General features: G+C 40.6%; 7 protein-coding genes across 17 annotated transcripts; 1 reads left to right on the top strand and 6 right to left on the bottom strand.

Annotated features, from left to right (window-relative positions):
* Window positions 1-22,060: 22,060 nt before the first annotated feature.
* Window positions 22,061-26,392, bottom strand: crybb1l2 (crystallin, beta B1, like 2). Its single transcript, XM_080881086.1, has 6 exons — window positions 26,212-26,392; window positions 25,336-25,436; window positions 24,789-24,907; window positions 24,178-24,310; window positions 23,925-24,067; window positions 22,061-22,723 (listed from the first exon to the last, which is right to left on the bottom strand). The coding sequence occupies exons 1-6, from the start codon at window positions 26,384-26,386 to the stop codon at window positions 22,552-22,554; spliced, it is 843 nt and encodes a 280-aa protein (XP_080737212.1). The 5' UTR covers window positions 26,387-26,392; the 3' UTR covers window positions 22,061-22,551.
* A 4,901-nt stretch (window positions 26,393-31,293) lies between these two features.
* Window positions 31,294-39,925, top strand: cryba1l2 (crystallin, beta A1, like 2). Of its 2 annotated transcripts, XR_013971544.1 has the most exons (7): window positions 31,294-31,414; window positions 31,645-31,721; window positions 31,813-31,931; window positions 36,542-36,683; window positions 36,905-37,047; window positions 39,290-39,492; window positions 39,647-39,925. XR_013971544.1 is itself a non-coding variant. In XM_080881510.1 (6 exons), exons 2-6 carry the CDS (start codon window positions 31,647-31,649, stop codon window positions 39,435-39,437), a joined length of 627 nt encoding a protein of 208 aa, XP_080737636.1. In that variant the 5' UTR covers window positions 31,294-31,414; window positions 31,645-31,646; the 3' UTR covers window positions 39,438-39,925. The 2 variants fall into 2 exon arrangements, 1 of the variants encoding a protein (XP_080737636.1); XM_080881510.1 differs by having other exon boundaries at window positions 39,290-39,925.
* A 1,546-nt stretch (window positions 39,926-41,471) lies between these two features.
* Window positions 41,472-55,714, bottom strand: unc93b1 (unc-93 homolog B1, TLR signaling regulator). The gene is made up of 13 exons (XM_080880548.1): window positions 55,519-55,714; window positions 53,034-53,150; window positions 52,737-52,878; window positions 52,476-52,629; window positions 52,231-52,392; window positions 50,644-50,773; window positions 50,453-50,549; window positions 48,737-48,861; window positions 47,299-47,481; window positions 46,856-47,129; window positions 46,651-46,772; window positions 46,440-46,562; window positions 41,472-43,755 (listed from the first exon to the last, which is right to left on the bottom strand). Exons 2-13 carry the CDS (start codon window positions 53,148-53,150, stop codon window positions 43,510-43,512), a joined length of 1,875 nt encoding a protein of 624 aa, XP_080736674.1. The 5' UTR covers window positions 55,519-55,714; the 3' UTR covers window positions 41,472-43,509.
* Window positions 55,715-57,222: 1,508 nt separating this feature from the next.
* Window positions 57,223-60,928, bottom strand: timm10 (translocase of inner mitochondrial membrane 10 homolog (yeast)). Its single transcript, XM_080879517.1, has 2 exons — window positions 60,703-60,928; window positions 57,223-58,332 (listed from the first exon to the last, which is right to left on the bottom strand). The coding sequence occupies exons 1-2, from the start codon at window positions 60,771-60,773 to the stop codon at window positions 58,137-58,139; spliced, it is 267 nt and encodes an 88-aa protein (XP_080735643.1). The 5' UTR covers window positions 60,774-60,928; the 3' UTR covers window positions 57,223-58,136.
* Window positions 60,929-61,921: 993 nt separating this feature from the next.
* On the bottom strand, window positions 61,922-77,898 carry LOC308396247 (uncharacterized protein). The gene is made up of 7 exons (XM_080881410.1): window positions 77,696-77,898; window positions 74,221-74,339; window positions 73,191-74,122; window positions 72,916-73,008; window positions 67,085-67,550; window positions 64,126-65,904; window positions 61,922-62,628 (listed from the first exon to the last, which is right to left on the bottom strand). Exons 1-7 carry the CDS (start codon window positions 77,737-77,739, stop codon window positions 62,318-62,320), a joined length of 3,744 nt encoding a protein of 1,247 aa, XP_080737536.1. The 5' UTR covers window positions 77,740-77,898; the 3' UTR covers window positions 61,922-62,317.
* A 676-nt stretch (window positions 77,899-78,574) lies between these two features.
* Window positions 78,575-110,550, bottom strand: ctnnd1 (catenin (cadherin-associated protein), delta 1). 9 transcript variants are annotated; one of them, XM_080879405.1, is made up of 23 exons: window positions 110,465-110,550; window positions 101,471-101,618; window positions 98,186-98,260; window positions 97,969-98,094; window positions 97,456-97,745; window positions 97,253-97,343; window positions 96,781-96,971; window positions 96,451-96,703; window positions 95,631-95,702; window positions 93,484-93,634; window positions 91,661-91,862; window positions 88,461-88,578; window positions 88,163-88,319; window positions 87,375-87,392; window positions 86,990-87,055; window positions 85,442-85,569; window positions 83,763-83,913; window positions 83,426-83,621; window positions 83,107-83,291; window positions 82,300-82,347; window positions 81,909-81,991; window positions 81,050-81,146; window positions 78,575-80,636 (listed from the first exon to the last, which is right to left on the bottom strand). In XM_080879405.1, exons 2-22 carry the CDS (start codon window positions 101,609-101,611, stop codon window positions 81,087-81,089), a joined length of 2,802 nt encoding a protein of 933 aa, XP_080735531.1. In that variant the 5' UTR covers window positions 101,612-101,618; window positions 110,465-110,550; the 3' UTR covers window positions 78,575-80,636; window positions 81,050-81,086. The 9 variants fall into 9 exon arrangements, with proteins under 9 accessions (XP_080735531.1, XP_080735528.1, XP_080735529.1 ...); XM_080879402.1 differs by having other exon boundaries at window positions 81,092-81,146; XM_080879403.1 differs by lacking the exon at window positions 110,465-110,550 and adding an exon at window positions 110,215-110,425 and having other exon boundaries at window positions 81,092-81,146.
* A 3,642-nt stretch (window positions 110,551-114,192) lies between these two features.
* card14 (caspase recruitment domain family, member 14) lies at window positions 114,193-129,641 on the bottom strand. 2 transcript variants are annotated; one of them, XM_080880942.1, is made up of 20 exons: window positions 128,717-129,634; window positions 128,316-128,453; window positions 127,905-128,230; window positions 125,183-125,338; window positions 124,964-125,083; window positions 124,545-124,670; window positions 122,233-122,382; window positions 122,026-122,145; window positions 120,964-121,064; window positions 120,451-120,506; window positions 119,972-120,032; window positions 118,980-119,196; window positions 118,781-118,907; window positions 117,098-117,338; window positions 116,923-116,986; window positions 116,696-116,816; window positions 116,373-116,537; window positions 115,819-115,937; window positions 115,430-115,545; window positions 114,193-114,799 (listed from the first exon to the last, which is right to left on the bottom strand). In XM_080880942.1, the coding sequence occupies exons 1-20, from the start codon at window positions 128,928-128,930 to the stop codon at window positions 114,592-114,594; spliced, it is 2,946 nt and encodes a 981-aa protein (XP_080737068.1). In that variant the 5' UTR covers window positions 128,931-129,634; the 3' UTR covers window positions 114,193-114,591. The 2 variants fall into 2 exon arrangements, 1 of the variants encoding a protein (XP_080737068.1); XR_013971486.1 differs by lacking the exon at window positions 114,193-114,799 and having other exon boundaries at window positions 115,518-115,545; window positions 116,373-116,458; window positions 128,717-129,641.
* Between the last annotated feature and the right edge of the window lie 3,725 nt (window positions 129,642-133,366).

The following is a 133,366-nucleotide window of genomic DNA, read 5'->3' as shown; positions in this document are numbered from 1 at the left end:
AGTAACAGTAATCTAATTACCGCTTTTGCAATAGTAATCCCTTACTTTACTCATTACTCGAAAAAAGTAATCTGATTACAGTAACGCGTTGCTGCCCATCTCTTCCTGAGACAACAATATGATGATAGCAACACTTCATGGAAAAGTTGGGCTGCGGCCATAGAGAGGAGTATCAGCCATCACACTCTTCCACTACAAAGCCACACTGTTTTAATTGATGCATTGTGCACTTTAGTAATGTGTTGCTGAAATCTGCAAGGCCTTTTCCGAGAAAAATGTAATCTAGATGGGATCATATTTTCCTGAAACCTGTAACATTGATGGCGCATTTCCAGATATGCAAGCTGCCAGTTTATTAGGCACTAATGAGGCACCCTCATCCCATCAGACATGCAGCCTTTTGAACTGAGTATTAATAACAAGTCCCCCTCCTCTTCAGTCTAGAGCAGGGGTGGGCAACTCCAGGCCTCGAGGGCCGGTGTCCTGCAGGTTTTAGATCTGTCCTTGATCCAACACAGCTGATTCAAATGTCTAAATGACCTCCTCAACATGTCTTGCAGTTCTCCAGAGGCCTGGTAATGAATTAATTATTGGATTCAGGTGTGCTGACCCAGAGTGATATCTAAAACCTGCAAGGCCTGGAATTGCCCACCCCTGGTCTAGAGGATGTAGTATAGGAATTTCAGAATTTCTAATTCATTGGTATTTCTGGATCATGTTTATATGTCTTATTTACATACAGCTTATTCTTTGCATGAGAGATTTTAAACTTTGTGTATGGCATGGTGAACTGCGTTCAGAGACAGTGATTTCTGGGAGTGTTCCTGAGCCCATGCAATGATTTCCATTACAGATTCCATTACAGTGCCCTTCTAAAAATCACAAGCTGATTTTTGTGCTGATTTTTGGCCTTGTCCCTTGTGCACAGAGATTTCTTCAGATTTTCTGAATCTTTTGGTGATATTATGTACTGTAAATGAGGATGTATAATTCTTTACTATTTTACATTCATTATTACATACCTTATTCTGAAATAGTTCCACAATTAGTGGAAATATTTTCTTGCAGATTGGTGAACCTTGGCATATCTTTCCTTCGGATAAACTGCATCTCTAATCTTTTTATACTCAGTCATTTTACTAACCTGTTGCCAGTAAAGTTGTGAATAAAATATGGCTTTGTGAGATTTATATATATATATGTCAGATGTCTATTCATATTAATGTACAGAATTCACCTGCTTGCTGCTACTACTGCATATTCACCCATTGTATATACTCTATATATATATATATATATATATATATATATATATATATAAAGTTCTTCCTCTACCCCCCCCCCCCCCCATTTTTGCACATGTCGAGGAGCGTGTAAGGCTACATTTCACTGTGTGTTATACTTGTATAACTATGCATGTGACAAATAAAGAACCTTGAACCTTATATATTATTATGCTTATTATACTCATGAAACTGGCCACTTTCATGAGTAATCACATATAAGTTTTTACTATTTCTTTTCCGTATGGGATTGTTCGAGTGCAGTGGAGCCTCCAAACACTAACTGGCACTGCAACTGTTGAACAACTTTAACTATCCAATAGCCCAGCTTCTGTCTCTTACAGCACTGTCATCTGAACTTGTTCATTACTTAGACTGATCGTAGTTTAGTTTGCCCTTGTGTTTAGAAGTGCTTGTGGGTGTGAATGAGTGAATGAGGCATGTTGTATACAGCGCTTTGAGTACTCCGGGAGAGTAGAAAAGCGCTATCAATCAGAATCAGTCCATTTATCATTTTACCACCAACATAAACATTGATATTCATCTGGCAGCATAATGTAAAGGCTGGATAAAATGACAGTCTCCACATCACCTGTTGGTTCAAACCAACATGTCAGTATTCTTATGAAGTACAATCCAGAAGTTCTACAGTTCTCCCTAATAAAAATCCAATATCATACCCAAACAGAATTTGCCTTCAACATTGCCACGTTGTGTACCGATGTAATACATCTGTCTTTTTGCTCACTACTTACACGTGTGTCAACATGGGCTTGAAACTTGACAGATCAAACTGGTGCAATATAACCCAAAACAACTTTTAAAGTGTTAGAGTGTAAAGTTTTCAGGCCTGAAGGCAGTGCATCAGGTCAGAACTGCAAACAGAAAGTTGTCCCTAATGATCAGACTGAGTTTCACTGTAACATCCTGGGGCATCTGATGAAGAACATTCAGAACAAACAGTCTGAACTCTGGTGCATGCCATTATGCCACTGTAGATCAGAGAAGCCAAATGCAAATTGGTCCAGACGGGACTTTGAGGGAGCGATGTAAAACAAGCAGCAGTTGGAAGCAGTTCTGCACTGTACGAGGTAAGAACCTTAAAGGGGATTTCAGATAAATTTAATTACGTTTTTTTTTTTTTTTTATCCAGAACTTTGACTGTACCTCTTAGATAAGGCAAAGAGGGAGCTGTCAGATTGTGTCAAATGGTTTGCATTAACTGCAGATTTCTTTGGTAATATCCACCACTAATGCACAAAACGGGAAAGTAATTTGCATTAACAACATGTATAGATCCAAAGGTTCTATGCATTTTTCCAGCATTGCACACTAGTAAAGGAAGTCGGGGGATGGGAGGGATGTTTTTATTGGGGTTTGTCATGGTTGGCTGTGTGGCAGGCGGGCAAGCTTTAATGCTGGTAAACCTCTTACTACTAAACTCACCAAAAGACAAACAAAACGGCTGGAAACAAAACGGCTGGAAACAAAACGGCTGGAAACAAAACGGCTGGAAACAAAACGGCTGGAAACAAAACGGCTGGAAACAAAACGGCTGGAAACAAAACGGCTGGAAACACAGAGGCAAAACACACACAGCTTGTTGAGGGTACGACGCAACACTGACTCAGAGAAACACAGGGACTAAATACACTGGGAAGTAATGAGGAGAATGAGACACAGAAGGAGAGCACAGCTGGGGGAAATTAGAACTGACGAGACAAGCAAAGCAGGACACATTCACATAAGACACGGACCTTCAAAGTAAAACAGGAAGGATCACACAGAGACGCGAACTTGACACAGTGGAGACAGCAACTAAGAAACACAGAGACATAAACCATAAGGCAGAGGACTCTAAGAACCGAGAGACACAGAGGGGAAATCAAACATGCAGACACACTTACACAGAACAGAGGGGACATAGAGAAACATGAAGGGCAAGGGATCGAAACTAGAAACTCACACCAAGTACAATAATACAAAAATCACAAAGAACTAAAACGCTGGGTCAGGAGACCCAGGACCCTGACAGTACCCTCCCCCCAAGGGCTGGCTCCCGACAGCCCAACACAAGAAAACGAAAAAAAAAAACCCAAAAACCGCCCAAAACAGAAAACAACCCGACCAGGGCGGGCGGCGGGGGCCCAGGAAGGAGGGCACGAAACAAAAACACCAAGGCACAAGAAAGCCCCAAAACAAAACACGAGCCCAGAAAAAAGAACAATGCAGGGGGCTGGCCAGGGGGGCCGACAGCACAGGAGTCCAAACAGGTCAGGGGGCCAGCCGTGCGGAAGCCAACGGCGGCGACGAAGGAGACGGAGCAGTGCAGGGGGCCGACCGCGCGGAAGGCAGCGGCGGCGACGAAGGAGACGACGGAGCAGTTCAGGGGGCCAGCCGCGCGGAAGGCAGCGGCGGCGCCCCAGTGTCAAGCGTACTGGCTGAGGCCCGGTGGGCACAGGACCAGGCGGGGCAGGACCAGACGACGGCGGGGCCGGACCAGGCGAAGCACAGGCAGAAGCTGGACCAGGCGTGGATGAAGACACGGAGGCTGGGCCTGGCGAGGCTGAAGGCTCTGATGAGGCTGGGCCTGGCGAGGCTGAAGACACGGAGGCTGGACCAGACGAGGCCGAAGGCTCTGATGGAGCCGGACCAGACGAGGCCGAAGGCTCTGATGGAGCCGGACCAGGCGACGACGAGGCGGCCGCAGGTGGCGGCTGGACAGGCTCCTCGGGCCCTCCAGCTGACGCGGCGTGAGGCTGAACGGGCCCCTCGGACCCTCCAGCGGAGACAGGAGGCTGAACGGGCCCCTCGGACCCTCCAGCCGACGAGGCATGAGGCTGGTGTGGTTCTCCGGAACCACCAGCTGACGAGGAGGGCTGCTGGACGGGCTCCTCGGGCCCCCCAGCTGAAACAGGAGACAAAGGCCGGAGCGGTCCGTCGGACCCTCCAGCGGAGACACGAGACGAAGGCTGGACGGGCCCCTTGGACCCTCCAGCAGAAGCCATCACAAAGCCAGCAGGCATGGAGTCCACTGGCAGACATGAAGGAAATGGGTGCTGTGCTGAGCACTGGCCCTGCTCAGACAGCACTGACACGGGGCACTTCCCAGGTGGCTGCTTAAACTCCAGGGGTCCAGCATCAGCTGAGGACTGGGACCTAGCCTCTGGGGAAGCCCTGGAGCGGCAAACAGTGCCAATGGCGGCTGAACCATGAAAAGCACCTTGAGTAGGACTTAGGCTTTCTCCCTGCATGGAGTGAACGAGTGGAACCGGTAATGCTGGAGCCAGAGCTACTGGGGCCTGCGCTACGGGCGGCTGCGGGGGAGCTAACTGGGGCCTGCGCTACGGGCGGCTGCGGGGGAGCTAACTGGGCTGAGAGTGGCTGCGGGGGAGCTAACTGGGCTGAGAGTGGCTGCTGAGCAGGCGACACTGGGAGCTGAGCTGCTGGAGACACAGGTGACACTGGTGTACTGGGGTGAAGGCAACGAGGATGCAGTCCCTCTCTTAAGGGAGGATGGAATGATTTAGTGATAAAGCTTGATGGGAACAGATGCTGATGCTGAGAATACCAGGCAGCGAGGGCTTCCAGGAGGGTAGCTGACTCTACCTTGCCTGGACCGCCCATGCCAAACAGTTCGAAGCAAATCCTGGCTCTCAGAGCTGTTATTAATTGTTTTAATCCGTTAATGTCCAAAAAACCAGCTGTGCAGAGGGTGGAAGACAAAAAGTTGTCGAAAAAGACCACCTGAAGGAGTCTCTTGGGGGTGTCCTCAGCGTGGATTACCTCCTGGCAGTAATTCCACAACTGCGCGAGATACTGAGACCGTGAGTCCGCAGGATCCATTTGATGGTTGCGTCGTTCTGTCATGGTTGGCTGTGTGGCAGGCGGGCAAGCAGGAGTGGTGGATCCAAAATGCAGGACTCAGACACAGAAGTTCAACTTAAAGCGCAGCTTTAATGCTGGAAAACCTCTTACTACTAAACTCACCAAAAGACAAACAAAAACGCTGGTGGACTAAAACACTGAAGCACAAAACACTGAACTGGAAACAAAACACTGGAACTGGAAACAAAACACTGTCAACACAGAGGCAAAACACACACAGCTTGTTGAGGGTACGACGCAACACTGACTCAGAGAAACACAGGGACTAAATACACTGGGAAGTAACGAGGAGAATGAGACACAGAAGGAGAGCACAGCTGGGGGAAATTAGAACTGACGAGACAAGCAAAGCAGGACACATTCACATAAGACACGGACCTTCAAAGTAAAACAGGAAGGATCACACAGAGACGCGAACTTGACACAGTGGAGACAGCAACTAAGAAACACAGAGACATAAACCATAAGGCAGAGGACTCTAAGAACCGAGAGACACAGAGGGGAAATCAAACATGCAGACACAGACTTACACAGAACAGAGGGGACATAGAGAAACATGAAGGGCAAGGGATCGAAACTAGAAACTCACACCAAGTACAATAATACAAAAATCACAAAGAACTAAAACGCTGGGTCAGGAGACCCAGGACCCTGACAGGGTTGATTTAAAAACCTGCAACCATGACAAAAAAATCCTGATTCATTACGTGAACAAAGCTAAGAACCAAACAATGAAAAAAAGAAGTCTAGAGAGACTAAACCTCTGCCTGTGTTTATCAATTACAGCATCAAGTTGATAATTTATTAATCACTGTTTTTTAAGTTAGTAGTTCTAAATATTTCTGGATAGAGCCACACAAAGCCAGTTTTGTAAAAATATGGCACGTTATGCATGTTTGAAATATAAAATATTGTAACCATAACTGTTCAGCTTAATCTAGAAGATCATAAAATAACTTCGATTTAAATCTTATTTAATCATTAACCTTTAACCCTAAACCCAAGTGACTAGCAACTTTACTTTGAGTGTGACTCAAACTAAACAAAAACTATACAAGTTTCTTCTTTTATATTTAGAGAGCAGACACCACACACGACGTAAGTCCTCCCATCACTCGGGACCCACATGCTTTCATTCAGATCTTTAATAACCTCAAGCAGACAGGATTCAAGCCCTGTTTAAGCCTGTTTCTGTGCCACCACAGTTGCAGATAATGGCCTTCAGAACAAATATATGAACAATTGATGGATGGGGTGGGTTTTTTTAGTTCTATCCTGCAGGCTGGTGCTTCTAAGGCCAGTCCTCCCTCTCTTCCTTCTCTCGCCTCCTCTCCCCTCCATATCCCTAACCCTAGTCATCAGCCCCCTCACCTCTCTTTTTGCATCCGTCTGTTCCCCTTTCATCTGTTATTTTTAACACTCAGCCATGCCTCATGCGTGACGCAGATGGGCGCGTAATGCGGACACAGTAAACTGAAGAAGGAAAAGGCCTTCGCTGGAGGCATAGAGACTGAGAGAGAGAGACAGAGAGAGTGAGGGAGAGAGAGAGAGAGAGACAAGGGAGGGAGAAAGGTGGGAGAAAGACTGAGCTAAAGACCACTGGAGGCAGATAGGTGGTGAGATATATTAGAGAGAGAGGCAGAAACGCTGTCAAGAATCATTTTACGCATATCGCACAGCTAAACAGGTAGATTTCCCAGAACATGTCAGACATGAGTGAAATACCGCGTCAACAAACTAGAAAACATAATCAACGCTGCATTATTCCCACTTCTTCCCTCTCCTTCACTACCAGATCTTCCTGAAAGCTTAACACACCCACTTGTTTGTCTGAGCAAAAAGAAGAGGAGTTACATATCAATCTTGCATCACTCAACAGTCAGCCTGAGACTTTTCATAGAGGCACTGAATGAGCATCAGCACCACATGACGCACACCAACTCTCAGGCTTGAGTATCTATGCGCTTGCACGTGTCCGCATATGCGTGTGAGAAGTAGTGCAAATATGTGAATGGTTCATTTGAGTGGCTGCATACAGATCTAGACATCTAGAAAGTAGCTCCACAGAATCATACAGCAGACCAAAGAAAGTTTTACTTCTCCATATGCTCTGCCACCTCACCTCTCCACCCTCCAGTTTATAATAATGAGGTAACATTACTCATAATTGGACAATGAGGCTAAAATCATCAGTAGACTCCTACTCGACATACGTGTTCAAGCTGTTTCCACACTTATACATCACAACTTCTGCACGTAACAATGGCTGCATCCAGACTGTGATTACTAAGGCTGTATGTAGGACTTAATTATTAAAATAGTAAAATTAGTACAGATGACGCATTCTGTTGCAAACAAAATTTTGTATTATAGCAGCTAACAATGCAAAGAATCCTCCAAATGATTATTTTATTTTATCTGCCTGCAAATCTGAAGGGAAAAGCAGTAAACAGTTACTGTGCAGTGAGTGGGAAGCAAAGGTAATTATTTCATACTTAAGTACAGAGGATCAAATGAGACAGAAATTTGCTTGAAAAAGTTGGAGAATACATAACTCCATCCACTTTTTTCTCCTTATTTAGTTTAGGGTCACAAAGGACCAGCGGCCAATCCATGCCATCACAGGGCCAGTGGCGGGGTACGCTCTGGACAGGCTGCCAGTCAAATGCAAGGCTAACACAGAGAGGCAGGCAACATTCAACATTCACAGTCATGTTCAAGCACAAGCCAGGGGAGAACATGCAAACTCCACACAAAATCGCCCCAGCAGGCCACTATTTCTGAAGCCACAATCTTCCTGCTTTGAGCCAACAGTGCTAATCACTGCCCTGTGTTCAGAATATACAAATATAAAATAAACAAATGCATAAAATTATAAATACAAAATACAAAAGATAAATATATATTATGTGGATATAAAACACACAGGATGCTGAAAATACAGAGAAAGCTGATGATCAGACATGTGTCGGTTCAGGTGGGGGTGCCAGTGGGGGGTTGTCAGTCAGACTTCACTTATCTAATTTCAGGTATTCCTCTCAGGATTCTTCACACATTGGAGGGTCAGGGCAGCCTGAGAGGTGGAATCTGGGACCAAATCCAAAAGCACTCGCTGCTGCTCCTGTAACTTATTACTGTGTGCAGAGAGCATCCCTAAGAAGCATGCAATCATTTTTATCCAGTTAGAGCTTTGCTCGTGGCTTCATCATAGTTTAGTAAGGAAAATAAGCCCCTGCAGTTGCGTTTGGTTTTGAAATTGTTAATGAACATTGTGTTTGTTTGTTTTTGTTTTTGTTTTATTTTATGTTTTTATTTTTATTTTGCACATTAGAACAAAGTAAATCCCCAAATGTTGATTCTGTTCACCTAGACATAGCATTTTGTCATGACAGTTTATTAATGATCAAGGAACTGACTTCACAGCCCGTTGTTTATTCAGTGTGCTAGTTTCAGTCATTGTGCAAATGTACTGTTTATAAGGTTGGGAAAACCTGCAGTCAGCTGAGACTGAGGAAGTCACTTGGATGAGTGATGAAATGTTTCTCCCACTGAAAACATCACGTCCAGATGAACAGAATCAACTTTTTGGGAGGTTCAGCGTTCTCGGGGAAAGACACGACAAACTGTTGTGGGTTTCTTTCTTCCTCTAATGTGTCTTACTGTTTTTTATTCATTTCTTATTGCATTTATTTATTTATTACCTCAAGTTAATTTAGCATCCTCATAGGCCTCCAAAGTGAAGAAACTACTGTACATTCTCACTTGTGTAAATGAAACTTAATTACTCTTTCAATCTCAGTCTGATCTTGACTACAGTTGAAATCTAATAATAACTATCCTTTCACCAACTCTTGAGACCTTGTGTGAACAAATTCATTCTTTTGACTTCAGCAGGTGCAGTTGTAAATTCCATTGTTTGTCACCTCCAGTTACAGGTACGCTAGAGTCAGAAAATAGATTTAGTCATGTTAATCCACCGCTCAGTTCTTGTGTTCCTGTAAATTGTGACAATTGTCTTGCAGCATGTTTCAGTGGCCTGGATATTAAATTGCCAGCTGTAGAATGTGTCTGAAGTCCTTGAAGAGGAAACTCTCTATGGTTGTTGTTGCTTTGTGAATGTAGCATGTAGCATGACATCACTCACAGCACTGTAGCAAGCCTGGAGAGAAGGTCACTGGAAGAAATGGTATCAGTCATAGATAATCCAGACTACACACTGCACCGTTTACTGAACATGTAGAAGAAAACTTTCACACACTTTCTCAGTTCCACTGGCACAAGGACAATATGGGAAATGTTTATTGTTTAAATTGCCTACTTATTTTTTCTTGTGATGATTTTATTAAATATGTTTCTCTATTTAATTGTGTTCCTATCTTTTGGGTAATTTTTGCCTTATTGAGCCACTTGGTCTTTTCATCCACCCATTTTCTCCAGTGTATCCAAATCAGAATTATAGTGCAAACGTCAGGTACGCTGCAGACAGGTCAACAATCCTTCACAAGACTAAAGATACAGAGATGCAACTTATTGTCATTTTAGAATCACTAGTTAACCTAGACAGGATGCACTATATTTTATTTTAACAAGATATATTCTAATTTATTTAAGTAACTTTGTTCTAGGCTATTGTAGCACTTGATTTCACATCTCATCTTTTCTAATCTTATATAGGTAGCACTTCTGGGTCTGGGCTATTTTTATATTGTTAGAGAAGACTATCAAAGAAAAACTATATTTATCCCTGTAGTGAAGAATATTTTGAACCCTTGGCTTGTGTCTAAGCCCTACCTTGCAGGTCACACCCAAATTAGTTTTTTCCAGGAAATGTCTCATTTGTCAATGAGATTATTGCTGAGCAGCAGTGGAAGCTGTCTTTTAAATAGCTGTTTTTGACACACTGCTCTGCTTTGCTAGCTTTATCAGTTAAATCTGATTTCCACAGGGCATAGAGGGTGTCTCTATGCCCTGTGGGGCATACGGTAATCAGACCCAGTGGGTCAAAGTGTTCGTTTGTGTTAGATGATGTGAGACAAGGTTGCTTGCACTCAGAGGAAGATTTCAATTTTGATATATGTAACATAAAGAACAAACATGAATAATTGGTTCAGCTGTTATTTAGGATGCTTTTGTTGCTCCTAATTTAGGATGGATTTTAATATGCAGGCATCCATTTATGTGGATGCCTTCATGCGGCTCATCTTTTTGAGCCACATGAGACACATGTTGCAGCCCGTGTATCATGACTTCGTAATTTTCCACACTGGAAACAGCTTTGGCAGCAAAACATTAACCTGCACTTATGATAACAGCAAGTCCTTGATTTCTGGATAAAACAAAGGCTTTAGAAACTAATCTATCCTACAGAGCTGATTTTTAAAACTAGAGTCAGTTCAAAGACACAGATAAAGTTGACCTGTTCATGTTTGTGAGGACTGGCCATGCAATGGAGGCTTGAATAAAAGCCCTTAAAGTAGTTCACCAATACAGTCTTTTTTCTGATTTAGATATTACAGAAGTGGATTATCAACCCTACTGTGGCCTAACCCTGCTATAGATGAGGTGCTGAATCACTTTTAACCCCTATCCTGCGCACAGTCAGGGAAAATGAGTTACTAACCTAGTGTCCAGTTGAGGTATTGAATACCTAAACAGCGCTGGTTTGTTTGTGCCATTCCCCATGCTAATGTTGTGGTTCAGTTGCTGCAGGGATACTCAACCAGAAGTCTGATTATGAGCCCATTTCCAGTTCAGAAGCTGTGTAAAATGTAAATTTAAAAGAAAATGCATTGATTTTCAGATCCCATAAACCCATATTTATCCACGGTAAAACACAGAAAACATGTCAAATGTTAAAATGAAGAAAATGGACATTTTTGGGTACATACATCACAAATAATCTGTAAATGTCTTGGAAGACAGGGATGACAGGAAAGTTGTCTCATTCGTGTCTGATATATGATGCTCACCTGTCATATGTTTTGAGTTGATGAAAGTTCCAGTTCATCATGCGACTCTTATAATAATGTAATAGATGCCTTATGCAGTTTAACATATTTGCAGATGCAGTTCATTGCAGATATTTGCTTCTGAGAAAGTCTGCCTCTCTGAGATGCTCATTTTTATACCCAGTCATGTTACTGAACTGTTGCCACCCACTCAAGCGAAATTATTACTACCAATTATTAAAAAATTCCTTTAGCTGTTTACTTTTAGTACCACTTATTTTTCACTTTCCTGATGCCAGTTCCAAACTCAAAGGTCCAGGTGTGCCTTTGACTTTTGTGAGAACCATACATTGTTACTCCAGTTTACAACTACAGAGAAGATTACAAACATTTACTATATCAGGACTTTGCACATTTTATTTATTATGTATTTATTATTTTTATTCATTAACAAAAAATCCTTAAGGAATGTTTCACAAGGCTTCCAGTTTGTTTGCACAGTTACAAGGCTGAGGCAGTAATTAAAGCATAACTCATGAAAACCCCTAACTGATGCTGTGGAGGTTAACAGCTCTCAGCCCGAGTGTTTCCTCTGCTGAGAGACGTTGCTGAATGCTAACCTGGTGCCAAGCAAACTAAAGATGCAATTGGACACCAATCCTCCCTTTGGAGAGAAACTTGGCAAAACACTGATCCAAACCAAAAGCAGCACCAGAGTTTTTTTGGATTGTGTGAAATTGTCTAATAAAGCAAATGAGGAAAGGTTAGCAGAGTGGGAACACATTCAGGTGTAAAGCTAAGTCAAAACACTGCAAATAGGAAAGGTGGCGTGTCAGGTGTCAGGTTTGAAAGTTACTGGCATATTGCATATACATTTGCTAACATTTTATGCAGAAGAAATTACCCAAAGCAACCAGAAAGCTCTGCTATTCTGAGATCTGTTGCCCTATGAGGTTTGAACAATGTAGATTGCTCAGCTCCTTGCATTCCTTTTAGCATGAGTCATCCTATTCACACCACAGTCCCATTCAGGTTTAAGCAGATGAGAAGTTATATATGTAGTTATTCTCCATGAGACCAAAGGAACGACTCTTACAGGGCGAGATGTTCCACCTCCTGAGGTCATGGGCATGAATTTGTTTATATAAGGTCTTGAGAGTAGGTGTATTTATTTATACTTTATACTATCTTTTGGTTGCACAGATTCATTTTGTAGCTTATGTTATTATATGCACTTTAAGGTCGATACCTACGTGACCCTATTCTTATAGAGAAATGTGATGAGGAACATTCTTGGCTATCAAAGTGTGAGCACCAGTGTTGGGACTAATGCGTTATTAAGTAACGCGTTAGTCGCAACACTGGTGAGCACACATCTTATATTCTACATCAGCTTCTAATGATTTATTCCTTCTTCTTAATTCTTTTTCTTCTTCGTGTTTTGGCTGCTCCCCTTTTAGAGGGTTGCAGCAGTGGATCATCAGCCTCCATCTCACCCTATGCCTAGCATCCTCTTCCGTCACACCAAACCTTTTGCGTGTCTTTAGCTCATAATGAATTTGCCAATGCTTACTGATGCGAGTGATAAGATAAGATAAGATAACCTTTATTAGTACCACACGTGGGAAATTTGTGAAGGACTACCTGTGCAAGCAGCCAGCCAGGCAGTCAACATTAAATCCCAATACGGAGTAAAAGTGGAGCTTTACAAACGGATTGTGGGAAAGATTTGCTGAACATGAGTGTATCTGTGTGTGCATGTTAATCCTTTGCTCTCTTTCACTCTTCCCATTATTTAGCAGCATTGTACCTCAAGGAGTCATTAAGCTCTCATAAGCCTTCCCATAATCCGCTGCTGAGACAGTCCCAATTCACAGAGTGACATCAGAAGCAGGGCTAGAAATAAGAGTAGCCTCGTGTGTGTGTGTGTGTGTGTGTGTGTGTGTGTGTGTGTGTGTGTGTGTGTGTGTGTGTGTGTGTGTGTGTGTGTGTGTGTGTGTGTGTGTGTGTGTAAGACAGAGAGAGGAAGCGAAAGTGTGAGAGTGTGTTAGAGTGTGTGCGTGCATGTTTGTGTGTGTGAGGTCCAGCTTGCGCTCTGGTCTACTCACACGTGAAGGCCCATATGTGTGTGTTAACTTGTGTGTCTGTGCATGTGAGTGCGTGCGTGTCAGTCTGACGTCAATACTCCTCCGATCCATATTTAACTGCATAGTGAGGAATGCTCACAGCACCTTGTAGGTGTCTTTTCTCAGTGTATTTATAGAATGAACTAAACTGGGTGCCAGTGTGACAGGTGAAGTGTGCCTTTCCCTCCATTTTGAATGCTTGAGGACGGCTGAGCTAAAACAAGAGTGTTTATTTCTGGAATGGGTCTGCAAGGAAATGTGCTCTGGTAAAAATGGGTATGACTCTTTTTTACATAGAAGTTTGAGTGAATGTTAAAAATATGAGGAAAGTGCATCATCACTTATTAAAATAACTCTATGAAGCCATTTAGCCACTGCAAGAAAAAACTCATCCATCAGATGAGGATTCACACTTGTCTCCAGTCTTTCATGTTCCCAGGAAAAACAATTTTTCTCAACATTAAACCAAAACGACTCAAAGAGAGCTTATTTATTGAGCTCATTGGATGTGTCTTTACGTGGAGATATATTCACTTTCAGTCAGCTGGAAAACTTCTTCCCATTGCTTTTGCTATTTTTGTTGCTTTTTCCACCTACATGTTAGTGTGGTGATGACTTTGTGCTACATTCATTCATTCTGAGAATTCTCCATTGATTGCACAATATGCATTCATATAATAACATATGATATAATAATTCCTGATGGCCGCTTCAGGAGAGAACTTTATAAAAACAAATGTAATAATGGTAAATGTATATTTTAGAATAACTAGTTCCAAAAATGACTATAAACATAAATTTTTCTCAATGTTTCTTTTAACAAGCAAACCTGCATTTGCAGCATTAGTAAATGTCCAACCTAACCTGCTCCACAGAATGTTAGGTTCAAGATGACATGTACAGAATCACTGCTTACTAATGGATTAGTTCTCAGGGGGAAACCATGTTAGAAGATCCCTCAAACCTTAGTGTGTGGTTAGTAATAAGGTCTACAGTTTTGATAGACTAAAGGTTTAGAAGATATAAGTACTTGCAATCAACTGGTAAACGTGAATGTGCTCATAGCCAACACCGTGGATTGACTAATCAAATAGATGACCACTTTCACTTGACAGCTTAATCCATTTGTGGGGCTAAGGGATGAGTGAAGACAGATAAGGAAAAGACATCCTGATGTCTCTTTGTTATTCATGCCCCAGAGGTCCTTATTTGTAATTGCTTTTTAATCTGCATTATATTAAATTCAGGGAAAGTAAAGCAGCTTTAGGTGCTACTAATGGAGTAACAAAGCAATTAGTTTTTTAATCAGGCACTTAAGGCAAAAAGGAAAGCATCAACTACCAGGTGGGCAGGGCTTGGCAGAGTCGACCATGTCAGTGAGTAGTATTTTCACATAAAGGTATCTGTCCCTAACGTAAGGAAAGGTCATTTGGAAGAACTGAACATATTTTATTGTCATACAGAATATGATCAATCATCTATTTGGTGATCAGACTCTAATGAACCAACATAGCAGGAGTCCCAGCAGTTATAGAAATTAGGACAGGACCCTTTGGAGTCTTGCTAATGGTGGTGAAGATGAAAATGGAGGCTTGAATCAGGCTTTGAATGACCAGGGTGAGGCAGAGCTGGGGAGAAGGCAGGTTGCACTAATAAGAGTCTGAAAGGCAGAATGATAGAAGAGCACTATTATTTATTTGGAATCACCCAGTGGTGAGCTAAAATATTTTATAATAGATTAAACTTGTTAAGTCATGTTGTTTCCCAGGGAGTAAAAACTGGGGACTTTACTGGAGCAATTTTCCTTCTCTGTTGCAATGTTTGTCTTTGTATTTTGATTTGTGAGCTTTATTTCTCTAGAGCATGCACATGCTATAGCATTGTTTACAATTAGTATGTTGTCAGGTGGTTGCTAGGCAACACAATGACTTCTTAACATCATGCCTAAAGCAGTTTTGTGTTTGTAAACTAGTTATTAAGTTAGGTTCAAACTGATATGAATCTTTTATAAAGAGTTGACTACACATGGATCAGTTTTGCCCATTGGTAGGTTTTCTTTTAGTTAATATGTTGAAATATCATATCTGATACATATAATAACCTTACACATATCAGATTATGAAAGGAGAATCTTGTGGCTGCCATAAAATCTGGTTTATAAAAGTTAGAAAACTTTTTTTAAAAATGTGTTTGATAATATTGACACATAAAATTCAGTCCATCTTTCTAAAAAGAAAGATTTGGGCTATGAATTTCTTCACCCATAGTTCCTGTACAGTCCAGATTGTCCACTCGTTAAACTTATTCAGCTTTTCAAACTTTTTTTTTAATGCATTGGCTGCATTTTAAAAAATTTTTATACTTTATGCCTTTGTATTAAGGATAAAAAGAGGGTATAAGATAAAAAATTATCTCAAAAGCATTAATTCTGGATAGCAAGGATCAATTTCTTTGAAGCTTTATATGAACTTAGTTATTGTTTTTGTATATTTCATTTCTAAAGTTGGTTTAAAAGTTAGTTGTCCTTGATTAATGTGATTAATGTGTTAAGAATTGCATATTTAAATGTATTTCAAATAAACTGGTACACTGAAGCATGTTGTTGTACAGACTTAACGATTGTGGCTCAAGAGTTTGCAGTTCGTCTTGTAACCGGAAGGTTGCCGGTTCGAGCCCTGGCTCAGACAGTCTCGGTCATTGTGTCCTTGGGCAAGACACTTCACCTACCGCCTACTGGTGATGGCCAGAGGGGCCGATGGCGCGATATGGCAGCCTCGCTTCTGTCAGTCTGCGCTACAACTGTAGCTTGCCATCACCAGTGTGTGAATGTGAGAGTGAATGAATAGTGGAATTGTAAAGCACTTTGGGTGAAAAGCACTATATAAATGCAAACCATTCTTATTTTTAACATTTCCCGTTTCTTAATAATAAAGATTATGTTTTAAGGCAGATGCCAGGAAGCCGAAGTGCTGCAGAGTTATTTTGATCTCTCACAGAAATCTTTGCACATTGAAAATGATGTCAAAATATGTATTTACAGCCACTCTGCAGTTCCGAGAAAAAGAAGTGGAAAAAATGACAACCTTGGTGGGCCTATGTATGAAAAAGGAAAAACTTTGAGTGTTATTTAAAAAAAGAAAACATGATGTTATTGTTAGTGTCTTCGCTAAGATGTGACTTTCAGTATTTTAGAAAACATTTTAATTGAGAACTGATGTGTAGCTGTGAGTCAAATCCCTGAAAAAAAATCCAAAACATTAAAAACTCTGGTTTTACAAATTAATATATTCAATTAAGGCCACTAAGGCCAGGGTATGAGTCTACCCACTAACAGTTGTTTTTTTAGTTAGCAGTTGCAGCCGTTTTACATTTTAATTATTGCAAATATTGCAAATATTCTTCTAGTAAATTCATTAATAATACTGAAAATGTCTGAAATATGGAGAGCATTTAAGGACTCATTCTTTAAAATATAAACAATCTCAGTCATCTTTCAGAAAACGACTTACTGTGTCGTTAGTTTTAGTTTTACTGTCTTTGATATTGTGACCTTGTTTCGTCTCTTTATGTTTTGAATCTAGCAAGAATGAATAACAGCAGCTCCCACTTCAGAAGGCTTTGTTGTTGCAACTAGGATGAAAAACTCAGAAATGAGTAAATTCTTCCAACTCTGACCCAGAATCAGTCAGTGATGACATTTGAAATGCAAAAATGTATGAATTATTAACGAGCGTCTGCAACCCACAACCCTTTAAAATTTAACCTCAGGGATTCTAATTTAAGTTCAGGGACTGAACGTGTCTTAATACTTCATTCAGAGTTACTCTAAATCCCTCTCCAATAAACACACACTGTTTATGTATATGATATTTTAATCAGTGCTCCAGATCATTTCAGCAAAAATTATTACCTAAAGTGATTAGTCAGTAAACAAAAAACATTTCATGGCCAAATAAGTACAAATAAAAATGCAAATATGAAAAAAGGATATAATTATTAAACATACAAGATTAATAAAGCTGAAAGTGTGACGAAATAAGCTAAATGGTTTGTAATGACAAACATAAATTAGGGTGCTTTTAAAAGAGGTTCTAACAGATGAAGCATAAAGAAATGGAAGCAGTTTTTCCAAGCTCAGTCCACACTTGCAGTGATTGCCAGTCAGTACATTGAGTCTGATATGGCCTGGAGCACCAGCCTAGCACAGAGGTGATGTAAAAAGGCATCTTTGCCACGAGACCTTTGAAGATGAACAGAAACATATCCCTCTGACGACTTTCAGGCACATAAACGAGAAAGATCGACTTGCAGAACTGGGGGAACCTATATAGATGACAGCCGGAAGGAGCGTGTTTGGAGGCATAGTCCCGCTCCTGAAATTCCGAAACATAATCTCCACTTGTTAACTGCAGGAATTCAGAGATGCACATAATCAACTTTAAAAACTTTTCAATGATAGAACACGAGACAAGTCTGATGATGATCAAACTTTGATCAAATGATCAAAATTTAAACTACAAATTAGTTAAACTTTGCTCAGATTAGTTTGTACTGTGTGTCTCAAAGATAAACCTACTGAAACTTTCGTCTTGCACATCTGCCTTGTCATCCAGTCTTCATGGCCAGGCTGATATTTGGGAGGCACCAAAAATCAAAGCAGCCCTGGCCCACACTTTAAGCTTTACTGCCATCCACATACATGAGAACAAATGCACTCACCTGCCAGCTGTTACGAGGAAGAAACAACGTGTGTAAACCTGCTTTTAATCCTGTTTAACATAATAATCTATGGGGACTGATTCACTTTTCAAGTGGTCTTTAGAGGAACTCCAGCCTTTGGCACTTCTGCTCTGCCTTTATTTTTGAACCCCGGAGGTTGCCAGTTGGCTTAGCTCAGACATATTTCGACAGTGATTTCGTGGGCCTGCTAAAGAGGGCATTCCTGTCCACTCTTTGACTGCATCCTATCATTGTTGGTTCAGCCCTCACTTTTGAAATGAAAGCCATGTTATGAATGATATGAAACAGCAAACACTGACTCATTGTGCAGCGCTGCAAAGCATATGCAGCCCTGCACAACAACTGATATAGTCACCTGGGAATGAAACACTGAACCTGACTTGGGCGCTTAACCTAAAATTCACATTTGCAGTTTTAAAGAAAGCAGACACATAAGCATTTGCACAACAAAAAATCCTTGTATATGTTTAATAATAGACAAATCAAACATACAAGACACGACGCCCCAGCCAGACGATTGTCTGACACTTAATCAACCATAAGTGAAAACTGAAGGCCTCAAAGAGTAGGATTGCAGGTGCATCACGCTGGATTTCATCAGAATGTGCAGGTGTTTGAACTTTAAGGACTTCTTGCATGTTTTATGATCATACAACTAGACAGCATTATTTTGACTGCAAAGAAAGGTGAATGGAAACTGTCTCTCTTTTCAACAAGGTAGTGCTGAAGGAGAGAAAAAGAACCCCAATACTATAAATAAGCTTCAAATTACTTCAAAATTCCATTGTGCTATATTAGCTATTGTCCTTTTAGATTGTGTCATTAGTGTCAATAATCAAATTTTGGTGTCTAATAGAAAGTAGAACAATGATCAATGGGCTGGATGTGGTGAAAACTAATGGAGGGAGATATTTCTGTACGATATCTATCATTTCTGGGTTAATAGTGATTGAATAATAGCCTAACGCTGTTTACTGAAAGCTGCCTTATTATATTTGCATGATTTCAAACACTCAGCAATACAAAAGCCCTCTTCTATAAAATTGATGTCATTGATGATTCCCTTGATAAACCGCAAAGCATCGATATCGTGTGCAGATTACATCATGAATGATGGAGTTTGGTATCATGAATATTTCATAAGCTTGAGGGGAAGAAGAAAGCATTGCATAATTTATCACATATGGAAAAGGATGTGCTAAAATGCAGTCATATCTGTCTTTGGTGCTGACGTTGGCACAGCTGGCCATTAATGATCTCTTTGGTGAGAAAGACCTAAAGTGCTGCTGTAGACAGAGTGCTGCGGTGGCACAGATTTTGATTTTCTTTTATAGAATAACAAATTGGTCCAAATTGCTTTCCATCAGTACAAATTAAATCTGCATCTTTGGAGCAGGCATTATGCTGGGTGAATACACAGTGGGTGGACTGGGGATAGAAACTGTAAATTGCCTCTAGATGTTCTCTAAAGTAACAGATTTATTGGGATGCTGTATTCTTTGAGTTACTTGGAGTTTATGGAATCAAGAAAAGTTGATTTTCTGAGAAAGGCAGACTCTTTGGTGTGGTGTTTAATAACAGAGCCATCAGCCACAGCATTAAAGTCTCACCCAGTTTTGTGAACGTCTCCCCCGTGATGCCAAAATAGCTCTGATCCATGGGAAGATGGACACAGGGCATTCGTTTGCCTCCTGTGGTTTGCAGTGGTCGGGTGCTGGCAGTGTATCGTTTAAGTCTCATGTGCTGTAATGTCACCTGTTTTTCTAGTTTTCTAGTTCAGGATTTTAAAAAGGTGAGTCTGTGGGGAATTTTAACAAATAGCTTTTAACATTTATTAAGTCCAAGATACTAAATATGTTTAACATTCTAGTTTGCAAGTCACACAAGTGAGCTGTTGAACTTTACAGCGTGCATGAACATTGTTTTAAATAAGTTAGAAGAGGATTTTTTTTAATGTTCGGTCCTCTCTCAATGATGTTATGAATACGCAAATGTATCTGTTTTAAATATATTTGCGAATGTTTCTTACGTCATGGAGAGAGCAGCACAGGTTCAACTATCCACGTTACACTTCAGAAAGTTGGTAACTGGGGCAGGATCGACTTCCAATCCCTTGAATGACTCCTGCTCGCATATACTTGTCTTATTATAGGGGAGCTCCGAAAAACTTTCTACTTCCAGCAAATTAATCTGAAAACAGCTTTCATCTGTCAAACTGTGCAGATGCACCACTCTGCACAGTGAAAGCTAAAAATCAAAAAGAAGCACAGAACCGTGTTTCTGATCCGCAACCAAGTTTTTTAGCTCTTAAAATATGAAGGGATTCTTTAATATTGATACGTTGATAACCCTCTCTTGCCAACTCAGATCTAAAGTTTATTTTCCTGTTTTGTTATTTTCCCTCTCAGCTGCATGATCAAACACTTCTGGAGATCTGAGATCAGGTTGTATGTGATGTACAAATGCAGCAACCACCATTTTTTGAAGTTTGTCTTACAACTAGTTATCTAGTTGTCTTTTATGTGGATTGTGTACACCTGATCTCATTTCCTCCCAGTTGTCTAATCCCCATTAGCCCGCAGTGTGTGAGTATATAAAGCAGTCTAATTAAATAGCTTGATTTTTGTTAAATCCTGCATCCCTCCCGATTCCAAACTTGGCTCTTTTTCCTTTAGCCATGTGACAAAAATATACCTCAGGTTTCAAATGACAACAAATTAAACTCCGTCAATTGCCAACATTTCATACTGGCATCACAAAGGTTTCTGAAACAAAGTGGTAATGAAGCTAAAATCTCTGTACATCTGATTCCAATAACCTCTGTAAAGGTTATTCAAAGATTTAGGTGTGCTGGACCAGCAGTTATGTCAAATATAGATGGAAGAACTGAATCACTCAAGAGTCCATCTGGCCATGCTGGATGATGTGTAGAAAGTGAAGAAAGAGAATGACAATTTATTTAGACTTAGTGTGCTGAAAATCACGGTGGACTGTTTTTCCTCTTCTTTCCTTATACGATGGAGCAGATTTCCTTAAAATGATAATATCCCGGGTTCACATCTCTGACTTTGATCACAGAACTTCCACCAACTTGTTCTTCAAACTTTTTGTTTACAAAGGACAACAAGTCAGAACCAACTTTTCTTAAAGAAATAGATGAGCTGCTTTCAGGCACAGAAGAACCGAGAGGCTGCACCAGTGCACATGTGAACAGAATAGTGATTATTTTGAACTGTGAGTGATACAGAGCTACTCTAGCAGAGTCAAAGAGTAAAAACATGTTGATGGACATGACGGATCCATTTTAAGATGAGTCAGATTGTTCTGAAGAAATCTCAGGCAGTATATTTAAATGTGCAGTCAATTAAATGTGGACGTTTTCATAATAGGCTGTATTATGATATTATTAGGCTCATGGACTAAAATTAGTTAGACTCCCTGGACTAACCAGCTTTAATTGGCATGCGTACATCCCTTGGGCCACTCGAGGCTAAGAGAAACGAGTCACAATAGCAACAGTAAAGCTGTGTTTAAACCAGATAAAATTAACTTGGTGTGCTTATTACACGCTGAGTTCCCTTGTTATACACACGAGTGGCAAATGCAAATGCACAGGACTTATTTTGGAAACACTCTAATGTATTACAAGTTAGCTGATACTTATTGAGTCTCCCTGTTGTTCTTTTGTGGCTCTTTAGCCATTGAATCCAGCACAGTGTTCATCAGCTATGATAAATAGTTCCATGATAGCCATGAGAGTGCTTTAAGGCTCCACAGAGTTGTAGACAATGACTGACTCAGCTGATTCTGCTGTGGGGTGTTGCTCCCTCTGTAGACGGCGAAAAAATATTGATTGTAGCAGCTTTAATTTGAGGATCTGTTTTTACTAAATATAACAGGGTCTCATGCTGGGTTCAGTTTTTTTGTGCATTTGCTAAATATATATAAAAGTCTGTTGAATAAAATGTCATTCCAAGTAAAGCAGGTAGTGAGATGATTTATTGGGGTTTAAGGCTGGTGTGGTAGCAGGATCTGAGCAAAGAGCAGTCACCGCCATTTGTCTCTGTGGTTGTTTCTCAGTGCCCCGTTCACACAAACAAACAGAAATCTACGCTGGTACCCCTTCAGTCAGGCTCTGACAGGTCGAGCGAGCGCTGACGTTGGTGAGATGTGGAATAATATATGTGAGGGGAGAGAGGGAGGGAGGGGAGGAGAGAGAGGAGAGTGGGGAGCCAGAGGCTGACAAATGGAGACAGCGAGAGAGGAAGAACAAAAATGGAGAGAGCATTTATTATGAGAAGCAGTCTCTGTGGTTATCGTAATTATCTCCTCCTAAACTTTGAATAACTTTTCATTGGCCGCTAAATCACAACTATAAATAACAACCTAATGTACTCCCCCCATCCTGCACTCAAACCGTCAAGAGATTTAAGGACAGGGGAAACATTATTACACCCTCTCCCTCCTCCTCTCCTTCTTTGCTCTTCCTCCTCCACCTCCATCTCTGTGCCCGCCTTCGGCCTCCGCCTCTCCTCCAGTCCCTCTCTTCCTCGCCCTCGGTGGGTTTCACTTGGAGGACATGGTGTAGCAGCCGTGTGGGTGCCACTGCATGTCACGAATGCGCCTAATGGACTGCATCTGGGGGCAGCGGGCACCAAACTCATTGAAATGCCTGTAATCACCCTTCTCCAGCAGAAACTGGCTGCCACGGTAGCCGGGGAACTGGTAACCCACCCAACTGAGGAGAGAAAAAGGGAGAAGAGAGGCAAGGATAGGGAATAATAGAGAGGGATTACAAGGTTGGACAGCAACTGTTCAGCAGAGAAAATGTGAGGCAGCAAAAAAGCATGAGGTGAAACAGAAACAGCAGACAAGTGAGAAACATGATGAAAGATGCTAGAAGGACACATGCTAATAATTTAGAGAGAGTAAACATCGAACAAATGATGTCATCGATCTGTTTATCATGCTTCTAGGTGTTAAAGCACAGACTCGTCTGCCTTCCAGCTGCCTGTTTGGAGACTGCGGGTAGCAGTCCAAATAAAGTAATCACAGCAGATAAAACAACAGTGTACGCTGGCTGCCACGCCTCTGGGAGCGCAGACAGAGACATGGAGCTGCTGACGTTCGTGACACCCTCATGTAGCTGCTGATGAAAAAGCCTCTATTCCTGAGCACATTACCAGACAGAGTGCTGTTTCTGTCAGTTTAAGAATGACGCCACCGATGTAGAAATGGTAAAAGGAGCTGGACTTTTTTTGACGCAGCTGTTGCAAAAGCAGAGTGTGGTGTTTGTGGTCAGTGCTGCTGAAAAATGCATGATTTATCAACCAGAAGGCTGGAAAAGGTAGCAGAGTTACAGCTTCACAGTCAGCCTTAAAGAAAAAGCAGGTCTTCTAGATTTCTGTTTGTTCACAAGGCTGATAGCACTCATATTTGGGGCTTGAAACAGTTCAAGTCTTGGTCTTTCACACTTGCAAAAAACACCCCCAGACTGTTAAGGTTCGCCAATTAAGATGTTATACATTGTTTATTGAATTCTAAAAGAATAGGAAGTGTAAAAACTTCATGAAAGCTGAGTTTTATGGGGTGCTTTGCTAGCTTGTTACCTCGTTGACAGCAAGCTTGTTGAAGCTGCTGCACCCAAATCAGGCCCACAACTACAAACTCTTGTTTTATACCAATGTTTCATGGTTTTGTTGGAATCACATAGCATATAGCAAGTTAATTTGTGAGCTTTGCATGTGCTGTTAAGCTGACTATTACTTTCAAAAAAGATCCAGGTTAGCTTAAGCCCTGTTTCCAGTCTTTATGCAAAGTTAAGCTAGCTGGATGTTGGCTTTAGCCTCATATTTAGCACACTACAGAGTGGTATTATTCTACTCATTTAACTCTTTGGAAAAATGCAATAAGATGTTGTAATTTCACAAACTACTCACGTTCCACAGCTGACCATGATGCTGCCCACCCTGTCAGTGAAACCATAGGAAAACAGGCTGGGAACGTCATCATCCATGATTTCCATCTTGCGGCCCTTGAATTCTCCAACCTCATACAGGCATATCTTGTGCTTCTCGGGATCCTGCGAGGTGGCGGGCATGAGGAAGGAGGAAAAGAGAATAAGGATGTAAAGAAGGCAAATAAAAGTAGAGCAAACTTCCACCAGTTGAGTGGCTGGAACATAGGACTCACCATGCGGACAGGCCTGAAGGACAGCAGGTAGTCATTCTTCTGGCAGTTGCTCCAAGAGTCCCAGCGGGGGTACTCGCCCTTCTCCAAGATGAACATTTCTCCACAGAAGTTCATCTGCTCAAAACCCACGAAGCTGAGGACGGGGAAAAGGAGAGGAAGGAGAGTGATCATTGAACGTCCCTCAAGAAGAGTCAGCTCACTGATTACACTCAAATGAATGAGCTGACTCCTCTTGAGGAGTGTGCAGCTTGTAAAAATCTTATAGCATCTTGGCCTCTGCTGCTTTGATTTTTAAATGTGTCCCTTGTTGCACTACTCCTTATCTCCTTGCTTATATTTTCTTTTATTAACTGACATACTTCCATCACTTGTGCTTTGTGTGCTTTATTATGTTAGCAGCCAAAGTTCTCTGCATTGCTGTACTCTCTGCAAAATCACTCGGGATAAAAGCATCAGCATAATGCCAAATGCAAAGTGGGGAAATGTCACATAATGGTGGAGTGTAGCTGTTAAATCACCTGCTCTTCTCTTCGAGGAGTGTGGGTGCTGCTGGGTACCACACTAGTACATGTGGGTGTATACGTCTCACAGCACGCAATCGGAATACTTACGGCCCACAGTCGACACGCAGGGAGCGCACCTTGTCCATGCCCAAGTCACACACGTTCATGCACTCGCCGTTGATCTCAATACAGCGGCCCTGGAAATTCTCCTGGTCGTAAACCCACATCTGAACAATTGCAGTGGGGAGCAAAGAAAATAGGAGTGGAGGTCACTGAGGTAGGTTCAGATTCAAGGGAAGATATATGAAGCAGGAAGTGTGACACGGGGAGATAAAGATGAAGTGCCAATGTTTTTATGACAGCTACCTCCACAGTGATTTAACATACTGGGGGTTTTTTCTGTCAGTTATAGTTGTCAGCCACCCCCTCAAAGAGCTATAAGAACCAGCAGGTCGCGCTAACAGACGTCCGCTCACAAGGTAAACTGTTACAGTGGTGTGAGGCCAGCTGCTTCCCACTGTGTGAAAAATACTGTATGCTGTATTTGTGATGTTTAATCATCTGTTTTACGTGTGTGTGTGTGTGTGTGTGTGTGTGTGTGTGTGTGTGTGTGTGTGTGTGTGTGTGTGTGTGTGTGTGTGTGTGTATACTGTACCTTGTAAGATGTTAAGCCCATCTCAGACGTCTTGGTCTGAGCTGCTTTCCCATCAGTCTGGGAAGCAGACTTGGATTTCTCTCCTCCAGCAGACATGACGACTGGGATAAAAAAAGAAGCTGTTATAGCTCTAGTTTGACTTTTACTGTCACACTAAGAGGTTGTAAAAAAATCTTTACTTAAGAATAGGGTCTAATGATTTGTTATTCAGTAAACAAGACCTTTAGCTTTCACATGTTCATCTGATCCTGATTGAAGTTGAATTAGGAATGACCAAAAATAGCAAAAATGAGGGTCGTTCTTTACAGACTCTTTTCTTTATACATTCGTTATTTTTACCTTCCTGTTAGAAAAAATGAATGCCCTCAGCTCAGAAGGTTCAAAGATTCATACATCCTGAGTCATTTCTGTACAGTTTCTAAGCATGCTGCATTTACAAAGCTGGCACATGTGTGTTAAAGTAATCGGCATTAAAAGAACCAATCAGAAAATGTCCCAAAAACCTTTACACAACTAAGATCTACTTCAGAACAAAAGCTAAAAAAAAACACTCATCAAAAGCAGATTTTAGTAGGTTGAAGCTTTTCTTGGCTCTGAATCTGAAATGTTGCACTTTCAATGCTGCATTTGTGAAACCAGCTTGATTCCCAGATCCCCATTGGAATTTAAAATGTAAACATTAGTTTCTAAACTCCAGTGCTTTTTTCTGAATATGCCCAAGTGCATTTACTGACAGCTGCTGGCTGCGTACAAAAGAAAAATCACATTTTTGCCAACATTTGACTTCAGTTATAATTAGCTTCCTAGCTTGTCCTCTGGGTTAGTGAAAAGTTTCTATCTTTCTGTTCTGTTCTGTATGTTTGTCCACTGTCTTACCTGTGGCTGTGTGTGCGTAAAGGAGTAGACTCAGGCCTGAGACTGGTGGTCTGTGTGAGAGTGCGCGGGGCCCCTCGTCGCTTTTATATGCTGGCGCCCAGAGAGAGGGGATTATAGACACAGAAACAAACTCGCTGAGCTCACAGCCCCCACAGAATAGAAATACCCCCATCATCAAAGAGAGAGAGACGGGCAGAAAGAGAGACAGAGCATATGGTTGAAATAATATGAGGAAGAAAATATGACAAACTCAGATATATCAACATATGGTCGACCTCAGATGACTTAACCGCATCTGGAGTTATAATCAGGATCGACTTTTGTTTTAGCCAAATGCTAAAACAAGCAAATTTTTAGAATTGTGAATTTCAAATGAAATCAAATACATTTTTGTGTAAATTTTTTTTTCTTGTCGTCAGTGATCTGCTACATTTTGATAGGTTAACAAAAGACAAAGTAACCTTATAAAAGCTTGCTCATTGTATGAACTCGTGCACTGAGTGAAAGAAATGACAGTCCAGCTGGAGTAATGTGAGATAATGCACTTTTCTACGCCCTTACAGTTTCAGTGTAATGACAGCCAAGCTGACCAGGTTCACATTAATGAGCCTATTGCAAAATCATTCCCTCCTGTTCCCTTCAGTGCTATAAAAAAAAAAGGCGCTGGGAAAAACAATAACAGGAAAAACAATAAGCTGTGAGAAGCAATAACGGTCCAGTGCCTGCACCTCAGGGTGAGCAAAGAGGTTCAAGGTTTGCATGGACAATAATCTGATTCTGTCTCTGTTCATCTCAGTAGGAGAAGGCTTTTATATCAAAGCTTTGCCTTTTTTCCCTGTATGGGTCAGTAAAATATTACAGTGAGTGTTAGCTGGAAAATGTAAAAAGTGTTTGAGATGTTTATTTCAAAGCACTCACAAGAGAACAAGCAAAACAGTCGTAGTTGTAGCATTCGAGGTCGCGTGTTGTGCTTCATCAAGGCTTCAGATGACGACAGGAGGGAAATATGAGGTGCAGCTGAGTGCTACATGAGATTGTGAGCATTCAGGTAAAACCATTCATGTCTTCAATTCAATGTTCAGACTTATTAATTTTGAAACTTGAATTTGCTCAAATCATTATGCTCAATTAAGCATCATTGAAAGGTCAGTGGAGGAAGTGATGCAGGAGTGAATCAGACCCAGTGAAGTGGCTGAGGACTGCAGAGAGTCTCTTGAAGGAGAAAAACAAGGGAAGCAGGAAACAGCACAATAATACACATGAAAATGGATTTAGCAAAGCCGTGGAGGGTCAGCACTTTTACCTCTTTGCTGTTAGCTGGTTCTGGGTTTAAACTGATTGGGGTATTGCTTGTAGGTGTCTTCCCACACTCCAAAGACATGTCGGAGACAGATGGACAGAAAACAATTTCTATAAGCAAAAGTGAAAATAAATGATAGGTCTGGGTGGCGCAGTGGTTAGCAATGTCACCTGAACCAGCCGGAGTCTTTCTGTGTGACGTTTGCATGTTCTCGCTGCACCTTTATAGGTTCTCTCTGGGTGCTACAGGTTCCTCCTAGAGTCTAAAGACATGCATGTTACATTAACTGGCGATTATATTTCACTATAGGTGTGACTGTGAGTGTTATCTGTGTCTCTGAGTTGCTCCTGTGATGGACTGGTGACCTGTCTTTACCTCGCCTTCCCACAGCTGGGAACACATTTAATCTAACCACCTGTTATGCGTCTGTTCCTTAAGCTAAAGATGCAGATTCATTTGTTTTGTTTCTGTTCTGGTTAGAGAAAGCTTTAATGTTTTCTGAACAAAGTTGTACACTCTGTTGTATGATATTTCCTTTTTTAACTTCCTGCATAAAATACCCTTCATAACCTAGATCAAGATTCTTCAAGAATCTTTATTTTATTATATTTAAACCCATAAGCTGGTTCATGTAATCCAATAGTCCAATGCATTGTTTTTGTAAATAGATAAACTATTTCCAGCTGTTCTGAAATTATTTGAAAATTTTGTTCTGATGACCAGTTTTTCTTTTAGCATAATAAACTTATTTTAGATAACACAGTGTGCTGTTGGAACACAGAAGTGATGGCTGCTGAAAATATACCTGTGTATGTTTCATTAAATTTAAGTTACAAGCTATGATTATTGATTCCATTAATTATTATTTACAAACCTTCTGAATAGTGACATATTATAATAGATGAAAGCAAACTGACTTCTTTCAAAAACAGAGCCATGTCCAACTGGCTGTAAACATGTAAGCAGTTGTGTATATAATAAAATTCCCGTTACATTTTAAAGCAGGAAATTAATTCATTTTTCAGCATAAATCTCTTTGTAACAACCTAACACAACTTCAAATACTATGCAGAATTATGGAAGAGGCAGTCTTTATACAATATAAAGTCAGATCATATATGCAAGGCATGTGTACTAACATGTTTTAGTAGATCTGGCATCGAATAATGAAATAGCCAACAAAACTGTGACATTTTCCATGTGCTTTGATAAAAGATCCTCTTCAAAGAGCCCATTGATTGATATATGGAGCACAGTGGATGCATCTCCACAAATGTGAAATACTCTGAATAATGGCTGAATACTGGTTTGATTGGTTTTTCTTACTTGGGGAAAATTATGCTAGATTAGCTTTGCCTTTAATGACATTGTATGCTTTACTTTTCATACATAGGCTTGTTTTTATATCCCGTGTTTAACAAAGACAGCCCATTTTGCTAAATGACTCAAATCCAGTTTCATCCCGTTCACCGGGAGCTTTTACAACAATTTCTACAATGACTGAAAAACCATCTACTGAACCCTCTATGTGTCTATTTTTCATCATATAATTTGTGAAGCTGACATTTACAGCACAGCACTAAAAAACTTCTCATATGTGTATCAGTGAAATGAAAGTTTAGTTAATTATAGTTGTGAGTCAACTTAGTTTGTATAGTTATTTCTATAATTTCACTATTGCCAAATATACCTCATAGGTCTTTACAGTGTGTACAGCAGACAACACCATCGGTCCTTGTTGCCTAAAACATGAAACCTAAACATATTTGTGTTTCAGATGGGTATATATATATATATATATATATATATATATATATATATATATATATATATATATATATATATATATATATATATTAGAAGAGAAAAGGCGGTGGAGGCAATGCTATGCCGTGGCCACATATGGCTGCTAGTTGAAGTGGGCCGCTGGTGTTTATTGACGTTGACAGAAGTAGTAGGATGAATTCTGAAGTGTACAGGGCTGATCAGACAGTGCAAATTGATATTGAAAAGTGCAAGATTGTCACTTGATCTCAGCCCAATAAAACGTGCTTTTCAGTCACTGAAGACAAAACTGAAGGGCAGAGAAGCCCACAACACAGCAGCAACTGAGGGCAGCTGTGGCCTGGCAGAGCATCTCACTGGAGGACACGCAAAATTTTGTGATCTAGATGGGTTTTAAATGTCAGGTAGTCGCTGACTGCCTGACATTTAATTAAAAAGAATAATTACATTTAAAATATTTTTGTCCAATTAGTTTTGAGCCTCTGAAAATACGACTATTAAATATTTAATGTGATACTTTTGTAAAACCCCTTCTGCTAACAGTAACAACTATCAGATTTCATGGGTTTTTTCCCCCAAAGATCTGCTTAATGCTTTCTCCCTCCGACACCCAAATGAAACCTCTGTCCAGCCTCATTCATGTCTTTCATGTAAAACAGCAGATCGAAGCACTTTGTCCAAGACAAGTTTCTTCTGGACAAATCCACACAGTGTGAGTACATTTTTTTAGAGCACAGCAGGATAAAAGCTGGGAGTCGTGACTTAGCCACTTAGCCACTGCCTTTTCATGTGTGTGTTTTGTGTGTGTTTGCCTGTGTGATGTTAAACATGTTAAGGAGAATTTGAGGCTCTGTTGATGAAATGTCAAGCAGCAAGGGGCTGACCGAAGGAGGTTTAAAACAACTGAAGGGTCAAAATGATCTGTCAAAGGCTCGCAGTGATGTCAAAACCACTTTCCTTGTATTTTTTCACAACTTTTACGCTTTCTTTTATAGAATCTATATAACATGCATTATTAATTAACAGTTATCAATAACGTATTGAATTTAATTATTCGGTCCCAATTTCCTCCACTTTTGGAAGCCACCATTTAAACAGACTCCCCGGATGACTCTCCAAATCCTCCTCATTCTCTGCCTATAGCCCCGGCCATTGTTGCTCTATACGATGGCACTGCTGACCTATACGAATAGACTAAAAACAGCCACGCATTCATCGCCCGCATCTCTGTGACTGCGCTCTATATGATCTGCTGAGTCGACAGGCCCCATAGGGTTACAAAGAGAGAGAGAGAGAAAGAGAGAGGGAGGTAAGGGGGTGGGCGTGTGGGGGACATGGAACGCGAGCAATGAGCCCGTGCGTAAATTCGCAGTTGCGCGTGCACAAACCGTTTTTACGCACGACGCCAGGAGCGATCATTTTCTCACCTGCGGCAATTTTCCCACACTTACCGGATGTTTTCCTCAAGCTACCTTCAAAATAAATGTTGAGGGGGCTCCACATATTAGGCGTCGATATGATTAATATACAAAATACACTCAATATTTGCGAAGTGATTATTTTATTTATCTTCTGTAAGCAAAATTTACTAACCTCAGAACTTAAAGCTTATGACTTCAGAATGCTTGCTGCTGATGCTGTGAAAGTGATTCAGTAAGTTGTAAATTTGTTTGAATCAGAATAAACAAGCAGGAATAAAAACAACACTAACTTGAGGACTTAAAAATGTAATTGAATATGTCGGCAAGTTAGCTTCTCTGTGACAAGCTGATAGAAGATTATATATATATATATATATATATATATATATATATATATATATATATATATATATATATATATATATATATATATATATATATATATATATGTTCTAAGAGTATAAAGAGCTAGTGTTGTACTTTAATTTTGAAGAATTTAGCCGGAAGACATCGGTCATGTTCCTGTCCTACTTCAAACACTCACCGCTTTCACGTCATTGGAAAAGAAGGGCACACGCGCACACTAACGAGCATGAGCATCCCGCGTGAACGCCAGTATAAAAAAGAACCTCCAGGTTCAGACCAAAGTCTATGCAAACGGCATTTAGATTGTGAGGAGTGTCAGCAGCGCATCCAGGTAAGATGACCCGGAAATTTCCTGCTTCAAAACTTTCCCACGGGGTGGTTTAATTGATTAAACGGGCCTGATTGGTCCTATTGCAGATATGAGAAGGTGGAGGTTAAATTTATACAGAAATAAATCTCAAACAGAAACTGTTGCTGTGATTTTAAAAACTACTCCAGACATGCTGCATTTTAATGCCTGTACATATTCTCATTCATGCTCTTTATCTCTCTTTACTCTAGAAATGAATAGAGTCGTTAGAGCCCACATGACCTCACCTATGATGTTCCCTAGAATGGACACTGCTCCTTTCTTTAAGGTGAATTCACACACTTTTTATTTGCACTCATAAATGTAAAGTGTAAACATGCCCAGCTTCACCCATTCTCCGTGTCTCCCCCCGTGCGCAGGTGACTGTTTTTGAGCAGGAGCATTTCCAGGGCAAGTGTCTGGAGTTCACTTCTGAGTGCTGCAACATCCACAACTGTGGTATGGACAACATCCGCTCCATCCGAGTGGAGAGTGGAGCGTGAGTCACACAGCCTGTACGCCTGCAAGTCTCTGTGGACAGCTGACTGTGTGTGTGTGTGTGTGTGTGTGTGTGTGTGTGTGTGTGTGTGTGTGTGTGTGTGTGTGTGTGTTTATGTAATTGTGTCTCTGTGATACAAGGGTAGAGAATGAGGCACCCACTACCAAACATGCCACCACGAAGGCCACTGCATCCTACATGAAGGGTTCACACACCAAGGCAGTAATGGGGGGTGAAAAGGAGTCTTTTATTTTAAAGACATTCAAATTGCTTTCACCATTTCTGGCTTTAAAGGCTGTTATACATTCCTCATCATTTATTCTTTAAGGCCACATGAGTGGTTTTATTTTTATAGCTTGCTGTGCACCTTTTTTTAATTGCTTGTATGTGAAGGTCAGTGTCAGGATCTCTCAGATAAAGATGATGCTTTTAGAAAGAACTATCTGTTTAGAGTAGCTTTAAAAAATGATATCCATTATGTACTACCAGTGCTGTTATAATAACCTTTCGTGAAGCTTTACTGGACTGGAAACACTTTGTGCTACTCAGATATTTCAATTTCTTAATGAGTTTAGATATTTTAGAGCAGGGATGTCAAACATAAGCCCTGGGGGCCCTAATCAACCCAGCAAGGACGAGTCCACTGGACAGCTTTGTGAAGGACTGTGCAGATTTTAAACTTTTTACTGTATTTTCATAGGTTTTACAGCTTCTTCTATTCATAAAGACCTCCTCTGTTGTCCTTCGTACTACAAAGTAGTGAATTAACAGGCAATAAACTATTATCTACTGTAAAACTTCATTAAAAGTGTGAATTAATAAAAACTTTATGTTTTATAAATATGGGGCAGTCTAGTTAATGAGCTACCAGAACTTTTACAGTAATTTTACACATTGATTATGGAAGAACTGAGACGTACTGTTGGAATTGCAATTTTATTTCTTTAATTCTACATTAGTTCATCTCAGGGATTAAATATTTAGTTCAGTGTCCTTCACTAGTCCGGCCCACTTCAGATCAAAGTGTATGTAAAACAAGTTTGACATCCCTGTTGTAGAGTTTGGAGTTATCCGTGGTGAGAAGTAAGTTGAGTACCTGCTTTGAAGTACTTGAGCAGAGTATTTCTATTTATGTGAGTTTATATTTCTACTCCTTTTGGTATCAAAATATCGTGCTAATTTTCAGCAACAAATAGATGAACGTGCTGACTACCCAACCATCATAAACCATTAAATAACCAAGTACAGAAGTTGTAAAGGAATCGTCTATTTAAGAGACAAAAATCTGAATTACATTTTAAAATTATCCTCTTGCCTGTGATGCTCCGTGTGTATGTACATGATTTTTCTTTTAATTATAATGAAATGAGTTGCTTGCTTTGTCCAAAGCTCCAGAAAATGCACTGGACTGTTCTCCGGACAGGAGCAATGGGCCCTTCCAGAAATCATGACCCAAACACAAACAAAACAAAAGCCACAAGCAATTTTGTTCTGAAAGATTTTATGTAGGACATATTTCTTTCATTCACCAGCCAAGAGTGGGTGCAGCTAGCTAACATTAACACAGCTGAAGGGGGACACCCTCCTTTCACACTGTCAGGTTAGAGACTCTTTCTTCTGCGCTGTGAGGTTAGCGGTGGAAGTGGACAGACAAGAAAACTGTTCACAACAAGGTTTGTGGATATTTTGGGCTTTTTTTTAAGACTTCATTTGATTTTTGGGTGAACTGTTCACTTATAATTGTGATTAATAACTTTTTCCCCCTCCATCTGGAGAAAAGAGTGATGTATTTCAAATCTTTCAAATTCCTTGTAGCTGTTTTTCGTCTTACCTAGCTCTCACTTTCTGACTTTTTAGTTCACTAGCTAACTGCTAACAGGTGTTTTTAAAGCCTTTATTGCAAAAGAAAATCTTGATAGTTAAGCACAAATGTACATTTGCAACATGTTGTTGAATACTGGGCTAAACTTTGCTGTAAAGTTCTGAAAAACTGAGCAGAGCCACACATTCAATCAGTAGCTCCTGCTGTTTTATCATTAAAAGGACTGCTCCACTTTTCATTTTCCACTTTAAAGGACACTTTACAGGTTTAAATAGTTTTACACTGTCATGATACATTTATCTTAGGTTTAAACTCAGCCAGCCCAGGAGTAATCAGTAGCCCTCACCATCCTGACTCGTGGATTCAAATATTATGTTCTTGGTTGAGCATGAACGTGTGTGACATTTCCGTCATTTGCAGATTTGTTTGTGTTTATGTAAAACATAACAAGAAGCTCATTTTGATCATATATTCTTAAGGACTTTAATGTGACCCACATATTTGTTCCTAAAATGTATAGAAATGTGTCAGTTTTATCAGTGTCAGAAATGTGTCAGAAAGTTTTATCAGACTCACAACTTGAACTGTGAGGCTCAAGTTGTGATTCCTAAAGGAAAGTGTAGTCCCTTCCTCTGTAAATAATGCAGCTGTCTGCTGGTGATGTCTCACAGGATCAGAAAGTCTTTGGACTTCTCTTAATTTAGGAGCAGAGCACTAGATGTAACGCTCTGGGACATTTATGCATGTATTTATTCTTAACGCTGAGTGTAAGAGCAAACTTGTGTCTGACGCACTTAGGACCAAATCGTTGCTGCTTGTATCTTCATACGTAACCGCCCAGGCCTTAGTCATGGTGTGTAAAGCCTGCCAGAGTAGTGATTCTCCAAACACATGCTGCTTTCGCCAGTTCTATCTTATCAGTGGAAAAACACACTGAAAAGTAAAAGATGGTGAGCTCTGCTTTTCACTAACAGCGCAGTGTCAGCTATTTGTACTCCCTTCCTCTGTGCAAATGTGTTACTATTTTGTGGGAACAAAAGTGGGGACTTAAAACTATATACCAGTTTTTAAATTGCGTTGATAGGCCACGTAAAACCAGAGTCATGATAAAAAAAAATATACGCAATGTTTTTTCCTGAATACTATCACTATGTTTACTGCAGGAAGAAACACTAAAACTGCGTTTTCTAAGGAAAGCACCCAGAAGCACTCTCTGCTTGCGAACAAAAACAAAGAAACCCTTTCCTATTGATGGAAAATTTACCATGTCGACCAATCAGAAAATGATTCTATTAATTCAAGTCACATGCACAATAGTCCCCGTTGGTCACTTTTATCAAAAGGCACAGACTATTGAAAAATGGGCAATGTGACAGCGCCTCAAAAAACTCTCTCGGTTGGCCTGGGGAGGGTCAAGTAAAGTTCACTTAAGTGTTTCTATCAAAAATACTCCTCAGTATTTTGGTTGCAATTTTTATCTAAGACTAATTTAATTACAAATAGATACTTTTTAAAAACATTGTGTTGCAGTGGTGCAGTAAGCACAGAAAAGAACTTTATCTGCCTGAGCTGGAGGCGGCAGAGCTGAAGATGCTTAGATTTTTGTTGGGAGTGACCAGGAGGGACAGGATCTGAAATGAATATAACCGAGGATGTAGAGAGCCAAGGCTGAGGCCATGTTGGCATGTGCAGAGGAGGGCTAGAGGATATACTGGACAAAGGATGTTAAAAATGGAACTGCCAGGCAGGAGAAACGAGGAAGACCACAGAGAAAGTTTGTAGATGTATTGAAGGAGGACATATGGGGTCGGTGTAACAGAAGAGGATGCTAGGTTCAGGGGGAGACGGAGGCAGATGATCCGCTGTCCCTAGCATCCTCTAAAAGGAATAGCTGAAAGAAGAAGATTGTAGAGTAGTGATCCAAATTTTTAGACTATTTAAAATGAACTACAGGAGAGTAAAAATACCATCAAACATTGTAGCTTGATTACTTCCCCTTTTATCTGTGTTGATATACATTCTTTCAGATACATTTACACAACATTATCTGAACACTGGGGGGAAAAGTTGAGCTGAAACTTCTTTTAGTTTGTTGATACATTTTTTATGAAGTATTGATTTGGGTACAAAATCCCATTTCAGAGCAGGTAGGAAAAAACACTGACAGCTGTTTGGTCAATAAAAAAAACAGAAGTTGCAGTGCATTGTGTTACGTTCTCTCCATTGTCTTTAAAAAATGTATGTTAGTCAGACTCAAGACAGGCAGTCTTTTATTCACAACTTTTTCTTTCTCAGACATCATTTGGTGGGGAAAAAACACTTTCAGGATTGTTTTTCACTTTTTGGTCCTTTGTCTTGTAGGAATAGGATGACATGTGGGACTGCACAACAATTTTATCCCTGGTGTTTTTGAAGTTCAAACATATCAAACATTCAGATCTCTCTGAATTAGTACGTATTAACGCATTCTTGCTCCACATTAAGTCTTGTTAATGGCTGATAACTCATTGTGGGAAAGTTACATAAGATGATGGCTGACCTGTTGGTTGTAAATATGAGTTCGAGAATTCTGTTTTTAATTTTGCGTGTGTGCAAAAAAACAGAAAAAAAAATCCAAAATAGGACACTCACAGCTTACGACATGATGCATCAGCACTCATGAGGCTGACGAGCAGGCCCTCTCATCCTGTCTGATGTCACTTGTCTGATTTATGTTCAGACTGATTTCAAACTGTGCTGATTACCATTTTTGCTCTGATATTTTTACCTCTGCCACTCTTTTTTCCAGCTGGGTGGGTTTTGAGCACCATGATTTCCAAGGCCAGCAGTTCATCCTGGAGAGGGGCGAGTACCCCAACTGGGAAGCCTACAGCGGCTCTCTATCCTACCACACTGAACGCTTCATGTCATTCCGCCCCATCTACTGTGCTGTGAGTAGCAGCAGAGGGAGGAAAGGGTTGGGGGATACAAAAATGAAAGGGTACAAAATAAGCGGGAGTGAGAGAGATGATGATAGTGAGTGACAGAAGGTGCAGTGAGCCACACAGCGGGTGACTGAGACAGCTCAAAAATAGAAATCAGACAGCTCACAGCTAAATCTGTGCTCCCTCTGCGCTAACATTAGTCTGTTTCTTTTTCTCTATTTCCAAAGTCTCACCACAGCAGCCGTATGATGATCTTTGAGAGGGAAAACTTCATGGGGCGTTGCACCGAGCTGTGTGACGACTACCCCTCCCTGGAGGCCATGGGCTGGTTCATGCCCGAGGTGGGCTCCATGCATGTGCAGTGTGGCGCGTAAGTTAGACACGTTCCTCCTTAATTCTTCAAGTTTAAGTAAAAGCCAACATGAGTGGCTTCAAAGATGCTTGCTCTCCAAGTGCTTGCACATTGGGGATCATTGGGCATCTCTTCATAATGTTTCCATTACAATATAAAATACTTTGGGGAGTAAATAAAACTGATTTGAAAGCAGCTGCATAGATAGAGGAGAACAAAATCCATTAAGAACTGAGACTAAAGACACACCCTGATTTACATGCTCAAGTCACTTTCACACTCCTGAAACGTCTAGAGTCGTTCTTTCTTACATGACTTTTCTTGTGTGGTATTTTCTCTCAACTCGAAAGGCTCAATTTGTTTTGATGAGGAAGTTTTGAGGTATGCAGGAGGTAGGTCACATGATCCACCATGTCACCAGATTATCTGCTAAACTCTCAAATGGGCCTGACTGTACATTATATCTTTAATTTGTGCCTCCTCGTCTCGTCTCCACCTTCTGACTGTGACCTAGAAATGATCTGAGATGTCAGTACTGAAAATTGTGTCAGTTACTAAAATGCACCGGAGAGGAGAGAGAGGAGGCTGCAGGTCTTACAAAGACCAAGTGTTTTTACCTCGGATTTTTTTTAAAAAGAATATTTTGTTTTAATAGGTTGTTTCAGTGATTTAAGGTGGTCAGCTATGTGACCAAAGCTTCTGTCCTTCAACTTTTCTGTGTAATTTAAAAAACAAAGTTTTCTTTTGATAGAGTAGATCACAGTTACATCTGAGATCATGAACTACAGCACTATTACAATTGTAGCTAATAAATTCATGATCGTGTTGTGTCACATCATGTTGAATTGACATTACTTTAAAATAAGCCCCAATTGCAAATATGTCTTAAATGCATGTGTGAAAAAGGGCTTCACTGTCAACATTCCGAGCAAGACTTTATTCCCTTCCAGGAGACATATTTTTATTTTAAAATACACGCTTAGTGCTCTACATTTCACACATGAGCTTCAACAAAAGGTTGAGAGAATAAAACTGAGGCTCTGTTCCAAGTTATCTTTTTGAAACGTGGATCGCAGAGCAGGAGATGCTTTGCGTCAGCAGTGCTGTCAGTGATGTTTAGGTGAAGATGCTCGCCGATGCACACTCTGTGCAGTGTATTAGGGAGTTAACAGTGCAACAACTCAGAAGAGAGGAGACTGTAGAGTAAATATATAATCCAAGCTTAGATCGTACAGTAGCCGGAAGTCAGTCAACAAAGCAACAAACGGGCAAAAACAAAGAAGAAAAAGTGAGAAATACTAGCTGCAGAACGCTGCAAAGTCTGAGTGCGCAGAAGTAAGTAATTAGCTGATGAGAAGCAGGTTCGACTAGGTAAACACAGATGATGCTAATGTGGGCGGGGCAGATCATTACAAATGTGGAAGAACTAACAAAACGGGGGAAGTAAAACTTTCTGAACACAAAAATATCCCTAACCGCGACGGGCAGGTGATAAACTCTCTAGCATCTGGTCTGATTGTGTCAAACATTTGCGCTGTCACGTGTATGTATGGCATGTGACGTATAGAAAGGTTCAGAGAGCTACTTTCATCTTTATTTTGTGTTTTTTAGCAGCTTTAAAAGGATGACACAGTTATTTTTAACACAGTTAACAGAGACGGTCGTGTGAATCAGGCAACTGCTTTGGCCAACTGGGAAATATCTCAGCCTGTAGCGTGACATTCAGTCTTTTCTAGATGTCCATGTTTCCCCTGGGGTGAAGTGCAATATCTTTTTATTATCCTCTTCAGCCTGGCCTCTGCTCTTTTCTTTATGACTGAATGTCTGCAAAATAAAAAAACATTTTAATGAGCATGCTAAAATATGAAGGGTCTACACGGTCTGCTTATCAGGGTAGCGGCTCGTGTGCCGATGTGACAACCTCTCACATTTCTGGTGTGTCCTGTCATATCAACTGCCGGACTTTGGTGTTATTTATTATGAGTGTCACAGCCTCAAAGAGCAGCTAACATGACATATTTTTGTTTACACATTTCCACTGAATTCGTCATGACACATTTGTTATTTACGACGATTTTTCACCAAAACAAGCCCTCAAATAAAATTGGCATACGGTTATGTGCCTGTCACAGATTTGTTGACTAATCACTAAAATCATATAGTTGTGCAGTAATATCAAAGATATGTTTGCATTCATTTAGTCATCCACATAGTGACTGTTCTTAATGAATCTCCTCCTCCTGCCTCTGCGTTTCCACAGCTTTGTGTGCTATGAGTACCCCGGCTACAGAGGCCAGCAGTACATCATGGAGTGTGAGAGGCACAGCGGAGATTACCAGCACTGGAGGAACTGGGGCTCTCACTGTCAGACTCCAAAGATCCAGTCCATCAGACGCATCAGGCACTGAGAGGCGGCAGATCAGGACAGCAGCAGCAGAACAACCTGGGCTCTGGCTAACACCTGTGTGTTCAAATTTAGGGGCCCAAATCATTAACCTACAGTTCTGTGACACAAACCATTAGTGATGTAGCAGCTACCTCTTTATTCCAGCACGTGTATTTGTTGCTCTCAAAGATGAAGTGTGTTGTTTTCCATCCATCCGTTTACACAATACAGGCTCACGGGACGGTTGGAGCCTATCCCAGCTTACATGCGACAAGAGGCTGGGTACACAGAAAGACAAACATTCAGCTAACTTCACAAATATGTCTTTGGATCACGGTACAAACCAGAGAACCTGAAGAAAACCTCATAGGCACAGGGAAAACATGCACACTCCATGCAGAAGGGACCCAGCCGGGCGGTGGATTCAACCCCTGGACTACCTGCTCCACTGCTACCACTATGCCAGCTACGGTTTTCTTTTGGTACATGTAAAATAAAGATCAGAGTGAGAATGTGTGATGTTATTCCTGTGTTGTGTGTGAATGCAAGACAGTGTTCGGTGTCGAATCAGCTGATCTCCAAAGTGAGCGAGGTGACAGGACAGTAACAAAAGTCAGTGAATAATAATGACTTGATCGCATACTAGACTGTGCAAAACTATTAAGGTGTCAGTCGTACCTGAGCTGAAGAATCAGCTCTACGTGTGTGCACGCCTACAAAGTGTACCAAGTGTACCTCGTGGCGCAGTAGCTCATCCAGATCAAGGGCCACTAAAATTCACAGGTTATTGTAACGTGTGAAGTACAGAAAGAAAGTGGTACGATTTCTTATTTGTTTTCACTCATGCACAAACAAAACAAAAAAATCCAATCCACTGAGAAGTCAAAGAGGTCCACAAACAGCCATATTTGTCATATTACTGTTGTTACAATAGAAGCGCCAGAAAGGCCCCAACCACACCTCCCTCATGTGGGAGTCAGCTAATGGAACCAGTCCCTCCATGATCACAAACACTAAGCTCAATATCATCACAAAATAACAGGATAAAAGTGTTACACGGCATGTGTGGCAGTGAGATTTCAAGCTATTGCATCATTTTGTATTTTTAATATTTTTTATTATTATTTTATATTTGGAGTTCAATATGAAGAATCGTATGTTATGGCCCAGGTTCATGAACACTCCTAACCTAACTCAAGACATAATTTTGCCATAAATAAACCTAATTACAAGATTTGTGTATAGATGGTACAGAGGCACATACAAACACTTATATGAACATTATAATCCAGACAAATACTCTAGGATGAGTAGTGATACTAGTGCCCAGTCAACAAATAAACTTAAGATGACAATTGTGTTTAGGTTTGATTCAATTCTGCCCAATACTGTAGGAGGAGCAGTGATTTTGTGAACTGTGAACAGACTGACAAGTGATAAATACCTCGTGTGGCACTGAAGTAGCCTATTATTTATAAAAAAAAATATGCTGTGTGACAATAATTGCAAGCCAATTTACTTCAGTCTTGCTGTTCCTTGTACTGGTTACACTCTGGTTACATTTTCAGGTTTCCATGGCAATGACTAGCTGTCACCACTACCTTAATATAAAGTCAGTGACTTTGACAACACACCACCCACTTGTCAGACGTAAACATCACAGTCAACAATAGTTTGATTCAGCACATCTTTTTACTTAAAACTGCATGTTTATACTGGAGAAAAGCACAAAATACATTCTCAGGGTCAGAAATTACATAAACTGAACAACATCAGCACGGCGATAATGCAGCTAAGCCCTCTAAAACACTTGCAATACCATATAAAGTTGAATTAAATGTCATACATCCACCGTAGGATGTTGATTACATTCCTTCCTCCTACAGTTGGTTAAAATAGAAATCTGTACCTTGATGAATAGAGCTGCTGTGGTTCAAGTACATCCAACCTTTATATATATATATATATATATATATATATATATATATATATATATATATATATATATATATATATATATATATATATATATATATATATATATATATATATATATATATATATATATATAGAGTAAGGTGCAAGCCTAGGTGTTTCTGCATGAAAACACCTAGGCTTGCAGTTAGGGAATACAGAGTGCTGTCCAGTAAATCTAAAGTTACCTCGGAAAACATAAAAACAGAGTAAAACAAAAGACATTTAAGTAAAAGAGGCACAGTAAGAACAAGTTTTGGTATATATACACAGCAAAGGCTGCACAGTGATGTGCAGAATTCCCTCACGTTTACAAGGCAAATAGCTGACTTGATGCAGGTGAAATTTATGATGGTGAAGTTACAGCAAGTGTTTCTGCATGCCATGACGGCAAACCAGCCATAGATTGAATAACAGTTTAACTTAGACGTAAGTTTCCAGTCCAGAGGAACCGCAGTGCCTTAAACTCGTATTCTTTCTTATGGCCAGCAGAGGGTGACTCCTCTGGCTCCAAAGTATTGTCCAATATATTAACATTTGAAAGAAATTGACTGTAATGCTCACTCCATTTGTGACCACAGCAAACACTTTCAAGCATGATGATCCGTTTTTAAAAATACTTAAACTAAAATAGACTGAGTAAGCTTTAGGGTATGGAGACATTGTGTCAAGTCCCTACTTTACGACCATAGTGTTTCTTTGTCAGATCTACCTCTTGCTTGTTACATCACGATTTCTTTTTTTCTTTTTTTTTCAGAAAACATAAAAACATGATAATGCCTATGATTATAATATTGAGTTCAGGGCTCTAAAGGGGACTCCACTAACAAAGGATGTCTTCAAGGCACTCACATCCATCTTTTAAATAGCCTACACTTTAACATCTTTGGGAGTTTAGCCGTCATTAGAAATAATCATTCAGCACAGAAAAGCAGTTACTGCATGAGCAAAGAGGTTTCTATGTTAGACCCTTTGATACTATATTGAAATGATACTGTATGTATATGCAGGTTCAAAAAGCATATTTGGCCCTTTACTGTTTTGACATGTACAAAACACTAAGTTATGTATGAGTGTTTCTTCATCTAATGTCCCTTTGAGAATGGAATTAGTGGGTTTGCATTTGTAGCACTTTATTTTAGAGTGCATGAACCTCATCTGGACTTAGCATCGTCTTCGGCTAATCAGCAACTTCTAGCAATTATTAGCAGAGCAGAGTTCACAGACACAATGCTAATGTACTCTCAGCTTTAACATGCACTGTGCAACTAGTGTCTGGAATGCCCACCGTATCACCTGCTACAAACCAAGATGGAGCAAGTAATGTTGCAGGGCTACATGCTAATGTTAGCATATAGCTCGTGTGGCTGTAGTCCTTTCAGTTTGTTTGTTTCTGAATATTATTTTAGATTTCTAAAATCTATACCTTACTGGGATTAGTCAGAAAAGACTGAACTACGCACATGCTGAATGCTGCACTTCATCAAACATATATTCAAGCTCATCTTCTGCATCTCACAGCAGACAGCTTCTGACAATGCCTTGTGTGATTCCAGATTCTCTGACTAATGTGCAAACACTATTAAATGAAATACTGAAATTATAAGGAATTAAAACAACAAATATGGGGCTTTTTTATGTTGCTTACAAGAGGCAGGCTTGTTTTTCTATCAAAACACGCTTCACCTTGTGATTAAACTCAGAAAATCAATTCCTTCATTTTGTCGCTTGCTTTCAACTCTTTCTATGCAGATTTTTTTTCAATAATAAACAACAAATTCTCATGAAGAAGAAGCACAAAAGCAAGTGAAATGCTCTCTGCACTTATCATTTGGTTAGCCAGTCTACATAGAAAGAAAAAGGACTCAATTTTTTGGTTTTATCCAGAATATGCTGATGTGTTATAACAATATAGCCGTTAAAGCTGGTGTACTTTTCTTATTGATGATTGTAATTTCACTTAAGCAGTTACCTATAGCTTTCCTTCAAAGTTAGAAAACTATATAAACTATCGGGGCTTTTTCTTAATTTTTATATTTTCCACTGAAAAACAAAAATTTACAGAAATATTAATGAATAAAAGAGCGTCCAGTGCTATTTTAACTCTTCCTCTCCTCTTCTCATATCTCTCCGTCCCTCTCGTTCACACGGGCGTCGTCCTGTCCACGGCCCTCGGCTCCTCTTCTCCTGGCTCTGGGTGAGTTAGCTCCCTGATACCAACCCTCTTGGTCCCTTTCCTCCCCGTCCAAATTTTGCACTACATCACAGTCGTCTTCCTCCCTCTCATCTTCTCTGTCGTCCTCCTCGCTCCTCTCCGAGTCGGACTCATCGGAGTTGTCCTCTTCCAGGTAGCGGTAACCTTTGACCTGAGGACAAAAAGAATTAGTTGAATTAGTTGCTCTGATGTCAAAACCCGTTTCTAGCTTAGTATGCAGTAGCATTTTTCACAATAAAATGCACTGATCCTTGGATTACCTTCTTCCAGAAGAAGGACAAATCAGTTTTTAGCAATTCTAATCTAACCACATAACAAAACGCTATAGTCTACTTATATAAAACGCTTATGTAAGCAGACAATCTCTCAACAGCCTGTTCTATCTACTTCTTTTGGTCTGCCATCACTCAGAAACCTCAAAATAAAACTTCCATTTACTTTAATGTAAAACAAATAAGATCCTTCAAAGCTTGATTGAAGCGCCTTTTTATATTTTTGCGTGAAAGGCTAAAATCTAAAATCAACAGAGAAGGAGTCAGCAAAATAAATCAGACTGAATCCACAAAAATGCCATCTCAAGGATTTTCTGTGTGCAAATACTTGTTTCTGATAGGTCACTGTTATACACAGCAAAATCCATGCATAGAATATAATACAAATATAACAACAACCATGTGTATTCAGTGACTTCACACATGTTTAAATAGTGGCACGGACTTGATAGACATGTAATATTATTTTCAGATATTGTCCTAAAGGACACCTTCATGGGTAATACTGCTCATACATTTGCAGATAACTGTAAACTATGTTTGAAAAACTAATTTGCCTTTGGTGTGAGTTTTTTTTCTACAAAAGATAATGAAGGAAAAAAAGGGAAAAATAATGAGCTTATATCTACTCATTCCTCTTCAAAGAAAAAGTTTTTACAGACTGCATGGGGGAGTTTTTGGCATGCCCCAAAGTAATTTCAGCCAGAGCATAAGAAAAATAATCAGCTGCCTCTTAATTAGGGTTTCATTTTTGTCAGATGATCAGAAATACAGGAATATGCATGGATGTCTGTCAAATACGGTAACATGCACTAATTGCCTGTATTGTCTGCTTACAAACACAGCCACCTCCCAAAGGCCCACAGAGACCTTTATGATATGTTCAGTTCCATATCACAGAAAGACTCTGATTGTTGTTGAAATCTAAAGAAACGATGACAGCTCGTGCAGAAAATGCGTCACTGCTCAGTTTGTGGTGTAGTTGATAAACAACACTGTATTTAATCTTCTTTAAACAGACTATTTTTTGCCTGCTGCCTTATTGCAAAACCAAAAATTCAGATCAATCAGAATATTTTTATTCTGATTTATGTATAATATCTAAGTATATCTTAAATCTAAACTAATATATCTTAAAGCCACTATAATATGTCCACAGAAAAGTCGACATACTCGACTCCACTCATGTTGATGAGATGACGAAGGAACATGAGAAGTTGGAGTCAGGTAGCAAAATGAGATCCTCGCTGCGTAGCTTCAGTTTACAGTCAATTAAATGTGAATTAAACATGAAGTTGGTCACAGCTGCATAATAAATTGCTACAGCTGTATTTTATTACGTGAGGTTTAACAGTGCTCAGAACGTTTCATATTTAGGGACACTTTTAATTAAATTGATAACATGGCACAATGTGACAAGATTTTGAATTATCTTTTAACCACACACACAGAATCTATGACAAGCAGAGAGTCTGGTGAAATTAAATGACTGAAACAACATATGAATACAAGGTTTTAAAGAGTGCCCCTGTGGCCATGGTTTGCATATTCCAGCTGCGTGCCTGTTTTATAAATTGACAGTGAAAACACTTCACGTGTGCATCTTCAATTATAGCCTCTGCCCTTCAGGTGGATTTTAGGAATTGAGGCATCCTCCAGCGTGATGTACTGAGACCGATTTCAAGGGGACAAGGAGGCGGATGGAGGACAGAGGAGATGAAATTAGAGAAATGAGAAAAGCATGCCACACCTGAGTGCAGCAGCTGATCAGCATTCTGCTCATTAATGAAACTGCACTTCAATCCAGCACTACTAAACCACTCCTTACTGGCCACTGTGATCTGTGTTTTCGGGATGAGCTCAGTAAAATTCAAAACGTGACCTAGGGTAACCTAGGGTAACTTCTCTGTCTTGTTATGTTTGAGTAATTTTGCCTGTAAGAATGTGGAAGCTTGGTAGGGGTTCTCTGCCATGTTCTAAACTGTTTTCCTGTGTTTGTGAGTAGCAGCAGAGCCTAATTAGTTTATAGTCTTCAATGTTTTTATGTTTTTAACACAGAGCTCCGATTTCTTTTTTCTTTTTTCATGGTTTTGGTGGCGGTGTTGGAGCAGAGGTCCAGGGGTCAAACCTTGGAGACCCTGAAGTCTAGCTTCCTCCTTATTTTATTCCCCTTTTTCCTTCTTTAATTATATAACTTGTTGACGTATAATGATTTATAGCAGAGGAGAGGCCTGTCCATTAGTTCTGACTTAAAGTTTTCTAGTGCCCACTATTCATGTTACACCTTGTGTCACCTTATACTTCAGGTAAAGACTATAACACACTGTGTGCGCAAAGAAACCTCTCAAGGTTCCCACTGAGTTTATCATGTCCCCAGCGCCCTGCATGCTCTAATCAGGTTTTTTTTTTTTCGGAGAGAAAACATGTCGGACAAACTCTCCTGCTGTGTGGAACGTGACAAAACAACTTTGATTTTCCTGAAAACATGCAGAGATCATGTTTGAAAAGGGCTCATTACAAAGACCAGATTCATGTATTGATCCTCGATGGACTGACTAGTTACCTTGTGTCGTGGCCGAGGGATGCGAGGCAGTCTGAATGGCACTCTCTTGGCCAGGCGACGCTCCATCACCCAATAGCAACAGCAAGCCAGCAACAAAGTGACTAGTAGTATGGAAAGTTTTGCCTTAAAGGAAAGTGAAGAAAAAAATAGGTTAGACTAGGAACAAAAAAATGGAGGGAAAAACTAACGACATAAACACCGAGTCACATACCCTCATAGGAAGACCATACCAAAGGTATACTATAAAGATGGCGATTGCCTGCCACCAGTGATAGATGGTGTAGACAAAGTCCAGGCGTTCCTTTTCTTCAGCGTACAGCATTCCGAGTAGGGCTGGAACACACAGAGGAACTCATGTTGTCACGTGTCATAGCTGTCATAGACATGCAAACATAGAGACCATGGATGATACTCACTGCTGACGCCTGTCTTGTTCAGGGCGGTGCCGAGTCCCCATAGCGCAGAGATCACTAGTAGAGGGCCCTCATACTTGAGGCATTTCGGCTCTGGAGAAAATGCCATGAGAACCACCACAAGCACTCCATGCACAAAAGCACCACTGATGAGACACACCCAGCGTGGAAGCCGTAAGAGGGAAAGGCTAAGGGAGGAAAAGATGGAGGCGGAGAGGCCGTAGACGACGATGAGAAGCCACAGTTTATTTAGACCCAAAGCACATACACCGTAAGACTGTTGAGAAAGAAGGGGGGGGAGACACATTCTTTCAACATTTTATGACCTGATTCACAACTCTGCTTTCTCTCATGACATCCTTAAATCCTACATCTTTACATCTGTATTTCCGTTTCTCTTTAACAAACTTAAACTACTGTACAGACAATCTGCATGAGTTTAGTACCAGGGTGAATCCAGAGATGGCAAACAGTGTCTCGAATCCACTGTAGATGAAGAAGGGGCAGAGCAGCCGCAGGCGGTAGTCCCTCAGGTGTTTGAAAGGCAGCTGAAAGATGTTTCCCCAGCCTATACTGCGAAGGTCGATCTCTTCTGTTGGGCGGTAGGCGGCCCCACACAGCCCGAGGAACTGTGAGTAGCAGCACACAGAGATCACTTTATTCAGAATAATTTTCAATGGAGCTTGTGCTTCAGTTTGTTTTTGTCCCATGGTGAGGTTTTAAAAAATGTCTAAGAATAGAACAAACACAACAGATGCCTGAGAGCAACATTAGCTCTTAAACTAGCAGCTGGTACCCAGTTGGTACAGACTAAAGCCAGTGAAAAAGTGTTTTAGCATCTATTAGCTTGTTTTAGTTTACAGTCTCATCACTTTCATCGTTTCCAGCAATTCCTCGAACAAATTGTAAGCCAAATGGATGCTAGCTTCCCAGCAAGAATCCCAATTCACTGACTTTAAATACCAGAGGTCTGAGGTGTTTTCCAGTGCTTTGTTCATATCTTGCAAGTAGCCACAAGAACGGTTATAAAACGTCTGATTGGATCACCCTACATGGTATAATGTGAGCCTAACAATAATAGAATACTGTAAAACAACTAATATAGAACTTTCAAGCACATAAATTACAGCTAATGAATGTCGTAATCAACTCTGTTACAAGACCACCACAGACCTTATCTTTGGGGATGCCTGGAGTTGCGGCGCTCTGCTGCTTCTCTGTTTACGCTTTATAGTTTGCAGCTTTAGCTTTACAGTAGCTCTCCTGTGATTTCTTTTATAACATCAATCTGAACGTCTTGTTTATTGAATATTTATAGCTTCTTGTGGGTTACACATGCTAACTGTGAGAGAGGTTCTCAGCTGCACACAACATGCCATATTTTAGACATCAATACAGGTTTGAAAAAGGCTTAATTTTTTCCTTTATTTATAAAGATTTGATATTATCTAAGGATTAATTTCTCTTCTCTGTAAATCCAAACATTCTTAAGAAAACTTTGCAAGTCTTTTATCACATGTAATTCCATCTGAAATGGTTTCCTCAGAGCATTTTTACATTTATCTTTTAATGAGAAAGTGATGTACACGGGGATTTATAAGAATAAGATTACCGTTTCAGCTCGGTGTTAATTCCATCAGAGCATTTTTGGGTACCCAATTCAATTTTCTCTCAGTAATTTGCTCTTTGTTTTGGTTTTATATGCTTGTCTAGTGACTACTTATTAATGCTGATGTTTTATTGTTGTTTTGCAAGAACGTCACAACAGGAAACAGCGACACAGATTATACAAAGCCTGTCTAGATAATTAGAAAACAAACACCTAAACAAACTGAATGACCTCGAGTCTACGTGTTTATGTGCCTGTGTAGGAAGAGAACTTACAATGATCATCGAGAGGAAGGCGAAGCCCATGAGCACGCTCTCCACTTGGATGAGCAGCATGGAGCTTGGCAGTTTTTTCAGCACGGTGTTGTTGAAGCCGGGGATCAATCCGGTGACTTTAGCACCTGGTTTAGGGACAGGAAAGAAATTAGAAAATAACTGATGTCAGCCAAACAGCCTGTGTTAATCCTACAGACTGTTAAAGTGTCTGTCTGTACATTTAAGCAACAAACTGTACTTTACAGACTTTTATTGCAGCCGTACTTTATAAAATTACAAAAATGCTTTAAAAGTCTCTGAGTGGATGAAAGGCAGATAGGAATGCTGATTTAATAAAACCTAACAGAGCTGCAGACTGAAGAAAACAAAGTTCTTTATGCAGTTGTGATGTAAATCGAAGAGGTCAGCTACAGTCATGTGATCCTCTACCTCAGGTCTGTTTCCTCCTACTGTTAAAATGTGTGTTTTTTAGCCAGTAAACCTACTTCCACTTAATGAAAACATCTGAATGGGGAAACTGTGACACAGCCTGTCAGTTGGTGATGTTTCTCTTTAAGTTTCATTTTGAATAATACCAATGTTACCAACTATTTTTATTTTTTACCACCTGTTTAGTTTTGCACTGCTGATTTTAAAAAAGCAGCTGTGATCATGGTGCTTAACTAGTACTGAAAGTACTGTGCAAAAATCTTAGAGGCATGCAGCAATTTATTGAACCTGCAAAAACAGCTTGAACAGTTCTAGCCTGTAGGCTTTTTGAAGGACATTCAAAGCTCTACTTTGGCTGTTTCTGCCTTTTGTTCATTTCTCTGTCAACATGATCCCCACTGCTTTAATAATGTTGAGGTTCAGGCTCTGGGGAGACCAACCCATGATGTGTTTTTCTATCCAGTTTTTTTTTCTGCACTGGCAGTGCAGGGATCATTGACATGTGGAATAATTAGGTTGAATCATTACATCACTAGCAGTCTTTGTAGATAAGATTGAGTACTGAACATCAGATTTCAAATTTGCGCTGAAAGTTGAAAATACAAATTGACATTTTATTGCTTTTTGAAATTCACAAATCCAGCAGACACAGAACAATGTGTGGATATTTCAACCTGTTTCCAGCACCTGGTGAGATAACGAGCCTCCAGGTTTGGCTGTGGTTTGGTCTCTGAGAGAAGTGTGTGGCTCTTTTACAAGCCTCTTGCTAATTTTACTTTTAGTACTTGGATTAAACCAGGTAACAAAGTGGCTGTGTCAGCTTTTTCTTTTCTTTTTTTTTTTAATAATTACGTTCTGCCTAGTCAATATCAACACTCGGGCAACAAAGTGTTTGTCTATGATTACTCTGAATCCTCCAAACACTCCATAAGGCACTAGGGGAACTAATAAAGAGTAAGACGGGAAGACTGATGGACTTCCTCGTGTGTTTTTACAAAATAAAAAGCAGGGATGGGAGTTAAAATCTCTAAAATATAATTTGTTATAAATAGAAAAAGTTACATTAATTAACTGGTTTTAAATGACAGCCTCACAATTAACAGGATAGATTGTTTTCTTTTTTTGGAATGATGATGGATTTAGTTGAAAAGTTGATAAACATTCCTATTTCCCATACTCTTCCTCTTAATATTAACATGGAAGTAAATTTAACTTTTATTGTCCCGAGCTTATTATGGTGTATCTGTACTGAGTCGCTACTGGAAGTGAGGAGGCAAGTTTCTTTACCGCAGTGTTTCACTTGGGCGAGGACGTGGGAGTTATCATGGAGGTAAACGCTGTTGAGGACGAAGGCCATGGGGAACTCGGCGAAGACAAAACTCAGCTGACGCAGAAGAAAAGAAAAAGGTTTGCCCATTTGTCCAGCAAACAGTATGATATTAATAACATCATTAATGAGGGAAAGCTGAAAGACTCACATTGAAAATGATGTTAAAGACCGACTGGAAGACGATGATATAGCTGTGGCACGCTCCCTTTGGGAGCTTCTTCTGCTCCTGCACGTGCTCCTCCTTATAGTTGACGCATTCATAGTACTGCTGTGCCATCCTGCGCATATATGAGAGTGTTTATGGTGTTAGAAAACAAATTTAGAGGCATTTATTTTGTACTTATCTTCAATTAATCACACGAGCCCCTTGTCTCTGTGTATGAAGTGTTTAAATTGATCAAAACCACATAGGCTGTCTCTGTTTCACACTAACAACTACGCTTTGCCCTATAAATGCTCTATATTCAGGAGGTGTAAAGAACTCGAGAACAAGCTTTACATTCACATTTCCTCTTTTAGGATTTAGCGACTTCATAAAAGGCAAAAACACATCAGAGCATTAAAAAAAAAAGTATTCTGCCAGCAGCATTTATAATAAAAAGAAAGATCAATACAAACTGAACAGGCGGTGACAGAAAAAAAGATCTCAGCTTGTAGTCAGCGCAGCACGGCTCAAAGGAAATACAACAAAGAGCCTGGTAAATTGTTCTTTCAGTCTGCCGTTGATTAAACTGATACAAGGTTTTGTTACATCTGTTGATGAAAAGACATTTTAAATAATGCTCACTCGATGATGCTTTCTGAGAGCTTTGTTGTGCCGGAGGGACACGTGAAGTAGGGACAGGTATTCAGTGTCTTCATAAAGCAGCAGCTCTTATCATCCACATGAAACATGTAAACATTAGACCTTACATCTAGCAGAAATATGGAGCATTGCTCGATTAGCTACTAGGAAAATTGTGCCAGGCTCTAAAACTCCAGGAGTCCCATTTTTGCTTGAAGAGCTACAATAGCAAAATGTTCTTTACAGAGCTCTACTACTGCCTACACTTGAGATCTTCTTCTGTCGCTCTGTTAAATCCTGTAGCTACTCATGATAAACACGTAGTTTCAAGTAATGATGTCTGCATATAAACAAACAATTCCTGTGAGCCAAAAGTGTTTAGGGCTTCAGACTGCTCTAAACACTTTTACTGTAGTCTTGGCTGTTTGATGTCACTGTGGCACATGGATCTGGCTGTGACCACAGAGGCCTCCATTTGCTGTTCAAACCTTCTGCTCATGAGCAACTCAGACAAAAGCTGGGATAGAGACTAGAGAGAGGAGCTGAAACGGCGTGTTTCTCACAGAGGATGAACTGAAGAGCCGCACTAAAGCCTTTTTATAAGGTATTGTTTGTTTGTTTTTTCAAGATTTCAACCGTCCTCTCTCATCTAAAAGTCTGCTGACAAAGCCCACTACACCACTGTATTGTGCCTCCCATGGAGACTTTCTTGCTCTTTCTGCTAGTTTGTTTTACCTGATCGGCCCGTGATTGGCTCGCTTTTAAAAGAATGAATGAGGCAAGAGGAACAGCCGCTTTCTACTTCCTTCACTGGAATAGAATATTCTGAAAGGTTACTATAGTTTTAGGGGATTTTTTGTTTGTTTGTTTTTTATTTCTATAAATCTTAAGACGCAGCAAGGGTTAAGGAAGCACTTCCACCCACCCAAACTTCTACTTCTTCTTTCTCACCGTGTGATATAATTTCCCAAGGAGGCCCACAGGGGCACAATGGCCACACCGATGGCCACAGCCGATGGAACGAGGGTGTAGTAACGCTCCCAATAATTTGTAGAGACGAAGAGAGCGTAGATCCCCGAAGCCAGGAACATCATCCACTTGGTACCTAGAAACCTGGATGTGAGACAGGGTGTTTAAAGGAAGAGCAGGAACATTTATATAAAGACATGTTTTAAAACTTGGGTTTATGTTGCTACCTGATGAGGAGAGGCGTGTACAGGAGGCCTATGATCGGTGTGACATTAATCCCCATCAGCATCTTCTGGTCGATGTCCTGCAGGCCGAGGTTGCTGTACTTTACCTCACGGTAGGTCGTATCATAGTGGAGGATCAACTGCATCTGCAGGAGGCCTGTTGCACACATGTACAGGTACAGTAAATGTTCACGAGTATTCAAGATACCCTGTCTGTGTGTGCCTGTTTGCCAGTTTCAGCACCCCATCTTCAGGGAAACTCACCCATGTACACACTGTACACAATCATGGCTCCAATACTGGCTGCAACAACATTCTTGATGATTCCCAGCCTCTTCCTTCGATAGTATTTCTTCTCCTCCTCCTCCTCGTTGTAATCTGCCTGTGGGCCCAAAAACTCCTCCATCTAAAGAAAGAAGGACAAAAAGTTATGCAACACTTAAGCAGAGGCAGAGACGTGTTTATCAAATTAAAATCGGATTGTTCTGATCCGTAGTACACCAAAACTGATAACCAGAGAAGCTGGATTTATGAAGGTTCTCTGAAATCAGCTGAGCTCACCTGGCCCTGCACGTTGTCTTCGTGGTCCACATTGAGCATTTCGTTCACGTTGCCATTTGGAGGCACAACAAACTGATCATCATGAGGGATCAAAGCTTCATCGCCAGTTGCCTCCATCTGGTGACCAGAAGAAGCAGCACGCTATATTAATACTTCACTGCACCTTCTGCCATCATCGAAACCAATCGGCCACCTGCAGCCACCGTGGTTTTCAAGCTGCTGCACATGAACGAAACTCTAATTATAGATGCTTAAAGTTTTCAGAATCAAATTAACTGCAGACGTAAATATCATTAGTGTAATTACTATAATGTTGTATCAAACACACCTGACTCCAAATCACTTTAGATGCATTTTCAGATTTATTTTTAAGTATTTTGTTCATGTATTTTTGTTTTGAGTACTCTGAGACAAAACATAACTGGCTAATTTTAGCACATGTATTTATAGCTTTAAAACTGAACACGTTATAAAGTGAGATTGTGTTAAAATTCACAAAAATGCATACAGAAGCAGCATTACAGAAGCCATACTTCCTCTTAATTGTTTCTCAACACAACGTGCCAAAATGTTTTAAAGCTTGAAAAGCTATTTTAATACAAATATTAAGAAATCATAGAATAGGGGGTGGCAGTTATATAGAGGATATGTTCAGATAAGGGACTACTCACATTCACATCAGGATATGATATTTTCATTTATTTTAAAAACTAGCTGAATGAGTACTTTAACACGCGACTGTTTAACTTATTTTATCCAAGTTTTTATTTCAAGTGAAATTATTATACGTAAAAGTCCAACAAAATATTCACATTTAATGAAACATAAAAAAGACGAGCAGTGTGTGATGTTGTTTAAAGAAATTCAGTTTCAGTTGTGTGTCCAGAGCAGTATGGCAGGTTGACCTTCCCGTGCACCGTGAGCTGCACGTTTATTACGCGTGCCGATCACGGTGCAGCTACAAAAGTCCAAAACCTTCACATGTGTTTTTGGAGCTAAACGACTGCAGCGTTTCTAAACAACTAAAACTAACTACAACTTGCAACTCTTCTTACATTTGTATGCCTCTGTAATAATACTGGAATCACCACAAGCTGCAGTGCATTTTATAAAAAGCTGGTGACATTTATGACATCACTGCATTTTTTCCGCTTGTAAAGCCGTCCACTGTTCTATGCTGGACCTTTTGAACCAGTTCTGGTGTTGTGCCAACAACTGATTTCCAATGTTTCCAATGTGTTTTGATGTCTAATGTCTTTACGTATGTTGGCAGACTTTGGTGAACAGGATTCACACAGAGGTTATATATGAAATTAAGTTTTGCAAGTATCTTTATGAATCTGCATTATTGTACCTACATCATAACCAACTCGGTCTTTTTGGCCACTGTGCTTTTTTGTTGTTTTGTATAGATTCCTCTGGACTGTACATCTCTGCTGTTTACTCTTACTATTTATATCCTCCTGCATAGTTCGTGTGGAGTACCCATAATTTAATTGTGCATGTACAGTGAGGATTAAAGTCCTGTTTTATTGAACTCTCTTTATACAACTGTTATGTTAAATTGTTGCAGTTTCTGCTGCCCTCTTGGCCAGATCACTTTTTAAAAGAACATGTTTCCTTTCAGTGAGGCTTTTCAACCGAATAAATAAAGGATATAAAAAAGTCGCTTTGACAGCAGCTTCTACATTGTGACAGGAATGTTGTTTGTAGCTCAAAATAACTTGATGTCATTCATGAGGGATACATTTGACATATGTTTCACATATTAAAGGCCAACAAGTCAGTAACAGAAGTTTAAATACATGCAATCACTTTGTGGCCTCGCTCAGTCCCTGTGTTTAAGTTGTTAAGTGATAAAGTTTTCTGTTTTTGAATTAAAAACCTGCCGAATCAGTGGTGAGTACCATACTTGGTGATTCAAACCCCCAACAAGAGAAAATGAACTTGCATAGGATACAAGAAGTGTTCCTTTGTTTCTTTTAAATTGTATTTACATCACATTCCTTTGCATAATTAATATTATTCTTACTATTATAGGTTACCATTCACAGTTCATGGACTCCCCCTTCTCCTGTAATAATTACTGAAGTGTCTTTTGTTTCTTTTATGACTTTTTATGACCAGATTTATAAACTGCATTTTTATAAAAGCAGATGTGAGCCATCAAAACACCTTTATCGATAGAAAAGCGTGTCTGTCTTAACAAACCAGCCTCATTCACAAGCCTTTTGTTTGCCTGACTTCTCTTTTCCTTCCCAGTATGGAAACTATGAAAGTTAAAGCCGTGCGGGATGGTGTAACTGCGTTTAACCCCTTATTTCAGATTTCTTTGACAGCGTCATATTATGACCCTTGTTATTACTTTCATGACAGTTTGCATCCGGGTCTTGTTGACGTTTCAGCGTTTCAAAGTTATCAGTCAAACCCACGTTCATAAAACAATCACCACCGTGTTTTGCCATCTACCCTGAAATTCACTTACCGTGTCAGTGGAGCGGGGCTGAAGCAGAATGAAGACGGGGACAGAGACACACGGACATCCCCGCCCCTGTGTCCCTTTCAGACCCTGTTGTCGTTACTTCTCCTTTCTTATATTAGGTGCAGTATAAATAAAAAGTTTCGTGGAGGAAACGAAAGTTAGCTATCTTCACTTCCTCACTTGTGCCTGCTTCTCTTAAAGCCACAGACGCGCTTTTAGGAAACACGCCCCCTTCACGCTCTATGTGTATGTATGTGTGTGTGTGTGTGTGTGTGTGTGTGTGTGTGTGTGTGTGTGTGTGTGTGTGTGTGTGTGTGTGTGTGTGTGTGTGTGTATACATGTTTAGACGTCTTTGTGAGGACTTATGAGGGACAAAATGTTCGTCCCCACGAGTTGAAGGCATTTTTGAGGCTCAAAATGTGAGTTTAGGGTTAGAGTTACAATTAGTTTATGGTTAGGTTTAGGCTTATGATTAGGATTAGACATTCATTTTTGATGGTTAGGGTTAGGGTAAGCGGCTTGGGAAAGCATTATGTCAATGGGATGTCCCCACGAGGATAGCAAACCAGACATGTGTGTGTGTGTGTGTGTGTGTGTGTCGGAACTTTTAAAGAATTATTAATAATTATTAAGCGCGGTATCACGGGCTGGGGATGGCGGGGGCATGGGATATATAAAATTAATACTGAAGCAAACCGCTTGAAATCCACCGGTTATTATAATTCCGTCTCAGTTGCGCAGTTTGCAGTTCTGTTATAACATCACACGTGTTGTTCTGTTGAGCGGTGGGAGCAACAATGTCTCACACTTGCTCGGTTTGGTTGATTCAGAGCGACCCACCAGATGGCTTTGCAGAGTGCGAGAGCTGCAGTGAACTCATTAATTATACATTTAATAAAAAATAACACGCATTGCTGTTCCTGCTCTGGTGACGTCATGCTGGTACACAGGAGTAAAAATGCACAAACTTTACTTATTCTAGAGAAAGATCTTTAGATCCAGACACTGCCTGCATTATGGATAGAAAGCTGAAAGCCGGTTTCAGTTGCTGCTTGTTTGTGGCTCTCTCTGCCTTCAGTAACTGAAAAGCATGCTCTATTGGTCACAAATAAACACTAGTGGCACGGTTCCACTGCCAGCCATACATGCTCAAACTATAACACTGTCTCTACCATGTCTGACAGATGGTGCCGTGTTTGAGATCTTAAGGTGTCTCTCCTTCGACGCTCAGGTTTTCACTTGTCCATAATGACTTTTAGTTTTAGCCAAGCAGGATCTTTGACATGCTTTTTTGCAAAGTTTAATCTAGCCTTCTTCTTCTTGTGTAACCAGTGGTTTGCTTCATGTTTTAAACCCTCTATATCTGCATCTCTTGATTGTAGATATGGTTAATCAGCCTCCCTCCTTGAGCGCGGTCGTCCCTGGCCTGAAGTTGTAAAGCAGTTTTTCTTAAACCAGGAAAGAGTTCTGTGATCATGTTTCAGAATTCTTCACAGAAAATTTCATATCAACAAAACTTTTAGAACCTTTTTTTTTCAAAATGTAGAAAAACACTATGTTGTATCTGTAATAATCACTCAAGATTTCATTGTATTTCATCTTATAGTTACTGTATATTCATTCACACACTCTGCACGAGAGTGAAGTCGAACCATACCACAAACCTCGTGTGAGGGCCAGAATAAATACTTCCAACACTCATGAAGCTAGGCTACACGATGACAGCGCTTTATTAGAGTTAACAGCACACTGTGCAGCTTCTCTGCAGTGCAGATGAAAAGCTGTGTCACTGTGGTTTAAACATGAAGAAAAAGAGACACGCACACTAAAACATGGTCCACTGACACACAGCACAACACAGTCTACACAAGCATGACAAAATGAGCAAAGTTCAGGCATTGTTTTTTTTTGTTTTTATCTGAGCTGTTAAAGACAAAGAACCAACCAGGGTCAAAAGAGTAAACTATGAATAGTACAAAAAAGACATTTTGGCTCAGCCCATAATGAATTCTGTGCATGCCCTGACCCATGATTCGCTGTTTCTGAGGTGTTGCACAGGACTGACATGTCTGCATGACAGACAACTGTAAATAAACTAGTTCCACGGGTTGAACTGCAGCTTTGCAAAGAGTCTATATTTACTTTCAGTGCCTTCCAAAACCAAACAAGAAAAATCTGACCCCAGTTCAAAGGGTGAATTGAGATAAAGATTAAAGTTGAATCATTCTTTGCATTTGTCTGGACCTGTCACATGTAACCAGGTTTCTGGTTTCTAGCTTTCTGGTGTTACGCATCAGAGGCCTTTCTCCTTTTCAGTCAGATTTTCAAGTGACTTCGAGAGTCCAGGCTCAACGTACAGAAAGTGGAAAAGATCCAGAGTGTCTGGTCCACTGTGAGTAGTTTCAACATGTCCTTATGCTGCTGATCCACCAAGTTTCTGAGGAAGAGGCAGTTTCTCTCAGCGGGCCCTCGACAGCATTAACTCCACACTTTTTTTTATTTTATTTCCCACCCTTTAATTAAAATACAAGTCTCTCATTGTTTGAAGCCACACATGCTAACCCCATCCCCATGACCTTTTGATCCCACATCATTCTCCATTTTGTTTTCTTCATCCACGTCTATCCGCTCCCCACAGCCGCCTTCCTCATCATTTCCTCGTCCTGGACTGAGAGCTCCGTCAGCTTGCGTCCTAGCCGCTCGTGAAGGTCCAGATATTTGGCCACGCAGCGGTCCAGGCAGACCGACTCACCCTTGGTCAGCTCTGCCTCCTTATAATGTGGCGGTACGCACTTCCTGTGGCAGGCATTAGTCATTCTGAGAGGAAAGGAAGGAAACAGTCAAGATTCTTCAGTATTAAGAGTGATGATAAAAATACATTTTTAAAACATAACAAACGTGTTACTACATGATATATTCACGCATAAGCACCTTATTGTGGGGTCCCCATTATGACTTGCTTACAACAGTCACTTAGTAAAACAGAACAGCGCCATCTGCTGGAGTTATTTTGTGAACCTAAAGTTGGCTCTGAATACTCTCCTTTTAAAATTCATAGTTTCATATGACCTGATATAATAGTTATTTAATTTCATAAAGATGTTAAATTAACCAACTTTTAGGTCAAGAAAAGGTGCATTTAAGAAGAGTATTTAGAATTTCTGCAAATAAAATGTATTCTGGCTCATGTCACAGCAGAAACGTGCTTCCCGGTGTTGACACAGATCCTTCATCAGAGCAGGGAGAGACACAGATTCAGTTTAATTATATACTTCAAAGAAGAACTAGCAAAAAGTTAAATGGCAACTAATTACTTCCTTTGTCCTCAAAGTCTTCACAGGGATAAGCCCCGAGGACAGAATTTCATACATCCTTGCCCAACAAACACCACATGACCACCGACGGACATTAAACCCAGTTCCTCTTCACTGCAGGAGATTCACAAAGAGACCAAACTCAAAACACATGAAAGTCATCAATCTCTCATTTCATGTTGCTGAATGAGTCTATCCAACAGCACTTCATCTAGCCAAATGTCTTTTAATACAACACCATGCTCATCAGAAGAAGCCTTAAGTTCCTTCTGCAGGTCACCATCACCGTTTGCCTTAGGAGACACAGTGATGGTGACCTGATAAATCACATTTCAGTGGATTATTTCTTTAACCCGATTAAAATTATTGGTTAGGTTCTTCACATCCAGCCCCAGGATTAAAAAAACTGCAACAAGGTAGACGATAAGCCACGAACGCCTCTAACTGCCTGAAAGGCCCAGTTACTGTCACTGTTCTGGTGAACTACAAGAAACAGTTAAACTGTTAAAAACAGGCATTTTACACTATGTACTTCTAAAAGTACTGCCAGCATTGGGATACCAATAAAATCCCCTAAATCTGAAACATCAACTTACTGACGTGTCAAAATGTTTCCTGTCAAAAGATACTAAACATAACAAACAAACATGACATGCCTCGCCTACCACCAGACCCAACTAAACAGAATAGCCCATCTGACAACGTCCAACAACTGTGTGACGCCATCACGTCAATACAGACCAAAATCTCTGAGGAATGTTTCCACCATTTTTTTTTTTATATCTATGCTAAAGGCAAAAGGGGAATTATCACGTATGAGCAAGCACTAATCAGGTGGCCAGTAACATATCTTTAATGGCTCTAAGATGTTGCCAGGTATCATATGAATGTAGAGAACTAGTTAACTAGAATTTGATAGAATTATTGCTCACTTCCATCCACAAAATGTAAACAAACATTAGTATTTGGTTTATGGAGTGATGTCAATAACTGGGCGCCATCAAATTACTGCAGAAGAAAATCCCAGTAAGCTGATAGAGAGCCAAGAGCCAATCAAACCTCAGTCAAAAAAGTAAAGCAAGCAAACTGCTTGTTTCTTGATCTGAATGGTTGAACAAACCCATAACTCATTGCTCATGTATATTTATTCGTCTCTTTCAAGCCAAAAACACCTGCATAAAAGTACATAAACTATTTTCTTTGGCAACTGACTGAATCTGACTCAGTGGATTTTAACTGCAAGACTTTATTAAAAGCACATGAATGTATAATTTGTGCAAGGTCATGAAAGGATAAATATTAACCAGGCTCGTCTTTTCTTCATTCAGAGATGCAGGTCTGTGCTGCTTCTTCCAAGTATAAAAATACTTGTGATCAAAACCACTTAACTTAATATGAATGAATGTACTCTTACACAAGTGACGGCATTTAAGTAGATTACTGTGTTATGACACAAGGACACATCTTTATATTATGAGAAAAAGCCGTACTGTGCTTATACTGTAAAATTGTGACATGTGAAGTAAATTCAGTGAGTTAAGCACTAAACTCAGGCCTTTAAATTTTAGTCACTATAGCTCTTTTTAAAATAAATGCTATCCCAGACTGGATTTAACCCTTGCCAGCCTTTAGTAGAAGCCACCCTTTGCCTTAAACATGCCGGCTGGTGGGCCTTTATAATAATGAGCTTCACCAGCAGGACACTTGCTCGCATTAACGATGAGCTGTACAGGCTCAGCTTCACTAAACAGTAATTATCTTTGCACATTATTCTGGCACACTGTAAATACATGTAAGTTTGACACATAAAAGCCGCGACACTTCACAGCAGACTGCTGTGGCTAGCTGAGAGGTTAGCTTGTTTGGGCTTTACCGGTTGTACATGTCAGCCATCATCTCCACCTCCAGCTCCGCCGCCAGCTGCTGCGCCTTCACAGGATCCATGGCTCCGCTTCAGTTCTGCTCACACCGGGTCTCGAACCACAAACACGCCGTCCCGCTGAGCCTCTCCTCCGGACAGCAAGCAAGGAGCAGTACCCGCTGCTTCTGTAACCTTCAAACCTGCACGAAAACACGTGTGTGCCGTTTCCCTCACACACTTCCGGTGACAATAAAGTTGGATTCAAAAAGCAGAAAGCGGAGGGAGCAGGAAGCGCGCCCTCTACAGGTGTGTGTGTGTGTATTTCTATTTGTCCAAAGTAAGATAAGAGCCTCACAGGGAAGTGAAGGACAAAAAACCTGCTTAAGTTCAAACTGAACATCAGAATGAGGAAGAAAGTTGGTTTGTTCTGTATTTCTGAAACTTCTGTCTCCATTTATTTATTCATGCTATTTGTATTTTATCTATTAGTACATATTAACCGGCATATGTGTGTGGACACCAGAGAAAGAATTTCATTGTACAGAGAAATGCTTTTCTTTGTACACATGACAATAAATGCTTTGAATCTTCTGAGATGTTCCAATGCAGAGAGATCAGAAAAAGATCAAATGTCCAGTGAGCACCAGCTCTCTAGGTAAAAATTAATTGTAGATGGCAGAGGACAAAGGAAAATGGGCAGACTGCTGCAAGCTGATGAGCAGGCAACAGTAACTCAACTAACCACCCGATGCTTGGTTTTGGGGTTGGAAAAAACTGCTTCGTAATTGGACGTCTCGGTTTCTTCTGCAGTATTTGGATGGTTCTGGTGTAAACATAAAAGCATAGATTTACCTTGCTTTGTGTGTCAAGTCCATCCCTTTATGACCACAGTGTACAAATCTTCATATGTCTGCTTCCAGCAAGACACTCAAAGGACCTCCATAGATACCAGAGCTCAATCCAAAGTATTGCATTATAAATGTGTAGCTCATAAATCTGGGGAGCAAACCAGCTGTAACATGTGATGCTGTCATGTCAATATGGACCAAAATGGAAAAGGAATATTTCCAGCACTTTGTTAAATCTATGCCAATTAGAATTCAAGCAAAATGTAACTAATAATGTGGCCAGTGAGTGTATATTCTGTAGTGCCCTCTTGTGTTCAGCTATGGTGCTTTTTAAAGGAAGCAAGCGGTCACATGAAAACGTTTAATAAACCATAATTATATTATGTACTGATGTACATAAAACAGTTTTACAAATATAGACTTAAAACAACAGAGCTTTTCCACAATGGAAACATACAGAGGGACATCACTGAAGGCCACTCAAGTGCCTTTTCCTCTATTCATCAGACAATTTCGCTGAAAATGTAAAATTTATAAAATTGACAAAAGAAACTTTTTCTTTAGAATATTATTAAAGGAAATGAAACATCTTTTTGAACCGTATACAGAAGGAACTAAACGAAAACCCAAAGCGGTGAAAACATGAAGTGAAGAATGTAAAAATGAATCTTTATACGCAACTTCATGTGACATGTGAACATAAACACAACCAGAACAGAGACAGCATTAGAGTGAGAGCCGACCACTGGACGGGGTAGAAAATACACACGTACATGACGTTACTCTGCCTCGTCTCCAGTCACGTCAATCTCATTCACATCATCTTCCTCATCTTCATTCGGAGTCATGTCTATGTTGTTGAGGAACCCCTCACACTCTCTGGTCTGAGATGCTTTTTCTGGGGAGCAAACCAGAACATCCACCTCTTCTTCTTCCTCCTCCTCTTTTCCCTTTTTGTCTGTACTGGTTATCTTCGCGGTCAAGGGCTGCAACATGAAGTCCAAAGCTGTGTTTTCTTCAGGCAGGAGGGTGTCACTGTGAGAGGAGCAGTCATCATTGAGGAATGGAGACCCCGTTGTATCAGATTTCCCTGTGCCACAGAAGGAGACTGTGAGGGTAGCAGGAGCATGTGCGTGCATGTTTGTGTGCAAGCAGAAAGAGGCATACTCACACTTTCCGATGATAAATAACTGATCAATAGTCAGCTGCCTCTATAGCCAGCAGTGAGCTTTTGACGTTAGTGTCTCATCTGCAAACACCGTCAGCAAATAAAACACAAGATCAGCTGCCTTTCAAGTGATTCTGTTCTTGTTCTGCTCTGCAGCCCTCGAGAGCTCAGCGCACCAGCATGGACCAGCATCATCTCAATCGAGTGGCCACTGAGCTCACAGTGCATCTCCAGACCAAACAAGAACTTTAATCACCAGCTGAAGTCAAAGACAGTAGAGCAGAAGTCCATCCACCTAGACCAGGGGTGTGGAACTCCAGGCCTCAGGTTTTAGATGTGTCCTTGATCCATCACAGCTGATTTAAATGGCTAAATTACCTCCTTAACATCTCTTTACGTTCTCCAGAGGCCTGGAAATGAACTAATCATTTGATTCAGGTGCGTTGACCCAGAGCGATATCTAAAACCTGCAGGACACCTGCCCGTGAGGCCTGGAGTTGGACGGTGACCGCCACAAGAGCAACCTGGTCAGGCTGCCACCTAGTCTTGGTCCTCCACAGGAAGGAGCAGGGTTAGGTGGTTAGTTTGAAAATAACAGCTAGTAGATGACAGGAACCTGCACAGCCAAATGGAAAGAAAGCTTTATGGCATGCTTTAAATGCTTGAGTGCCATCCCACTGTTGTGACATAACTGAGGACATAAAAAAGGAAGAAACTAAATAGCAAAAGCAAACATGGACACATGCCTACAGAGAGAATTTTACAGTGTTTCCTACACAAAACACTGCATTCTCCTTCCAAGGTAGATTTTTTTTTAATGTAGTAGATCCACTGAGAAATGAAGGTGCCGTCCAACCAGACTGCAGGACAAACAGCACTTAAGTACATGTTGATCATGCACTGGATTGTGCAACAGCACGTTTAAAAAAAAATGGCCGTATTGAAGCTGATGTCTGAACAGATACTGAAATTCTGAGCAGACTTAAAAAGACAAAAAATATTAAAATGTAAATTTGCTCTATTGCAAGGTTTAACCTGAAATGATATTCAGTTTTTTTTATTAGTTTTTTCTCTTTTTTTATGTCTAAATCTGCATCTACTTTAAGAAAAGTTTTTTGGTCTCTTGAAGTGAAACTATGCGGCTTTGAGTCAGCCCACATGGGGGCGACACAAACACCGTGCCTTAGCTCCAACGTGACAGTTTATGGTCTGTGTTTTTACAGTTTACTCCCATCTGCAAGAGACAAATGGCCTGAAGCCACAGCACACTATGCCAACCCATCCTCGGAGGTGCCTGTGTGATTGGCATAGAGCAGAAAAATCAATACTACCAATGTAATCATTCATTCTGAATAACAACCTTCAAAACAAAATCCAATTAATTTACCATGGCAACAGAAACAGCAAAATTCAAAGTACCTTCATAAGGACTTCCCAGTGGTCGCTCTCTCTCCGGTGTCACCTTGGCTTCATCTTCTTCCACAACGTCTAAGGACACTGGGTGGTCTTCATCACCATCCAAACTCCTCTTCTCGCTCATACGACTGTTTGTCTCTGCAGACGGGCTCAAAAGAAGATTGTGATTTTTATCAACTGCGATGTTTGAACCTTTGTGATGTTCTTCAGAGTTTGTCCCGTCTTTAATGTCCACTCCTTTCTCCAATATGCCATCTGTGCCTGTTGCAGGTTCATGTGTTTCCTGGGTCTGTTTGGACTTCATTCTTCGTGCTTGTTGCCATTTAATAAGCTTCTGAATGTCCTTCAGAGTGACCACGTGCCGCTGATTCACTGTCCCGGGTTTTACGTTACAGTCATTATTGGTTTCTTCAGCCTTTTCAGTGTGCTCGACACTCGCAGTCTTCTTCACTGCGCTGACCTCCACCTCGCTCTCATTCCTCCTCCGTTTCCTGCACGTCCTCTCCATTTTTTTCTCCTCCTGCTCCTTTGGCAAGTCCCTGTCGACCTGCGCATTGTCGACATTTTCATTGTTTTCAACAACGGCAGGAACACTTTGTGTAGAGTCCTCTACAGGTCTTATTTTTCGGGGTCTACCACGTTTCCTTTTCGCGAGCGAGACGCCATCCTGACTCACAAGCTGAGCTCTGCTGACGACAGGCTTGAAAATGCAAGGCGTTTCAGGTGGGGTTGTGTTATTTGCTGCCTCTTGAGATTTTTTTATAAAGCCCCTGGTCCTGATCCGAGACGGCTTGGTGCCAAAGGGTTTTTCTTCCCCAATGTCAATGACGGGCAACATTTTGCTGGGTTTCCCTGGAAGTCCAGATGGTGCATTTGAAGACCTGATAGCCACTTCTCTTTCCTTCAATAGCACATTGTTACTTGACAAACTCACTGAACAATTCTTTGTTCCATCACTGACTTTTAAATCTTTGTACGCAGAACAAGAACCGGTGGAGTCTTGTTGATCATTTGTGCGCCTTCTCTTCCTCCCGTCTCCTGTAGAGTCATCATGTCTATATTTGAAACTCTCCTTCAGCCTCCTGGAGTACGATTTTACTTCTGCTGCTGATTTTTTTCCTCTCTTTTTCAAGCTATTCCCTTTGCAACCTTCTGCACTGGTTCCTCTATTTGTTAAATGCAAATCCTTCTCCTGCTGCTCTTGCTTTGACTGGCAGCTGTGATCTGGATCTGGTGATGGAGATGTACTTTTATGACCTGTGCAAATGATGCTGCTAAAGGGAAACTGCAGTGAACCAGCGTTGTCCGAGAGCCAGGGTCTCCTACGTAAGGATGGCTGCTGCTGGACATCGTGTTCAGGGTTTGCTGAGTTGTTGAGTAGAGGCTGACCTTTAGCTGCAGATGAACTTGGCTCTAATGGGGAGAGACGCTGAGGAAGCCGCAAGTCATCCATGCAAGGTGAGGAAAAAGTGGGTTTAGACTGTGTCCCATCTCCATTTGGCAGAGGCAAAAACTCGAGACTCTGTTGATCATCTTGTGAGGATGGTGGCTGAAATGCTGGGTAATGGAGTTTCTGGCCTCTGGTGGAGAAAGCTGAAGACAGGGCTGAGCCTGTGGTTGTTTCCGGATACAGAGAATTTTGACTTTTGAATGGGGGCAAACCCTGGCAGCTCAATCCATCGATTTGCCATAAAGATCTGACAGCTGGGTTGCACTGGGGAGTCGGCTGCTGCTGCTGGATCAACTTGGGCTGGTTTGGAGCTGCAAAGCAACAATGGATACCTAACGAGCAAGCGGAAGGATGACTATCAATTCATCTTAAATACGTGAATTGTAAGCCCTGTATTTTTATAGACATTTTCTGTGACAATCAAAAAATCCAATTAAAAGTACCAATTAATAAGCTCCTAAAAACTGAGGAGGAAGGGCAGCAGGACGGGTAGCAGTGAGAGCACTTGAACTGAGACTTAAGTCAGGTTCAACTCAGTCTGCTTCTGTAATAACATGTAATGTGCTTTAAAAAAAAAAAAGAAAGAAAAAGGTCCTACTGTGTTACTCTCTGAAAATACACCTCTGCCTTTTTAAAATCAGTATAAAAAGGACAGAAGTCTAAAACAGTCGTCTACAAACTGCTCAGCCTCAGCTGTCCCTCCTACTCACATCCAGATCAAATCTGAGCATCTTCAACTGTGCAACATCCAGCTCCTGCACTTTTTTGCCCATCTCCAAACCACAAACCTGCTTTACTCCCAGTACCTCTACTATTTGCAGATTCACTGTTACACCTGTCTCCCTCTCATTCATACACATGTATTCTTTTTTTGCTTCTACTGACTTTTTTATTTATTTATTTTTATTTCTCTTCTGTCCAGGCTCTCTTCCACCTGCTCTCAGTTAATTCTTCAAATTCATTTTCTTTGCAGAAACACTGAAGTTTAATCCAAGGAACGAAGAACTGTTTGAGGTTTTAGACAAAACAAGGTATAAAAAATAATAAAGACAAACTGTAAGGCTTTACATGTTGTTAAAATGTAACTAAACAAACACAAAAATCACCAATAAATGTTAAATGCTGAACAGTAAACTTCAGTACATTCGCAGTGAGGGGTGGTCAGGATTTTTGAGTCCTTATTCTAAAATTGATCAATGTCTTGTCTCAAAAAAACAAACAAACAAACAAACAAACAAACAAACAAACAAACAACCCCAATACTGTTAAGATGTAATACACTACTGCATGCAGAAGGTGGCAGTAATGGACCTAAAAACTGTTTGCTAGCCACAAACAATAACAGGCCAGTAATGAGACCCTGGAGCCTGTGGAGCAGTGAGGAGAGATGCTAAGGAGTCTTTAACAAAAGAATAAAAATACAGAAAACAAAAAAAACTTACTACGGGTCTGTACAACTATTTCATAATGTGATATTAAAAATATATGTGTATTTACAAAGAAAGCTTCTACCTGTCTCCACTGACGTCTGGTTGCTTTGCGACTCCAAATCCTGAAAGAAAGCAACCTCTGCTGCACTGGCAACAGGATCCATCCGACCCTGGGCTGCGTCACCCTGCGAAACTGGGACTCGGCAAACATTGTGGCTCGACTCCAACTTCTTACAGTTACTCTCCAAGTTGGGCAGGATGTTCAGGCTCATCATGACGTCCTCTAACAGCTTCTCTATCTGCTCGTCACACTCGTCCACAGAGCCCTGCGGCTGAGGCGCCGGCGCTGATTCAAGCTCAGTGTCGGGGTTTGAGGTGAAGCTGCTGCTGGAGAAAGACTGGGATTCAGAGGTGGTGCTGTGGTGTTGCTCTGGTTGTGTGGGAGAGCTGGTTACAGCAGGTGGAAGGTTCTGGATCTCTGGTTTCTGAACAGGGCATGGGGGGACAGGGGAGGGAGGAGGCTCGAGTTCCTCAGCATCTGTCTGTGGCTTTTTGAAAGATGAATAAGAAACCATTAAAACCATTACAAAATATCACCTTTCATTCAAACTTTAAAACAAAGGTGAATTCATCTGTCTGCAGATAAACTGGACTAACAAACTATTTTATTGAGGTGCTTCTCTGAAAATGAGTCCCCAACAGTTGCCTCTAAGTGCTTTATAATGTAGGCGAGGTAATAATAATACAGAGAAAACAACGACGGTTGAAACGTGATTGTCGGATTAGGGGCGACGGGACAAAGACTTTATTTTACCACTGAAATCTAAGTTTCATATCAAAGTTTGGATTTTCATTCCTCCAGTTGAAGTTATTTGATGAGAGCTGGAAAGGAAGACTGAAACCAGCTAAAATATTTAACAACCACTTCTCTGATCACCACAGTTTGAATAAAAAACGACTTCACTGTTTGCAGCACTCACAGGAAACAAGTGAAGAAAAAGAAATTAACTGGTGATCATGTCATTTTATAAACACTTTTTTCCAATTCCTGTTTTTCATATTCACATTAAACAATTGACAAATTTCTCGACACGTAAATAAAAACAGATACTGCTTTACCATCAAGACATCAGAGATTCTTGTGGTAATCTTTTACCCTTTACCAGGTAAAAGGATGGCAAAGTTTCCACAGAGCAAGTATGTCTGCTGTGCTGCTGATCTCAGGGGGAGAACATGATGAAACGCACCTTCTTTCTGGTCGAGCCTGAGGCAACAGCCGAGCTAAACCTGCCCAGCTAAGGTTTTACACCACATTTACATCATACCGCTGCTGCTTACTTCTCACAGAGCACGGAGTGAGACTTTAACGTCTCACCAAACCATCGGCCGGGCCACGTGCACCTCCTCCTCCTCTTCTTCAGCCTACTCTATTCTGCAGAAATGCACCTTCCCTCCTGCGGTCTCTATTCTTGTTGACAAATGGATATTTCTTGTTTCTTGCTTACCAGCGTGAGCTTAAGTTATATAAATGTTTAGTTGTCATGCTTTCATAGGTAATATTTCAAAACATTGCAAAACATCTGGCATCAAAAATAAGCCCCAATGCCAAGCAACAGTCTTCAAGCACATTTCAAAGTATAACAGGTATGATTACTCGTTTCTCAGGTCTCCAGCTGCCTGAGTCTATAACACAGTATAAACAAAGATTAAGAAGAAGAAGCTGGTTATTGTAAGGTTTTGAAAGGGCATCCTATTTTTTAATCAAAATAAAAGTTTTTATCACAGGGAATTCTTCCACTTCATGTTTCTTGATGTTCACTCGATTATGCCGTCTGTCAGACTCAGAACTGGGAATTTAAGTGATACTGAAATGTACTTTCCTAAATACTTCAAATCTCCCACTAGCTCATGACAAACCTCATGACACTGTCACACGTGTAAAGCCTGAAACCATAAAAAAAAAAAATCCATCCATCCGCTTCTTCTCATCCTTTTCAGGGGCGCTGGAGCCTATCCCAGCTGTCATAGGGCGAGAGGCGGGGTACACCCTGGGCAGGTCGCCAGTCTGTCGCAGGGCCAACACACAGGGACAGACAACCATTCGCGCTCACATTCACTTGCACATTCACACCTATGGGCAATTTGGATTATCCAATTAACCTATCCCCACAAGCCATAAAAAATTGCCAGAAAATTAAAAACAAAAACATTTTTTAAGCGTTTAGTGTAGCTTCAAAAAATGTACCGTACTTTCTGGACTATAAGCCGCTACTTTTTCCCTTAGGTTTTGAGCCATGAGGCTTATACAAAGGTGCGGCTATTCTGTGGATTTTTCTTCCACCACTAGGGGGACTCTAACCAGAATTAGAATAAAAAACAAGATAGATTGATGAAAAATCAATGCAAAGAAGAATACACTACTTTTTCTTTAGCAGATAGAACACCATCCATCCATCCATCTTCATCCGCTTTGTCCGGAGCCGGGTCGCGGGGGCAGCAGCCTAAACAAAGAGGCCCAGACCTCCCTCTCCCCAGCCACCTCCTCCAGCTTATCCGGGGGAATACCAAGGCGTTCCCAGGCCAGCCGAGAGATATAATCTCTCCAGCGTGTCCTGGGTCTGCCCCGGGGCCTCCTCCCGGTGGGACATGCCTGGAACACCTCACCCAGGAGGCGCCCAGGGGGCATCCTTGTCAGATGCCCGAACCACCTCAGCTGGCTCCTTTCGATGTGGAGCAGCAGCTGCTCTACTCTGAGCCCCTCCCGGATGGCCGAACTTCTCACCCTATCTCTAAGGGAGAGGCCAGCCACCCTTCGGAGGAAGCTCATTTCTGCCGCTTGTATCCGCGATCTTGTTCTTTCGGTCACTACCCACAGCTCGTGGCCATAGGTGAGGGTAGGGACGTAGATCGACCGGTAAATTGAGAGCCTCGCTTTTACACTCAGCTCCCTCTTCACCACGACGGACCGGTGCAGCGTCCGCATTACTGCAGCTGCAGCCCCAATCCGTCTGTCGATCTCCGGCTCCCTTCTCCCATCACTCGCGAACAAGACCCCGAGATACTTGAACTCCTCCACTTGGGGCAGGAACTCATCCCCGACCCGGAGTGGGCACTCCACCCTTTTCTGGCTGAGAACCATGGCCTCAGCGTGTTCAGATAGAACACGCACAACAAATTACCAACTGGTAATTATTTTCAAATCCTCGCCCCTTCATCATGGAAACCACACGAAGAAGTTCGTATGATGCAAGTTTTAAGTTGAAGGCCATCGATCTTGCTATCCAGGAGGGAAACCGCGCTGCTGCACGCAAGCTTAGCGTCAATGAGTCTATGGTGAGACGTTGGAGGCGACAGCGGGAAGAGCTCATGCAATGCCAAAAGTCGAGAAAAGCTTTCAGAGGACATAAAAGCAGGTGGCCTGAACTTGAAAATGTCCTGGAGGAATGGGTGAACACACAGAGCAGGTGGCCGAGGTGTATCCACTGTACAGATCCGACTGAAAGCCGAAACAATCGCCCGCGAAATGAATATTAAAGATTTCAAAGGTGGGCCGTCATGGTGTTTCAGATTTATGAAACGTAAAAACCACGGACCACTCTCTGTCAGCAACTCCCCCCTGACTATCAGGAAAAAGCTGAAAACTTCCACAAATTCGTTGAAAAAAAGATACAAGAAAACTCCATCGGACCAGACGACATAATCAATATGGATGAAGTACCTTTAACATTTGATCTGCCTCTGACCAGGACCGTTAACAAGACAGGTGCATCATCCGTGTTGTTGAAAACAACAGGCCATGAGAGGACGCACTTCACCTGCGTTCTGGCATGCACGGCATCCGGACAAAAACTTCCACCAGTGGTGATTTTTAAGCGCATAACTATGCCGAAAGAACAACTCCCGAAAAGGCATAGTGGTCAAAGTTAACACCAAAGGGTGGATGATAGAAGGTCTAATGAAGGAATGGTTAACGGAGTGCTATGGGAAGCGCCCGGGAGGATTTTTTCACCGGAAAAAAGCACTGCTTGTTTTGGATAGCATGAGGGCCCATATCACAGATTCTGTGAAAGCAGCGATCAAGAAAACAAACTCCATTCCAGCTGTGATTCCTGGAGGTACAACAAAGTTTTTGCAGCCACTTGACATCAGTGTAAATCGGGCATTTAAAGCTGCACTACGGGTTGAGCGGGAGACTTGGATGACAAGCGGTGAAAAGTCATTCACAAAAACTGGCCGCATGCGAAAAGCATCCTTTTCTGATGTCTGTCAGTGGATCCTAACAGCGTGGAGTGCTGTGAAAGAATCCACCATCACCAATGGGTTCCGAAAGGCTGGACTGCTGCGCGAAGAGAGCGGCGCACCTTCAGAGCCAACTTCACCGGAGGATGACAGTGACACGGAGAGCGAGACTGATGGAGACAGATGTGATGAAGCTCTTCTGAGCCTGTTCAACTCCGACACTGAAGAAGACGACTTCATGGGTTTCAGCGAAGATGATTAAAGTGACTTGTGGTTTCAAATACAGGAAAAACGGAGGTAAATAAATACTGTTCCGTTTTAATCAGCAAAGTTGCTGCCGTGTTAAAAGGCATTGTTCGGAAAGAATCTGTTCAGGTACATACTTGTACATTTGCAGTACAAGATTGTTCTGTACATGCAGTAAATATCTATTTTTTCATCATAGATATCTGCGGCTTGTATATCTTTTTTTTTTTTTTTAAATAGAGCTGATGCGGCTTATATACAGGTGCGCTCTATTGTCCAGAAAGTATGGTAATTAAATATTAAGTTATTTTGCAATTTATTCCTTAACCCAGGGTCCAGGGTATAATTGGCCGTTTTTGACTACTTTTTGATTTTACCTCTATATTTCACCTTTAAAATATGTTTTTCTTGCCTTTTTTGGTATCATTATTTTCAGCACAACCTCAAATATCTGAAATTTGAGTTATTTTTTCATTTTGGTATACTATATTAGCACAGTTGATCTAAATTCAGACAAAAAATTCAAAATCCGAGTAGAAAAAAGTTATATTTTTTACTGTAAAACCCACAAACATGTTTAACGAATAATTTTCATAACTTGAAATGCAAATAGAAATTGTACATTTCTAAAAATTATGCACAAGTTTTGCAAACAACAAAGTTATATGGTACCATTTACCTAAAAATGCAGCCAAGGCCTCAGGCGTTTTTTATATAACCATTTAAATCTATTTACAGAACAATCAGGTGTTCTGCATCAAATAAGAAGGCACACAAATTATTTGTGCCAGTCCAAAAAAAATGTAGTTTGTGTTCAGTATAAGACAGAGGAGAACAGCACAGGCCTAAACCCTGCAGGTCTGACAGCAGGAGGTGCATCAGTCCAGTTTTCCATGTGGGAACAGCGTTTACACTGAAATCTGCCTTTGACGGCTTTTTTAGAGCAAATATGAAATTCAGCGGTCTAACTGACACACAATACAAGACAATAACTACACAACAAACTAACTACAGCCTCCAAACACGCTAAACGTCACTAATGTCTCACATATGAAAACTCGCTCACTCTCTCTGTCTTTCGCTCGCCCGCTTTCCATCGCGGGTGTCACTCCACTCATCAGTTTTTTGATTGGCTGACATGGTAAACTCTAACACCAATAGGGAAGGGATGTTCGCAAAGGGAGAGTGTTTGCTAGCGCTGTCTGTAGAAAACGCTGTTTTTACCGTTCTTCACACTGTAAACGCCACTGTTTTGTTCAGAAAAAAACATTTCAAACAATTCAAAAACTGGTATATAGTGAAGTTCGCACTTTCGACCCAAGTTGAAATGGGGACTCTGACCTGCCGCATCTTGTAGCTGTGTCGTCTTAAATTGGTCATGTGATTTTGATGCGCCGCCGCGTCCGGCGACCCCAGAGGGTTAAATACCTGAGTCGGTGATGTCAGGATGGACGTCTCATTTGGGCTTTGTACCGTCACCACCTCCCACATCTCTCCTGTCGTTCTTCTCCTCAGCTTCACCTGCACACACATAAGACAAATACAGTTCTGACAAAAATACACAAAGTGAGAAAGGTGTCCAACACATGTGGTGTGACATATAACAAACTAATCCAGAGACAACGAACATACATGATGCCTACACTCAATCCATGAAACGGAACTCCTGCTCACAACACGAAAAGAATACAATTTCTTTTCACCTTGATGGATATCTGTGCGTCTTCCATCATCTCCTTCATCTTGGTTAGATCTTTCACCGCTGCGCTGCATGGTGAAGGACTCTTTTCACTCGAGTTTTCTTTTTCGTTCATCTCATCTCTGCAGACCTGTCGTGGCTGCTCTGCATTTACGCTCTCAGCTGCCGTGCCGTTTGATTTTCCATCCTCCAATCCTGCCCTTTCTCTGGACAACCAGGTGATGCTGTCCCCAGACTCAGATGACTCTTGGTAACAGTCGCCCTGAGCTTCCGAGGAACTGGAATCATTACGGATGGTAGGAAAAGGCACAGTGTCAATGGAAAAAGATGAAGTGGATGTGGGATTCGTTACACTGTCACAAGTTTGGCCAAATGTAGACTCTGCATCACTGGCAACGGCGGGGCGAGGGGTGAGATGTGGAACAGTGATACAAACATCCGGGCTTTGAGCTACAGAGGAGGCAGGCTCCGGATTTCCAAAATCCACTGAATTTTCAGCAATGGTTGCTGTCTGTGTGCCAACAGACACACTGATTGTCTTTCTGACTGGTGAATTTTCCTCTCCCGTGCCCGTCACCTCAGCCTCAACATGTGTCTCCTGTATTTTTAGGCTTCCCCGTCTCTCTCTGCAATTCCCAAGACTCTGCCTCCTTTCCTGGACTTCTTTCGGCCCTCCACCCTTCTGTCCTCGTACAAGGTCTGTGATTCCAAACTGGTGGGCTGCAGCCAGCACATCACTCTTCTCATTGTTTCCTTTTACCTCCAGCACACCAGAGTAAAGCAGACCAACCAGCTTGAGCAGAGTCTGGGCCTTCACGGTCTGGAGCTGGAGCTGACGCTTCTGTCCAGATGGAGGTGAGGGGGAGGCTGAAAGCTTCTGAGACAAGTACGGGCTGAGAGCTGCAAGGATGCAGCTGTGGGTTGGGATTGAGATACCTTTACATAAAGAATAAGTCAGGAGAGAATGACTCAATTGTGCATTTTGTACATTGTCTTACATCACAAAGAACTTTGTAATTTTCCTTCTTTCTCACCCTCAGTTTGGAGCAGGGTGTCACAGAACTGGGCACTGTTCTGTTGTCTCTGCAGCCCCCCGAGAAGCTGCACCTCATAACCAGGCCACAGGTACCTCTGCATGTCCACATGAGCACTTCTGTTTGAAGTACAAACAGAAGCCGTCTTGAAGCAAAATCAAACAGGCACAAGAGCATTCGCAGGCAGAGGGAGTTTGCAATTCACATCCAAAGATACGTTTTTAATTTTAAAAAAGTAATATGGTTAACATTCCAGGGCATGTGTGTGCAAAATTTATGTTTCCCTGCACAACATCAGAGGCAGAAGAAAGACATGGAGAAGAATCCTTAAGTGAGAATTCTGTAACAGCAAACACGGTGGCTGAAGCCCAACCTTCAGATAGAAAAAAGCATTTCAAAGTCTTATTTTTTTTAAGCGTTTTAAATCAGATTTAACAGGTGATTGTAAATGTGCAGCTTTTATTCTTTGGTTACCACTCAGATAATGATAACGATTAGATAGTCCTTCAAAGTAACTGCCCAAATAAGGGACTACAAGGATTTTTATCTCTGTCAAATGAACATGTGCCTGCATGACTTCCTGACTTATCTGACTGTGTGTGTGCTTGTCTTCATCTTCTCATCTGGAAGCTCATAAACCAGCTGCCATTTGGAATTTGTCTCAGACCTTTATGAGTCATTTCATTGAGCTTACGAAATGTCACAACATTTATTTATATGCAGACACGCACATTCCAAAGATTCTCAGTGAGACCCAAACCACTTTGCCACAATTTGATCCGAATGAATGCGGCCATCTTGGAATATGTCCATGCCATCAGGGAAGAAAAAAAATCCATGGCTGGAAAAAGCTGCTCATTCAGTAAATTCAGGTAGCTGACCTCATTCAACAATGCTGAACCTAGATATGAGCAACTAAACCAACCACAAGACTGCCCCCATGGGCTCGTGTTGGTGCATCAATTTATCTGTATCCCTCAGTATGACGTGCTAATCATTCTTAAGCAGGATAAATCTGGGCTCAGACCATCTTTAAGCACCTAAGCAAACTGAAGTCTTCTTTCCACCCTTACAGCCTCATTGAGAAGTGGTTTTCTTAGGGCTATGATAGCATTTAGTGCCAGTGTCTTGAGTTTGCTACAATGTAAGATAAGGAAATGCCATGACTCTGTTTTTTTGGAGATTTCTTCCTGTTAAAAGGGAGTTTTTCCTTTCCACTATTGCCAAGTGCTTGCTCATAGATGGTTTTCTGATTGTTGTTGGTTTTCTCTGTATTATCGTAGGGTTGTTCTGTTACAATATAAAGCACTTCGACAAGACTGTTGCTGTGATTTGGTGTTATATAAATTAAATTGAAGTTTTTACAAACTAAATATTTCAGTAATCTCCGATCAGGATCATTCAAGATTTTGTCCATTTCTCCATCAAAGATGATGGTTCACCACAACTCTTACAGATTTCAATAATGCAATAATACACTGGGCAGTTATTAACCCAGTTTTCGTCATTTTAGGAATCTCCTGAGTTTTTCCCCTGCTCAGGCCAATAATGTCACCCTTCTAAAATAGAGTAAGATCTTTTCCACAACCCCCAGGATACGTCTCCAGACATATCCTGGGGGTTAAATAACCTGCTGCCAGCTAAAACATTAAATCACTGTGATAATTATTTAGTGGAATGGGTGGACAATAGTCACAACCTATTTCTTTGGGTGGTGACTACTTGTTTTTTTTTCCAGCTTGGCTATAACATATGGTTCATTAAAGGGCATGTGAATTTAATTTCAGCAAAAACTGAGACACAAAAACTGCTTGTATAGAAACCTTGTCCTTCTTTCGGCTACAATTTTAAGGAGGTCGCCACAAATCATCTGCCTCCAAACAAATCTGTTAAACACTTAAATAGCTTAAATAACGGGGGGAGGGCTCACTATCCTATTGAATAAGAGCACAGTCATAAGGTAGTCAGTATTAGCAGACATGGAAAACGTTGTATAGAAATTACCAGTCGAATTAAATTAAAAATTGCTTTCAAAGTTTGACTGATTTGCACAAAAATGAATTATTTGACCAACTTTGCTTAGAATGGCAGGAAACAGATCTTTTGATGATGATTAAAAAAAACCCAAATCAGATTCAAGGTAGGGTATTCCTTTGAAAGTACCAAAATATTCCAATTGCTATTTTTTTTTTTTTTTTTGCTTTTATTATTGTATTATTGCTTTTATTGTAATTTAAGATACAATTTCGAGCTTTTCTGAATATATGGACGCTAGATAATGGTTTCATTTATTTTCTATTAATCTGAATAATACAGTTTATTTATACCTTTTATCTTTTGAGTTGAAGAGCTTTTTCCCCTAAAATCGAAATGAACATTTCTGAGTAAATTGCTCAATTGCTGCATTCATGGTTTGGGGGAAAGCCTCACTTTTGACCTCTTCTTATAATTTAATGCAGGTTTAAATTCTTGGTACAACTTGAGATCCTTAATTTAAGTACTAGGTACACCTCTAGATACCCGTTTTCTTCTGACAGTGTAATGAGTCACGGCTAGTTTCCTGTGTGCGGTGTGTACAGAGGTGGTCTCTCTGGCAGGATCACAGCTAACACCGACTCTGGGAGCATGTGGACCACGTGGAGGAGCCCTACAAATTAATTAGCATTAGTGAACTTCACTATCGGCTTGTTACCAATCAGACAACATTTTTATTTGTTTGTCTGTTTCATTTATTCCATTAATCGCAATTTTCTAGACACCTAAGCAGACTTTTTTTTTTTTTTTAAACAAAATGCGTTGGTTAATCGTCGCTGTCTAGACTTATCCTAGCTAGCTTAAGAGGTAGCTACATGTTAGCACAAAAATGCAAAAAACCAAAACGCCCTTCATTTCGCATAAAATTTTGCCACTTTATTCATAGACTACAACTTAATAATCCTTCCATTCCTTAGAATGAAGGTTTAATTGGCTTAACCTTATTAAGATGGCTAATTCTGGAGTGATTTCCGACACTGTGGCTAATGTAGGTTAGCTTTAAAGTTACACTTACCAAAATCTTCCTGTAGCAGGAGCAGAGGGTTCATGGAGGATTATGTTTATTTTACCCACTGGAGTTAAAGCCAGAAATTAAAGTCGCACAGCCATATGCAACACATCGACGCCCATCACGAGTTTTTGCATCCGAGATGGTGTTGCAACGTGATAGCGACACCTACTGACCGCCCTGTGAAATGACACCGAGCGCTGAGTTATTAGCAAGTTTGGTGTCAGCTCAGAGTGGATTCACTTTTAGTTTCATTGGTTTAAAAATTTTAGTTCCAATTTGTTTTGTGATAGTGAAAAAATAAATTTATGAATTAAATATGCAAGCTGAAAATCTTTACTGACATATGTGTAGTTTGTTGATAACAAAACGGCGTTAAACAGAATCAGCGGAAACCAAAATGTGTATATATAAGAGGGAGAGTCCTTTTACTTGTGTTTGTGTTCCTGTTCCTTCTTCCTGATGTCGGCATCCATTGGTCATCACCATAACTATCACAACTACGGTCTTCTCCTTGTCAGCCACCACTATGTGTGGTTGGTTGGCCAGTAGCAGATTCTCTGTCTGGAACTTGAAGTCTCACAGGACCAGTCCTGTTGTTCCCAACCACCTTAAAGGTTAAAGGTTGTCGTCGTGGTTATTCTGCCAATGCTTTACAGCAGAAGGTGAAAAAACATTTCAAGTCACAAAATATGCAGCATTATGTGGAATATGGCAAATACTACCACAAAAAAAGCAAACGCAACAAAAAAACAATACAAAAACAATTTTGGATTAAAAACAAAAAAAAGAAATAAAATGATGGATGTTTCCCCTCAGACGCCAAAGGTTTTGTAGATGAAACAGCAGCAGAAACATGTACAAAGGAGACTACATGAGTAAAGGGAGACCTACATAAGGAATAATGCTGGCTGTAATGTATGCTCTTTAAGTTTACGCAGTGAGGGCGTCAGGAATGTTGCTTTCAAATGGAATTTATCCTTCACATTATAAATGGCTCAGAATTAGTGTCCCAATTTTAATTGGCTGGAATTTGGTCACCTGACTCGCAGCCATGTGGAAATCCTACAGTGTCACTAAAAGTCTGGACCATTTCCTTCTCATGCTTAAATTACTGCTACTTAATTTCCTCAATATGTTTTTAAAAGTAGAAAATACTTTTTTTTGTAGTCTAGTTTTTATTACCCCCACTTTCAACTATAATAACCACAAGTAAATGATACTGAGTGACTACAAAAATCATAAACATCTCCTTGTTCCCATTTAAAAATAAATAAATAAATAGAATCTGAAAAAAGAAAACACGGGCACTGAGAAATAATTTTCTTTTTTATTAAAAACATTATTGCTAGTTACATAATTCATTCATAAATGAGAATGTGCAACTTTAAGAGCCAAGGCAAAGAGATTACATTAGTCAACAATCTGGTTTTTTCCTTCCCATTAGTGTATCTGATGATGGCGTTGGAGGATTTCTGTTCAGCTAACTTGGTTTTGCTTTCAATTAAGACAAACTGTTTTCAATCAAACAAAAAAAGAAAAAAAAAAAAAAAAGATTGCATATGCATTCACCCAGAGCACCCAAAACAATTGAACCCAAATCAATATATATATAAAAAATAATAATACATAAAACCATTAAAATTAACAAATATTCTCTTGTATATATAGTTTAAATGTGCTTTTACTTTTTTCTTGATTTTATCTAATAGATTCTGGTCTATGCCTCTCTTTCTAACACTAGCCCTCGCTCGCTATCATTTTCATCTTTCAGTCAGTCCAATCTTGAAGACAGCTCGTTAATTTGAGAAAAGGAGGCTGTCATATTTCAACTGGCATGAAAAAAGGAGGTTAAAAAAAGAAAAGAAAAATCACACTTTACAACCCCGTAGTGCTTCTTTTAATCATCCACGCAGTAAGTATCTACATCTCACTCGGCACTAAGAATAAGCATTCCTCTTCAGAACAAACATCGTACTAAAGAAATGTGGGCAAAAAAAAAAAAAAAAAAAACAGACAGCACTGTGTCGATCTGTAGTCTTAAAGCCAGGCAGGTTATGGATTTGTGAAGCAGTGAGTTATACAGAACTCAAGAGTTTAATTTAAAAAAATAAAAAAAAAGAAATATCCAATAACATACAAGATCGCATATTCTTGCAGAATAAAAACTTCTGAGTTCTATATACAGTACTCCCAAATTGTACACTGCTGTGAAAAAACAAAACAAAAAAAAACAACAACTTGACCAGTTACCCAGGTCACGCTGGACACACCCATGAGACCCATCCTGAATAAGCGAGGCACTCCAGTTAGCCCACGATTAAAGACAATCTTGCATATGTACACATTCATAAGATTATGGACCTGCAGATAAGGAAATGCGCCCACCGGATCCTTGAGATATCCACTAAGAATTACCAAGAAAAAGGGGGGTGCATTTAACAGAAAGATCACTTTAGAAATTGCCGTCTGTTCCAACAAGGAGGAGGAGGAGAATCATTCGTCTGCTTTATTTCTGGCTGTATAACTAACCTTGTACAGTTGTGGATCATCACAATCAAATGCAGAAAAAAGCAGCACGCCCGTGCATCTTTGGGCTGTCACCAACACAAGATGCCAACAGAACAAAGCGGATGACAAGTTTTCAGTGTGGCTGCTGGAGAAAAGTCTGAGTGTGCCATGTTGCGCGTTAGCAGTGGCAGTCACAGCAGTAGCAGTGTCATTTGGCACGCGTACGTAACTAAAAGTACACAGCAAAGCGAGTAGAGGAACAACCGCTACCAAAACAGAAGCAGAAGCTGTACACATATCTAATTAGACAGATAAATACAAGATCCCAGCGGTAGGAAATTACTCATATTTTGTAGTGTGTGACCATTAAGGAAAGAGAGAGAGAGAGAAAACCTTGATTTCTTCAAAACAGAGTGTGTTAGCCATTTATGGAAAATCTCACCATAAAGTGTCCTGATATGATTCCAACAGTTCCTTTTTAATTTGTTTAATTAGTCTTTGCTCTGACCTCCGAGAAAATACCAAAGAAGCCACAGTCTCAAAGAAAGAGAGCATTAGTGTTGTCCAAGCAAGCTGTAGTGCTGATGGAGTGGTTTTGGAGTCAAGTGGTCGTAGTGTCACATCCGGCTGTCAACAGGGAATGCAGAGCATCGTCAGTTTTCCATATGGTTTCATTCGAGTGTTTGAACTGCAATGGAGGAATGTAACAGAGAGAGAGGGAAGAAGAGAAGCTGCAAGAGAGTGAGTGTAAGGGATGAAGTTTAGTCATGTCGGTAGTGTAGCGGTAGTCCCCCATTGTCAGTTCAGCAAGGGCAGTAAGTGGGAGGAGGCTGTCGTCTTGTGATGCACACAATCAGTTTTTCTGCAAGAGAAGAAGAGGTACAAGTGTGTGAACGGATCACATGGAGCGGCTAAGGGCGAGGCAGCCATGCCTGGGTGGAAAGAATCACACTTTTAAAGAAAAATTAATTATTTAAAAAATACAATACAGTGAGTAAAAACGTTACTTAACATTGGACAAAACGAAAAATTACAAACTGTGCAAAGCAGAGGTAACAAAAAAATATGTGTATATAAGATCCAAGGAACCACAAAAAATAAAGATTTGACACTTTTCACCAGCAGGGGGAGCAAAACAGTCTAAAAATAGTAAAATGGAAGCTCATTAAAAATCCAAATCACAATTAGAAACACACAAATATTCACAAATCTTACTACAAAACTAATATTAGGCCATGCGGTGAGTTGTGAGAGCAGCCAGTGGGACACACATACCATGCGGTGACATGCAGTGTGACACAGTGGGTGTACCCTAACCATCGTAAGAATCCATTAGAGGCAAGGAGGCCTGCCTCTCCCCATACATCCCTCCCTGGGAGAGAGAGACAAAAAGAAAGAGGAGAGAAGGACAGATAAAGATGAGGAGAGATAAGAGTCCAAAGGAGTGGGTGAATAAAGAGGGTTTAGTGTGAAAATCCAAAGAGGAGGTGAGTAGACACAGAAGGGGGAAAAGTGGAGGGAGTTCAGGATGACGAAAGACAGAAGAGTTGCGACATGTTAGTGCAATGTTAGGTCCTGTTTTAAGGTTGGAAAAAAGGGACAAGGGTGAGAAATAACGCACAAGATAAAGATCAACTCCTGTGCTGTACCGAGACATGCATCAACATGCTACCTGTGGGTGTGTGTGAGAACATGTCCATTCACACGGTAACTTTCTGGGAAACCAGTGTGTGAAATTAACACCATTAATAGTTTTTGCCCTTTACATTCATTGAACAACAACTTTAGCAGCTTGTGAGAGCGCAGACTGAACTCAGATGGCGCCTAAAGTCAGGTGAAGCACTGCAGCTATAGCACAGCTCGGTGATTTTGGCTTCTCGGATCAGCAATCCTCAACCCCAAAATATTCCATTTATAATCAAAAACAACAACAACAAGGTGTGAACTGGCTAGATAACTTTAAAAATTAAGTGAGCATTACGTTACATTGGGGTCAGGAGAGAGATGTAGCAAAGAGCAAAGTGCATGTTAGGAGTGAGGCAGTAAATTCTCAGTAAAGGTGCAGACATGCGGGCTTATGTCTCTAGGCAAAGGTGTGAGGAGTGTCAGTGTGTGTCATGAGGTTGGCCGATACCTGATCTAAATCTTTGTCAGTAGGTCCGAGTGTGTTATCCAGAGTGTTCCTTCTCCCCGTCTGGTCCAGTGTGGAGTAGGCATCTGAAGAGGAGAAGCACGTGTTTAATTGGTACTTCCGATAAATACACAAAGGGCGTAGAATATGGAGCTGGCAGGAAAGAGAAAAAGAAGAAGACCGCAGAGGAGATTTATGATGTAGTGAAGGAAGACATGCAGTGGGTTAGTGTGACAGAGGAGGATCCTAGGGACAGAGGCAGATGGTCCGCTGTGCTGACTCAAAGGCAGCAGCTGGAAGTCAGTGATGACTTGATGCCAATGAAAGCAAAGGCATGTCGGACAGCTCTTCTGTCAGTTGTATCTGTTTGTGTGTTTTGTGTTTGCACACTTGCCTGGTCCCATGTCATTCATTGGAATCATTTCCCGGTCACTTTTGCCACCTGTGTGTCAGAGAAATATTAAAACAGTCAGAAATACATGTATTGCTCTGTAATTCTAAAGAATTAAGTCGAGACAAATACATTTTTTAATGCAACCAAAGTGCTCAACAGGTAAAAAAATAAATAAATAAACAACTAAATAAATCACCACAACTAAAACAAAAGTAAAAGCAAATGTCCACATTCAGTCTACTTTGAAATTCAAAGAATGAAACGGTTTTTAAATCAGTACTAAAAATGTCCTGTGTTGACATTTCAACAAAAATTGCCACACACTTCCGGAGGCCCGGTCCCTTCTATACCTTAAACCTGACCTCAGTACTCAGGGAGGAGTCAGGCAGGTCCCACACACACAGTAAAAAACAAAAACATGCAAAAATCACTTAGAAAACTGACTGGGAGGCAGTGCAGATCAAATATGCTTTCACTATTCTTGAAAATTCCCCATGTGGCAAAGCTGTAAATGTAATGAATCGAAAGTTGGCTGAGATGAGTAACTCCATATCTGCAAACAGCCCGTTATCATTCTGCACAATCAACTTCCGAGTTGCATTCATGCAGAGGAATCATTCAGACTCAAGTTTAGAGAGATCTAAGACGGAAATTATGTGAAACTCTGAATAGATACTTAAAAGGCCAATTTGAATAACAACTGACACCACTACATAATTTATTTTATAAAAACAAGAAGACTGGTAACAATCATTACACTGAAACCTTTTAAGCAAAGTGGCGGCTATTTTGACTCCTACCACTGACCTTTGTCTATAAGCGGCAGAGTGCTTTCCTCATATCCGTTGGGTTTGTTGGTGGGAGGGTTTAAGTTGACCATGAAATCTGTCTTCTTCCAGCCATCCTTTTCCAAAGTGCGCCGCAGGTCCTTGTAGCCCCAAACTGTCTGCAGCACTAGGGCAGCTCCACGCACCTCCCGATCTGAACGGTTACTAAAGACGAGAGGGACAGAGAGGGAGAAAGGTGCAATTTATGAAAATAACCCGTTATAGCAATTTCAAGATGCTCTAAAACGTGGACAGAAAAAAATTATCCAAATGATCTGTATCCATCTGTCACTGCGTACCCATCCTTGTTGATGAGCACCAGTCTCTCGATGCCATTAGCAGCCCTGAGAGTCTTGGCTGCTTCCACACTGGAGCCCAGCACCTCATGGAGCGTGCTCAGTATAGACACCACCGTCTCTTCTGACACTGCTCGCACTGGCTGACTCTGACCAGCACCAGGCAGGTTATTTACCAGGTTAGGCACCGCATGTTTACCTGACAACACAGGGAAGATTAAGATTGCAGCATACTTACAACTCCTAACACTGTTATGTAATAAAGCTGGGGATTTTTTTTTAAACTCTGGTTAAAACCTTTTTACTGAAGCTCAGTTAGACAAAGAGTTAAATGTGTCACCTAGTAGCTCTTTGTTTCGTCCATCAATGGCCAGGTTGCGAAGGGCTCCGGACATGGCTCGGACTACGCGGTCGTTGTTATGAGCCAGCTGCTCCGTCATCATGGATAAACCTTTCTCCCTGCGCACCAAGGCACGGATGCATCTGCCATACTACAGACACACAAAGTGCTTTTATTGATTTAGAAGACCATCTTAACGACCATTGCTGCTAAATCTCGTGCTTGGTTTTTAACAGACTTTTCACTCAGTGGGTTACCGTTACCTGTCAAACGCTACTTACACAGGGTAAAATAAGTATTGGATACATCACCAATTTTCTAAGTAAATATATTTCTAAAGCTGTCACTGATATGAAATTATCACCAGATGTTGATAACAACACATCCACTCCACACATGCAAAGAAGTCAAAGATAGATGTTCGTGAACACACCGACTGAAATTCATTTAATACTTGCTACAAAAGTGGTTGGGGATGACCGCTTCGAGATGTCTCCTGTGGGGAGAAACTAGTTGCAGGTGTGATTTTGCGCCAGTCTTCCACACAAGCGGTCTTTCGAAATCTAAGCTTTAGTTCTTTCTAAAGGTTTTTAGTTAGATTCAGGTCAGGCGATTGGCTGGGCCATTCTAGCAGCGTTATTTTTCCTTCTCTGAAACCAACCATGAGTTTCCTTGGCTGTGTTTGGGAATATTGTGTTGCTGAAACGCCCCCCCCCCCCCCCCTCGTTTCATCTTCATCATCCTGGTAGATGGCAGCAGATTTTCATAAAGAATATCTCAGTTTCCATCGATCTTTTCTTCAATTATATGAAGCGTGCCAGTACCATTTGCTGAAAAACAGCCCCATACCATGTTGTTCCCACCTCCAAACTTCACTGCTGTTGTGGTGTTTTTGGGATGAGTTGCGGTGCCTTTTGACCTCTAAACATGGTGTTTATTATGGTACCAAAAGAGTTCCATTTTAGTCGCATCTGACCAGACTATATTTTCCAAGTATTTCACAGGCTTCTCTAAATGCTGTCCACTTCTGTATTATGGCTCCATTACTGATAGATTTCAGGCGTGTCATGATGTTCCACACCTCCCTTTCTTCAGGAGTTCAATACCTTTTCCCTCTGTCATTTCTAATTATTGCACATAATAATTTAGGGACACCTACGGTTTGATTTTTTGCATGTGTGGACTGGATGAGTTGTTACCATCCAGTGAGTTGTTGCTTTTGATGTAAGAGAACTAGCAGCTCAGAGACCCTCTCAAATAACTGAGTTTATCACCCTCTCTCTAAAGCTGAACCCAACCTTCAGAGGAAGCTTGTTTCTGCTGCTTTGACCTGTAGCTCTAGGCCATATGTAAGCATAGGAATGTAGATCAACCAGTAAACCAATACTTCAGCTCTTTAGGTGGAGTGTTGACTAAACAAATACCACTGTGATTTTTCTCATGTGCACAAAGTCAAAATAATTGTGTGTTACATTACAGATAACCTCTAAGAACAGACAAATCTAATACAAATCCTCATATAGAGTGTTTACTAATGTTCCTGAAATAACCTTTGATTGCAATGACTAATGTTAAAACAGCACCATTTATTCAGACTTCCCAATCTGGTTTATTTACTTAGCACATAAAGTTCTGGTACTGTAAAATCGAAAAAGATCAGTATAGATGGCAGTTCTTACAGTCCAGTGTCCAGCGCACAGGTTCTGAATAGCTCCAGCTGAAGCTTCCAACACTGTGGCGTTTTGGGACTCCTTCACCAGAGACATGTAGATGCGAACCACCTCCGGCTGATACAAGAGCTCATAGCCTACAGGAAACAGGCAGAGAGTGGACACGTGTGTGATGGGAACATTGATAATGTAACAGGTCCTTCATAAAGAAATAATCTTTCAGGAGTATAAAATACAGACATATTAATTATTGAACAATATGTGCAGGGATATGTTAAGTAGTAATTCTTGAAAATCAAACAGGATAAGTGTTCCTGAATGCGGTATCAAGATTGAGTGATATCTATTCTTTATCCAAGTACACAGACAGTTTTCTTTATGCCACCCTCCAGATAAGAACACAGCAAACGTCTATACTATCATCAAGCCGATAGGCACTCTGTAAGGGCTTCAGTAGAGACAAAACAAATGGTGCCCAACTGTCTGCTCATTAAGCTCCAAAAGCCTTGGACAGAAGATCTTCCTCCAAATATTAACTCTTAAAACAGCAGAGACGATTGATGGAGAAGCAGAAGACTCACCAGCGCAGGAGGAGCCTGACCACTATCACACCTACATTTGTCATAGTATAATAAATCTTCCTTTACATCAAACCCTGCGATAGAGAGAACGTCTCTGTTGTGGTGTCCTGAAAGCCTCTTAAAGCACAGCGAGTCCAATCAGAGAAAAGGGCAGAGATCCCGTGTGTGTCTGTCTGTGAGATTGTTTCCACATGAATGCAAACAACATCCACTACTCCTAATCTCCCATGAAGAAGTGCACAACAACAACAGCTCATTCCAGAAGCACGTTGTGATGACGTATGAAGTCGAAAACGACAAGAGAGGCAGAAATCTGCAAAACTTTCAAAAAGCAAAGGCTGTAACTCATTTCCTTTACTGTCCACATCCACTTCCTGTCTTTCTTTTAGCGCTCACATTGGTTGCCCTTACATGACCCCTCTGCTCAACAGGACATCATCTCATGAGTATTCATGGTCCAGATTTAGATTTTTGTCCTGTAGATTATTCTAAGCTGTATTGCAATAACGGTCGTATGTCACAAAATTTTGTTTCCAAATTCTAATTACAGAAAGTATACTATAATCAATGCATCACCAATTGCTGATGCATTATTGCCATTTGCAATCAAAAAGAGTGGTCTTCTGAGTCCATGTGGATGGAGCGAGGTACAGCTTACATCAAACTGCGCGTGCAGTAGCAAAGCCAGAGCAAACTACATTTTCAGAAGTCCGAGCGCTTTATCAGTTGACAACATATTTGGTGTCAAAAAAACCACCAAGTTTACCTGGCATTTGTAACAAATAAGAGATATCTCAGGTGTACTATGACATCCTCTCTACATGTCTGCCTGTGAATGGAGCTGTGGCAAACAGTCATCTAAAGGTGGATTACGTCTGAATGAGAGACCGCTGTCACCACAACACGTTCAGTGTTTTGAACCCCCTTTCTATAAAGGCTTAATTCAATAAAAGGTGTTCATAGAGCCTTTGCTTACCTTGAGCAGGTGAGGTCCTTTTTGGAATGTCTATTGTATCATCAGCTGTATCCTCATCTTTCCTTCCTGGAAGCAACATTAAACATTAACATCAACAAAAATGCCAAAACAATCTGCTGTTGACACCGAGTGTGATGGCTGTTTCAGACTGACACATGCGCTGTTAGTACATGTGTTCTGATTTGGTTAGACACGTGCTCGTCAGGGCAAACATGAAGATTTAAAAACTACAGTGCACTTTCTACAAGTGTTCCGCTATTAAGAAATAGACCATGTTAGTGCTAGTAAAACATTTCTGTTATCTAAGCCATGATCCTACTGCACCCACTCCAAGACAAAAGTACAAAGCAGAAGTAAAGTGCATAGCCAGGTAAAGAAAGCTTACCTTTGGAAAACCACTCATCTGCAGCCAGGCCGAAGGAGGATGTAGGGCAGGGAGGGGAAAGAGAAGAGCAGCAGAACAGGAGGAAGAGAGAGCATTTAAGTAAAAAGGAAAGCAGCCGTAATTGAGTCACTCAGTAAACACCTGTTTACACCCCAAAAGCAGCACTGCCACCACACAGAATCAGCATGTGACATGCCATGTATGAAGGCCAGATAAAGCAAATGCAGGGAAACGCCCAAACCAAACAATTTCATATTCACATAAAATTGTACATCAAATGTATTAATAACGTACAAGTGTAGAGTAGCTACAAACACATAATAACTACCTGCAGCAGTCTGAGTTTAGTTGTGCCCTACCACCTCACCACTCACTCTTATATCATCAGTCACTATCTTCTAAAAATAAAGAGTCAAATCAGAAATAAAGGGAAAAAAATAAAACTAAAAAACTAAACATTTGACATATTTATACCAGCATTAACACATGGTTGTTGCAATTGACTTTGTAATACAAAGCCAGCAAATTGTAGTGGGGGCTGTAGTCTGACAAAAACAAATCAATACTCTCGGTGAAACACAAACAGAGCAGCTGAAGAGAGGATAAGATTTCTCTAAGGGGGGGAGGGGTTAACATTCCTGTGCTGATGACTGGCTTTGTTTGTGTAATGTGTTTGTCTAAGATTGTGTGTATGTGCAAGTATCAGCTCAGTGAGATGATGTGACCTCACCAAATGCTCTCGATACTGAATGAAAACTACGCTATCTCTGTCTGTCTAAGGCACACACCTTTGCTCTTGCGGGAACCGAAGCAACTGCCCTTATTGCTGGAGTAGGCGGGGCCTTGGTGGTTTGGTGTGGCCTCCAGGTAGCGCTCAGGGTTGGGGATTTCACGGTGCACTTGGTAGGACAGGTTCCTCAGCAGACACACACAGTTCTCTGTCAACTGCAGAGATGGAGAGAAAGTTAAGAATCAAAACGCCGCCTTTCTCATTGTAAATTCACAGGTAAATGTTACTGAACACACAAAAGCAACAAGGATCAAACAAAGGTGTCAAAGGATTTAATCAATCAGAAATCCACATACCTTGTTGTCCACATCTTTACAGTCAATCTGGGACTTGACAATGTACATGAGCGAGTCGACCAATCCCGTGCACTCCCTGAGCTTCCTCCTCGCCTCACTTCGCTCTGAACTCACATTTCTTTAATCGAGAGGAAAGTTAAAAAGAGGAGAAAGAAAGAAGAACGCAGATTAGAAGAGGTTAAAGGGGAGCGGAAGGAGTCTGCTATAGTGACTACAAAAGGATTCCAGCACATAATGCCCGAGCACACCCCCATTAAGTTTGAATGAAACTCCTGTTAAATGTACTAGTTTACAAAGAGAGTACAGTTTGACAAGATCGAGTTACATCTCTGGGCCAATTTTCTCAACTGCTCTCTGACTCAGCCGCACTTAAAAGATTCAAGAGAGCTGGAAAACTGAGTGTCGTGGCCTTTTGTCTTTTATGTTTCCCGTCGGCAGACACACCCTTTCACATAATACCAGGACACATTCTCTTTCACTGCACAGGGCACTCATCTGACTTCACTACATAGTTTGAGAAGTTTATTTACATGCTGCGGTAGGCACACATTTAAAATAAAAAATGCTGACCGAATCAAATCAGGACAGCGGCAGGAAAAAGAAAAAGAGTGTCCCGGTTTTCAAAAAACAACGCTTGAAATTTGCTAAACTTATTTCAAACAAACGGAAAAAAAGCAAGACAATATCTATTTACATATGTAAATAAAATAGTGTTTGACCCTAATCCTCTTCACTAACCTTAGCTATAAAAGAAGCCACATAAGCAGACATTAAACATGTGTGCCACTGTTCACGATATGCCTGCATGACTTCTGGAGCCATAAAAGTTTAACTCTGCCTTCCATCTGTCGTTTACAGTTCGACAGTGAAGTGACACGAAATCATAAAGTGAAACTAAAGGTTAGGTTTACAGTCACAGAGATGAATATTTTCAGGAAAATCCACTAAGTATTAAAACTTAAAGAGGAATTTCCTGAGTAAATATAGTCATTAAATACTCTGCAGAAAACAAGTTCTCTGTCAAAGATCTCCTACAAGTCTTGAATTGGAAAAAAAAAAATAGCTTTAAACAGAAATGACACACTCATCGTTTCAATGACCCATATGTAGATAGTGGCTACCACATGCCCAAAACTGGCTATAATTTATACTATAATTAAGGCACTCATATTGCTGCGTGTATACATATCCATTAAGGCAAAACAAACTGCACTCATAATGACCTTAAATTAACCACTAAACCCAGCAGTGCAACTGAAGCTTCACTGACACAAAATCTCTGCACAACACTCCCCGTCTATTTGGCAACAATGAAGAGAGCGTTCTTGTTTGTCTGAATATTGTTAAGTGGAATTAGAAATGGACAAAAGCTTGTAGGAGCTTGGCATTCCCACTCCGTGTGAGCTCTACTCTTCAACTGGTCTGAACAACGTGAGCTGAGAAATTGCAGAGTTTGGCTGCAGGAAGGCCAATTACAACGTGCTACAATTGTCTGGGTCAAAAGGCGTAGTGACCCAGCACTAACTATGTCACAAACATGCTAGTACAACCGCCCAATTTTTAAGAGATTGTTTAGCTCTGGCATCTCCTGCGTAATGTCAGGCTGAAATTTTGAATTTATTCATTTAAAAGGGACAGTGCGGTTTAACATAGTTCAAGTGCAAGACATGAAACTGATGTACCGCACATAGGTTTATAGCTGCTGCTAATTTTCAACAATTGTCTCTTGTTGGGCTTACAATCTAAATAGATACATTTTACAATAAAACATACATTTTCATAAAACCATATTACATCATGAATACAATTACAATTAATAGACAATAATTTAAAATAAAATTAAAATCATTAGTTAAAATGACTACAACTTTGATTTCCCTTTAACCACACTTTAACCTTCAGTGTAAAGGATCTAATGTCTGTAATCAATTTGATATCGGTTGGAAGTGTGTTCCACAGGTGGCAAGCCTTTATAGAAAAAGCTGACTGACCGAATGTAGACCTGCGATATAATATCTTGCAGTTGCCGTTCACCTTACTCCTAGTAATACGATTACTATCTTGTCTCTGGATGTATCTATTGAGACACTCTGGGGCCACCCTATTTATACATTTAAAAACTAATTTAAGAAAACACAGATGATTAAAACTCTTAAAACTAAGTAGATTATATTTCTTTAAAATGTGACAGCGATGCCACCGAACAGATTTTTTTTATCCATTATTTTTAAAGATTGGTTATATAAGGATACCACAGGCTGAATTGTAGATGGTGCTGCTTGGGTCCAAACTGTCATACAATATGAAAAATGAGAAAATATCATAGAATGCATAAATAACTGAGCTGCTGAAGTGGGTATATAGTGCCAAGTTAACTTAAAACAATTCAGATGCTGTCCAGACCATTTCTGTAAATACTGAACTTTCTAAATCCTCAAGATAAGATGCGTTTCCACACCTGCAAGTAACCCTTTTATAATTAGACTTATGGCTGAGGGAAATCACAGATAACAGAGACAGGCCTGAACATACTGTTTATACTAGAAAAGTCAATGCCCCACTGTCCTCTGCTTGCCCCCCTCCCAGTAATCTCTGAAATTCCCTTCCTGTCACCCCACCCTCCCCTCCTGATAGCTCAGTTACTGGGCAATTTTTCTTTTCTTTGATATATAACTGACATTTAACCCAGAAGTGTTTATATGTACTAGTAATTAGAGTAAGAGTCTTTAACATGAAAAATATCTTTGATGCATCACTCCAATATACTCACTTTTTTAAGTCTGAATTTTTGAATCTGCTTGGAGTTTTTGTTCCTTCTACAGAAAAGATTGTTTTAATTAAAACATGCTTCTCCTACACATGTATGTATTTACACATAGCATCTTATAAAGACCAAGTAAATAGAGCTCTGATTTTTTTTTTTTTTAAAGAAAAAAAGTTTTGAGTTTAATCTGACTGAAGACATTTGTCTTCAGTATTTTTTTTTTTTATTATGACTCTACCATCATTCTCCATCTTCACTATGCCTACTCCATGATGCATTTCCTGCTCTTCTGCTCTGTTAGCGCATCATTGCTTCCATCCTCCCTCACACATCCCACTGCTCTGTCAGTCTGTTGACCTGGCAACTTTCCACTTTCTTTTCCCAGCTACATATCTTGCTTCTCTAATGTTGCTTCCATCCTTCCTTTGCTCCATACCTCAGGCAGCCTGCTGTGTTGGTGAGGGCAGTCTCCCATTCAAGATGTCTGGGCTTGCAGTTTTCCTCCCCACCACCTGCTCCGTTGCTCCCTCGCTCCCAGCCTGAATGGGGAACCATCACCTCGTCGGAGAGGGCGTGCAATGCATGGTCCACAATCTCCATTTTCACAGAATCATGAGACGACAAGTTCCACAGCGTTCCTTCAGGGGAGAAGAAGAAAAAAAATGTTTGTTTTTTTAAAACATACAAAAAAAAAAAAAAAAAAAAAACCCAAACCAGACGAGAAGATTCAGTGAGAATTTTGCACTTTTCCTGCAACTGATATCACTGAGAAATTCTTAAAACTTTGTAAATATTGTTTTCTAATAAAGCACAAATATATTATTACTATAATGGACTGAGCCTTTGTGTGGTGGCTACACATGCAAGTGTGACTGGTCCCAAAGGAACGAGGAAGAGTCTGTGCTGCCTGACTCAACTGAAATGATTGGAATCACCCAATGACTGATTTTTGCACATTAGTATAACAGTTGTCATCAATATTGGAGTACTGTAACACCTCGGTGTGTGACAGAAAATAAGAAAATATGCAATACACCCACTTTATTTCCACACAAGTTTACATACATCCTACAGTCAGTTCAGGGTTTTTCTTGGCTCAAGCAGGCCTTTGTGGGGTGACTACGCTGGCTTACTCAAAAGAAATGTAAGTGTTTTTCTTTTACATCATAAAAAGTTGAGTTTAAGCCTGAGTAAATTAAACATTAAAAACACTGGTTAAAGATTTATCACAGCCTTCGTAACATTTTCTTTGGGGGAGGGCCAATGTCGTCCATGAGTGCCAACATTTTTTATATGCAGGATATACCCTGTGGACTATATTTTGATCATCATTAAGTCTTCTTGTGTTTTAAACTTAAAAGTACTGAAGGTTTCTGCAAACTCAGGAATCCTATAGCAAATGAATAAACCGAGCCCTTCCAAAAAATATTTTAAAAACGCTGGGCTGGCTAATAAGTAAGCAGGAGCTACATTATTTCTTTTTGGCACAATGCCAACTTGATGTGGCTTTTGATCCCTCTTAGGTTCAAGACATTGGCTGTCCAAGGTTCATTTGCTTTACTTTTGGTTGCATCACTCCCTCCCTTTTTCTGCCTCCTGCAACAGAAGACTTTTTCCCCCCCCCGATAGTTTTTCCATATTTAGCTACCAGGAGTTTCCATGGAAAACAAAAGCCCTACCGACTTACTATTTTGGTTGTGCAATGTGGAGATTTGGTCCCAGAGGCAGACAGAGCTGCACTGTGAAAGCGAAGCTAACATCATTGTCACATTAAACCTTGGCAGTGTCATCAATTCTACAGCCATAACATTATCAAATAAATGTTGATTGCACAATGAAAAGCAACAATGTAGCCTATTGCCCATTTAAAATGCACAGTTTAAATAAGGTTGTATGACAGTTCTATGTATTAGTACAAACGTTAAATAGACAATCTGTTTTAAATCCTGACCTGACAAAATTTCTCTTTCCTTTGTGTACATTTTATATTAAAGTTTATCTTGGTGTAGGATTGTGGAGCTTTTGCAGGGAGCTGCATGGTTCTTGGTGGGATTGCTGCCAGTTGGCTAAATTACTTCTGTTGGGTTGCAAAGTCATGTCCAATAGCTGTCCAACTGGTGGCAATTGTCAGCTTTATCTAGTATGAAAAAGCTAAATTGGCACACATTAACTAAATTAATAATAGCCACCTTAACAAAAGTAAACAACCACACTGAACAAGACTGAAAACAGAGCCCAGGATCTCTATGCACCGTGTACCTGTGATAACGTCTGTCAGATCCTGGTCATGAGTCTTCCTCAGCAGCCTGATCAGAGCCGGGACGCCATCGCAGTTCTTGATGGCAATCTTATTGTCTTGATCTTTGCCATATGAGATGTTCTTTAGTGCGCCACAGGCTGCGTAGTGAACCTGTAACATACACAAGCACAGCTTAATGGGCCATCAGCCACGATGGAGTGGTACTTGAAGGCATCGATTTCAAATGCATGGCGTGTGCTAGCAAGAAACAGTCATGACCTCGAAACTGTACTACACGCATTAAATAGGTCTTGGCAGAGCTCCTCATACGAGTAATTACTACAATTAGTGGTAAATTAGCAGGCTGCATTTTGTACACATTTACACATTAAAGAAATGTTAAAGGGGAGCTATTATGCTCATTTCAAGACTCATAGTTTTGTTCTTGGTCTCCACTGGCGTAGCTTTTCATAATGCACAGTTTAATTAATTATATATAAGGAAACTTTTTTTTTTTTTTTTTTTTTTTCATCCAGTTGCTCAATTTTACTGGATCCTTATATATTAATATTTTTCAGAGTTAGGGAAAAACAAACAAACAACCAAAAACCTATACATGCTGCCGGTGTTCTGGGAATCCATCCTACCTCACAAAGTAGGGTAGGATCGGGTAGGAAACAACTACCCATTGTTTCTGCATACGCTGCGCATGCAGACAACACAAAACCCAAATTTACTTCATTTTTAAAGCCATTGTGAATATTTGTTATGGTTAGGGTTAGTCAGAAGTCACCATCACATTATCATACGGGTAGGACGATTTGCCAAAGTAGGACAGTTTCTCAGAACACCGGTATTACAACAACAGAAGGTGTGGCTGATGTATTTAGCCTTAAGTAAAAAATATAAGGTATGTCTAAAGCTGCTAAAGTAATAGATGGTAGCAAACTAAGCTAACAGTTTATCTGCATAAAGACTATTTGTAACTGCGTTATATTTCCATTTCTAAATGTGTTTCTATTGTGGTTGAAATGCAAACAGCCTCTTAATTTCACTTTAATGTGGCTACAATTCTTTCTGACAACAAGAAAGCATCATCATTGGGGATGACCACAAGCTAGCTTGTGGGATGCTAGCTTGTCCAAGAGAAGTAGCCTAAATTTCAAACTTGGCATCTTTAATTTGAGCAACCACCTTTATCACAGTACATATTTGGTTAGAATATCAGATATTTACAACATGGTAATTATGGCCCACGAATATACAATACTTCAATAATAGTATTTATTAGTGCCATTATACCAAAACTATTACTTTGTTTTGTGCATTTTGTCTGTATTAAAACTTGTATGTATTATATAATAATAAATGTATGGCTAATAATGTGAAAACCTACAGAAAAAGAAGAATTGCACAATGGTTTGCAACATTAGAACATTTGTATCTGATTTATAATCAATGGTGGTGAACTCTGGTGTTTATGACAGAAAAAAATAAAAATGAAAAATGCAATACTTCCACTTTATTTCCACTAAGTTAACAAACGTCCTAGAATTTTTTCTCCGCTGTTGCTTTGAAAGTTGTAATAGTCTGCATTCCTGGACCATTTTTTCATTATATTATACTTAATGTGGACTCGTTTTTCCATACACACAAACTTATTGGATGGACTCTTTAAAACCACTTTCAAATGTTTAGAAGATGCATTTGCAGTGTGACCCATTTCCTCAGTCAGCAAGTTATCGCGCACACACACACCAGACTTCAAACCTGTCACTGGCCACGGAGCACGAAATGTGAAATTAAGATGCTTCTTTGCCTCGGGACTGGAATGCATGATGTGGTTTCCTTGGTAGTGCCCTTACAAACATCAGCAAAATTTTGCCACAACTAGACCGAAATGAAAGGGAACTGGAGAAAAACCACTGAATGTTTCGGCCAAAACCGGATTTAGAACAAATGTCGCCCTCCAGGATTTGAAGTCCAATACATGCAGCTTGTTTATAGCTCACATTCATTCGGTATTACAGGTAAATCTACAGTTCACCTTGTCCTCACAGTTTAAAATACACTTCATCCCTTAAGCTTCGCTTTTAGCCCAATCATAACAACCTTCCAGAACAGCAAAGAGCGAACAGAAAGCCTTGGAGAAAAACAACAAACTGACCTCTCTGTGTGGGTTGTCGAGCATAGAAACCAGTGCTGGAATGCCTTTCAGACGACGCACATCGGACTTCACCTGCAAATCAAAAGGAGGGATACAGTGTGAATGGGCATTTGTTATATTATTAAATAGAAACCATGCAAAACAATTATTAAATCAAGAATGAATAGACAAGCAAGGGCCCAAAACAAGGATACAGAGTAACAAGTGAGAAACACTGAAAATCATTGAAAAGACAATAAAAACCTCAAGTATTTTAATCTGTGAGGGAATTTCCCATCAACATTGAGGGGAAAAAGCATGCACACAAAATACAAAACAAAATACTTCTTAAGCCCTTGAAACAATCAAAAATGGCTCTGTCAGCTCGTGCTATTTTACAAGTTATTATCTCTGATTTTGCCGTTGCTTATATTTATAAAGCTTAGTGACATGCTCAAAGTTTAGCTCTGGTCTGTTCTATTTGTTTTAATTCACGTCTCAATCATTCCTGCACTGTGCAAACTACCACGAATTAAAATTAAGTGAGGGAAAAACATTTTAGTTAGAAATAGAAATAAAAACGACACTTTTATAAAAGATGAAAACCAGCTGAAAAGATATCATGTGCTTACAAGATGTGCTTTCAACATGACTTAAAGTCCACTACTTAAAAATCAGCCCTGTACATATCCAGCTGACATTATAATGAGAAAAATTAAACATTAAATCTAGTGAAAAAAATAATATATAAACATATAAAACCTTACAAACTTTATAACGGTGAAAAAAAAAAAAAGAAAAAAAAAAAAGAGAGAGCTTGCATTGTTTTCGGATCCTTTACCTTATCATTCTTAAAGGTGAGATGCTGCAGATAAGCAGCTGCGTTGCTCCTGACGGGATCCAGCCTATAGTTGAGCATGGCGATGACCTCAGGCAACTCTGGCTGACGCCAGCCACCGGGGCCAGAGCCTTTCCTTAGAGTGCTGTCCAATGAAGCCATGCTCCCTCTTTCACCCTGAGCCAGTGGCGCACCACCACCCCAGTAGTAATCTCCTGCACCGCTCATGTCACCATCCAAGAGGCCCTCATAGCTCCTGAGAGGAAAAAGGAAGAGATCTGTAAAGGCTGACACTAAAATATATTATGGAAAATCAAAGATCACACAACTTACCCAGTCCTGCGAGGCGGAGCACGAGGGTAAGCATGGGGGTTGCGGGGCACAGTGCTGTAATGCATTGGAGGTGCCATGCCATAGTCGGGCTCATCAAAGCCCATACTGCGTTGGTCATCCTCCAGACCGTATGGCTCTGGAACAAACCTTGGAATGGAGGAAAGCTCCATACCACTTCCCATAGGCCCAACCTACACAGAGACAAAGACTGTGATCCAAAAACAACTGAAACTATGGCTGCACTCTAAAATACATTTTCAGTGGCTTGTGTCTGAGCTTGGAAACTCAGACATACACATTATGATAACAGTACAATTAATTGGTGGGAAGGGAGTGTTGGAGACAGTTTGAATTCCTTCTTATGTTCTCGCTGTCTCGCCAGAAAAATGTGTCGTGTGTAAAATTCCCGCAAAGTAAAATTCTGCCAAGAGAAAAGTGCCAGAATAAATTGGGCAATGATTGCTTAACACACCTGTGGCTGAGCAGCATAGGGGTCCAACTGGTTCCTGCTGGGGGCTCTGTAGTTGGGATCTAGAGTCCTATACCCATCTGGATGAACCGGTCTGGAAAGGAGGAGGAGGTTGACAATGAGACAAAACATTATCATGGAAAAGTTTAAAAACAATCTGCATGCCTTGAAGCCTAGATAAACAGGAATTTCATTGAACATGTTACCTGTAGCGATCATCCATGTGAGCTCCCCTGTTGAGGCTTGTATAGACCTCAGATGGAGGTCCAGCGCGGTAGTCGTCATAAGGTCCCACTGGAGGTCCGTAGTGGTAGTTTCGGGGCACAGTTTGAGTGGGGTAGTCCATTGGCACAGCAACTCCAGGGCCCTGCCTGTAGACTCGGTCCGCAGGTGTAGTGTATCCACCTGTCACGGAGCCTCCACCATCCATTGACAGTGTGTCTGACACAGAAGGGATGACTGTGCGTGTGGTGGTAGTCTTTACTACTTTCTTTACCTTAAAAGGGGATGACAAGACAGTAAAGAGATGAGATATCAACGCTGACTAATTACAAGTATGAACTTTTCTGCTTTACAGAGATAGCATCCAAAGCAAACCTTGCAATAAACCAGAACAAAAACAAGAATGAACCAGTTTGGCCAGAATGCCACTCTTCCCCTTGTGTTACAGCTGGAAACTCCTTCGCAAGAAGTGACTACTATTAGCATCTAGCTCTTACTGTGGTTTCTGTACGCTTCGTTGTCCCATCTTCACTGGTCTCCACAGACACAATAGGTGGCATCTGCTGGGGTTGTTCCTCCACCGTGAATGTCTCCTGCACCACCTGACCAGGCTCCATCCTGAACTGCATACATTTGGATACATTTCAGAGTAAGATACAAATGTAGGTTACACACTCAGTAACCTTGGATCAACACTATCTGAAAGGTGCTTACGTGATGTGTCCCGTTGATGTAACCCTCGTTCAATGTCAGCCTTTCTATGTCTGCATCACAAGGAATGCGGCCGTTCTGTAGAAATAGAGGAAGAAGAAAAAAGTACACATGACATGGCCCAACACACAAACTAAATGAAAGAGTATGTAGCCATGAGCAAATATGGACAACAGTACTGACAGAGCAGGTTTTCCACATATATTGAGCAATGTGCAATACACATATACATGCTTCCAAGTTTTAAAAAAAGAATAAACAAACAAAAGCGAAAGAGTCGCAACCATCGCCAACTTTCATTTTAACTTATACCATCAATCGAGATCAAATAAAGTCATAGAAGGCTTAACTCTAATACCTATTTTCACTTTAAAAAAAAAAAAGTGTGTAATTTTTTTATTATATATATATATATATATATATATATATATATATATATATATATATATATATATATATATATATATATATATATATATATATATATATATATATATATATATGTGTGTGTGTGTGTGTGTGTGTGTGTGTAGGTGATGGTAGAGAGAATAGGTGAAGAAAGCTAGACTTGTAGAAATCAGACTTCCTCATGCAAGTCACCACCATCTACATTGCCTGTCCAGGAGTGGCAATGGGTGTGGTGTACTTTCTATTCCAGCCACAGATGGAGCCCTGTCTCTGTTACTACAGCAGGTAGTCACTACAAGGACACAACCAGGAGGGTAATTGCTCAACTCTGATTTAGAAATATGCGTCATACTGATAGAAAAGCCGTAGTCTCAAATTTACACAAGAAAAGATGTGAACACCATGCTGAAAAATGTGCTGGTTAGAGGTGCAATAAAACTGCAGCCAAGCTCTTACAGGCAACACGTAGATAAGCAAAACAGCCTTGTGATGAAGGCTCAGACAGAGAGAAGATCAGAAAGTACCGAGCAGAGGCGAGCGTGTGGGAACTTGTCAGTAAAGACTGAGGTTGTAGTGCGCTGCCTTGAGAAAGTGGCAGAGGCATGTTGAAAGCCTCTGGGCTATAGAAACACAGAGCAGCGATAAGAACTAGAACAGACTACAGTTCTCTTCTGCTGTCACTGCTCTTTATTAGCCTGGGACTGAGAAGCGTCCCACTGAAGGCATGCCACACATGCTACAGTGACAAAAGACAGAAGGAAAATAAGGAAGAGACCAAGTTTAATTGGTATGTTGCAAAGGCCTCCTCAGGGCCAAAAAGTGTGAGCAAGGACACACCTGCTCTTTCAGGCATGCTAAAGGCTGTACAATCAGAAAGCGAAAGAATGAGTGAGCGTAGGCATCTGTGAGGTAAACTCAGAGCATGAAGTCACTCTGAAACAGGTAACTGACTCAAGGTGTGTGAGTGCATCATTCTTGGAAATCAACAGTTTTACAGAGAATTTCTGACTCAAAGTCTGACTGCGGCCCAGGCAGGGCATTGGTCTCATATGAAATCTGCTGGTTGTTACTGCAAAGGTGAAGTCTTGTTTCTGGCATAACAAAATGAAATATTCATTTAAACAGAAAACACATCTGCATACTAAGTAAGACATATTTTTTGGTACAGGAAGCGTTCTGCTCTCTTTATTTTTGAGCAGAGTCTGGGTGCATGCAGGTAAACAGGGGTTTTCCTGGATCACAATAAGCTTCTGTATAAGCATGATTAGCCCGTCTACTTTTAAGGAAAAAGGTCAAAGTTACCTGAAGTGAGAAAATAAATAATTTTCCTGTTATTTTGGACCATTTATTTTTAGTTTGAGTAAAGTAGACCTCAGATAGTTTAAAGAAAAATCTCATCCTGGTAATTTTCCTTTGGTGGAACCCAAAACTTCTTTGGAGGGACAGCAGAGTATTTTAATATTCAGAAAAAATGCTCTAAACTGCAGGTTTTAGACATCACCCAGAATCAAATGACTAGTTCATTACCAGGCCTCTGAATAACTTCAAGACACGTTGAGGTCATTTTGCCATTTAAATCAGCTGTGTTGAATCAAGGACACCTCTAAAACCTGCGGGACACCGGCCCTTCAGGCCTGGAGTTGGACACGTAAAGGCTAATGGACTAGCTAAAACACAATCTTGAAAGCAAAGGCTGTTGTCAGTTTAGCTTGCATTTGCAAACATTAACTGATAACTGATATCCACAGGCTACTCTGGAAATCCCCTCTCTTACAAATTTCCACTGTTCTCTAAAGGCTAAATAAGCACACTATCCAATTTTTATATTTATATGTCTTTCTATTAGAAGCCCAGAATGGGCTTCTAATAGAAAAATCTGGTCCGGGCTTTGCTGCTTAGGCTGCTGCCCCCATGACCTGCCCCCGGATAAGCAGAAGATGGATGGATGTTTTTCTATTTTTTTTTTTTTTTTTTTTAAATATAAATCAGAACAACAGAGAGATGCCTTTATATTGTAAGGTAAAGGCCCTAGAGTAATACAGAGAAAACCCCTACAATCACTTGGCCCCCTATGAGCAAATGCTTTGGCGACAGTTTGAAGGAAAAACTCCCTTTTAACAGGAAGAAGCCTCTGGCAACTCTGGAAACAAGTTGCAGTTATTTTGTAAAACATTGCAACAACTTATAATTTGTATTTATTTTTTTTCTTTTATCTTCCCCCTGAGATGTCTGATAAATGTAATAATGCATTAGTCTCACTGGCATAGTTACTTTGGCCAATACTGGGATGAACAATATTTAAAATGATTACGCAAGTTGTTAAAAAAAATAGTGGATTTATAAAGATGTTTTTGTTTGTTTGTCTTCTCAGACTTTAATTGTAATTCAACCCAAAATAAATCAAGAAAAAAAACAAAGACAAAATATCAAATAAGACTGTTCTGCATGCAAACACATTGGGTTTGTAAGGTGGATGGAAGGATATGATGATGAGGATGATTAGACTTATGCTGAATGAGGAATGGGTGGTTTACTGAGGAAATGGAGAACAGGACAGATGGATGATAGGAGGAAATGTGTGAGTAAAAACTGCGAGGAGAAACAGCAGGTGTAAAATACCCCCTCGGAAGACTTTACTGAAAGGTGTCTTCGCTTGACTTAGCTTAAGTTCGAAAACTCAAGCAGAATTCAAGCAGTTATCAAGAGTCCAGTTAGATTAAACCCAGAGAGGAGGTATGTTTAACCCCAGTCCACACAGAGAGGATGGGGGTGACCGTGAGGATGAAACTCGCTCGGATTACAGATGAATCCAAGGGGTGTTTCGATGGAAAACAATGCGTGAGGGATGGTGGTGGTAGGGCGGGGTTTGTTTGGTGTTACCTGCATGTTGGGGAGGGGGCGGGGCAAGGTGCCAGCACACGACCTCCGCTCCTCCTCCAGAGCTCGGCTCAGCATCTCAAACTGCCTCTCCTGCTCCCGCACCGAGGCCAGCAGGGAGGCCGTACTCGCACACTGCTCCATTCACACGCTGAGAGCAGAGCACAGGACAGGAAAGGATAGGACAGAGTCAACACCAGAGAGCAAGATGAGATACAACCAACACCAGGATTTAACAAAGAACAGACAGAATCACCCAAGTACAAAACATATAAAAAGAAGAGCTGGCACAGTGTGCCTGGAAAGTGCTAATGAAGTTGATATTTAGAGGCTAAAAAGCAGCTGGAGCTGACGCAGGGAGGCAAAGCGAGGCGAGATCAACGAGGGAACAGGAGCGAGAAAACGTGATTAGGTTAGAGCATGTGTGAGAAATGCTGCAAGGATGAGCAGTAAAAAGAAAGCATATTTATTTCATTAAAAAAAGATTATTCAATTCAAACTCAAGGTGGAACCAGCAAAGCAGCCATGGATGAAAGCTCCCATCACCTTTTTTTTTTTTTTTTTTTCCCTTTTTCCCCTCCACCTACTCCTGTGCTGGGTTAAAAATAATAAGCGCGATGCATGATGAGAGAGAGAATTACAGCGTGTTTTCAGCTGCAGCGTGTGGAGCTTGTTAGCACTTCCTCACTCCAAAAATGCAGATGAAGTGAGAAAGGAAGAGGGAGATGAGTGCGAGAGCAGAGAGGAGATATCATGAGACAAGAGTCATGCCAGCAAGTTAAACTAAATTTAAAAAGCCTGAGGTGTTTAAAACTCTCAGGGTGTGACCTCCACAGCAAGGAGATGACAGAAAGTCCTGCATCCCTGACGAGGGAAAAAGTCAACATGTGTGAAAGCACTGTTCAATACTGCCATGACAATGATGAATACATGCAAATTACCTAGACAAGTCCTCTGTATTTAACCTCATTAATTTACCTGTTAAATTATTGTATGGATTGTGGGACAAGACCCTGCCACTTTTCCAATTCTGACTGACCACCTTTGTGTCTATTACACAGTTACTCTAAAGGGAGTCTGGGCTAATATTGCTATAGGAAAGCAAACTATGCTTTGCCAGTTTGCTGATGTGTTAAACAAGGGGGGCTCCAAATCGTTTTAGTTAATGCCCCACATGCAGCTTTACCAGTAAAACAATGATTTCATAACAAACAATTTAAAATAGCAACCCTCAAAGGGCATGTATACTCTAAAAGGTTATTAAAAAGCTGAAACTGTAAGCCCAAGTGTAACACACCCGCCTCTCCACTTACTTGTAACTAAAATAAAGCATCATCTTTGCTAAAATATGTCTCATTTAAAGCGTGAGTCGTAAAAAAGAAAGAAAGAGAGATGACATGACAATATATTGAGACATGAAAAACACTTTTTACAACAGTAAGTGTGATTTTAAAATCATCTAATTTTTTCCACATTCATTGCATCTGCCCTCATTACATGTGCATTTACAGTGGAAAGGCATAAAAACCCTCACTCCGAAGTAACCACTCCAATGCAGGTATATGCTACTCTTACCAAAGACATCCTGAAGGAAGTCCTAAAGGGATGCTTCCCATACACAAATTACCTAATAAAAAACTGCCTTTAGTTCTTGCTCGAGTCTCTAGCTCAGTTTAAGATGTTTGCTTCTTTAGTGCTATTGATTCACTATCCTGCTTCATTAAAAAAAAAAAAAAAAAAAAGTTCCAATGTTAAAGTCTATTTCTGCCACAATCTGATTAATAGTCACACTATAAGAATCTCAGAGAAACACAAGCTTGAATGGCTTTCAGACTTTAAATGTAAATAATCTTTTTAACTAGAACTTCCTGCTGCTCCTACTGTGCTTTTAACTTTGCAACCATGGTGGGTTTACCAGTTACTTGAATATAAATAATATTGTCTGACAAAGTAAAGATGAAACCTGCAACATGCTCATACAATTCAAAATAACCAACAGATTTATATAAAACTTTTACTTATGTAAGCAATAAATCCTGAGCAACAGAGAAAAGTGCTAGCAAAGAAAAAAGCTGTAGCTGCAAAGGAAAGTAAGTACAAAACTTGTTGGGGGGGGGTTTTAAACATAAACTTGGATTTTATGAAGGAAATGCATCATGAAAAACCACAGATGACCTAAGCCTAAATTACAGAGGCAAGATAAAAAGGAAAGGTCCTTCTAGCCCAAATTAGGACAATGACAAAGTCCTTTTTCTGAGACGCTGACCCTCAGCAGGGACACTGGTGAGGAAGGAATGAGGAATTTAGGAGATGATTGCTTCAGCAGTGTCTGTCTAATAACGAGATGACAGGAGTGTGGCTCTTCTCCAACCCAGAGCAAAAACTGTTTTGTACCTCAAAGTTCACTGAGTCATGTAGATCAAATCTGCTCTCCATCCAAATATACAAGACGCTTGGAGCAAACAAAGACTCCAGTCAAAAGCCCGAGCGCACACTTACACCAGCACAAGTGTGTGTTCACATCTGTGTGAGGGCGAGTGTGTGAGTGTATGTGGGTCAGAGACTAAATAAAGGTGGCAAGTGAGTCCGGCTGACACCGCTTTTATCCTTGAATACTCAAACAGATACGCAGCTGCTTTAGGCAAATTTAATGCTGTTTAATTTTGTTCCCTGGAAAAGTAAATAGACACATTTCTGAACAAACGCATATGAGCCGCACAAAAAAAACACATGCACACACACACGTCCTGCCATTGTCATACATTCCACAGTAAGATTTAGCGTGTCATATCCTGTCTCAGCTGTTGGAAGCTGTCCTAAAAAGGGAGCCCTTCATTCTTTCTTTTGTGCGCTCTCATCTGTCTTCGACAACAATGTTTTCCCCCCCAGACAAACATTTAAATCTTGGAAACGGAGCATAGGCACTGTTTTTTTTCTACAACCCAATCAGGGCGCCCGGGGCTCACAAACTAACAGATGTTTTAGTGTCAGAGTTTCTGCCAGAGGTACCTGATACATTTACCTGGTACATTAGTTTACTTCACAGTTTTTTATCCCAACTGTTCAATGTTCCTCAAAATAAATTTAGATGTTTAAACCTTAGAAATACAAAGGAAATCAAGTCGACTTGTTTGAAAGTAAGAGAACAGTCAACACTAAGCGACATTAAACATCTGCCATACATGCATTGTGCATATAGTCAAGACCCATTCCAAACGTTCTGATTATCATACTTTAACCTGTGCGTAAGACTGTAAACTAATGTGATATTGTGTGTGCAGTGTGTGACACAAAGTGCTAGCACCAGAACCCTTCCTTGCAGGTTAACATAACATGCATCAACGATGCTCCAGTCGAGTTGTTTTCTTCTCAGTCTACTCTCATTCAGCCTAAATACAAGTGTCCATTTTCTAAATTTCTAGAAACCCACAACCAAGCTTCTGTCCTCAGTTCTACTTTCCACCTTGCTTCTTTACAACTTTGTATCACAGAGAGACAGGTGTGCAACGTCTTAGAACTTCGTACATTGATAAAATAAGCAAATAATTAATTTAACAAACTGGTATTTCTAGTGCTAACCAAGCAGCAACATTCAACCACTAATGGTAACAGGAGACTAGGCGAGCCAACGGGCATGGAAAATATTGATGGTAATGCTGTATGGTCTCGAGGGTAACAACATCCTTGTCAGAAAGCCATTTCTGTTTCTCTAAGCCTCAACAGTTTTAGTGTAGGGATCTTTTTGCACCACTCCGCTGAACTTTATAGATGAGCTGTGGTTCACCTCATATATCAGCTTTTAGAATCTGAATTTGCCTCATATCTTACTTTTCCCTAGAGGCAATAATAACAAGAGCTGTGTTAGCCCTGTGACAGCCTGGCAACCTGGTCAGGGTGTGTCCTGCTGTTCACCCTATGACAGCAGCAATAGGCTCCAGCACTCCTGAACCAGGAAAGTGAAAGAAAATGGATAAATGAATGGATGGTTAAAGGCCTCATCATGTGATCATAATTTGATCTGAACCATAACGAACGGAAAGTTGCTGTTGTCCCTCGGTGGGACTGTAAAATGGTACAACACACCACTGTGGTTGCTACATCCTCCTTCCTGATGTTTATTTTCAGGGAGCAGTCTGTCATGTCTTACAGACACAAAAAAGCGTCATATTATATATTATTACTATGTACTTGCCTAAACTCTGACAATTATCTGAACCCGGCATTACAGAAAATGGAAATCAACTAACATCACAAAAACCAGATAACGCCATGGTTTAGGATGTTCTTTGAGGCTTTGTCAAAAACATCTACACTTTTTGTTAGCACTGATGAAGATTGAGCTTCAGTGTAATGGACTTTCAGATGCACACGGCCTCTACAGCCATGAGAGCCACACCACTAACATTCTTGTGGCAGGAAGTAGTTCCTTCTTAAAGTTTAATGGCTTTTGCCACTTAAAGTCTGGCCATTATGCTTTTGTAATCTACTGTAAGGCCATTAGCAGCAACGCTAAATTGTATCTGCTAATGGGATAGACTTGGAATTACACTGCTAAACCACTTACTACTCAGCCAGAGCTACCACACAACACTCACACACGCGCGCACACAGTTTGTGTCCACTACTCACTGCAAACTTGCTAACAGTTTGTTAGTCTGGAGAATTGCCTTATTATCATATGCTATCACGGCTATTTGAGGGAGTTAGTCACTGGTGGTTGTGGCAGGCTGAAATACACCCTGTCCCTGTCTATGCGCGCACACACAGCTGAGGTGAAGCTTTGGTAAAATGCTGTTGTGGCTTGGCCAAATGCTCTGCTGACTCAGCCTCATTTGAATGGTCACTCAGAGATTTGGCCCGTGTGTGTTAGTTTAGTTTTTCCTTTTTTTGTGTAGCCTTGGCTCACATCCAGCTACTACCACCTTTCCCATCAAAGTAAAACCATGTACCACCCCCTCTCCACACACACACACACACACACACACACGCGCGTATACACAGCCCACCATGTGGTGTACAGCGTGGGCACGCTGTGGAGAGCACACATTCACACACACCCCCACACACTTTGCAGGGACCACCACAAGGCCAGCTGCCCAATCTGCACAATACCAGTGTACTATTCTTGGTGAGAAGGAAACGTGCAGCCCCATTTGAGCGGAGGGCCATTTAACTGCAGCTCGAGTCTAAAAATGAGCAAATAAGTTCAAATATGTGGACGTGAAGCTGGAGCTAGGACTACAGATATGATACCACCAGTTCTTGGGAGTTATTGGCCTTGCCCCAAAAGAAAAAAACAAAAACTCAGTACTGAATTTTTTGGCAGGTGGGGTTTCATTTAATCACGCATAAAATAATATTTTGTTTACCAAATGGCTAAAAATGACAGGAAAAAGCACAGACGTCTGTTAAATCGGGTAACAGACTCTTTGTGTTAACTACATGCAGACCAACTGCGGTTGCATGTGTAGCTGCCCTTCAAAGACTCATTTTGAACCAGGAAAAACCCTGATACTGATAGGATGCCATTAGTCACTGTAATACATTTTTGTTGTACTGCTTAGTCTCAAAAGCAGCATTACTTTAATAACTACATATCACTTACCTCTACTTATAATATAAGGTGGTATCAACAAATACAATATTTATTTTTGTCATATTTGTTATTCATTAAGTCAAAGTCAAGAAATTTTCTAACAACTCCAAGAACGCACTTTGAGTCCAACACATTAACTTTATATCATATAAAACAGATGGAGGAGTGACCTCTACCTGCTTGGTTTAATACAAAGCCAGTAGAGGTCAGTTAATTAATTAGTAATTAACTGAACAACAACATACTCTACAACTAGTGCAGCCTGCATGCCAATTCCAGAAAAGACAAGAAACCCGTGGAAAAAAAATACTTTAAACTTCTTTTAGCTCTAGTTTATGTCACAGAACAGAATCATTTCCATCTGCGTTAGCTCGTCTTTCCATCTCACCAAAGCTGACTAAACCTTCCTGAAATTAATAAATAGAGCTGGTAACTAGAAAAGAAACCAAATCAATCAATCAAAAGGCCACTCTCTGAACAAACTGAGGCTGCTCGATTATGGCAAAAGTCCTAAGTACAGCAATTTTCATTGATACTGGCATTTAACACAATTACTCAGAGACCTTAGAGTGATTTATTAAACTTAAAAAAGAACGCACTTTCCTTTTTAATTAAGTGACTATCCCTGAACTTTAATTAGAACTGGAATAAAAAAAAAAAAACGACATAAATAAATAACTGAACTGAAATAAACCTGCCACAGAGGAGTGGCAAAAGTACAGAAGAGAGAGATGTGCTGAAGGGCAAAACAGAACTTCTTTTGTCTTGTTTAATTAATCTGTGGAATCCAAAATGGGATGGAAATTAAATTCAACAACAAACATTTATAAATTAAATTAGATTTTATCGTGAGTCAACTAAATGTCATCAACTCATATTCTGCTGTGTGCTCTGTGATAGTGCTAGATTTAATTAAGCCTCTGGATACCCCGACATATCGAGCTTTTTGAATCCAGAAAAGACATTTGCCCATCTCAAGTGGCCGATATTTATCTGTTGTGTCGCATTACTTCACATTGGCTAAAGGTTCAAATGTTAACAATTGAGAATTTTTGTTTCTCTCACAAAAACAGGGGTGGGAAAGATTACAAAGATACAAAACTGTCAGCCAAATGCTGTTAAAGAGTTGTACCGTTAGGACCACAATTTTCCAATCAGTGCATCCCTGAACCTACCTGTAAAGGTTGCTCAAGATTCACCCACGTAATTTTAGCTTTAATCAATATCACTACCAGAAAACACAGAAATCATGCATGGGGCAAAATATTCCCTCTTAACTGCTTCACTAAAAAATGGTCACACAAACTAAAATCCAATATTCAGCCATTGGTAAAGATTTGCCACAAGTGAACCGCAAACAAGCGCGCAATCACTTCTAAATTGCTGTCATGAGGTTCATAAACGTGCAAACCAAACTCAACCTTTCCAAGAAAATAACCACCAGCACAGAGGGAGGGTGCTGTACGGCTGTTTTGCTTCACAGCTTCATACCCTGTACACTCTGATTTAACCCATTATCACACATCTCCCATGCACACCCAGCTGAAGTTTAAATAAAAACAGACTGCAGGTGTGACTGCTGGAAATAGACTGAGGAAGAGAGACATGTGGGGAGACATGGAGGAGGAGCAAATATAAGAAAACCTCAGCTTGTGTGTGTGTGTGTGTGTGTGTGTGTGTGTGTGTGTGTGTGTGTGTGTGTGTGTGTGTGTGTCAGTCAAAGGGACACACCCATGGTATTTCTCTGAAAGCCCGTCATTACAGAGACTCACAAATGATAGCCCTGGCTAAAACAACTGGCTGAGCAGCAAGACTTCAGCCTCCACAGACAACATGGTTAGGAGCAAGAGAAGTGCCCAACTTCAGATTTTACTTTTTTCCTGTCCCTCATTTCTAAATCTTTCGGAGAAGGCAAATCACAGCAAACAACTTGTTCAAACTTGTCCACAATCTCCTCCATCTCTGCCCCAACAAACTCAAACAGATATGCCCGCAGGGTATGAACAGGAATATGTCAGGCATGTCCAATCAGCTGACTGTATCAAACTAAATCAACAATCCAGTTACTTTAGATCAACTCTGAAAACACTAACTTATGCTGGTCTGTGTGATATTAATGTTTTTCTTAACATCACAACGAAGCCACATGAAGCAAACTGAAAGCTCAAAGCTCACTCTAAACAGGGACACACACACCTGCTCCCTCTGGCAATTTACTGTTTTACCTCTGTAAATAAGTTGTAAAACAGTAAATTGAGAAGACGTCTATGTTGTAAGCGTCTGCACAAGGGGCAGAATAACTAAGGAACCAGCACACCTTCCCGCCTGCCTTTCCAGCCAGCCACCTTACCACACCCCGTCCAGACCTACACAACAGGTTCTTGCTTTTGTCCTTGGCTGCCGTTGATCCGCCACCACAACAACCAGCACCACAAATCCCGTCTCTCTCCTCCTCTACCTGGCAAACCACATCAAAAGACAGCTGCAGAAACAATAAACAGTGACTAAAATGAACGAAATTAAAAGCACAAGCACACACCGTAGGCGCTGGAACACCTGGAAGCGCCAAGAGTCCACCGAGAATGGGCGTTTCAGGTGTAACATAATAGGAAATTGATAAGCCGAGATTGGACTTTGACTCCACTAAAAGCTACGATGCGGTCAGCCAGGTGCCTGGCCACTTCCTTGTTCTCTCTCATCTGCTCTGGATAGCCCCCTAGCTAGCTCGGGGAAAAACGGCAATACGAAGCTGTTCATTAAAACCTCGCCGTTTTCGTAAACAGAAGATTCGACGTGTAATGTAATAGCACTGCACACCTTCCAGCTCACCAAAACCACAAACCATTCAAACCACAAAGTCCCGTGTTTACGGAGTGCATAGTACGTTTATACCCTTGCCTCTCCAGTTCAAACCTTCATGTTATGAGTTTTCTTAAACTTTCCCCGAGCCTCACTCTACAAGAGTTATTCATCAAGCCAGTGCTAACGTAATTAGCTTCTACTGCGCCTCACTAGCCTGCTAGCGCGGTGTCTACAACAATCAAGTTCACTAAGAAAAACAAAACCTGCCTTCAACAAATCCTAAACACTTGCATCGAGCAAAAGGTAAAACAAAATAAAATAAAATAAACACCATAAGGCAAACCATTACCGATCCTGGAGACGGTTAGGTTTGTTTTGCAAAGTCCATAAGTATTTGAGATGGGAGATTCAGGCCTAGCCTAGCTTAGCCTCTGCCGCTGTCGCCGCTGCTGCGCTGACACGATCCAAATATCAGAAAGAGTTGGGATGAAACAACAAAAAACACCTCTACGTTATCGAAGGTACGCCCTAAAAGAGAGCACACGAACTGAGCGCCGCGGAGCGAGAGCACTCAACATAAAAAAGGGGAAAACACCCACCTATACAGTCTCCTGTCTGCCTGGCTTTGGCTTGTTGTTCACTTGTCTCAGCTCTTCCTCCTCTGCTGGGGGGAGAGGTGGGGGCGAGCTCCCGAGAAAAAGAGAGCAGCATCGAGGAGAACAGACAACAGCAGGATAGCTTCATGTAATAGACACAAAAAAACGGTGTAGTAATATTTGTTGACAGTATGTCTGACTCCAAATCAATACTAATGATTTATTTTATTCATGTAATAATATAAAAAAGCTTCTGTTTGTCTCCATTTAATTTGCTCTCTTCCATTATAAAGGAACAAAAAAATGAATTTCCATGGGAACTCGCTCCAGCAGGTGAACTTTCAATCAATCTGTCAACTTTCAATCTGTGGAAATTTTTGGAGGATAAAATTCTATGATATTTTATCCTCCAAAACTGCAGGTGACATTTTTGGAGATCTCCTGTTGCCCTCATGTGGTCATAATGTTATAGTGCTGAACTTTATTTACTCTTAGGTCCCTAAATATTTGGAAGATTTTTGTAATTTTTCCCCTTTAATTACATTTCCCTTATACTTGAAGGGGTTTAACAAAACGATTGCGTTAACTTCTTAGGAATTAGCGATTTTTTTACGCATTCACAAGATTTTCAGAAACCTTCACCTCCAGCCTTGACGTTTCCACTTTTATGAGACTTTTATGAAATACTTATGGTGTTAATTTGGAAATCCTAGATCAGATCTTTCTTGAGTTGTTGTGCTCACAAAATATTCAGAAAGCTTTACCTCTGAACTTGACAGATTCAACCTCATCTGAGATTCTTAGTTGACGCACCTCTGGTATCAGCGTAAAACTCTACATTGCCTTGTTGTGTTCACAAAGCTGGGTGACCACGGTACCCATCTGGCTGGCAGGGTGATGGCAGTATCCCATCAACTTTTCAGGCCTGAAAAAAAACAAAATAAACCTTTAGAAAAGGTAAAGCTGCTACATCATCATACTCATCCTACTTTGCAAGAAAACAGTGCCTGTAAAGTGATGGGGGGAAAAGGACGTAGGTATTTTAAATTCACTAAATTTATTTATTTATTTCTAAGTTATGTTTGCATTTGACCTCATTACATAAGTATTTGTGGGTCTTTCTGGTTCAGAGCACCACGGGGGACCCACAGTGCAAAACACATGCCGGCAATCAAGCTCCTTTTTTTTTTTTAAGTGAGCCAATTCATTTACAGCTTTTAAGATTTTAGTCAAATGATAGATATTAGTTCATAATGAAAACATGTGCAGTCATACATTTCTGCAACACCACAAATCATTTTCAGCTTGTTTTTTTCCTTCTCTCAGATCTGTAATGTACAATATTGAAATGTCCTTCTAAATGCAACAATTAATGCAACAAAAGATCAAATCTGTCTTAATGTTTGAATCTTACAGTATGTAATACTGATTTTGATAAATATTAAGCATAAATGGCAAACATTCAAAAATGTCCAGAGTTAGTGACAGTATGTAAATTCGATCCGCTGATTATTCGGGATCTAATGGTAAATGATATTCTGTGTTCTTCTGCCCACACAGGTCAGCTGTAAGACCGTTTTCAGATTTACGAAGTGGAATAGTTTAATACTTTTTGTTTAATACTTGTGTTTTTTCCTTTGCAGCATCCCAGCATCCCTTTATCAGTACTGAAAATATAGTGAAACAGTGAAACTGGCCATATGGAACAATGGTTATAGGTTTTCCAGTTTTTTGAGCGAATGAAGACCTCCCTACAGGGGCATTCACACTACACTACCGTAACTAAATAACTGAAAAGTTCCTGATTTTTCACTATTGATTATAGAAATTTGCTTATTTGTTTTTTATAAATTTTCTACAAAAAAGGACTTTTTCTGTGAGTTCAGTTTTATAATTACAGGACAGTCTATTGAATATTTACTGAATATTTACTGTAATTTTACACATTTATTTCTTACAGTTTAAGCCCAAACAGTCATGGTGACAAATTTCTTATTCTGTAGAAAGTCTGACTTACTGCTCTTCTGTTACTTATATTTAGATATCTCAGGAATTAAATGCGTAGTTAAGAAAGCAGAGTTGCGCTGGTCCGGCCCACTCAGGATCAAAGTGGGCTCCATGAGTCCCGTGATATAAAATGAGTTTGACTTTCTTGTTCTACAGGGTTCGGTGTTCCTTTGTGTCAGATATCATGTCGGAATTTAAATTTAATCTGCAATCACACAACCTGTCATGCACAATAAAAAAAACCTGGGCAAAAACAGGAATACAGGAGTAAAAGTTAGACTGAGTTGTTTGCAAGCAGAGCAGTGAAAACAGTCATTTCCAGACTGGGCTTCACTGCTTGGCTAAAGCAGTAAATATGATCTTATGAAACTTATGAAACTTTAGTAGCAGAATTTTCGTTTAATTTTTCAACTTTATACAATCATTTCTATATTTGTTCTTTCATTTCTTCCTTTCGTCCACTAGGTGGCAGTACCACATCAAAATAACTCAAAAATAAATCCTTGGAGCGCCACCTGCCCTGTTCCGGTTTCCTCCCACAGTCCAACGTCATCCTTCAGGGTTCACTGGCGATTTTTCACCCGCGGTGTGAATGTGAGAGTGGAATAAGAGGTTGTGTGTCTGTGCTGCTCCTGTGCTGAACTGGCATATGAGTGGGTCCCAGTGTCAGAGCAGGAGACCTGTCACCCGAGGAAAACTTTTTCAGAATTACATTCCAAAAACATGTGATGAAACATAGTCTGGAATCTGGAGCACATGTTCTCCTCACATCCCAAAGCTTAGTCTTTAAAAGAACGGGTTAAAGAAAACGACGGCAAACAAAGCATAGTTCACACGTATTTTTCTAAATTTCATTTCCTAAATGAATTTCCTAAATTTCCATGATAATAAACTTGTTGGATTAACATCTGGTTTGTTGTCCATGTTTCCATTAGATCAATAAATAATACAAGTTTATAGGCAGACACCAAATTCTCACATTTGAATGTATAAATGCTGTGTGTCTCTGCTTGAAAAGGCTTTCAGTTGATTAATGAATGTGACCAATGAACATTTAAATACACTGCTCACTAATAATAACAAAAATCATACTATAATTATTCTAGTGCGTCTATACATGTTTATATGTTCCCCTCCTCTTAGACAAGTGGACCAATCTGGATGAAAATTTCTGAGAGTTTCTGTGACAAACAGTGTGGCACCAGTGAGGGGCTTTAGGGACGGATACAAGGAATAAGACTTCTTTACATCTGCTCCACAGAAACGTATTACTGTGCAAAAGTTTCTTCTTGTGTTTTTCCTTCCTTTTTTCGATATTTGCAGGAGGATTTATTTTGCACTGATATTCTCTGAAGATCCACACCCTGGAGAGATTTTTCTTCACTTCCTCTACAAGTCAGCAATGTCTTTTGATATTGTTTAGATTTACTGCTAACACAGGTAATACACTGCTCAAAAAATTAAAGGAACAGGCTGTTTGTGACAAGCTAAACCAATCACATGATGCTCTGCAGCTGTGCTTAATTTCAAAAAAACAAACAAAACACCTGTAATAGTGCCCGGCGTGCGCTGTCTCGACAAACAACATTCACTTATCTGTACTTACAGCACTTCATTTCACACTCGCACCAAAGAATGCACCATCTCCAATGAAATCTCACTTTGAAACTCCACGTGACACAACAGCTCAGATTATTATTATTTTATTCTAAATCAAGGGTGTGACTTACAAAACACAGCATGTAAGCAAGAAACATAGAAAATGAAAAATTATCTACATTTTGTACAGATGCAGTAAATGCAAGCGTGTGTTTCATGACAAAACCTGTGTCTTTAGAGGACACTACACATGTTTGTTTTAAACAAATAAGTCAAAAAAAGGAGGCAGCGTAAAACACGTTTCTCAGTAAGTAATGCAGCTACATGCACACTAAACGGTCCTCCAGTTACTCATAAAGTATCACAGATACATACTCGTGTTTACAAAAAGTTTTCTTGTAAAGCTTATTTATCCATTTAATATTAATGTGTTTTTTCATTATCCAGTAAACAAAAAGCCCTTAAAGAAATTTCCATTATTTACATAAATGCTCTGAGTTTTTCTTCTGTTGCCTTTTCTTGCCCTACCACAGGTCAGGCTCCACCCACACAATCTTCTTTTGCTCCTCCCAGATGATGGTGCGCAGGCTGGTCAGCAGGGAGGTCTGGTCACACCAGGATTCTGGATCCACGCTGTGATACAGACACGGCAGCTTGTCCAGCAGCGGCTCCTCGCTCCTCGAACACGCCAGCAGCTGCTCCTCTGTCTGACTGTGACGGTGCAGCTTTGACCTAACGTAAAAGTTAGATAAATAAACTATAACCTCCTGCTTTTATGAACTTTTGTATTAACATGAAGTAATATCAACACATTTCTTTACACTTATTTATTTTTCTAAAAGTCGCTCACATAGAATAGGAAGGAAATGTTTTTGCTTTAGACTTGCTGATATTGTTTGTACATACAGTTGAAGTAACTGATCTGTAAGTATGACAAAATGTGTTTACTTAGTAGGCATAATTGCACAACTGGCCTGGGCTCTTTATTCAACAATAAAAAAAATCTGGAGCTCAGTGGTTGAGCAGCTGATCCCTGATTTCCTGTCTCTGCTATTGCTGCACTAATAAAGGTGAGATTAGTTAAAAAAGGAATTTTACCATTAAACTCTATACATGAATACATCAGTCCCTTTTGTATTTTGTTTTACTTGTCTGAAAATATGAAGTTAAATTACAACTCTAAGATATTTGTGAATGAATCTGTGTGCCATGGAGTCTAACTGGAAAAACAAGGAAGGTTTTCTGGGAAAAATGTTGACTCATTATTTTTGCCCAGCATTCTCTCGCTGCTTACAATCGGAAGAAAAATGTAATATCAGAAGCATGAGGTGGCATTGCGTGAGATGAAGAAGACGAATCTACCTCAGTTTACGTGCGCTACGTGCAGACTGGCCAATGAAGATGATAATGGGGAAGATCTCAGAGCGCTGCAGCCGGCGCACGCAGTCGAGGCCTAAAGGCAGCACGCAGTGGATGCCCTGCAGGTTATGAAGAAATAAATAAAATTAGCTTAAGTGTGATTTAAGCGCAGTGCTGTTACATGAAATACATTTTAAAGAATCTCTGGCACTGTGATAAAGTAAAATACTGGTTTAAACCTGATGATGGTGCTAAAGTCATCAGATAACCAAAATGTAAGTTTTACAACATAAATCTCATTCATATTTGTACAAAAGTTGCGGCTCAACTGGCCATCATCTGTTTAGCATTGCACACAGTTTGTTGACCACAGCTTCCTTCTTTGCTCTGACCTTCTTCATGACCTTCTCGACACTCTGCAGGGTGTAGCAGCGGCTCCCACCCTGCTCAACCTCCTCCAGGATCTCAGACCTCTGGAGCTGGGCTGCATGCTCACTGGAGCTCAGCACCTCTGAAGCAGAGAGGAAAGAGATTATAACACACAAGATAATGCTGTGTATTATTGGAAACACACATTAAATGATTTCGTTTGGTGTAGCCTGTTATTTCCTCTAAATATTCTACGCCTATGTTGCTGTAATGATGGTAAAGATTTACACTTTATGGCTGCTGTCCTCCTTTTATTGATATTTATTTCCTTCCTGGTTTACAGTAACACACAAACTCCATTGTACAGTATGAGACCGGTTATTTACTATGCTTCCATTACAGCATGAAATCGTAAATAGAGTGGGAGGTGTATGAGCAATCTCGCCCATAAAACATGAGTCAGCTCAGGAAACCGTGTCCCTCCCGCTTATCTAACAATTTGTCTTCAGCTGTTTATTCTGTAGCCGAGATTCACATAAGATTTCATGTCAGCTTATATCGACAGAGCATTTCTTACCAGGCTCACAGAGCTGAAAGCCCTGCCAGCTGGCCAGCTTCTTGTCCAGGATGCGTCCCAGCACCGAGGGCAGCAGCAGGACAGGCCTGCAGACAGGCGGATAGCGTGGCGTCACCAGGGTGTAGGGCATGAGAGTTACACAACTTTTGGGTGCAGATGTTGCATCTGCAGTGGAAAGAATAGACAGTGCAAATGTTTATATCTCACTAATATTTCCATAGATCTCTTTTTTAAGTGCAGTTAAAGCTGAGATTCACTGGCTGTTTGTAGAATATGAGGCCCCGAGTAATTCTGCTGTTTTGTGACCACTGGGGTTACTGTACTTGATTCTGCACTCGCGCTCTTCTCCTCCTCCACGCTGACCCACAGTGGGTTCCTGCCCTGGCGCCCAGTGCTGACAATCCTCACAGTCTTCTGTGTATTCTGGGTCATCACACGCTCACCCTGACGAAGCAGAAGAATATTCCCAGGAGTTAATTAGGGGAAAGATGTAACTTGTGAAAAAAACTAAACAAAGCAACAAAAACCCAGTGCTTTAGTTTATTCTTACCTTTTCAGACTTCTTTGCTTCAAAGCTCATATCCTCAATAGCTCGAATCAGAAGCCGCTGTGCCCTGTGACATCAAGAAATCAGTGAGTAGTGATCTGACTCCATTCTCGAATAATCTGAAGAGCGCACAGTTGCCTTTTGTGAACCTGAACTTTTCATTCATCAGTGCACCAACCTGTAATAATTGGGAACAGTTCCGCTCTGGAGGTCCAGCTGCTGACACGGGTGAACGTGACTGGCGTGCCACGAGTCCTCGGTGCCGGCGGGCCGCGTGTTCGTCACATGCAGGATGTCGTTACAGGACACAGCCAGGGTTCCTCCGGGGCCGGCAGGGAGGGACATGTTGACACGTACGTAGAAGGAGTCTCCTGATGATGTCTCACTGCTCTGCAGCTGTTGCAGCAGCGCCTCGTAGTCTGAGCAGACAGAAGAGGACGTTAAACCACTGGACTGACACTCTGCAGTACACACCATGTGGATGATATTCAGAACTGATGTCAGTTGCTGTACATGCTCTACATTTCATCCCAGAACTAACATAATGTCAAGTTTAAAGAACAATATACTTTCATGGTAACTGTACTTTATTACCTCCTGTGCTTAATCCTCACACCCAACATAAGCACAAGCCTTACCTGTAAAGATGCGTTTATAAAATTCACAGATAAAAACTAAACCTATACTAGACCTTATTTTATCAGATCCCCTTCAAAGCTCGTCCCGTTTTGATCACTTACCCCTGTGTGTCTGTGATGAGGGCTGGAGCTTCTCCAGAGTAGCAAAAACAGCACTCCTTCAAACTGAACTTCCTTGAACACTCTGCTCTCCTCGCGAGCAATGATCCACGCAATAAAAATTAAGATTTTACTCGATAGTTTGAGGGTCATGGTGAAAATGCAGAAGTGGTCAGAAGTGGACTGCCAGGGTGCAGTCACTAAGTAGCATCCAAGCCAGAGCGGGCCAGATGTGCACAAGAAGACGGGGAAATCAAATCAGGTGTGGTTTCTGAATACATGAGAACTTTGAGTTCATGTGCATAAAAAATCTGCTGAGAACATTTAAAAGACCAGTTTGTGATGCAACGCGTGAAGGAGAGGGAATAGCAAACAAACAATCATTTTATTATGTCAACCATGCAGGCCCTGCTTTTTTATTATGTTCTGTCTTCGGATACGTGCCAAAAAATGTGGTTTACTTTTTCAAAATGACAGGTTTCAGAGCTGAATTCTTTGCTTGACGCAAAACAAAAACACCCTCATGAATGCAGCATGTTCACCATATCCAGTTTCTACTTCCTCATGTCAGGCATCCTTTTAATGTCAACCAAAGCTGCCTCCTTCCTGAAGTCAGCTGTAACCATAAAGTCTTATTTCACGGCTACGCGTGTAAAACAAACACAAAGTATAATACAGTACTGCCAATACTCTTACATGTTTATGGGCATTTTTACAGCTTCAGTAAGTTTAGATAATAATGTGGAAGAAAAAAATAACATAGAACAATTTGGCTTCAAGACTGCAGACAAGTCATAGAGCGAGATCTAACATCTCCACTAAAACGGCATATAAGTGATTCAAGATGAGACTAAAACTTCATTTAGGCTTTGCGGGAAATTTACTTCCTAACTTGCGTAGCAACTGGAAACTCTTTTTATCCCTATACCGCAGCCTTTAAGTGGTTGTGGTATGCGCTGACCCGACATGTAGTCACATTTCTCAGGAGGCACGCCAAGCTACATAGAAGGCTGCGATGCAGGGTTACAGTAAAATGGTGTTCCGGTTATGGTGCAAGTTATATGGAAATCTGACGCAATTCGTGTGTAAGTTCTCGATGAATCAGTACAAGAAATATGACGTACCATCTTGCCTGGGGCGGAGGGAGAGATGACAGATGCCTGCAACCTGGCCAAGAGCCCACATGGCTTCCTCTAAAGTGGAATCTTCCAGCACCATCCTCAGAGCCTTCTGATTCTTCTCGTACTTCACCTGCAGACCAACAGCGTTTTCACAACAGGTGATAAGGAGAAAAACTGCTTTTACGCACACATTTGCACCTACCTCCACTATCTGAGCCCCGGGGCTGATGCCAACAGTGTGAGCTGCGCTGCCTTCAGTCACCTGATGCACAAACACTCCCGTCTTATTGCCCCCCACTACTGCCAGCTGGCTGAGGAGCGCCTCACCCTGGAAGGAGATGCTGAGAACTCTGCCACTGACACGGATCGCTTTTGGACGAGAACGCATCAGGAAGGGAGGGACTGAGGATCTTGACAGGCTGACGATGAAAAATTAGGGAAGTTATTCAAGCTATTTAGCAAATATTGATCACTAATAATTACAAATAATTCCTGCACACTGGGATTAGTAGAAAGTGGACCTGCTCTCCTGGACTGATTTTGCTACAGCAGTGCACACTAACAATATCCGGTTATTTGTAGAGCACTTTTTTTTTTTTTATACATGGACATATGATCCCAAGTTACTAAGTGTAAGAAGTAAGTGTGGAAGAATGTGATCTGAGACACTGAGGAGGTTTTTTATTGTGGTGTAAAATTCTCAACTGTTGAAGAGTTGTTTTCACTCTTCACTAAGGGCGATCGTGGCTCAAGAGTTGGGAGTTCGCCTTGTAATTGGAAGGTTGCCGGTTCGAGCCCCGGCTTGGACAGTCTCGGTCGTTGTGTCCTTGGGCAAGACACTTCACCCGTTGCCTACTGGTGGTGGTCAGAGGGCCCGGTGGCGCCAGTGTTCGGCAGCCTCGCCTCTGTCAATGCGCCCCAGGGTGGCTGTGGCTACAATGTAGCTTGCCATCATCAGTGTGTGAATGGGTGGATGACTGGATATGTAAAGCGCTTTGGGGTCCTTAGGGACTAGTAAGGCGCTATATAAATACAGGCCATTTACCATTTACTTCACCAGCTAGTGATCAACAATGTCCTGTATGCCCTGTGATTAATAGCCTGCATTAGATTTATGATTGGCCTTAAAAGTGTCCATACCCTTTGGGCAGAGTAGAATCTAATTCTATTTAAAAATTCGTGTCACTGTCTCACCTGTGAGAGCTGGACCTCCTACGAGAGGAAAGCCCGAATGTCTGCATGCTCTTGTTCACCACTGGACAAAAGAGAGAATGTTTAATGATTGGACATCACGGTTGTTTCCCAGGAAATAATGTGTTGGGGTTAATGTGTCACTCTACGTTGGCAAAGATACAACAGGGGACAAAAGCAAATGAAACTCCCCTCAAACAACAGCTATAAGGTAAAGAATGTACTACAATAATAGAGAGAAAACACCAGTGATCAGATGATCCCCTATGAGAAATATGGAGAATAGAGAAAGCACTTGGTGACAGTGGGAAAGAAAAACTCCTTTGTAACAGGAAGAAAAATCTGGCAGAACTAGGCTCAGGAACGGGCAGCTATCTGCCGTTCCAGTTGTGGGTGAGAGCAAGAAGGAAAGAAGGTCTCGTTCTGATATCTCTGCACACATATACAGTAATTTAAAGAAGAATAATGCTTTCAATACACACCGCTGGGGAGCAACACAAAGTCGTCCAATAGACTGTCAGTCTCTGCTGCCTCTGAGCTACAAGAAAAAAAATACAGACAAGTGCCCTTATCAGATCCAACAAATATGGATGCACACAACAATGACGGTATGCATTTTACACTGAGTTTACTTCGCAAAGAAGCGTGTGATAAATGGAGATAATGTCTACAGACTGGTTTGGTGGGTTGCTATGACAACAGCAAGACACTGTGACAAGTATATAAAGTCTACTCAATTTGTGATTTCAATAGAACTTCTGTGGCTCCTCAACAAACTTGTGTTCTTTAATTAGCTCTCGATTGCACTTTCTTTCTTTTTGTGTTGTAAATCAATAATCAACCTGAAACTGTGCCATGATATGAACACAGAAAGGAATGCAGAGTTCAGCAACACTGCTCATTCATCCGTTCTGGTGAAATGTTTCCCAAAATCTCATAATGTCAGTAAGAAATTATGAGATTTTGATATGCACTTCTAGGAAACACAGGCATACCTGCTCTCTGCATACAGAATTTCCTTCCTTCGGCGGAGAGAGTCTGGACTGGGAGGCTCAGCGTTTCGGGACCGCATGCTACACGTAGCACCATCTTCACACTACACACACAAGCCAATATACACGGCCAACACAGACACAGAACATAAAATCATGACTGCAGGAAAAGCGACAGTATGTCACAAGTGTGTAGTTTGAATGAGAAAGCAGGAACATACCACTCTGTGCACTGCGGTTAACTGATATGTCAGGGTTTTTCATTATTAATCTCAAGAGCAGTGCTATCAGGCTTTGATCACACATGATGGTATTTGAACTCTGGTGGTTGTCACTAGTGACTGGTTTTGTCTCCATCTCACCTTTTTTCCCACTGATAATGTGCCAGCACCCAATTTAATATTGGTTGCATGCAGTTGAACGCCATAAATAAATAACTTTTTACTCATGGCGAAGAGTTGCCACTATAAAACTGTTGGGTGCATTGTTGGAAGCACTAACAGAGACTGGTAGGTGCATCCTACAGATTTTGTCCATTTTAGAAATGAATCTAACCACCCTCTGCTGGCAGTGAGTGGAAGAAAAGAGGGATTTGTGTTGATGTGCTCAGGTGTGGTTCTTTAGTCACTCTTACTGTTTGCCTGACCGGCCACACCTACTCTTTGTCTATTCAGCTTGGCAGCTGTAGATTTCATCCATTACTCACTGCATTACTGAGTCTACCAAAGTGGCCACAGTGTTCATCAGGCCGCTAGACAAGAAGCCCTAGTTTCTCTTGTTGCTTTTTGTCTGCACTGTTTTCTTTGTGCCTGAGATGACTCCTTAGAATCATTCCAGGCTACAAAGCAAAAACTCCTCAGCCACTCCACACGTCAGCCAGCCACAGCCTTGCCTCCACCTCATCTAACTTCTACGAGTTGACCCTAATCCTCGTGACTGTATTAACTCTATTCTTTGAAACTGGAGAGCTGTACAAAAACATCAGATTTAAAATACGTGATTATATTATTACATGTGGGGAAAAATTAACAGAGCATTTCACAGCTATTTCACACACTCACACACCTCTGAACTGCAGGAAACCATTGAAGGATTAATTGCATCCATGCGGCAGAGTCTGCGTCGAGATGATACGGGGCATTCATCACTGCTGGAACTCAGACTATCCCAGCCGCCCTCCGTCTCCTTAGGGTAGACATGAAATTAGTCAGTAATAGCATTTTCCTCTAAGTGTTGTGCATACGTGAGCATGTGTGTGTTTAAAAAATTTACTTCGGAGCTCTGGTGCAGTTCTGTAGAGCTGCACTTGGTCTGTAAGCTGAACACCTTCTCCTGTAGCTCCACCAGCTGGCACCGCAGGGTGTCCTTCTCAGCCAGGACATGTGCGATCATGGCCTGGGCCTCATCCCTGGACTGATAAGCCTAGAAGCACATGAATGATTAATAATAATAATAATGGATTGCATTTATATAGCGCTTTTCAAGGCACCCAAAGCGCTGATTGACAGTTATTTAAAACCGTTTAGCTGACTGTGCATGAAACTACTTTGATTCTTAGTCAGACACACAGACCCAGCTGAGCCAAGTTTAGGCCTCTGTTTGCTGAGATACAAAAGTACATACTGGCTTGGATACAAGCATGTGGTATGCAGTCGATTGTCAAAGCGGCGCCAACAGCAGACAACGATCTATTTTTCAGCACCTTTCAGCAAACACACCTCTGGAACAATACTCGATGGAAGCTTAAAAATAGAAGTACTGTGTTTCCAAGTCATTGTGAGTAATACATCACTCACTTGAAAAACCTCATATAGATATAAATACCAAAACACAACACTTAGAAATGTTCTTTATGACATCAAGTTGATCGGTTTTAAATGAATGATTAATATAATTATATTAAATTATTTATAGTTTTTAATGAAATATACGGTATAATTCAATTTAATTCAATTTTATTTATACAGCACCAAATCAGAACAACAGTTGCCTCAAGGCGCTTTATATTGTAAGATAGACCCTACAATAATACATACAGAGGAAAACCTAACAATCAAATGACCCCCTATGAGCAAGCACTTTGGCGACAGTGGGAAGGAAAAACTCCCTTTTAACAGGAAGAAACTTCCAGCAGAACCAGGCTCAGGGAGGGGCGGGGCCATCTGCTGCGACCGGTTAGGGTGAGAGAAGGAAGACAGGATAAAAGACATGCTGTGGAAAGCATCTCTGTGGTGTTCCAATGGCACACTGAGTTACTAATTGATTATTAGGAAAGCTATTGTCCAATTATGTTTTAAATCACCACCAGAAAACAGGAAGTGAAACAGGAAGTGGGAGACTTTAAGGCACAACCGGGCGAGACAAGAGTATCAGAAGCTCTAGTTTGGGAAACAGCTTTGTTAAATAGTTAATGCGTCAGTTATATTTTTCAGGTGTGTAAGATATACTTTGATCACGCTCTGATAATTTACATGAAAAAAAAGTTCTTATGTTTTGGCATTTTCAGACAGTATTCAAAAACTGGGGAAAAAAGGGAGAAAAATCAGTGATTTAAAGAGTTTCCATCTGGGCTAACCTGAACATAGAGACTTTTAATGTGATAAACCTGCATTTGGTGACAGAGTTTCTTACTGAAACACTGAAATGGACATCTGTATGCCTAACATGATTCTCCAAGGAAATACTCGTAGGAATAGGAGCATTTTTTTATCCTCTTTGCTTGAGAATACTTGAGATACTTGTTATTAAAACTCAGAGGAAATGTTGTGCGCAGCGTCAAATAAATACAAATATACATATACATGTAGAAAACAAAGCACAGTGAGGTAAAGTAAGTATTTTTTGTCATTAGTTGATTGTCTTTTAATTTTTTTAAACAATTTCAAATTACACTAGATTAAAGTTTTTCTTTAAACAACAAGCAAAGCCAAACTATAAGCAGTGTAAGTCTGAATATGTTATGCCTACAGAAGTAGTTATATAATTGAAGGTACTGTCTTGATCTTAATTATTCTGTGCTGTGGAACTCCAACACCTGCATTCCTCGAGCTTGTGTGTGCGTCACACCATCCGCTCGAGACTTGTCTAACAAATCAAATTCCTCTGCTTCAGTGAAGCAGTTAAATGCTGTTAAATGCAATCTGACAGTTTTTAGGGTATGGTAGAATTTTTTAATTCATTGTTTTCAGAGGAAAGGGTTCAAGTTAATGACAGCTGATGTAAAATGACTTTAAAGTGGATCATTTCTTCATGATGTTTTCATGTGAAGGTAAGAACATGTTAGAAAAAAACAGAATACCGCTCCTTTAAAAGAAAGGTATTATTTAAAACAGAGAGGCGCGTACACTGTGTCCTTTATCAAAGACACATAAACACACACCTACGCACACAACAGACAAGTACAGAAGAACGGCGTATTATCTGACACTTAAAGCACTGAAACAACGCAACAATGAACCAGAGCAAAACCGATGCTCTCCGTAAAAGTAAAGTCTAAAACAGAAAAATGCAGCTTGAAAATGTTAATTAATTTGTTTATCAAATTCAGGAAAGATTGATTAGAGGCACCGTCGTCAATTCCTTACCTGGTCTCTCTCGGCCTGGAGAGCTTTCATCTGGTTCTGGATCACAGCGCTCTTCTGCTGGTGCATTTTGCAGTCCAGAGTCAGCTGTTGCACCTGGAGGCTCAGAGACTCGTTCTGATCCAAGAGCTGACAAGTACACGCATATTTTGCCAATTTAGCTTCAATTTTAAGTCTATGTTACATTAGAAAGTCAATTATTATATAAAGAAGTATGTGGTATTCATGGTTTCATGGTTTATTTATATTAGTGTTAGGTAACAATAACTCTCCAAGTAGCAGCTGAATACTTTTGCCCATCATGGTGCTGAGTGGGAGTCTGAAAAGCTCACTTTCCATCAGAGATAACTGGTTGAATTTGTGTGACATTTCCTGATCCGGTTACTGTAACCACTGAAGGAAAAAAACCAAAACAAACACACCTTTTTTTTGTCTCTGAGCAACTGTTCGTTCTCCTCCCTGTATGATCGGAGCTGCTCTGCTAGCTCCACCTGACTGTCTATGGCCTCTGCCAGGTCTTGAGCCAGGATGTCCTGACGAGCCTGATGCAACAGGAGCAGCAAATAAGATCTCACCTTCTAAAGAATATGAGTGAAAAAAATGGTCTATATTAAAAAACAAAAAAGAACAATTGCGCTCACGGGGTCTAGTTTTTCTGCCTTCGCCAGCTGGCAGCGCAGGCTCCTGACTTCATCTTGCAGCTGTGGTGACTCAGGACAAACAGACTTGAGTGACCGCTGCCTCTGGAATTCATTCTCTGCTTGGGCATTTTGTAGCTCAGTCTGCAGCTGATACACCTGCCACCACACAAGACAAACAAGACTTGAGACACTGTACATCTAATTAGGTGTTTTATGTTTTTTTATAGTCTGTGGTAAGAAACAAAGAGTGTAAATCAGTAAATCTGAGACACTGGAGACAATCCAATTAAATTCAGGAATTAGATGACCCCCATTCCCAGATGAGCAAGCACTTGGTGGCAGTGGGAAGCAACCAGGTTCAGAGTTTACTAGAAACAAAACAAGGAGAGAGAGAAGCAGTGAAGGGAAAAGAAAAGCTCAGGGCATTATAAGAAGCCCACAGCAGCCTGAGACTACAGCAGCAGAACTAAGGGAAGGTTCACAGTCGTCTGATCCAGTGCTAACTACAAGCTTTTTGAAAAATGAATGTGTTAGGCCTAATCTTAAAGGTAGAGAAATCCAAATTTGGAACTTGATTCGCAGGAGAGAGGCCAGGCTTTGCCTCCTATTCTACTTTTAAATACCCTCGGCTTGACTATGTGAGGACAAGGATTTTAGATTCAATGATAGAGATGCTAGTAAAGGAGAAATATATTCAATTCATCAAATGACTTTGACCAGCTGGAAAACAACAGAGGTGAAATGACTTTGACAAAACAGTTCTGATGATCTGAAGTCAGTTCTGATATGCTTGCATGATTGAAGTAAACAGGACTCTTTTCACCAAGTTCTCTGTTACCCATCAGCTCAATTCAGTTTAATTCAATGTTATTTATCCAAATCAAAACAACAGTCTCCTCAAGGTGCTTTATATTGTAAGGTAGACCCTACAATAATACATACAGAGAAAAACCCAACTATCAAATTATCCCCTACAAGCAAGCACTTTGGCGACAGTGGAAAGGAAAAACTCCCTTTTGACAGGAAGAAACCTGCGGTAGAACCAGGCTCAGGGAGGGGCGGGGCGTTGTTTTTTTAAACAAAAGTCTTTTCAAACATGAATATCTACTGTCATAAAAAAAGTTCTCTCACCCAACTAAACAATGTTTCTGGGAAATATAATAGAAATAACAATTTTGTTATTTAGAAAAAAAGACTTTTATGACCACATTCAAAATGACCTTTCATCATGCCTACGTACTGTCTCACACAAAAACAGCAGCAATTTAGCGCTATACTTGTCCAAGATTTGGAGACTTGTGGGAGGAATAACTGCAGATACTGAAGTAGCTTTACAACACCTCATATGTGCAGTTTAGAGCTTTTGCTGTGCCTTTAGAGGAAACCAGTGAAAAGTCTTTTGCAATATCCTTTTGTTTTGAATCTGTAGAGGTCAAATCTGAAGATTAAAAGTTTAAAGAAAAAAAAAGATAAATGCATTCATGACAGTGTAACCAAATGCAGCATATAAGAACTGTGGAGCCTGCTTGTTATCTTTGCTTGAGGATAAATATGGCAGCCCTTTCTGCAGGGAGGACAGAAGGACTTTGATTTTGAGTGGATGGGTCAATCATTAGAGTACAATTTAAAAAAGGAAAGTGTGACATGTTACAGAAGGAAAGATCCTGAACACTTCCCACTTTTGCCTTTCATTTGTTCTGCCTGGTAACTTAAACCCCATAGCTCCTGTATATAGCAAAGACTTTTTGCTAAATACCTATCTCAGATTACTTGTGAGGTGTCACTTGAGTCTGAGTCTTAAGCGGGAGAACATTTACCACAGCAAAATACACAACTTTTTTTCAGGCTGTGAACACAAAACAAAAAAAGCATCCCTTGGCACTGTCTAATCCTTTCAAGCTTTAATTTCACTTCTTTAACATCAGCCTTTTGAGGATTTTCCCCAGGGATGACAGCTTTGAGACTCAGACAGAAGGTCTCCTGCAGTGAACAAACAGACTCTAACCCTCCTGCCATCCTTTAAAAAACTCACACCCATCACCCTAGGGACCATTCTCAGCCACGCCATAAAAAGACCATATATCCATATTTTATTCCACTTTAAATTAGCCAACCTTGTAAAACTACTCCTCCCTGAAATATTCATGTAAAGTTTTAATTATATTTTCGTTGTTTTAACCCTTCAAATCCCAGTGTTATTACATGAGCGCCCTGTGTTATAAGCCCCAAAAACCAAAAAACGAAACTAAATATTTCCACAAAAAACCAGTTGAAGTAATATGTGATTGTCATTATAAGTAGGCCTTTAGATGGACCAAAGATTGGCACCAACATACATTTTGACCTGCCATTATTTTTTTTGCATTTTTTTTGCAATTTAAAAATTAAAACTTCAAGGCCCTGAGTCTTCATTGACATCCAAGAAAAGAAGAAAAAATAAAATCATATGATGATAATTTGGGGTTGAAAAATAGCGTTTATAATGGAAGTCAATGGGCAGAAAATGGTCCCCAGGGTGATGGGTGTGGGGATTTCTGCTGCTCAGCCATTTTAGGCTGATTTAAGGAATTCACACTGGAATATTAACATTGACAGGTAAAAACTATCCTGTGGCAAGTTTGGTTATATTCCGCTGAACACAGTGGAAATGGCAGCCATTTAACACATAGCAGTGGCACAAAAAGGTCCCAAGAAGGCAGGAGGGTTAATGACATCCGCTGACCTGAAGGTTTAGCTCGTGGAGCCGCCCGTTCACAGCTGATTTCTCCTCGATTGCTGCTGTGTAGCGAATATACAAGTCACACTTCTCATCCTTCAGCTTGGTGACTTCACGTTGCAAAGAGCACAAGTGTCTCTGGATCCGTTCGTTGTCGGTGCGCAGGGTTCTGGACTTCATCTCCTGCTCCATCATCTGACTGATGTCTGCCTCCAGAGAGGCGCAGTGTGCTCTCAATTTGCTGGCCTCGTTACGGGCCTCCTGCAGCTCTTTCTGCATCCCTGTGACGGCTCTGACCAGATACTCAGTCAGCTCTGAGTATTTTATCAGGCCTGAAAGAGAGTGCAAGGATTGCAGTCAGCAGAACAAAGAGAACAAACACATCCATAAGACATACTAAGACTTTGAGCCACTCACCACTGAATCTTGAGGGCTCAGTGCTGGGTTTGCGTCCAGTCACCTGGGTGTAGAGTGCTGGATAGTGAATCATTAAGCTCTCCAGCAAGGCCATACCACCATTCTTTCCCTGGGTTCTCAGCAGATCCAGCATGTGGCCTAGAAATAGTAGATTACAATGAGACTTCCAAATTAACCTTTGAGTTAATGTCATCAAGCAACAGCAGCGATGCAAATAATCACAATTCTAAATCTGAAGAATTTTGTTTTTACAGATACACCTAAACTCTGTCAGTGTGACATGATGATTTTATATGTTGCTGCTACACTTTTCTAAGTGGTTAACTCAGCAGTCTACTGTATCATCTCATGGACAGAGTTTCAACTGACTTTAAAATCCATGAAAACAATGAAAATCTCACTCGTTCTCATGCAGCGGTTTGTGAGGTTGTGGCAGGAAAGGATCTCGTCCTCGTCCATCTCACTGAGAACCCTGGCCTGCCTCAGGTACGGGATCAAGATGCACGGCCGCACTCCTAGCGAGATCCGATGGCGGTTGTCATTAATCAGCTCCCACAGCTCCTCCTCACCCATCCCTTTCAGGTCTAAATCCTCGGGGACACATTCCTCCGCCATGCTGGGTCTACTGAGTGTGTTTTAAAGCGTAATGATGTTGGCTGCCACAAAGATGACAGCTCTCAGTGGAGCAGGTGGACTGAGCACACACCTTTTGCAGCCAGAGCAGCGGACTGACTCTAAAAGGAAAAAACTGTTCTATAAACGTGTCAGGCATTTTCCACGCCCTGTGGGTGTTTATGTCCAAGTGCTGGCGTGTGGGCGTGCAGGAAAACCTGAAAGACAAGCTCTCAAGGATTCGACTCACAGGCTGATGCAAACTGAGTTAAAGGACACAAAACACCCACACACATAGTCACTAACACCCACACAAACACACACTCAAAAACAATCAGTCAGTAAAGCCATGATTAATGCCCATCTCTTATATTTACCCTCTGGGTGTTAGTAATGTTTGTTTACCCTGAACAGCTAGCTCGGTGTGTACTCGCGCCACACACAGGAGCCCCTCTCTCTGTTAATGAGTGAGGCAGAGATTTGTTTACTGAAGAGCGCCTATGGCACTGATGAACAGAGCCTATCGCTTACAGAGAAACGCTGGATGCCATTTGAGCTCACCTTAATAATTTCTAATCACATAAAAGCAAACACACACCACACACACCGCAGTGCTGACAGGAGCAAACACTAAGCGGCAAAGTGCAAAGTCCTGTGTTAAAGAAGGAAATAAGCTCAGCTGTGGTCATCACAAGGATAATGCCTTCCTCGTAATAATAGCTAGCTTACAGTTCTTGTGTGTGAACTTACTGTCAGCTGTATTGTAAACTGTCTATGCAAACAATTGGAAGACATCAGGGCAATCTACTGTATATATATACAAGCATTAAGACAATGGAGGATGTCATAACCAGTGAACTCACCAGGTTCAAACAGGATAAATGGGCATGTAGGCGTTTTCTAAGAATGTATTTTAACTGCAAAAGACATTAGATTTAAAAAAAAAAATTATAACAACAGCTGAAACATAATGTCAGCTTAGAAAGGGACCGACAAACATCTGCCAGTAAACTGTATTTTTTTTTATTTATTATTAGTCCTTTATTTATCCAGGTAAAAATCTCACTGAGATTAAAAATCTCATTTCCAAGCGAGACCTGGCATCATGGCAACAAAAGTCAAAATACATGTACTACCTAAGTATATAACATTTAAAACAAATACAATATCCCGTATGAACATGTGAATACAATAACAGATCAATTGAGAGCGACATCAAAAACAGTCACACTGAGTAAAAGAGTTATTCTCTCATTCCTTTAAGATGAACGTAATCTCTAATTGATGTAACCAATTCGGATAATTTCAGTTCCTTCTGCAGATTATTCCAGGAAGCAGGGGCAGCGTATTTAAAAGCTTTCCCCCCAGTCCTTTTCTGATTTTTGGGACAATCAATTGTATGAAATTGTGAGAATGAAGGCTGTGGTTGGTTGTGGTTTTTACACATGTAAATACATAAATAAGACCAACCAATGGGAGAGTCTGCAAATATGCAAAGATGGACATTTAGCAGCAGCATACAAAGAACGATGATGTACACAATTTTTATAGCCAGTAATAAAACGTAAAGCACAATGGTAGACAGTATCCAACCTCTTTAGGTAGTGGGCAGGTGCATTCATAAAAAGCAGGTCACCATAATCCAATAAAGGTAAAAAAAACTTGCACGAAGCAAGTGTTTTCTCACTTGGAAGGAGAAACAGGATTGATTTCTAAAAAAGTAACTTAATTTTAGTTTTAACTTCGACACAAGCCTTTGAATGTGAGTTTTAAATGACAAATTCTGATCTATAATGATCCCTAGATCATTATAGTTTTAATCTTAGGAGACGTAGCGAACAAGTCTTTGCCATTTGAGAATAACATGAGCTTGGTTTTCCCTTGATTTAACCAGATGTAATTTTAAACGGCAAAAGTCTTCTTATTGTGAGCGAGAAATAAGTGTGTCGCAGATGTCCAGTCCACAAGTTCACTACCCCTTGACAAGACAGTTAACAAAATATCCTCTTGCCTGTCTTTCTGCAAAACTCAAAAGCCCTGCTCTCTACAGTACACAATCCAGTGCTCAGTAACCCAACCGGCTTCTGTCAACAATGCACAGTTTGTTTATCTCGCACATCACGTAACACCATGGGGACGGCTCAATACTAGGAATTTCCCCTTAGAAGATGCATAATAATATACAAGACAAACAAAAGTATAATAAAAGAAGATGTGGAGGAAAAAAACCTCTGTCCAACTCCCACATTTCGAACTGTAAGAAGGAAAAGAAAAAAATGGGCTATGTGGTTGTCCATAAAGACCATTTGTAATTTTGAAACTAATCATTAATAAAGTGGGATGCAAAAGTTTGGGCAATCTTGTTAATAGTCATTATTTTCCTGTATAAATCGTTGGTTGTTACAACGTTGTACTTGTTCCTCTGCACGAATGCCTTAGTGGATTTTGAGCAGTGTTTTGGGTCGTTGTCTTGTTGAAAGATCCAGCCCCGGTGCAGCTTCAGCTTTGTCACTGATTCCTGGACATTGGGTTCCAGAATCTGCTGATACTGAGTGGAATCCATGTGTACCTCAACTTTGACAAGATTCCCAGTCCCAGCACTGGCCACACAGCCCCACAGCATGATGGAACCACCACCATATTTTACTGTAGGTAGCAGGTGTTTTTCTTGGAATGCTGTGTTCTTTTTCCTCCATGCATAACGCCCCTTGTTATGCCCAAATAGCTCAATTTTAGTTTCATCAGTCCACAGCACCTTATTCCAGAATGAAGCTGGCTTGTCCAAATGTGCTTTAGCAAACCTCAAGCGGCTCTGTTTGTGCTGTGGGTGGAAAAGGCTTCCTCTGCATCACTCTCGCATGCAGCATCTCCTTGTGTAAAGTGCGCCAAACGATGGTTGAACGATGCACAGTGACTCCATCTGCTGCAAGATGATGTTGTAGGTCTTTGGTGCTGGTCTGTGGGTTGACTGACTGTTCTCACCAGTCGTCGCTTCTGTCTATCCGAGATTTCTTGGTCTGCCACTTCGAGCCTTAACTTGAACTGAGCCTGTGGTCTTCCATTTTCTCAACATGTTCCTAACTGTGGAAACAGATGGCTTAAATTTCTGAGACAGCTTTCTGTATCCTTCCCCTAAACAATCTTTGTCTTCAGCTCATTTGAGAGTTGTTTTGAGACCCCCATGTTGCTACTCTTCAGAGAAAATTAAAAGAGGAGAGAAACTTACAATTGACACCATTAAATACTCTTCCACATTATTGGATTCACCTGTGTATGTAGGTCAGGGGTCACTGAGCTTACCAAGCCAATTTGAGTTCCAATAATTAGTTCTAAAGGTTTTGGAATCAATAAAATGACAACAGTGCCCAAATTTATGCACCTGCCTGATTTTGTTTAAACAATTATTGCACACTTTCTGTAAATCCAATAAACTTCATTTCACTTCTCAAATATCACTGTGTGTGTCTCCTATATGATATATTTAACTGACACTTTTTATTGTAACAACCAACGATTTATACAGGAAGATAATGACTATTATTACCAACAAAGCCTCCTAAAGCACGGCCAGCTTCGAGGTGTAAAAGGATGGTAGTGAGATCATTTCAGATTAGGAATTTTTCATGGTGTTTTGATGTTTATCTATTATTGTAGGGTCTTTACATAAAATTGAATTGATTTGGTGGTATACAAATAAAACTGAATTGAATTCAGCTGAGTGATTATGGGTGTTAATTTTACATTAACTCTAATTTTAGACCAATAAAAAATTGATAGTCCTTGATGTGTGTCAGTCAGAATCATTATTGTATTTGTTCCCTGATTCGCAAGAGAACAATCTGAAAGAAGCGGTATTCTGATTCCCTGGGATAGAGTTAAGGTTAGAGTTGGGATTGGGGTTAATAACTATACACATTAACAGTAAAAGCTCAACAAGTAATTGCAGTTTACATATTAACAACGGTTTTCTGGAGAAAAAGAAGTTCCAGTGAGGTTTGCAAGTGTGATGAGCAGTAGCTATGCAGCACTATCTTTCTAAGTCTGTGAAGGTTCTCAGTCATCCAGGTCATCGTAGTCAAAGGAGCTTGCAAAGAAAAGCGTCTGGACTTCTTTAAGTTGCTTGAAAACATTGCAGCTAACTGTTGGCACACACTGGCTGCTGAAATGTGACAATCATGAAAATATCTTTGATCAGTGGCATCAATCCAATCAGTCTGGTGTTACCAACGTGAAAGTTTCCATAAATAGTAATCATCAAAATATGATCTTTTTATACATTTTGAAAATTTTGCATAATACTTGGAAAAGTTGTATCAAACTGGATGCATGTGCATGTGGATGTTTGCATGTTCTGTGCTTTAGGTCATTCATTGCCCGTCAGGTTGTGGCATGTGGATAAATAATGCCCCATCTCTTCCTCCTGGAAGTATTTTTAGAGG

The sequence above is a fragment of the Rhamphochromis sp. 'chilingali' genome (genome assembly GCF_963969265.1).
Source record: "Rhamphochromis sp. 'chilingali' genome assembly, chromosome: 4".
NCBI lineage: Eukaryota > Metazoa > Chordata > Actinopteri > Cichliformes > Cichlidae > Rhamphochromis > Rhamphochromis sp. 'chilingali'.
Note: the sequence above shows the minus strand (reverse complement) of the source record. Positions and strands in the feature narration are given on the sequence as shown.

Coding starts and splice junctions, on each gene's coding strand:
- crybb1l2 (XM_080881086.1), bottom strand. CDS start 26,386: ATGATGGGGGTATTTCTATTCTGTGGGGGCTGTGAGCTCAGCGAGTTT. Junction 24,311..24,788: donor CTGCGTGTCGACTGTGGGCC/GTAAGTATTCCG, acceptor CCCCGTCCTCAG/CTTCGTGGGTTTTGAGCAGA. Junction 22,724..23,924: donor ATCATGGTCAGCTGTGGAAC/GTGAGTAGTTTG, acceptor TTCTCTCCTCAG/TTGGGTGGGTTACCAGTTCC.
- cryba1l2 (XM_080881510.1), top strand. CDS start 31,647: ATGAATAGAGTCGTTAGAGCCCACATGACCTCACCTATGATGTTCCCT. Junction 31,722..31,812: donor ACACTGCTCCTTTCTTTAAG/GTGAATTCACAC, acceptor CCCCGTGCGCAG/GTGACTGTTTTTGAGCAGGA. Junction 36,684..36,904: donor TCCGCCCCATCTACTGTGCT/GTGAGTAGCAGC, acceptor CTATTTCCAAAG/TCTCACCACAGCAGCCGTAT.
- unc93b1 (XM_080880548.1), bottom strand. CDS start 53,150: ATGGAGGCAACTGGCGATGAAGCTTTGATCCCTCATGATGATCAGTTT. Junction 52,393..52,475: donor TACACGCCTCTCCTCATCAG/GTAGCAACATAA, acceptor TCTCACATCCAG/GTTTCTAGGTACCAAGTGGA. Junction 46,563..46,650: donor GGTATGGTCTTCCTATGAGG/GTATGTGACTCG, acceptor CTTTCCTTTAAG/GCAAAACTTTCCATACTACT.
- timm10 (XM_080879517.1), bottom strand. CDS start 60,773: ATGGATCCTGTGAAGGCGCAGCAGCTGGCGGCGGAGCTGGAGGTGGAG. Junction 58,333..60,702: donor ATGGCTGACATGTACAACCG/GTAAAGCCCAAA, acceptor CTTTCCTCTCAG/AATGACTAATGCCTGCCACA.
- LOC308396247 (XM_080881410.1), bottom strand. CDS start 77,739: ATGGATGCCGACATCAGGAAGAAGGAACAGGAACACAAACACAA. Junction 73,009..73,190: donor ACGCACAGATATCCATCAAG/GTGAAAAGAAAT, acceptor ATGTGTGTGCAG/GTGAAGCTGAGGAGAAGAAC. Junction 67,551..72,915: donor TCCTGACATCACCGACTCAG/GTATTTAACCCT, acceptor TCTTTCAAAAAG/CCACAGACAGATGCTGAGGA.
- ctnnd1 (XM_080879402.1), bottom strand. CDS start 101,611: ATGGAGCAGTGTGCGAGTACGGCCTCCCTGCTGGCCTCGGTGCGGGAG. Junction 96,972..97,252: donor CCTATGCTGCTCAGCCACAG/GTGTGTTAAGCA, acceptor GTCTCTGTGTAG/GTTGGGCCTATGGGAAGTGG. Junction 83,622..83,762: donor ACGAAACAAAGAGCTACTAG/GTGACACATTTA, acceptor CTGTGTTGTCAG/GTAAACATGCGGTGCCTAAC.
- card14 (XM_080880942.1), bottom strand. CDS start 128,930: ATGGCGGAGGAATGTGTCCCCGAGGATTTAGACCTGAAAGGGATGGGT. Junction 116,987..117,097: donor ACTGTTCCCAATTATTACAG/GTTGGTGCACTG, acceptor TTGATGTCACAG/GGCACAGCGGCTTCTGATTC. Junction 114,800..115,429: donor CGTAGCGCACGTAAACTGAG/GTAGATTCGTCT, acceptor CTTTTACGTTAG/GTCAAAGCTGCACCGTCACA.